The 142,263-nt window shown below is 45.7% G+C and overlaps 4 protein-coding genes across 9 annotated transcripts in view; 1 reads left to right on the plus strand and 3 right to left on the minus strand.

Annotated features, from left to right (window-relative positions):
* Window positions 1-4,534: 4,534 nt before the first annotated feature.
* On the minus strand, window positions 4,535-95,550 carry dscamb (Down syndrome cell adhesion molecule b). Of its 4 annotated transcripts, none has more exons than XM_040181326.2 (33): window positions 94,762-95,550; window positions 80,084-80,401; window positions 79,310-79,456; window positions 38,342-38,488; window positions 37,829-38,107; window positions 37,177-37,452; window positions 36,104-36,400; window positions 34,771-35,043; window positions 33,178-33,456; window positions 32,778-32,897; window positions 29,702-29,881; window positions 23,428-23,624; window positions 23,140-23,236; window positions 22,842-22,970; window positions 22,577-22,744; window positions 21,756-21,826; window positions 21,020-21,263; window positions 20,193-20,339; window positions 19,377-19,532; window positions 19,068-19,201; window positions 18,750-18,903; window positions 18,405-18,522; window positions 18,141-18,307; window positions 17,363-17,461; window positions 16,061-16,249; window positions 15,333-15,623; window positions 13,514-13,690; window positions 13,090-13,120; window positions 12,732-12,847; window positions 12,459-12,608; window positions 10,631-10,831; window positions 10,207-10,509; window positions 4,535-5,926 (listed from the first exon to the last, which is right to left on the minus strand). In XM_040181326.2, exons 1-33 carry the CDS (start codon window positions 94,802-94,804, stop codon window positions 5,403-5,405), a joined length of 6,222 nt encoding a protein of 2,073 aa, XP_040037260.2. In that variant the 5' UTR covers window positions 94,805-95,550; the 3' UTR covers window positions 4,535-5,402. The 4 variants fall into 4 exon arrangements, with proteins under 4 accessions (XP_040037260.2, XP_040037243.2, XP_040037250.2 ...); XM_040181309.2 differs by having other exon boundaries at window positions 12,444-12,608; XM_040181316.2 differs by having other exon boundaries at window positions 19,062-19,201.
* Window positions 95,551-108,362: 12,812 nt separating this feature from the next.
* bace2 (beta-secretase 2) lies at window positions 108,363-119,609 on the plus strand. The gene is made up of 9 exons (XM_040187203.2): window positions 108,363-109,013; window positions 112,597-112,685; window positions 113,316-113,532; window positions 115,206-115,337; window positions 116,291-116,425; window positions 116,672-116,773; window positions 116,983-117,132; window positions 117,235-117,403; window positions 118,251-119,609. The coding sequence occupies exons 1-9, from the start codon at window positions 108,720-108,722 to the stop codon at window positions 118,487-118,489; spliced, it is 1,527 nt and encodes a 508-aa protein (XP_040043137.2). The 5' UTR covers window positions 108,363-108,719; the 3' UTR covers window positions 118,490-119,609.
* A 77-nt stretch (window positions 119,610-119,686) lies between these two features.
* LOC120825556 (transmembrane protease serine 2) lies at window positions 119,687-124,511 on the minus strand. 2 transcript variants are annotated; one of them, XM_040187214.2, is made up of 13 exons: window positions 124,407-124,511; window positions 124,055-124,193; window positions 123,559-123,651; window positions 123,339-123,452; window positions 122,975-123,104; window positions 122,777-122,887; window positions 122,640-122,683; window positions 122,131-122,299; window positions 121,864-122,036; window positions 121,581-121,682; window positions 120,894-121,036; window positions 120,214-120,366; window positions 119,687-119,896 (listed from the first exon to the last, which is right to left on the minus strand). In XM_040187214.2, the coding sequence occupies exons 1-13, from the start codon at window positions 124,419-124,421 to the stop codon at window positions 119,879-119,881; spliced, it is 1,404 nt and encodes a 467-aa protein (XP_040043148.2). In that variant the 5' UTR covers window positions 124,422-124,511; the 3' UTR covers window positions 119,687-119,878. The 2 variants fall into 2 exon arrangements, with proteins under 2 accessions (XP_040043148.2, XP_077965149.1); XM_078109023.1 differs by having other exon boundaries at window positions 120,214-120,501.
* A 247-nt stretch (window positions 124,512-124,758) lies between these two features.
* atm (ATM serine/threonine kinase) overlaps window positions 124,759-142,263 on the minus strand; it is a 20,016-nt gene continuing 2,511 nt past the window's right edge. For both annotated transcript variants that reach the window (XM_040176915.2, XM_078109047.1), the window contains 55 exons: window positions 142,024-142,202; window positions 141,587-141,958; window positions 141,265-141,468; window positions 140,906-141,007; window positions 140,560-140,794; window positions 140,338-140,469; window positions 140,097-140,222; window positions 139,823-139,912; window positions 139,553-139,733; window positions 139,216-139,409; window positions 139,056-139,135; window positions 138,789-138,944; window positions 138,367-138,442; window positions 138,072-138,214; window positions 137,853-137,970; window positions 137,579-137,749; window positions 137,181-137,356; window positions 136,838-137,081; window positions 136,482-136,597; window positions 136,229-136,355; window positions 135,921-136,120; window positions 135,653-135,827; window positions 135,269-135,427; window positions 134,953-135,085; window positions 134,761-134,856; window positions 134,473-134,644; window positions 134,216-134,357; window positions 133,895-134,071; window positions 133,590-133,767; window positions 133,384-133,489; window positions 133,151-133,309; window positions 132,876-132,984; window positions 132,526-132,614; window positions 132,325-132,427; window positions 132,098-132,246; window positions 131,876-131,980; window positions 131,672-131,791; window positions 131,309-131,543; window positions 131,047-131,217; window positions 130,701-130,820; window positions 130,091-130,308; window positions 129,713-129,917; window positions 129,503-129,628; window positions 129,240-129,380; window positions 128,919-129,057; window positions 128,635-128,717; window positions 128,134-128,274; window positions 127,399-127,515; window positions 127,166-127,315; window positions 126,840-126,999; window positions 126,588-126,674; window positions 126,272-126,386; window positions 125,995-126,058; window positions 125,740-125,882; window positions 124,759-125,617 (listed from right to left, as the gene is read on the minus strand). In XM_040176915.2, coding sequence (XP_040032849.2) covers window positions 125,437-125,617; window positions 125,740-125,882; window positions 125,995-126,058; window positions 126,272-126,386; window positions 126,588-126,674; window positions 126,840-126,999; window positions 127,166-127,315; window positions 127,399-127,515; window positions 128,134-128,274; window positions 128,635-128,717; window positions 128,919-129,057; window positions 129,240-129,380; window positions 129,503-129,628; window positions 129,713-129,917; window positions 130,091-130,308; window positions 130,701-130,820; window positions 131,047-131,217; window positions 131,309-131,543; window positions 131,672-131,791; window positions 131,876-131,980; window positions 132,098-132,246; window positions 132,325-132,427; window positions 132,526-132,614; window positions 132,876-132,984; window positions 133,151-133,309; window positions 133,384-133,489; window positions 133,590-133,767; window positions 133,895-134,071; window positions 134,216-134,357; window positions 134,473-134,644; window positions 134,761-134,856; window positions 134,953-135,085; window positions 135,269-135,427; window positions 135,653-135,827; window positions 135,921-136,120; window positions 136,229-136,355; window positions 136,482-136,597; window positions 136,838-137,081; window positions 137,181-137,356; window positions 137,579-137,749; window positions 137,853-137,970; window positions 138,072-138,214; window positions 138,367-138,442; window positions 138,789-138,944; window positions 139,056-139,135; window positions 139,216-139,409; window positions 139,553-139,733; window positions 139,823-139,912; window positions 140,097-140,222; window positions 140,338-140,469; window positions 140,560-140,794; window positions 140,906-141,007; window positions 141,265-141,468; window positions 141,587-141,958; window positions 142,024-142,202 — 8,190 coding nt within the window. In that variant the 3' untranslated portion in view covers window positions 124,759-125,436. The remainder of the gene's footprint in view (window positions 125,618-125,739; window positions 125,883-125,994; window positions 126,059-126,271; window positions 126,387-126,587; window positions 126,675-126,839; window positions 127,000-127,165; window positions 127,316-127,398; window positions 127,516-128,133; window positions 128,275-128,634; window positions 128,718-128,918; window positions 129,058-129,239; window positions 129,381-129,502; window positions 129,629-129,712; window positions 129,918-130,090; window positions 130,309-130,700; window positions 130,821-131,046; window positions 131,218-131,308; window positions 131,544-131,671; window positions 131,792-131,875; window positions 131,981-132,097; window positions 132,247-132,324; window positions 132,428-132,525; window positions 132,615-132,875; window positions 132,985-133,150; window positions 133,310-133,383; window positions 133,490-133,589; window positions 133,768-133,894; window positions 134,072-134,215; window positions 134,358-134,472; window positions 134,645-134,760; window positions 134,857-134,952; window positions 135,086-135,268; window positions 135,428-135,652; window positions 135,828-135,920; window positions 136,121-136,228; window positions 136,356-136,481; window positions 136,598-136,837; window positions 137,082-137,180; window positions 137,357-137,578; window positions 137,750-137,852; window positions 137,971-138,071; window positions 138,215-138,366; window positions 138,443-138,788; window positions 138,945-139,055; window positions 139,136-139,215; window positions 139,410-139,552; window positions 139,734-139,822; window positions 139,913-140,096; window positions 140,223-140,337; window positions 140,470-140,559; window positions 140,795-140,905; window positions 141,008-141,264; window positions 141,469-141,586; window positions 141,959-142,023; window positions 142,203-142,263) is intronic.

Raw genomic sequence — 142,263 nt, forward strand, 5'->3', positions numbered from 1 at the left:
TGCCTGAAGGCAACTGACTCGACAGTTGACAGGATGCATCTCATCTCCAACATGGCGAGCAATCAATCCATTCAGCTCTGCCCGGTTTATCGGCTGCACTGCAGTCCGTGTGAAGTGGAGCCGTGGTTGTTTGCGTGGAGCGGCGCCTGCAGCGTCCGCGGGCCGGCGCTCTTTCGTCATGAGCGACGCGATGCTGTTTACATGCACGTACGGCGACTATTCTGTGACACACAACGTTTGGTGGCCACAACTATTTTGTGGTGACAGGCAGCTATTTACTTACTATTTGCCGGCCCTCCGCTTCGCGTCACAAAAGAGAGTAACGCGAGTAACAAACTTATTTCAATTTCAGTAATTGTAACTGCGTTAATTTATTTAAAAAAATACTTCGTTACATGCTCGTTACCGCTAAAAGTAGTGGAATTACAGTGATGCGTTACTCCCAACACTGACCATGATAATGTAAAATATAAGACTGTGTGGTACATGTTGAATCATGTCTCTGGAGACGACTCGACAGGCTCTAAAGGCGCTGTGGCCTTCTCTCAAATTAGGTAGCACAGTTAGAATCGACGGCGTGCAGGACAGGCAGATGCTGCCGAGGACGAGTCACTGGTTTCTACTCCTCGTGGTGGCAGGACGACGTCACCTCACGCGGTCCAGACTAACTGCCGGCGACAATCAGAGGGCTGAAAGGGCCGCGTCGAAGCAGCGTGACGTGGGCATTTAGAGGTTGGCAACGATCCCTCCATGTCGCCCTGCGATTTCTACTCGGTGCTGTGGAGATGAGGAGAACAGCGGGCCGGGGGCAGTAATCGGCGGTCCTGCTGCCAGGAGACAGAAGCCGAGACGGGAGCACGCCGTCGCCACGGAGACAAGAGAGGCTGGGGTTTGGATTGCAGCCATTTTCTGGAGGCTCATGAGCCTCTTCGATGTTTTTATGTGTTTGTATTCGGAAGGGCCGCTGCCAGAAAAAGTGTCTTCAGGATGAGATGATGGCCGAGGTGGTCCCGATGGGCTTCGGTCCGTCGATCCGTGTGCATCATCTCAACTACTGTGTCATTCGGAGGATGGGAAGCAGACGCACGCCTGTGTGCGTTTTCAACTCTGCTTCTACCGTTTTAATAAAATGTCCTGTCAAGTGATTTTACACAGGTGTCCAGTAGGGTTTTAATAACAAAAAGTTGCTTTTAATTACTTAGATTAGATTTAATTACTTGTGCACAGTGTGATTAGAGAACGGCAGGACGAACTGAATCAATATTGCGATAATCAAGTGATGTGTAAAAACCCTTCGGCTCTGATTAATAAGCCCATTTTTAATCACCCAACAAATGAGCACTTATCTTGATTTTTTACTTTCCGCGATCGTCTGAGGATCTTTGTATCTTTCCACAACAAACAAATGCAATAGAGCGCAGGGAGCTGAAAGACGGGTCAACTTATCTCACCTGACATCGGGCGAGGGGAAGCTTTATTAATAACAGATGAATGCATCACACGAGGTGTAAGCCGTCCTTGTTAATGGTTTTGTTTCTCTGACCATCAATTTTAAATGAATGTTTCACAACCGCAATTAAATGCCGTGCACTTTGGAGGCTTTGCATCGGCAATAAATCCACACCCAGCGGTGGTCACCAGTAGCTGCTGTGGACAGCTGCTGACAGCGCGCCCGGGAACGCATTTGAAAGACGAAAATGACGATTTGGTTTTAATGCTCTCGTATTAAAAGCGTTTGCTGCTGACTGCACAACCTAAAGAAGATTCTACAATGGAGAGGGTGTAGTAATTAGAAATGTTGGGGAAAATGCAAAATAGATAACTAAAATAAAAGGGGAAACTGGTTAGCCAGATATTGGATGAAAGGTTGAATAGTTAGCAAAACGTAGTTATTTTAAATGTTTATGGACATACAAAAGATCAACAAGATAAACGGCTAAAATAGCCAAAAGTAACACATTATAGTTGATCCATGCAATGATCGGTCATTAATTAAATATTCAATATAGAGCTTCCATATCATGAGCACCGTCCTAACAGAACAGGAAGATTATTATCTCACACAAAGAAAGAAGTAATTCATGAATCCGGACAAGAAAGGCAGTTTACATCTCACACGTGGTCTTACAACACAAAGCTGACGCACAACAGAACAAATCTAAAGACCCAAAAGCACCTTCCTTCACACAACGACCACGATGGCCACGACCGAAGGGTTTCCTCTCACCTGCGGCGGCTCGTGGGGGGACTCGCCGCCATGTTGCGTCGAGTCGCGTGTCACATATCACCGAGTTCTCGAACGTCTCGTTTTTATCAGATTAGCGTCAACATGCAAGTTGCAACAGTTGTTGACTGATTACCGTCGACGCACTTTCATCCCGTTAGTCGTAGAGCAGCCTCTTCACACTTTGCAGCTGCCAACGTTCACTGATGAGTCTTAAAGTGTGTGCACCTGGACAGCTCGACACCTGGGCAGCGCACACACGCTCTATCACGCGCACCAGCCGATGGTCCACTGGGATAAACAGATAAATGCTTCTTCTTTGGTCTTTTCTGGTGAAAATCCACACCAAACCGACTTAATATTGGCAATTCCAAAAAACAAAATGAGATGAACTTTTATGAAGGCTTATCGTTGGACATCCACGTTAAAAATCCCTTCTCGTTTTAAATATGCGATAGTTGCCGTCGGTGATGGGGCCCTTGAGTTAGAGGCCGACATCAGGCCTTAATGGGGTTGGGGACAATTCTACCATCTTATTTGATTTGAAAACTGCTATTTCCATTTGTGTGTGGCTGCTGAGCGGCGGTGGGAGGTGTGATAACAGCCTGCAGGCAGGAGGCCAGTCGCACACTAACAATCTGCCTCCTCCTAACGTATGAGGGCAACTACACAGTCACAAAGTCTCCTCAGTGTGCCGCTTATCTATCTTCATTACACTACCTCACACCAGTGAGGGGAATGCACCGATATAAAAAGAAAGTGCAATCATGTTAATTCACTCACCGTACATTTTCTCTCTCTCTCCCTCTGAGGTCATTTTCTTTGGTTTGTTTATAGCGACTGCATGAGGTTTCCCTTTGTGCGATCAACATGCAGCAGATGTCTTTTATTTGTACGGCTACATTTGTTTCCTCTCTCCGACACAAACATCTAGAAAAAGACAAATAACGTTTTTTCATTTTCGAGCAGGCGATAGAAATACTTCTAATTCTGCGGCGGTGGCCATTGATTTCCCAAACGATTGCTGTCGTGCATTTGTGCGCGTTTGCATATTTATGTGCACACGTGTGATGTTGGCGCTGCCTCAGCTCTTTCATCCACATCGTGCAGCGCTGTGGGATCAGTGTGACAGTAAACCTGATACAGGTTCCCGTCAAGAGTGGGCATGAATAATTCAGCGCGTTTCAGGGTGGCGTGCTCCTGCAAAATGGCCGACACCCAGGAGCAGACTGCAGGGTCGCCCTTGATGTCTCTCTCCGGGTTGATACAAATAGTTTTGGTGCTGAACATCGCTCAAAGTCCTCCAGCTCGCTGCAAACAGACTCAATTTAGCGACTGCACAGCGCCATCTGTTGATGGCCGCATCATCGCCAACCTTTTTACGCTTCCTGCTGGTGTTTTGTGGACGCAGCCGGGAGAATTGGGGCGAATCCCCTCTCACAATCTCTCCCTTTGCTGAGATTCATCTGTGCATGAAAGCACCTCGTACACGTGCACACGGTACTCGCTCGGTGGATATCTTTTGACAGCGAAATCAATAAAATAAAAGCTCGCTGTCTGCTTTTATATGGAACTATTCTTCCTAACTAAATTAATATGCCGATATGCATTGTAAGTTTATAGCACCAGCCCAAAAAGGCTGAGAAACTGTGACTACCAGATGATGACATCATCACTTTAACTTCTGGCAAGACATTTGTCATCTATTAACGTCGCCAGTGACAGAAGTGTGACCCTCGTGGTGCTTTATGACTGTTATGCTATGTTTAGGTGTAGAATCTCAGGTTTAAAAACATTTTAAAGGCCCTTTTAGCCTTTTGATGTCTGAGTGTATTGTGGCTACTAGCTCTCATACGTGAAAACACAAACGTATAACTGCAGGTACAAAAATCATGTGTCTTGGTGAAACAGAAAAAGAGAAAAAAGAGGGATAAACCGAGCGGGATTAACAGAAATAAAGGGGGAAGTGATGCACGTTGACTGAAACTGCTGTAGAAATCCTCTAAATGAATCAGTAGAAGTGATGACACAAAACTGAGGGATCATGACATGATTAACGGGACGGGATTAATCATAAGTGATCATTCATTAGTTTAACAATTTAGGAAGGGAGACATTTCTGGCCTCATTAAAAAGCCCCAAACACTAAGAAACAACGAACCTACGTTACAAAAAATTGAGGTCAATTTGATATCAAACACGTGGCAGTTGTTCGCATGATTCCTGGAGACGAACAGTTGGTTACGCGTCTTAGATAATAGAAGGATGGTCAGTTCCCTGTCGTACCCGTTTAACAGGAATCAAAGCCAGATGTGTGCAAACATGACTAAGGACTTTATTAACCAAATCATTTCCCCCATAATATCCACAAATAAAAGTGATCTCTTTATATATATTCACATTGTATAATTTCATAGTGTGACAAAAATTCTCTTTTTTTTTGGATATCCAGCCATTCCGGTTAATTGTCATTTGATCAGTCGCCATGCAGTCGTCAGAAAGGTTTAAAAACATTACGGTTGGTCAGCATTGGCGGTCGCGTCCGGCGTCGCTCCTCTTCTCGTATCTCGGCTCCTTGTGGTGCTAAAAACTCCCTCAGTTACCCGATCACAGATTTCATCACACTGCAACAATGAAATAAAATAAATTAAGAAAGCAACGTTCTCCTGCAGAGTGCTCTAGAGTCGTCGTCCTCCTCCTCCTCCTCCTCCTCCTCCCTTTCCCTTCTGTTTTTTTTTAGTTTTATTTTTTTTAGATATTTCTGTTTTTATATAATAATAATAGTAATAATAATAATGACTATAATTGTCCTTAATATAAATTCAATAGTATTTTTTTTCTCTTTCTCAAATTTTAAATAAATCATTTTGGCAATCCCCATATGTTTTCACTTTAGAATAAAAGAATACTCAAGTAGAAAATAAAAGCTGTGAGCGAAAATTCTTCAGAAGAGGAGTGAAGGTGTGACAGAATGAGAAGAGTGAAAACAACAGAGAAGAGCGAGAGAGGAAAGAAAGAAAAGAGTGAAAGAAAGAAAGACAGACTCAAAGAAACGCATCCACGTCAGACGCATGTCGCAAACGTCTCTATATACAACAATTTCTGTTGTGGTAAACTGTCCGTCCTGGGCCTGTCCTCTGTCCCTTGTCCTTCCTCCGGTCCGGTGTGTGTCCCAGCGTTATACCAGAGTGTAAGACTTGGCATAGGGGTTGTTGCTTTGTTTCAGGTGTCCTCTGGAGTCCAGCAGGGACTCCTGGGAGGTGCTGAGCTTGGCAGCCTGTGCTTGGGCGAGGTCTCCCGAGGAGGGGGCCTCTGCCCGGACCTCCCCCCGGGCCTCTCCCCTCTCCCGGACATCCCTGTGGGGGAGGGTGGAGGCAGTCCCCGGCTGCCACTGCTGCACCTCCCTGGGTGACGGCACTTCCATGGGGGTGGGCTCCATGGGGGGGGGCCTCTTCAGCGTGCGGCTCCTCTGGGGCTCCAGGCAGGTCTGGCCCATGGCTCCTCCTCCTCCTCCACCTCCACCTCCTCCCGCTCCTCTTGTCTCCCCCGTAGCACCAGCGCCAGCTCCACCTGCACCTCCTCCTCCGCTGCTGCTGCTGCCGCTGCTGCTGCTGACCCCTCCTCCTCGGGCCGCCAGTGGCACGCCGCGGTTCAACAGGAAGTCCATGCGTAGGTAAGGCGGCAGGTGGACCAGCTCTCCCCCTGGGAGACGGAGACAAACAGGGGACACTGAAGGTTTAGTTCCGTTACGGTTTGTCTCCAGGCAGGTAATGGAAATACTTAATCGAGTGACTTCTTTAGCCACTCAGGAGCAACAATGATGTCGCCTCGTGGGGCCAGAACGAATTACTGTGATTGGGTTTATGTTCTGAAAGTGAAATAATGAATCCTTTAAGCTCTGTTTTTGGTCCTCACCAGCTCCCGGGCGAAATATCTGCTTCTTTAACAACTAAATACACCTCCATGTTCAGCAGCTAATCATTAAGTGTGTTAGAATACACCAAACAATAAGACGAAAGAGTCCTGACGACAGAACTGCAGATTTAGATGACAGTAGTCTGTTTTGTCAACACAAGCACCAAATGTAAAATGTACAAGTAGCCTCTTCATCAATTGTTCAGACTACATCAAATATTGATTAGTGCAGATTTAATTTATTGTCAACCTAAAGTAAATAATGAAATTACAAAATAAAAATCATGTGTCCTCTTGTCTTTCCCTTCTGGTGAAGATATTAAGATGTTTAAACGCTGATCCATTACACTCATTTTGTAATGAGGACTTGATTTAAGACTCAATAACTAAACAGAATATGTTCAGACTACAGAGGCTCCTTGTTGCTGATTGTTGGTCAGCTTGGTTCCATGGTTCTCTCTGGGAGCCCCGCTGTGTTCAGTGTGTAGCGTGTAGTGTGTACAGCGTGTAGTGTGTGCAGTGGGGTCTCCTAACCAGCTCTGGCTTTCTCCACACACTCAATTTGTGTTACTTCTTCCTCTCTGTTTAAATTAGCTGCATAGAGTTGAATCCATATTTAACTAACATCCACACTGTTACATTCGCCCACCTCAGGCCCTTCTGCGAATATGATTCACATAACTATTATTTGAATGTGATACCGATGTTTCACCAAGTGTGAATCTATTGGTTCAATAGTTGCTATAATGAAATATGTGCAGAGCATAATGTTATAGGAAGTGAAAATTACAATATTACAAGTTATCTCCGCTGTCCTTGTCAGGAACGACACAAAGATTAAGTTATGTCTTCTTACCTTGAACAAGCTGCCTGTGTCTACATATAATTTATACATTCTTGCTTGCATTTGCTCGTATCAAAAACCTTCTGCTGCAAGTTTAGTTGCGTCGTAGGACAGAAAGAGCGGCAGTCTCATTAGGAAACAGAGTAACTTGTTAGCGCTCGTAGCGAGATAAACCAGGTCAGACAAGAGAAAAGCTGTCTCTTCAATCTTTGCTGTCTGAAGCCTTAGATAAGAGCCAGAAAAAGAGGGATGTGTGGTTCAGTGAGTTCACGGGGCGTGTTTCCGTGGCCCTTCCCCTCATTGGATTACAAATTTAACAGAACAAATTAGTGCCTAACATAAGGGTGTCGGGTTGCTGAAACATTCATCTTCACATCCGTCCTTCCCGCTCGCCGCACGTGCACGGCCAACACGTGCACGGCCAACACGTGCACGGCCAACACGTGCACAATAGAGGGTGGATACCCGACCCCGTCGGATAAATATTTAGAAAATTTTAGTCGGGCTCGGGTCGGGCTCGGACACATCAGCGCGATAAGGCATTGAACATTCCATATTTAAAATATCTTAATAAGTAGTGAAGTCATCTGCTTCCCATGATGTAGAACCTCGGTTCCCAAACTGGGGTAGGGTACGCGAAGTGGTTCAGGGGGTATGCGGGGAGAAAATGTCCGCGATACCAGAAAACAGACGGAATTCGCAGAATGTACCGTTTGAAACAGAATTGCAACTTTCAGACGGAAACATCATTTTGTGCATCAAAATCGCCCAAATTCCCCTGTATTTGGTCCTGCAAGGCTGTATTTCTTTCTTAAACTAGAGGGTTCGGATAAATATTTAGAAAATAGAGTCGGGCTCCGGTCGGGTTCGGACAAAATAGTTTAAAGGCTGTCGGACTCGGGTCGGACTCGGGCCGGGCTCGGACAGAAAAGGTCGGCCCGATCCATGCTCTAGTGCAGAAGCTTATACCGCGTGCACGGCCACGCCAGCTGCGCGCCGCCTACTCAGCGCTACTGCTACGGCAGGGACGAGGCCTCTCCAGGTCGCCTCCGACGCGTGACTTTGGGGAACGGCTTTCTGGGTTTATGGGCAGAATGAATCATTTATTGTTTTCATATTAAGCTCCATTAGTGCCAGCAAATATGATGAATGGCTGGGAGTGTTAATTGAATTAAATATAGATTTAAGTGTTGCTGTGGGAGCTCATTACAGATGTAATGATGCTTTTTTGCAACTGAAAAGCATTTTCGTTCTCTCGCCGAGCCGAAAATGCCCGTTAAAATGCCCGATGCGTCTTCATCTAAGGCCGCACTGTTGTGACAAGTGATGTTTTAATATTCTCTGACCCTCCCTCCTATCTTGTCTGTGTTTGCGTGTCATCATGGCGACTGCCGCCTCTGGCCCCGTAATTACCAGCACCGCTGTAAAAGTTTATGAGCAACCGAAGGAACAAGCTGTTAAAGGGACGCACACCCCAGCGATCTGCTCTTATGAGGCACTGAAGAGGAAGAGCACCAATAAATAAACTTAGTCTCATAAAAACAAGTTTGTCGAGAGGTCACGTGAAATGGGAGGCGGCGGGCGAGCGGGCTGAAGGCGAAGGTCGGCCCGGGTCAGTCCGCTGAAACCGAGACGGGGACGAGGTTGAAGCCGGGTCATTCGGCGGCTGTCACTCAAAAGGCACCGCACTGGGTCTGAGTAACACTAGAGCGATACCGTGTTACACTCCACTTATGCTCCTTTGTTTCAATTCACTAGACTTCATCTTTCTATATAGTTCAAATATAGGCCATGTTCCCTTACATCATCTTTTTAAATCAGGTCTTCAACAGTCACTAATGGACAAAACATCTGTGTTGCAATTGTTCCTACATACTTGTGTCTTAGCAAGGAATTATTAGCATGGAAGCATTCGTTAAAAATTAATAAGCAGAATTAGAATTGTCACAGCAATTGGTCAGAACAGCTCTTTTATCAGGGCCTTCGCTCTCTTAAGCCTTTGCGATCCTGTGATTTAAATACTACGTGTAAAGCCTTCTGGTCCAAACAGAATCTGGGTACTTACGAATTGTCAGAGGGTCTCTTCTAAAAGAAAACACACAATTATTGTACAGTTCATTGATTGTAGATTCAGCTGAAATACACACAACGGTTGAGACAGCTAAAAGAAGCTGAAAACTACTCTAATCAAAATTTATAATACAAAATTGTGCCTGACCCTCTCACCACAAAAGAAACACGCTGTCAACTTTCCTGCTTGAACCAAACTTTCTACGCAAGTGCATTGAATGTCTTTTTTTGAGGAAGCTGCAGAGGGAACGCAGCTTGATTCTGATGCCTCTAAAGTTACTGACACCAGCTCAAGTGTCCGGTGTTACACTGAACACCACAGTGGCGCCTAAGTGGTGTTTTGTAGCAAGTGACAATAGCTCCAGATAAGGTTGACGGATGGCCTTTAGCTGCCCTCTCTCTCCGCAGACATGAGTCACATGATGAGGCCTGAAACCTAAGAAGTAGATCTGATGGCCTCGACTCTCGTCTGATTGAACCGTACATTGTGCACACACACCACTACTTCTGGTCCTTGGACGGGACCCCTCGGGCAACGCTGATTATCGGAGGGGTGGGAGGCGGGGCACAGACACACTGTGACGTGACAGCGGAAGGGATGATGAATGAGCCGTGCACACGTGTCCGTCATGTCTGTGCTTCAGCGTGTGGTCCGAAGCCCGTCGGCACGCTCTGCCAGTACTTTAAATTGCTGTGCACGGCTGGAGCACAGGGTTGCGTAGGGTCAGGCCGGAGGCCGAGAGGAGAGCACTGGAGCAGGTTTACTCAAACTACAGATGACTTTTGAGTCGCCATCTGCGTGTTGTTAAAAAAAGACACAGTTTAATGACGGAAACGTTTTCAGTTTTCCTACATTAAAAGGCCTCCCAGTGGTGCTTTTGGAAGAACTCACAAGGCCCCGCCTGAGTGATGCCACATTGGAGTTTAACCCGGGCGACCAAATGGGTCAAATGGGGGAGGACCAGCCTCCCTGATCTGAACAGTATCTGCTCTTTTACCAAAAGTGGTAAGTGGTAAAACAAATTCTAAAGGGTGAGTAACAAGGAATAAAAGCTAGATCATCATTTATTTTCGCTTAGTGTGGGAACGGAACGGGGACAGCGAGGCTGCTGGATGGCTGAATAAGAAACACAAGGTTGCATGAGTCCCTCACCAGGTCTGTGTGCCTTGGGCACCGCCATGGTCATGACCCGGCTGACATCCTGAGGTTTGGGCGGCGAAGCGGTGAAGCGGCAGATGCCCGACTCGGACGGCGTGCTGGAGGTCACGCTGTCGGTGTAGTCGTTGGTCCCTGCCGTCATCTGTTCCGACGACGTGTCAGAAATGAAGCACTCGGTGATGGTGAACTTGGCGTGGCGGAGCTGCTCCTCCATCTTGGCGTGCTCGTAGGCTCTGGCCAACTCCTCGTAGGTGGAGGACGCGCTCTCGGTCGACACCATGCTGCTCCGCGCACGATCTGAGAAACACGCGTTTGATTCGCTTTAACCTTTCTTTAAAAAATACAACTGTGTGGCGGTCACGCGGATTCGCCGTCAAACCAGACGACGTCACCGAGGCGACTTCCATCTGCCCTCTACCTGTATCCTGAGAGGGGCTGACACTGTAGCTGTCGCTCTCCTTGTCCACGGATCCGGTGGCGCGCGGCGTGGGCAGCCTCCAGTCCGTGGTCAGCGTGTGCGAGGAGCTGGTGGGGTGAGGCCGGTTCAGGGTCCACTGGCTGGCGTAGCGGCTGCGTGCCGCCACGGGACCCGCTTTGGCAGTGCGTCTGGCAGTGGGATCTGGTGGTGAGAGAGCGGGATGAATTGTGGGAGAAGCTAATAACAGCTACTCCATTTTTCAGTTTAATGAATAGCATATGTAAGTCCTGTGACACAACATTAACTGGCACATTTACCAGAATGACTCTCTTTGTCAGAGAGCCTGCATTCTAAGAATAAATAGATATTAGTGCTTGAAATTAAACTGCAAATCATTATTGCATTCATAAGCATACATCAGTGTTTACCGACAGTCAATGTGCACCTGGGACTGGATTGTGTAAATTGCATTCCTTAGAATTTTTTCTTTTAACATCTAATTAGGACAATTGAGTCCCTGGGATATTTTATTCTCATTCAAATTGTTGTATGAGAGTAAAATATTCCATCATAATCATCATTATGCAGGGATGGCTTCAAACAAACATAATTTTCATCCATCACCGGGGGCCTAATTTAGGAATCCAGCCACCTTCAGTTGAAAGACAACTCTGTGTTTGGACCATTCATACAGCTCATATGCAAACCGATGTTTGGATGTGGCTCATCAGTAACCAAAAACTGCATCATTTATAGCTGGAATGAAGAAAAAGAAGGGAATATATATGTATTTCCTGCTGTGCTGGGGTACAAATCTACAGTTCAGCGCTTCAGCGAACACAAAACGTTACATCCCACAGCTCGCTGGAATGACATTATCATCCATCTTAAGCCCTCACTGTCTCCACACAGACATATAAATAGTATCACATTCAGCCTGACACAGACCGGCTGCTGCTCTGTGCACCGCGGGGCCAAATCACAGCGAGACCCTTTGGAAAAGCCTGCATTGGATCCGTGCGGGGAAGAATGGAGCTGGTAATTGTAGTAGGTCAGACAGTAATCCTATCAGCGGGGAAGGAAGGGGCAGAATGATGCAGCTGTTTGGCCGACAGCAGGATGAGGAAGATAAAAAAAAGAGGATGATTCAGCAAACTGTGCTCATGCCCCGCTGGCCAGGTTAAACAAACCGATCATTGCACAGTGCGTTTTATGTCCTCATGTTCACGTTTTTATATTAGAATTTGTGTAGATGAGGACATACCTTTGGTGAAGGCAGATAATAAACAAAGTAAGACAATAAAAAGTGAATATTACGAATAGCATTGTCATATTCGGGTGGGAAAACACCCACTTTCTGCACCGTCTGCTCAAAATAATTTCAGAGCAGCAGCATTCTGAGTCTGTGGGAGTGGGCCCGTGCGCACTCAGCTCCCACTGGCCAGTGGGAGCTGGTCGAACAGGTGAGGATGTGCCAAAAAGAGGAAGGCAGGTCGCTACTCATCATCATTTCCGCTCCAGCGGAGCTCAAACAGCAGTGACGCTGTGACCTCACCTGCTGCATGACGTGTAGCCCAGGTGCAATAAACGGATGTTACCAGTGCTCACTTTTTATGGAGCAGCAAAGTCTTTTAACGTCACATCTGTCTATGAAAATGAAAGTAAGCGGATTCAGGAGGAAAATTGTCAGTTCTTGATTCCCGAATGCAGGTGGGCCAAATTAAAAGACACTTTGACCACATCATATTATTGTTAGTAACACAGTGCTATTTTTAATATTAGTAGTAAAAGGAAATAAATATTGGGCACTGACGGTGGTGGGACTCACTGGTTCCAGGCCTGGCGTCGGACACGTCCACCAGTGGTCCAGTGGCCTGGGACAGAGACTGGTAGTGGACTGTGTGGGTCACTGTGGAGGACTTTTGCTTATTTGTCTCCCCAAAGTCGTTGTCTGTCAACAGCACAGTGGACCTGTCATCTGAGAGGTAAGTAATAGGGAGGGGAGGGAGGAAGTAAGAAGAGGGAGATAAATACAGAATACAAGTCCGTCACCAACAGATTTGGTGGCCCGAGGACTGACAGGTCTCTCTGAGGGTCCTACCGATCGTCTCCATGGTGTCCCGCTCCTCGATGAGCAGCTGGGCTCTGGGGATGTCGATGTGCATTCGGAGTGTCTGCTGCTGCTTGTTCACGGTGTCTGGAGTCCGCGTGTTCTTACTGAGCAGATAAAAGGGAAAAAGTCATTACTTTTCAGCTGCGTGGTTTTGCATTGTATTGCAGAAATGCTACTTCAATTCCATTCAAGTTGATAAGCAGCTGTAAGCAGGCCAGAGGGACGGCACATCCCCAGTGCAATATATTAGATTTTCACTGATAGGTACTGTAACTCTGGTCTACATTGTGATTTATGGTCGCTGCTTAGAGGAAAACGGCAGTAAATTAAAATTAAGCATACGTACCTCATCAGCATTTCTGCCAGGCTTTTGGCGTCTGTGGAGTCAGCAAAGAGCTGGTTAATACCATAATAGTAGCGTCCAAGTTGATATGCTACGGTTGTGGACCTACCGTACAGTCACTGACAATCCCACTTAGAAAAAGGCAACCAAGGCATTATTAGAGAGTTGGGGAAATTTAAAGGGGGGTGGGGGGGTTCCAGGGGAAACAACGGCTGATGTTTCCTAAAGGAAAAGTGTAGCCTTAGTTTTGGTTTGACACAGCTTAACTGTGCTGGTGTGTAGCATAACAATATTGAAATCACATAGTTGGACTTTTAGGCCGGATGTGTGTGTGTGTGTGTGTGAGAAACAACATGTGCTTAAATAACCTTTAGTTGTTTCTTGTTTTTCAGACAAAGAGTGAAACGTAATTTGAGGTTGAACTCACCTCGGAGTCTCTTGAGCCTCTGCTCCCTCCGTCTCCTCTTCAGCACCATGAGCATGATGAAGACCAGGACGGCCACCACCAGGACAGAGGTGATGGTCACCACCATCTTCAGACCCCCGCTGCCGGACATGTTGTCTGAGATGGGGTCTCCAGTTTTCAGCAGGGGAGGGATGGTACCTTAGAAATAAAGACATTTATGAGCGATTAGACATCAAGAGGTTTGTCTGCTCGTTCATCTGTTTATGCTAAACAAATATACAGAACCTGCTTTGTTCATTTTATGCAACATCCACAGTAACAATTTTGAAAAACGATGATGACTGTAAGTTAAGTGGATCCTTTTTTTTTTGTGAAAAACAATAAAAAAATAAATATTCAAAACGTTTTATAAGTCTGCTGTTTCTTACATGAAAAGAAACCTTTTTCTTTTCTTCACGGTTATTCCAATAATGCCAATAACACATTCTTATTTTTATTTTTTTGTGATCTGTGATATATTTGTCGATCGTCCGATCACATCCTTGGATAAAAGTATATTGCAACAATGATGTTAAGCAAAGAAAATTCGATAGGATCACAAAGCAGTAATCCAATTAACGTTACCAACATTATAATCGAAGAGAATCAATAAAGCAGCGCAGGGTGTGACTCCACAGACCAATCAGGGCGTGTTTATCTATCCATATGTGGAAAAGCTAGAATTGCTTTTTTAAGATGAGTGGATTAGCTAGAAGAAATGCAGCTTAAGGGATTTGTATTTTCAAGGATTACAACAAAGTATGTGCATTAAAATCATGCATGTGGAAAATCAATAGAAAAGTCTTAATTCCTTATCATTTTTCATTCCTATAATCTTTGATTACTTTGCTAAAGAAGTGTTTCCTGCAATAGTAAATATTTGTTTCTTCACAAAATGAAAGGTAAATGGATTTCAGTATGTTTTATGCCGTGCCAAGAGCTTTAAGCGTATTTTGATAACATGAAACGCGATTATTTGGGGCGAGGGTAACATTACGTTTTCATACGGTGCTCCTCGTAGGAGACTGAATGCTCTGAGTCTGCTGTCAAACTGTCAATAGCAGAAGCAACTCCACTCACACATGAAATCCTGACAGGCCGCTAAACACCCCTCGGAAAAAAAAGGAGAAAAAAAACCTTCATAGGAAACTAATGAATAGTCTGGAGTGTACCGCAGAGCGCTCATCCTCTACTATCCGCCCTTACAGCTTAAACACTTCCTTTGTGCATGACTGACACAATCTGTAGCCTGAGGCAAATAACGCTACAGCACCACGGCCACGCGGAGGATCGGAGGGCCGTCCCTGTTCGCTTCCTCAGCCGAGTCGTCTGAGAACTTGTCAATTCACACAAAGGCTGACAGAGAACGTCTTAAATCCCAAATGCCTACTACAAAACACGCACTGTAACGGCAGAGTGGCACTTTGTGCTGAAACAAAGTAGCCCCCGATAATAAAGGGTGATACGCTGCGTTTACCTGGTTTTGCAGTGATTAGTATTTCTACTCGATTTGTGTGTTGATGTGAAACAAAGCAGTGGTTTGCTTCCACACTGAGAGAGCTACTGTAACACCCTAAAGTGGAAAAGATCTGATTGCACATAAGGAAGAACAAAACAAACCCCTTGTTGTTTGGGTTTTATACTTGTTCCACCTCATTATTGTTATGCCAAATTTAGCAGTTTGGAGAGACTTTATAAAACCTTCTTAAATTTACCGCTGACTTGCTACTTCTATTCACCCCGATCCAGTGATCCTCGCTCTGCGTGCACCGCTGTGACAATCCCTCCCACGCAAACTCACTTCCGTCTGCATTGAGAGTGGCAAAGGTGATCCTCTTTTCCGCCGAGCCGGCGCTGTTGGTGACCTTCATCTGCAGCTCGTACCAGGTCGCCTCCTGCAAGTCGTACAGGACGTAGCTCTTGGTCAGCGACGTGCGCTGGGCCGTGGTCCAGGTGGCCGAGTCCACCGCTCGGTACTCCAGGATGAAGGAGGTGATCGGACAGCCGCCGTTGTTCCAGCCGACCAGGTTGAGCCTGGCCCTAGTGGAGTTAATGCTGGTGAAGAGTTCGTGATCTTTGGCAAACTGCGGCTCTGATAGAGGGGGAGACAGACGCAGTGGGTGAGGCTGCTGCTGGGAGGAGATGCTCAACGCTCACAGTTTGGCCGAATGCCTCCCAGACGACCAACGGGGACATTATAAGGAAGAACGTAGAGAATAAATGAACTCCACTCAAGCAGCACAGAGGGATGTGACTTAGGGAGGATAATCATAGCTTTTACCCCTGACATGTGCCACTATTTGCTGAGTTTTGAGTTTTTATGATCAATGAAACCCAAATTCTGTCGTGTCATCAAATTTTGCTGAGTGAGAGAAGAAATATTATCTTTTTCCTCTTTTATTCTCTCTACCTTTAGAGTTATTACAGACATTCAGAATAAAGCTTTGGGAACACGACTCCTCCTGTGAATCTTCTAAAACGTAATTCGCAGAAAAACAGAAAATCTAGCAGACTACTTCTGCTCCCTACCTTTCCCGTGGGTCTTAGCTTCAATGATCTCACTGATGCGCCCCGGCCCCACTGCATTCTGGGCCGTCAGAGTGAATTTGTACCAGGTGCCGCACTTCAGGTTCTCCAAGCGGTAGGAGCGCTCACTGGGGCTGATGGGAAAACTGCCCCACTGCTCACTGTTGTCCTCTGAGTACTGCAGGATGTAACCTGGGGCAGAGGATCGGGAATCAACTCAACAGAATAATCGATTTACACATTAATAAATTATACGTCTTGTCATGTAGATATTTCTTTCACAATGCCTCTCTGTAAAAAACTTTAGTTTAAAGACTAAAGCGGGAGACACACAACTAAAAGTTCACCCGCTGAAGCAATAATTCACTAAAGTGTTGGATAGATAGAAACAAAAAGTTAACTTTTCCGTTTCTTTGTTCTCTGTTTTACTTTGTATCACTGTGTATGACTAGTGAGCTTGATTTGATTCTCTACACAATGGCCATTTCAGCTGGTCAAATGAAAGTAAAATTAATGTTTCTGAATACCGCTCTGGTCAACATACAACTGGTAATAATGGGTACAGTTTATTTACTCTACTTGAACCTGAGATGAACTAATTCACAAAATTTGACTGCTGCTAACAGGGTTACAGTTGATATGGATCAATTAATCTTTTTATTTCTTTTTCGATTAAGCTTGTAAATTATTGTTGACTATGTGGGAAGTGGTGACCTGTTGGTGGCACTTAATAAAAAGTCAGATATCATTTAGATTCATCTTCAGGGCATCATGAATGCAGTTATCAGGACAAAAGAGTGTAGGATGCAAGCCTGGCTAAAAATAGACAATCGTATGCTTTGGTGTGTGCATCTTGGTGACTGATGACGCTACGAGCAGGAAAGCAATAACAAATATCACAAAGGAGGCAACATGAACAACTTTTATGGTGACTGCAACTCAGCAGCCAGGAGCAGGTGATGAGAAGCAAGGAGGAATTACCACAAATGGTTTTAGGGGGATTGCGCGCTCTTTAAGATGGAGAGCTTTAATCTCTCACTTAAACGGACCTAATCTTCCCCGCTGCTTTTTAATCTACCTTTTAGGACTCGAGCATTCAAGCCAAACCACCAGATAATGAGAAACGGGGTTGTAAAGGAGGACGTCACGTCGGTGATCTTAGGAGGCTGGAGGGAGGTGATTATTTCTACATGACGGATAACACATTTAGTTGACGCACATTTGCGTGTGAGTCCATTAACTTGCGATGAAACTGCTCGCTGCGCCGTTTAAAATTCATTTTCCGCGCGCTTATGTTGCTCTTACCTCTGATGGAGCTCCCTCCGTTGTCTCCAGGGATCCATGACAATGTGATGGATGTGGTGGTTGTCTTGGTAACTGTGAGGCGCGGCTGATCAGGAGGGACTGAGGACACACAAAGTTAACCGCCTGTTAGTTTAGGTTATTTTATATCACAAAAGCAATAACATAATCAACATCAGGCTATATATATGTTTTTCAATAAATTTCAACCGTATTCTTGTAATAACTACGTACAAATATTGCGACTTCTCGTGCCGTGTTGTGTTTTGTATGTGCAGAAAGTGTTGAACATGAGCTTAAATATAGCAGAAACTATTAAAGTCCAGGGGCACATAAACCTAACATAACAGTTAAGTAGGCATCACTAGGGGGGAATTAAAAAAGCTTACTTGAACAAACAAAAGACAAGAAATAGGAGGGAAGAGTAAATACATTTGATAACATATAATAAGAGAAGTGGATCTGCAGGAGAAAACAATGCCTGGTAGGGTTATTGGATTATACGTATACTTCTTTTTAATTTGCCATATGTTGCCTGAATGTTGTGGCATTTCCACTTCAAGCGGATGCAGAAAACTTCACCGCATTTCAGAAAATGTGTTTGACGCGCACAACTGCCAGGGGGAAGACCCGGAGGCTCTCCGCGTCTTACTTGTCCCTCGAATGTTGGAACGAAACCTCGTTAATGCACAGTCCTGTCAAACTATATCTGTGTTACGCAGATATCTGTCCCCCTGGAGCGACATCCCGGCTCTGCAGAGGGAGCTCCAACACTACTTGCCTTGGACCTGCAGGTTCAGTGTGATCTCATCTGACCCCCAGTTGTTGCTGGCCACACAGCTGTAGTTGCCAGAATCCTCTGCTTTCACCGTGCGGATGATGAAGCTGCCGTTGCCGTGGACGCTACGGCGACCGTCCACAAGGACAGGTGTGGGAGTTCCATTGGTGCTGGAGACAGACGGGAACAGTGTTTATCACATTACTGCTACAGCGCTTGGTGAAAAGCCGCTGGATTGTTGTACACAAGCGTTTGTGGGCGACTTACTTTCCCTTGAGCCACTTGATGGTGGGAGGAGGGTCTCCGACGGCCTTGCATGGCAACACGATGTCCTTCATCCAGGGAGTGGTCACTGTTCCATTGAACGTCAGGATCCTGGCTGGAGCTGCAACACACACAGACAAACAAAACAAACATATCAAGAAAGCAATGAGGTTCACAAATCCCTTTGGCTAATGAAAAAGAACTTAATTTTATTAACAAACACAAAACATTCCATTCCGTTGTACACATAGTGTGCAATTGTGAACTGTAATGTTGCGCTCTGCTTGTTACTAGAGGTGCTTTCTGCATTCTGCAACAACACCCTGGAGGCCAGCTTTCTTTGGGTACCTTTGGCCAGAGGCTCCACTGTGATCTTCTCACTGTTGTTGCCGTGTCCGGCAGCCGTCACAGCCACCACCCAGATACTGTACTGCCTGTTTCGCGCCAGGTTGGGGATCCTGTAGAAAAACGCATCTGGAGAGGCCTCAAACTCGCTCATCACCTGTGAAACGGAGCGAGAGGAGAGATTAATGTATCATTTGGCAGCAACAGGGAAGTCCAGAGAAAGGCCACTTTCTTCTGGCTTTATGCTCTGTAGCAGCAAACCACGTGCAGAGGAACTTAAAAAAGAAGACAGAATATCTTTTGGTTCACAAATGCTATTACCATGGGATGCAGGTTAGAGCAGAAGACGATGTATTTCCTGATGATGCCGTTGAGTTTGAGGGGAGGAAGCCAGGAGACGAACACCACGGAGCTGCTGGATGCTGCAGCCTTCACCCCCGCTGGAGGACCAGGAACTGGGGAAGAAGAGAGCGGTGAAGGGCTTAGAAGAGCCGTGAGAAACATACCGGATAAGCAAGAGGTAGTTTCTTATTGTGTTATGTGTCATCACTGTGAAGCACGAGCAGATGAAATGTCTCGTTTTATACTCCTGGAAAGGGTCATGCTGTTGTGTCTGGTGACTTATCATACCATCCTCTTTAGTGCGAACGTAGATCTGCTCGCTGCGGACCCCGTCTCCAGCGTTGGTGAAGGCCAAGACCTGGATGCTGTAATTAGTGTACTTCTCCAATCCGTCCAGCTCCAGAGACGGCTGATTGGTGGTCACATTCCGGATTTCTCCCAGTTCTGACCCAGGAGAGGAGATAGGGTTAAAAGCACTCCAGTGGTATGAGGAAGCTTAGTGCGGTTATTATGAAAGTGAATATCAATAACAGTTACTTCAGCATTTAAAAGTTAGGCAGACTCCCCTCTGCGGAGTGAATTTATGTACAAAGTTACATAAGGGTGCTTCACTGCTAGTTAAGTATTTAAACAAAATTCTCCAGGGACTTTACTTTTCAACTTCCAATTTCTTCCTATCTCCACCGATGTTCAGCACCAGAAAAGCAATCTCTCAAATTGTACATTGTAAGTGCAAGTTAGGCAGTAGAATGTGCTGCAATTGCTACCACATTGGTCATTTATCAGTTTTAATCTAAAAAATGTGCTCAATGATAAAAGATTTGAATTATCCACGTTGCACCACCTCTACAACTACACCACAGCATATTACAGCAATGCCAACTACACCACAGCAGCCCCTAGTGGACCAACAGGGTGGCGCAACAAGTACACAAAAGACGTGAATAGCAGGTGTACGGTAAATGGTAAATGGACTGTACATATATAAAGCTTTTACAGTCTTCTGACCACTCAAAGAGCTTCAACCCTTCATGTCATCGTTCAGCCATGCACAGCTGCTCATACACGAGTAGTAAAACCAAATGGAGGTGTTGACGGCGGTACCTCCGTCGGGCAGGTTGGCCCAGTAGATGACTCTGTATCCCTGCAGGTTTCCATTGAGAGCCTCTCTGGGTAGAGGCATCCAGGAGAGCGAGATGACCTCGGGGGACTTCGCCACAGCCAGGACGTTTTCGGGTGGCCGGGACGGCACTATCGGGGAAACAAGGGGGAGGCTTAATGACGCCATACTGGAGTAGCAGTCTAAGGGACTCTCTTTGCAGGTTCCCTCGTTTAGTTCAACAAACGAGTTTAAAAATGAACCGATGGCAACAAATGCTACATCTGGATCATCTGCTCGGAGACATAAATCTGTTTTATTTCATGTCTGACAGTGAAACAGCACTTGCATCCTTGTCTTCTTAATACCTCTTAGAATAACCAGAGAATATATTGGTGAAAACAGATGTTCAATTCAGAAATCAATCTCCAAAATAAAAGACGGAAGAAATATTCCAAACAAATATATCAAAACTTTGTATTTAAACAAATTTGCCTACATCTCCTCTCTAATCAGAGACTGAGGCAGACCAGTACTGAAGATCTCTGGCGTCTCTTTGTCTGATGTAATTCTACCAATGTCAAGTAAAGGGGAGCCTTTCCACAAAAATATGCTGAGAGCCTGAATCTCATACAGAAATGTCCAACAGCAAGTAGTTCATCAAATAAAAGCATGTAGATAAAACAATATATGTATCACAAGATCCCCAACAGGGACACGTTGTCTCGGACACGTTTACAGTGTATATAAATGTATATATATATATATGTGTGTGTGTGTAGATATATATGTATAGATAACACATCAGATCTGCCCACGCGCCCCTCCTCACCATCCTCCAGGGTTTTGGTGACGACTTGCTGTGAGGAAGGCCCGGTGCCGGCCCTGTTGGCAGCCTGCACCACCACGCTGTACTGAGTGAACTTCTTCAGGTTGTCCAGCACGATGCTCTCCGTGGTGTCTCCTGTGGTGTCCAGGCTGATGATGATGAACTGGTGGCTGCCACCAGGGCTGTACTCCCTGTAGCCCACTTGGAAGCCGCGGATCACTCCGTTCTGCAGGTGCTTCTGGGGCGGCTGCAAGACGGGAGGAGGGCGAGAGGAAAACGGGAGTTTAAGACAAACTATTCAAACAAACATAAATCAAACATAATCATAAACATAAACAATCATGACCAACTAATTATCATTAAACTACTCAATTGTTAAATGAGAAGCAGTGGTCTGTAGTTGTACACGCGTTTGATATCTGCTGCTTCTTCTAATGATTGTTCAGCTACTAATGCTTGTTGATTTATTATTTTTTTAGATCCCAATCAGTCTTTGCAAAGTGTTTTTTAAACTTAAGGGGTTCAAATATAATAATGGAATATCAAAGCCAGTAATATTTGTAGCTTTGTAAATTAACAAAAGGCGCATGTTGAGTAGTCCAGTAGTTTCATATGTTTTCAACTGTTCATATATTCAAGAATTATGAGGCCAACCTCAGCAGAAAGAAAAGAAATCATCTCTTTGTGTTTCTGTTAGTTTTCTGTTGAAATATTTATTGCGGTATTGTTTGGACTTTACCTTCCAGGACACTTTGATGCTCTGTGGGGAGGTGGGATCCAGAGTGACATCCTGCGGCGGGCCGTCAGGAGCTGCACATAAAGCACATCAGGCATCATCCATCACGACCGCATGCCTGCATTCACAATGACCGACGCGATCCACCAGACACAGCAGACCCCTTTGTGTCCGATTCCACTAGATGGCGCTGTTGAGCTGAGCCGTTTTTTCCCTTCATGTTCTTTCCACATCAGCTTAATGATCATTTAAAAACTTTAACCTTTAAAATATTGTGAGAAATTATAGACGCTCTGGTTGATTTGAAGTTTATGACTTTGTTTTAGCAATGAATCCAGTAAAACGGGGCATTTAATGTGCTGCTATGCCTGCAGGGGATCATTATAGGCAATAGAAGGTAAGTGAACACTGATAGAGCCGACTAAAAGCAACAGTAAACTGATCTGTTTCCCCGTGTCTAAAAGATGATGGCCTCCATTTCAAACAACCATAAAATAAATTAGTGCAAGATGATTCAACAGGCTTGAGGGCCAGCAGGAAGAAATAGACACTAAAAATGAGAAGGAAGTGTCAATTATGTCCGTATTAAACTTAATCTGAGTGACAGTGAAGAGTACTTCATAGCCAAATTAAGTATTTAACTAGTGTGGTACGGAGGAAGAGTTTCATTTTGATATGCTAGGGAGAGGAATTCCAGTAGCGGTGCAGTAAGACTTCTTACCTCCTTTCTGTTCACATTGTTCAGATGGCTTTTCAGTCTTGCTGTGAATGTTATGTTCAAGTGATGCAAAACTGTAAAAAAAAAAAAGTTGGCTGAGGGTTACCTGCTTCATCAGTGGTGATGGTGAGCTCGTTGCTAGGGTTGCTGTTGCCGATGATGTTCTTGGCAACCATGCGGATGTTGTAAGTGGAGGAAGGATGGAGGTCAATAATCGTGGCCTGGTTGAGCTGCGGTGACACATCTTTGGTCACCTGGGCTGAAAGCCACGAGGCTGCAACAAACCAGGGGGAGAACGGATGGTCACATCTGGATTTCTTGTTTCCCACGAAGCCGCGCGATAGTAATCGCTTCTCTAACGACGTGTGTACCTGATTTGTTCTTGCATTCAATATCATATCCTGTGATGGGGCTGTTGCCGTCAAAGCCCATGGTCCAGCGGAGAGCTATGGTCCGATCTTTCACCTCGCGGATCTCCACCTCTGGAGGGTCTGGCGGTTCTGAGGAATAGTGTGAACACAACAGGGTCATCAAATGGAGCAGGATGACGGGCATTTGCCCTCACGGATTTTCCCCTGTGAGAGTTTTACAAGTACGGCCGCAATTCAATTAATAAATAAATGCATTGAGCAATGTCTTTGAAACAGACGCAGTGAAAAGGCCTCTCACCTTGCACCGTCAGCTGTATGATGCCCCGGTCCTCGCCGAAGGAGTTGATGGCGTGACAGGAGAAGAAACCAGAGTCCTCACGCACGGTTGGCATGATCTACAGAATACGCAGGGCATTGTGGGGGAAAGCGGGGGATGGAGGGGGGGTTACGCAGGGTTCCAACATGATGTTTAATCATGTCTTTAATATTTAAACCTCTACTTGTTGTATTTTATTCCTCTCTGCTCGCAGGTACGAGATTTAAATGAAAAATTGAGCGCTCCCCAAGAAAGAGATTTAAAGCTCACCACCAGCGTCGAGACGACTTCGTCGGCCACCTCCTTGACGGTGACCACGTACCGGCTGGTCTCCGGGTTGATGATGCGCTCTTCTTTCTCCCAGCGCACCATGATGGGTTTCTCCCCGTGAGCGATGCAGCTCATCTTCTTCTCCTCGCCCTGCGTGGCCAGCGTGGTGTTGGGGTAGGAGGTGATCATGGCCGGGACTGGACGGAGTAGAAAGAACAGGGCAAAAGGGAAAGTTAAAACAATTACATTGCACATCGGGTGTTGGATAGAAAATCTCCTTTTTTTTAAAAACATATCAACTTCGCTTTTCACAAAAGGAATCCAGGAAATAATTACTGTTAATCTTTTTATTCAACAAAAAATGAATACAAATTTGAAAACAAATCAAACAATTTTTTTTTTTTTAAACGGCAGCTATGTATTCTCTGTGTTTCCTGTCTTGTACCGAGAAAACTCCTTATCTCTTTTTCTCTGACAATTATGACAACCGCTTCGGCACTCCAGGGACCATCGTGAGCTCGTCTTTGAGTCTACCCGTCTCCCACAATACTTAGAGAGTGAAACGCAGCCCTTCAGGTGAGCCTGCGCCCGCTTTGATAATGACAGCCGACTGTAACGCGCTTCCTTTCTGAGGTTGAGGCGGCGCACTGGGGAAGAAAGTGGTGACTCCTGACTGAACTCCCATCGGTCTGAGCGCCGAGCCGGTCTGACTCTACGCCGTAACCGCACACCAGCCTCATTAGCAACACATCCAGCCTGTGTGTGTGTGTGCATGTGTGCGTGTGTGTCTCTCACCCAGACTACTCACAGTCTGTACTCACACTCACATTGTTCTCCTACTCGCACGTTCTTCCATTCTGTCTTTCTCTCTGCTGGCATTAAGCCGTCTCCTGATTATAACCCTCACAGAGCCTTTAGGTGCTATTCACAGTATAATGATCTCCGCAGTGTGAAGCTTCTGAATTGGAATACCTCTTATTAACTTCTGCGGCTTGGGCAGACTGCACAAATATGTTCAGATCTATCAATCCGGACCAATCATGCACTTTATCATAATTACTAAACAGATAGATGGTCGATTGCAGATTTTGCAGCTAGTTATGTGGTTGCCTGTAAATGTGACCTTCATCGGTCAGTTGCTCTTTATTTACATAAAACATTTGTTCATGAGAAGCTCCGCAGCTCACGCGACTTTGTGCTTTGGTGAAAGCCGTGTCATTGAAAAGGGCCACATGTGGCAGCTCCTTTTGTGCTCGAAGGTCGGAGGCCCCCACCTTCCGGGAAGAGATGCGAAATGTGTGTTTTGAGTTGGTTGCGTGAACGCCTGTGCACTGCTGAATAATCTGTCTGCACGCAGACACATTATGTGTTGTACTACGCGTGCACGTATGCACGGCGGTGTGTGTCTGCGGGAGCTAAGTGGGCGAGCACGGAGAGCAGAGAAGACTTGTGCTCATGACACATCTCAGCCACGCTACACGATATGGGGAGAGAGAGAGAGAGAGAGAGGGGGAGAGAGAGAGAGAGGGAGAGAGCATGTACCCCTGCAGCGCTATCTATGATCCCTCTCCCTCGCTCTCTCGCTCCATCTCCCTCCTCCGGCTCCCACCAGGACAGCGATGATTTAATGATGAGAGAGAGACCACTTTGATTATTCATACGCAGCAGACGAGTCCGCTGGTGCTGTTGTCTCACACAGACACACAAACACACACACACACACGGGCATTCAAATATGTACAGAGGTGCGAGAAAAAACGACAGATGAAGTGTAAAAACTGTCGAAATAGAAGGAGAAAAAAAAAACATAGGGATGCAAAAACAAGTGTAAACCAAAACAGAGACAGTGGCACACAGTGCCAACAGTAAACACTTTTTGGAAACACACACATGCTTCCCCACACGCACAGTACACCCCCTGTGTCACAGCGGTAATGTAGACAACTTTGTAATAATTCCTTTTGGCTTCACACTGTCAGATACAAGGAGTGCACGGAAGGTGAGACAATCTCAAGTCAATTAAAGTCCTTGAATTTATAACGAATCCTTTATTATACTGTACTGACGCGCTGATCTGCTCTCCTTGTGCAGCACAAGCAGGAGGAAAAGGCCCTTGCTCTTTTATTTATAAGTATTATTATTATGTATCAGTAGTGCATCTACATGTGCATTAGATTATTAGCACGGCGGACTTTGTGGCCTACTCAGGCACAGTGGTGCTAATGTCAGGATGCTAACATGCTCAAAATGAGATGGCTGACATGCCGATACCGAGATTGATCAAATATTGCTAGCGCGTCTTGGCCCCCCCCCCCCCGGCACGATGAAATGTGTCAGACTCTGGACCGCCAACGTTTAAACCTCTTCACTTATTCACCCGCAGCCCCTCCCTCTCCCTCCCTCCCCACACCGTCATTACCCCCCCCCCCCCTCCTTTCCCACTGCCCCCGCGCAGGAAATCGCTGATTTATTTTGCATAGCAACTATGAATTTTAAGCGAGTCCTATTAAAAGAGTCCCCTCAGCCCCGTCTCTAAATGTTATTGCTCCTTAACGGGGGCTATTTCCTCCATCTAAATCTGCGGCACTGGCAAGTTAACAATGACGAAGCTGATGTTTGCTCATCGAGAGAGAAAGGGCACGCAATGAAAGTGTGTGTGTGTGTGTGTGTTACTGCTTCCATCTGCGTGAAATCAAGTTTATTCAAATATTTGGTTTCGTATGAGCAATATATAAATATGAATATACATTATTTGAATACGAGTTTTATTCTGCGTGCTTTTTGTATGTGAGAATGAAACAGTAAATGTCCTACGATCTTGGCTGATCTTGGTTGTGCTCCGGCGGCCCACACTGAGCTGAGGCCTCGTCTCATCTCGATGCATCTAGCGTGCAGCACTCGCACGGCCTCGGGCTAAAACTATTCTTTTTGATAGCCCATAATTGCTTGCTTGATGTATATTTTTTAATATCCAGCAATATTAAAGGGCCCCAGTAATAAAACACGGGCGGGTAGAGGAGAACGTGCGAGTGGGAAGAAGGGAGCAGACACAGGGGGCCGAGGAGAAGACTTCAAGACTAAGATGGTTGAATGTTCTTTAATACAACCAGAAGAAGAACCATTTGGGTCAACTTCCTCTTTTGCCCAGAAACTGACACGTTCTCGTATAACCTCAGTGACAAAACATTTGCAGATTAAAAATAAGCAACAAGGTGGTTATTGATTTGATGAAGAGAACATGTTGTGATAACTATTTATGGCCAATTAAGCAGTCAATTTTATCAGGAGCAGCTAAGTAGCTAATTCAGCTAAAGTTGACGTCATGACGTTGATGTTTCCAACTAACTAGTTTTGAAATAACAACCCTGTTAATGTTTTGAATAAATGCAATGCCATGTGACAGGCCAGCTTTAATGTATTATATACATTATTCCATTATAGAGTCAACAAATGTATTATTTCATCTATTTCTTACACTTTTGCTTGTTTGTTTGTATACAGGCCTCACTATTGTGATCTTGAAAGAAGACAATTGCAAAAAATACACACAGACACACAAGAGGAGCAGTGCAGATTAATGAAAAATTATTTTTATAATAATAAATGTAATATATAATATCTGAGATTGAACTGTTTTGTTAGAAGAGTGATTTAATGAAGCCAAAAAGAGGTCTGGGAATGGTGGATAAATGTACGCTTTCTTGTTGGCGATGCGATATTTACACAAACGGCTGCTATAAAAGAAAACAAATAATGTCTCATTTATCTTTTTAATCTTTCTCGCCCAGCTGAAAAAAAGACAGACGAAGGGTGCATATAAGCAGCGGAACACGCGGACTGCTCCTCCCTCGAGTCCCCTCGTCGGCTTCTAATTGAAGTATTGACGGATTGAAATGAGGCTGAAATCCACTCAAGAGTTCCAGAGCCTCGTAAAACACACACACACACACACACACACATGTCCACACGTTACATGCAAGCAGAATGAACAAAATGCACTTCTACAGAGAGCATCTCGTTGTGTGCGAGTACAGTTTGGGGTTTAAAGGGCAAGAAACGTGATCTGCTGCTGAGTGACCAGCGTGCGGCGGCGCCTGCGTGTAACGAGGGGGGTTGGGGGGGGGCCATGGAACTTACAGCTGGCTTCTCTGTGCTGTGAATTATTCCAGCCGCGAGGAGGGCTCGTCAATGCTAACCGAATCATAATTGACTTGGAGGTTTTAAATGGCACCGCAAGAGAGATTTGATTCGGGAGTAAATGGACAGAGTGTAAAAGGGGGAAGTGTGTTCACATGCAGTTAATCCACATCCAGCGCTACTGATGATGACATATTCTGGTGACGTCACCGGGGAACTGTTAGCACGATGTTAGCCGCGGTATTGATGGTTCTGGAGATAAGCAGATGTTGGTGGAGAGATTTTTTGTGTTAATTGTAGCTAGAGCCGGTACAATACAGCGGTATTGATATCATGTTAATTATACACATGTAATAATGTTGTATAATCCTGAACCGCTTGATTATTTTGTTTGTATACGGTTATGGTTAAAGACTCTCCGCTTCCCTTAATTTGCAAAAAAAAAGAAAACAAAATGCTCATGTTTTTTAAAAACTTCAGAAGGTCGCAGCTAACAAATGACTAAATGAGGCATCAAGTGTCAGTGTGCATATGACACAGAAAGAGAACAATTAACTGACAAGCAATGCACTTTAGTTCTAATCTAATATTCTATGTTCATCTGTGTGGTAGAAACATACATATATAACTCAAGTACAAACTCATTTTCATAAAATTACTGGAACAGTTAAAAATTAATCTCAAGGGGGAGAAAACAATATGAATAATAAAAGCAGAAAATAATGTTAACATTACGGTTCATGTTAATGGAACAACCAGTTGTGAGAAGTAGGCTTACATTATTTAGCACTAAGGTTGTCAAAATTCCCTTTGATAGAACCGAGTACAGCATGAAACTGAAGCCCGGAGCAACAGCAGAGTGCATTCGGCGGGTCAACCTCTCTCTCCCTCTCTCTCCCTCTCTCTCTCTCTGTGTTTCCGTCCCTCCATCTTCTCTACTTTGGTCGATTGAACAACTGACTTCAAAGAGCAATGAAAACTAATCCATATCATTTCGCTCTGTTTGAGGTGAGTGTGATCTTTCACTCTGAAGGACTCATTGGAATCGTGCAGGTTAGTAAATACACTAAAAACATACCATGAAAAAATGCACACACCTTTATATCTTAAATTATCTAATGTTGAATAAATAAAGGATGTCTTAAAAATTGTTTGGTGTTTGGAGTTAGAAATGCTTCTGTAGCTGCATCCTGCAGGGCAGAAAAGGTCAGTGCAGCCACGGGGTCGACTTGCCTGCATGGCAACTGTGCGCTTCGGTCGACGAGCGGACCTATGAAAACACAGAGAGCACTTTCTCCTCCGAGCCGTAACACTGACAGCCTCACACAGTGGCAGCGCCCGACCTCGTACACGGCGAGGCTTCATCACAGAGACACCGCACCGCAATGCCAGCCGGGGTTAATGATAACAAGAGCCGATTTATCCAGAAGGAGATTATTATATATGGTGGTCAGAAGTCAGGGTTAGTTTCAACTTCCATTACATCTCTTTAAAGTTAAATGTGTCAGATTCTTTTTTCTTTTTCACGTTCATGTTCTTTATCTCAGACTTTGTGCTGGTGAGGAGCGAGAGAAAGAGGAAGAGACAGAAAGAGGGCTGCATGTCAGCACGGCTCCTCGTGATCCAGTTTGATAACGGTAGCGACGGGAAAATAAGCCCCACTCGCATGTAAGCGCCATGGAAATGAGGAGCCACTCCTCGCGCCACGGGGGGAGCTACATGCTAATACCTCACTGGAGGCAAGAGCATTATCATCCCGACCACTGACACAAGACCAGCAACATCTTTATGCTCTTTAAAGATAAGTTTGTGCAAAGGAATCGTACTAAATCAAGTTATTTTGTTTTATTCTGGCCAGCATGGAAGTCGGGCCCCTTAAAGGCTTTGTTTCACTTCTAAGATGTTTTGTGTTGACCTATTTGGGCCTTCGGATGGATTATAACCACGATCTGAAAGTTTGTTCACCATGAACACGGCTCTGAAACTCCCTTCCCTCCATTTTTTTCCTTTAGTTAATGTAATGCTGGAAAACGCTGTTTTAACGGCCGCCCATTGCAGCACCGGCCCTGACATCAAAATACACAACGATTACTGCCCATCAACTGATATTGATCGCGCATCGCACACAGGCTCTTACTTTTCACGGTGAGGTACATGGACTTGCTGACATCAGCTCCCACGTCGTTGCTGACCTTACACAGGTAGAAGCCGCTGTCGTCCTCCAGCACGTGTTTGATCAGCAGCGAGCCGTTGCTCAGCAGCTGCACACGAGATCCGCTGTTGAGCTGGATGGGCTGAAACTGGGGAACGCCCGCGCCTGAGACAAAGAAACAGAGTAAAAACAACACCGTAAACAACGGGAAAACTCTCTCCGTTGCTCATCCACGACATGGAACGCACACACAACCCTGTATATTGAGCACTGTTTAAATTTCCGTCCTGAAAAACATGCGCAGCGCTAAAACGGGATACGGTGCTTAACGGGTAAGCTGATCTTCTGTGTGTGTGTTTGTGTGCGTGCATTCATTTTGACCACGCGTTTCTGTTTACAGATTTGATGACAAAGCCTGTCAGATTACGGGAGGACTGTAAACATGTTTCTTAACACCAGGCTTTAAGTCCTTAAACTGCCGAGCAGCTGCCGAGCACGATGAAGCGGGGCCGAGCTGCCGGTGTGATGCAATCAGAACAGACATAATGCTCGTGTTTAACAAGCCAGCAGATTGGTGCAGGGGAACAACGGGCAGGAGGAGAGCGGAGCGGGCCGGGCCGGTGAAACCCGAAGATGTCAGCCGCAGCCAGACATGGGTTTTTCTCCCGGAAAATGTATTCCTGTGCGTCGAATCTCTGAATGTTTGTTGAATTGCTAGATCCAGAAGAAATAGTTGTATCGACCGCATAAATGGCCTTGCTTATCACACAGGCATGGATTTGTCAGATTAGAGAACGAGAAGGGTAAATCTCTGGTGCCCCTTTCCCCAATTCTCAAACGATCAGTGCGACTGGCGCTTGGCGTCCTTCGCCGAAGCATCGCTGAAATAATTGGACATGGCATCTCTGACATATTCTCGCCTGCGTGTGTGTAATTAATACCTATCTTTTTAATAGAAAATGATATAAATGCTCCTTCTATTGTTAAAACGACACATTGTAATATTATGCAAAGTCCGCAGGAAACATCCCCGACAATAAATAATGAAGCTGAACATTGTCTGCTCCTATAGTGATGAAAGCACTGCAGCCCACCTTGCTCATGTAGCATTAAACACGCGTGTGAGCTGAGCCAGACGTTGCATTAGCTCGTGTTAAAGTAAGCGTGTAGAGATTAGGCTATTTAGTGAGCTGTGGGTTTTTGCTTTTTAATTAGAATGCAGTCAAGTGGCCGTGGCTAGCAGAGGGTCAAGTGGTGACTTTGTTCCTGCTCCCCTGGCTCCGGCGGGGAGAGGAGGAGGAGGGAGGGGGGGGGCTTTGCATATCCAAATGGTGCCAGTCGTCGTGCTAATAGCGGTTGACCTTTACTTACTGTTCCGAATCTCCCAGAGACACTCATCTGGCTCTTACCTACTCCTGTTGCAGTGAAAGCACGCGCAAACAGGCATCCTCGAGCCTGACTGCCCTCCGCCTCGCAACAAATGAGGCCATGGCTTCCCGAGCCAACAACCCTGGGTGTATTTTAGTACTGGAGGTGACTTTCATTGCTTCTTTGAACAACAACAAAGATGGCAGTAAATACATGTGCAAAGGCCTGAAAGAAACAAGGACACCGATGCGCTTCCTGCTGGACACGTGATGCTCGTTTCTAACGCCACGATCCAGTGGTCGCACACAAGCGCACTGCTAAGCCTAATCTCTGCACGGACCAGAAATGGATGGTCAAACAGTAATAATCGGGCACGAGGCCTGTTTGTCTCACACACACACACACACACACACACGCGCGCGGGCACACGCACGTGCACGCCCGCACACACAAATCCAATCAAAGGCTGAAAAACAGATCTGATTCTTTCATTCCTTTGATCATGGGGCCGAGCAAACACACAGACACACGTGCCACTCCTCATTGGTTGTTGTCCTTCTGTTGGTGAAGCTTTCATCCCGGGTTATATGGATGATGGAGCAAACACCTGGGGCTCCCCTTGATCCGCCCCGCTCAAGTGGCCCAACTCACCTGCTGCCTCCCCAGCCGTCTGTCTGCTAAAGCTCTCTGTGTGTGTCTGTATATCACTCGGACTACTATTCCCCCGTCTCTCTCTCTCTCACTCTCTCTCTCAGGATTCTCTGATGGTTCCAGGTGGAGACCCTGCAAACCACTCAGCCCGCTGTTCACGGAGCAGATGGCTGTGTGTGCGTGTGTGTGCTTTTATGTCTGTGTATTCACACACATACGCTCCGGCTGTGGATGGAGCAAATGGAAGCCACTCGCCTGCACTGCTAGTGGACTCGCCTACGATCACAGTTGCTTTAAGAAACACAACCTGAGACCCAGCTTTGCTGCACACAAAGCTGCGACGTAGTTGGCGAAATTATCATTTTATTTGATATCTCCTGAGGCTAACTCACATCTTGTACGGGTCAATAATAATGCTTTTTTTGTTTGATATTGTGGAATAATATAATTTTACATCAAAAATTGTTTTCACACGATTGCATTTCCCTTTTGCATGTACAGTTGGCTTGCATGGAATGGTTACATCAGGAGAAAGGATTCATTAGAACCCAGGCTGACACCTTCAATAACTGAAGTTCAATCCAGACCCGAATCACCACTGAGACGGAAGATTAAACGACCCTAAAGCTGCGAGCTTCGCTCCACATTACTTTCCGTTTCAATACTCTGTTCGTTGTTGCAGTGAGTTGTTGAGCGGTGGTCACTTAGCAATACAAAGTGGAACATCACACATCAAGAATAAATCCCATCACACTCATTGTAAGTGTTAATGTTGTTGAACTAAAGACAGTTACGTGACTGCAGTTTGTCTCGTGAAGGTTAAACATTAAGTGAATTATGACACTACATCTATTAAATCTGTAGTTAATTACATTGAGGGATGTACTTCCATCTTATTCAATCTGAGATATATTGGAGTTATTACTGAGCATCCTGGTACCTCTCTTCAGTCTGCTTCGTTATTCTCAGTTTCTATTCAAAAGTGTGATTTGTTTTTGATTCACTCGCCTCGTTTCACCGACGCATGCTGTGGTTATTGTACCTTTGGAGTGTTCCCATACGATGGTGGGTGGAGGGTAGCCTTCAGCTGAGCAGTTCAGAGTCACCGTTTTCCCATAGATCCCATCTTGGTCCTCAGGCTGAACCACAAACTGAGGAGGAACTGTACATACACAAAAAAAAATCAACAGCTGACATTGATACATGATATCTTGTTGGTGTCTTTATTACACCCGTGGCCTCCGTGCGCGCACACACACACACACACACAAACACACACACTGCACCAGTCGATTTTACCTCTGGTCACACAGCAGGAACTAATAAGTGAAGATGGGTACTGCAGGGATGGCTTAAAATGAGAACCTGCACACATACTGCAGATTATGGAAGTCCACTAGGGTGCCATTAGATACGTAATCTGTTCCTCTGTGCTTCCTCACCTCTAACAATGAGCTGACTCTGGTGCTCCACTGCAGCAGCCTCGTTGCGGGCGACGCAGGTGTAGTTGCCGTTGTGGTCGGGCGTGAGGTTGGAGATTCTCAATGAGCTGGTGAAGTCAATGTTGTCCACAGTCACACCCAGGCTGACGGGGATGGGCCGTCCGTCTTTCTGCCAGGTGATGTCCAGCGGACGGTCGCCCGACATGACCACGCAGGGGATGAAGACGCGTTGGCCGATGGTGAATCGCTGGAACTCAAAGGGCTGAATGTAGGGAGGCACTGGCAGGGAGAAAGAGACACAAATATCAAATGGGATTTCAGCCGATTGTTTTCTAGGGGCCGTTTTCATTTCATGGATTTTGTGGCACATACGGAGGAGTCCTTTTCTCAGAGCAAAGCAAAAAAAAATCTTTTAACTATCTTGCTTTAAAGAGGCCACTGGAGGAACACAAAAGACAGCAACAGCAAAACATTCTGCGATAAGTTCTCAGCTTGGAACATTATGTTCTCTCAGAAAAAGAAGAGCACAGAGAAGCTGAAAAAGAAATAACATGTAGGTGAGTCATTCAGGTTGCATGGAAACATAAATCCAAGTGAGCCTGGGCTATTTCTCTTGGTCTATTAATGCTGGGTTGATGCACCTACATATTAAGATTGTACCCACCACTCAAAACCCTGATTGCTGGACTAATGCGTAGAAGAAAACCAGTATTCACACAGCAGCCAGAGTCAATCGGGCTGCATCATAAAACCACACTGTTACACAATAACGTCTATTTAAATTCTCTTTGCTCGATTCTCTGGTGAAATCTCCAGCTATCACACAAGTCATCTGTGTTTGAGTGTCCAGTGAGTTGAAATAACACGGAAATAAGCAGCACTTTAGCATCTTATTTAATTCACAACAAAAGGGGAGATAATGGACTCCAGGGATCCCCAAAGACACTTCCGCATTCAAGCATGAGCAGAGTAAATTAACAAATGCACTTGCCCACTATAGCACCGCCGGGAAGTGTTGCTTTATATCATCGCTCTGTCTTTAGGTCTCACTCCCTCTCGCGCTCGGTTTCCCTCGCTCCATTAGAAAGCGTAATATAGTGACAACAACATAGCGTACTGCACACGGGGAAGAGGGACACGGAGCATAATGGGGAAGCACTTTTGACAATTACCTTTTACAGTTGTTAGAAATCAGTGAGGATCAGTCACTCGGCTCTATAAAGTGACACTGGCGCTGCCGTCTTTAGATACCTTGATCTCCTTAATAAGAAATATGACTGTCTGCATTTCGGTTTGAGTGGGTCTTATTTATACTAATAAAGAAATAAATCAGTTCAGTTCTGTATTTAACAACACCGATTTTCTATCGGCCTATTTTAAGCAAGACTAAAATTGATTCAAAATAAAGGAAATGAATAGCTTTTGAGTATATTTGTTTATATTTTTCAGTATAATAATTCTTAATATTATTTTCACCTGCTGCACGGTATGTTTGACAACATTTCCCGCATGCCTTCAAATAATTCATCCTCAAAATGGAAGCTAGGTAACATCTCGAGGTCGTCCAGCGCAACGTGACTCAGTGGGACTGACCTCTCACTCGAAGATGGACACTCTGGGAGTCCATCTTGTTGGGCTGCACCATCACCTTGCAGTTATACTCGCCAGCGTCCACCTGCTGCACGTTGCTCAGCTTCAGCGTGCCGTTGTTCTCGAACGCTCGCTGTCGGTGATTGAACGGCAGCAGTGCCGAGTTTTTGTACCACTTGATGGAGTAGTAAGGGTAGCCGATCACGCGGCAGTGGACGAACGCGTCCCTCCCGGCGATCGCCGTGATGTTTTTCATCGGACGAATGTTTGCGCGACCTACAGAGGGACAGAGAAGGAGAAGAGATCCTCTATAAAGACATTCAGTGGAAAGTGACGTCAAATCACTAGAGCTTTATTTTTGGTGTTTTTGTTAATAGAAACATATTTCTGACCTAGAACTTTCAAAATATATGTAGTAGTTAAACAAAGAAAGGTTAACCGCTAAACAGAGAACATAAAACAGAGAACAATTAGCGCCGCAGCCTCTAAAATATTCACGAATGGAACAAGGAACTGTTGTTTCAAGCTTTTCTTGGTTGTTTTAACGCACGATCTTGTGAAGTTTAGGCTTAACTCAAAGCAGTAGGCTGAGAAACGACAAGCAGAGTAAAGTGTGCTAACCATCAAGGCAAACAGAGCGTTTAGATAACACTGTACTACTGATACTTATTAGTCTGCTCTTGCTGCAGTAATACATTCTGTGTCTCACAAAATGGAAACAGAATAATCGCTTTAACATCTGTTTGCGGAGAGTTGAATTGGCTGCTTGGATAAACACACACACACACACACACACACACACACAGACACTAACACGTAAGAACACTCACTCACGCACACGCACGCACACAGACACACAAGCAAACCAGAGATAATGTATTCATGCAAACAAAATAAATATATTTTTCTTCCGGCTATTTACAAACCAGCCCATTTTGGAACCCAATATCCAGATACGCTTATGTTCAGCAAACCAGGATAATTCATTTGACCTAAAATACAGGCATGTAGGAGAAGCACAGTAATAATTTTGAGAGAAAAAGACGAGGCTACAATATTAAAATGTTTACAAGGAGCAGCAATTAGAAATGGAGGCAAAATCAATAAGAAATGCAAATGTCATTAAAGACACATTTAACTAATAAATACTGAGCAACAAAATAGTCAACTTGGAAAAATGAAACAAATCATAAGAGAACGCTACAAAAGCGAAAAGAAAAAGAAAACATCCTACGCTGAAGTAACTGCAGCTGGACAGAGAGACACAGACGGACACAGAGAGAGACAGACAAGGTATGTGTATTGTTGTTCTTGGAGGAGCTGATTTGACAAGCACCTCTTACGTTTATTCGAGCCTGGTGGTACACAACCCCGGCCGAGTTGCTGCACGTGCACCGGTACACCCCGCCGTCCTGCACCTGGGTGTGTGTGACGTTCAGCTGGCTGACCACGTGGCCCTCGTGGGTCTCGTAGTGGCCCAGGTGGTGGTGGGTGTCTTTGATGACGGGGTCGTCGTCCAGCGACCAGGAGCACCTGGGAGGCGGCGTGCCCTTGACGTTGCACACCAGGAAGACGGGCTCGTTGGGGTTCACCACCTTCTCGCTGAAGGAGGACAGGATCTTGGGAGTGCCGTCTGCAAGGAGGGACGAGGTGCAGCCGGGAAGGGGGGAAAAGAATACGACGGTCAGACACAAGATCAGTCAGCGCCTGTTTGCTTAATCTCACTCTGGCCAGTAGGGATGTGTGACGTATTACTACAGCTAGAAACGTCATGTGACGAAACAACTCAATTATTTCGGATGCCGTTGATTCTGTTATTTTTACATCGTAGCAACTTGCTTCGGCTAGAAGAGCTGCTCTGTTCTAGTTTCTTTATTTCAGATTGTTCCAGAGGTTACGTTACATTTCCATGTATTGATTTGGCAGATGCTTTCGTATCTGGGTGCAATGACGTGGCCTCATTGACTGCATGCTCACCTGGTGAGGGAACGATTGGTTGATCGTGCCTACTGAAGCACTTTCCTGTTTTTAATTAATCTTGGTATTCCTCTCAGAGAGCCGGTATAATAAGAAGAAAAGAAGAGAAACCTGGACTTTAATCACCGTTCATTATGAACAGTGATCCCGGAGCTTGAGAGACCCTGAGAGCAGTTGGCTTTTGAAAGGTCTGTGCCCGCTCTGATAATCTAGATCTGTTCCACACAACTATAGATTATCAATATCTTCTTTTAACAGCTCCCCGGCCACAGCCGACAGTTGCCCGAGCAACGCTGCCACGGTAAGCTATTGGATTCAAGACGGTGTGCTCATGTGTTTTTCTACGTGGTTGTGAAGTCTGGGATGATCGTTGCAATGGCGGCCTATGGCACCGCTCGGCGCCATTCAGGCTGCGTGAGCAGGAAGGTTCACCTTCGAGGATGACGTGCACAAAGTCCTGCGCCGACATCTTGCCCTTCCTGGCGAAGCACTGATAGGCTCCGCCGTCGCTCTTCGACATGCCCTCCATGATGAGGTTCTCCCGGTTCAGCCCGGTGAAACGCACGTTGTTGCCGGGGTAGATGATCTCCCCGTTGCGGTACCACGACAGCTCATACTCGTCTGAGCCGCTCACGCTACAGGACAGAGACACCTTGCTGCCCACGCTGCCCTTCACCTTGCGAGGGCTGACCACCGCCTTCAAGGGCTCTGCGCACGCAGAAAAGAGAGGAGCGTTGTCTTTTTAGAGGAGCTTTCAAAGATTTGTTTGGTTTTAATGACAGTGAGATTGACTGATCTGAAACATGGTTTTCTTTCTCTTCTATAAAGGGAACTTTCCCTGGTTCTGGACTGAAAAAGACATTTACAGATGTCACTTTAATTGAGTATTTAATTGTTCAAAACAAAGAGTCAGAAGAACGTGATGAATCACAAGTTCCTAAATGTTGTTTCTGTTTCCCTTACTATGTTTAAAAAAATGTAATCAAAGCAGCAAATCTCACGTTTTAGAAATGCACAAATGTTAATCAGCTAATGAATGGATGAACTAACAAAGACAAACCCGACCATAAACAGGCTCCCTTACGTTTGACATACAGGCGTCCCATCACCTCAGCGTTGCCATAAATGTTCCACACTTCACAAACATACGTCCCAGAGTCACTGGGCTGCGTGCTCTCGATCAGCAGCCCCGTGGTGGTCTGGCGAAAGCGACTGTCAGGCTCCAGGGGGCTGTTGTCCTTCAGCCAGCGGTATTTGGGCGTCGGGTAGCCCGAGGCCTTGCAGGGCAGCTCCACCCGATGATTGATCATCACCTCCCGCTGGTCAAAGCCATCCAGGATGCCTGGCTCAGCATTGGTGGGGTCTGGAAGGAGCAGAGAATGTAGAGTTAATTAGTGGTGAGCGTTGCCAGGAGCTTGAGAGTGTAATCCAATATTGATTCTCAGGAGCACATTTCGAGTCGTATATACTGAATATTTGGTCATGTTAGAGTGAGGAGAGAGCAACGGTGCCAAATCCACCTTAGAAGTGTGAGTATATGCAGGTATGATCTATGGCGTTATCTACAGAAGGCGTGGCCTCTAAGAGGAACACGGACCTGACACAATGAGGCGCGCGCTGTTGCTCTGCCGGGTCTCGCCGGTGTAGCGGTGGCGTGTGGTGCAGCGATAGTTGTTCAGCCCATCCTCCGGCAGCACGTCCAGAATGTACAAGGCCCCCGTGGATGTGATGAGATGTCTTTGTCCTGGGGAAAAAAAAGATTAAAAGAGAGAGTGGAAACACATGAATGGCAGCAGTTATGTGGTTGTTATGTGGGATCAAAACAACGTCTACAGAATGAAGAATTCATTCCCCCCCCGACACAACAGAGGGATTTCTGTCTCCATCGGGTGTTTGTAGAGTGCACTGCACAGCACACAAGCCTTTAGGAGGGATTCTTCATCTCTACATGAGAGAGTTTACTAAAGCAAAATAAAAAAATCATATCCTGTGTGAATGAGCTACCATAAATTTGCAGCGGATTGAGATTTTAAAATACTAATGGTGTAAATTGCCGAATGAATGAGGGAACAAAAAAATGTGCATCAAATCTTTGACCCTGAACAGATTTTAGTGTCTTGTCGTTGACTTCCGCCGTTGCAGTAACCTCGCCAACCGGCGCCAACGTACGAGAGCCAATCCCTCTCGCCGCTGTCAGAGCCAGTTCAGTATGTAGGGTAATATTATGTTAATTCGGCAGATCAAACCGGGCTGAGTGGGGTTGTCAACATCCATAAGGAAAGAAACCCTCCACTCCGCCATCACATGAATGCCCCCGTTCCCATGGGAGCAGATTGATGTCAAAACTGATCGAAAAAGCAATTTACAGGAGATTGTCTTCAGCGCACAGCGGTGGCCATGCTAAGACAGACGCAGCTATGGGAGCCTTTGAGGGCCGAGGAGAGACAGCCGATGTGGACGGGCCCACCAGAAAAAACAGTGAACAGTGACGTCACGGGGTCACGGGGTCAAAGAAAACGATGCTCCGCATGTTACGGTTTGACACATTTGAGGGAAGACTTCATTCACTTTGCGTCTTTCCCTTCTGATAGAATGGAAATACAAAATGTGAATTCCAACATAATACTGAACAAAAAATGTCCTCTGGTCATCATTTTAAATAGTTCGCTCGCTTCGAATTAGCTGCTCACTAAGCGTGACATCTTGCGCGTGTTAATATGAAAACGTATCATTGTGACTCTCTGTGTTGGGACGAATTATCAAGGTTGCTCACTTTACGTTTGGAGAAGACGTTTTTCAAAATAAAGGTCCAAACAAAATCCCTGCACATCCAACCACAGATACCCGCATGTAGATTATGAAGATGAGACATGACTGGTGAAGTCTTGGGCGACTCGGATTAAGGGTGAACGTCTGACTGCTTGGATTAGCAGGAATCGTCTTTGCGTATTCTATTTTGATTGCGGCCGCGTCTGAAGGCGGTCTCCAAAAGTAGAACGCACTGTGGCGGTGTGGGAGCAGCCGGGGTAGATCAGCAGCGGGTAACTGCGTTCCGCGAGCTTGTGTTTTCTCTAAAACAGACATTGAACGTGTAGGATCTGTTGTTCAGACATATTAGACAAAAGACGGTGGTCCGGTGGACAGAAGCAAAAATTTGCAAAGGTTGTGAATTCATCTGCCGTTTGAATATTTATCGCTGTGCTTTAAGTCAAAACAGCTTTTCCAATAGACATTTTAAGATGCTATGAAAAATGTATGGACAAGAAGGTGCAGAGGCTTTTCTTTCCTGTGCGGGGTAACAAATTAGATGCCACCTCCCGTAGGTCACATAACATCATCCCCTCAAGATCGCAGCAAAAAACAACTGCTATAATTGCACTGTTTCTCCCACATTTCACATCGCTGCCTCAAGTTTTTGTGTTACCAGACACAATAGCTGCACAGTCCAAACCAATTAGCTGAACAAATATTAATGAGAAAGAACCTAACTGTAATTTTCTGTTAACATCAAACCGCTACATGTTTTAATTTTCCACTTGAGACCAATACATACGAAAGGAGCAAAGCGTGCTTAATATGCTTACATTTAATATGCATTTTTGATGTTTAAACATGCAAGGGAAAATCAACCTTGTGGGGTTAAGCAAACTGGGGGAATACAGAGAGAGGCGGGCGAAGAAGCAAAAATTGCACAGCTATTGTAAGCGTTGACCTAGATAGAACCGACAACAGATTCCACGGATTGGATGTCCTGAAGGGCTTTCACTGGTTTACATACAGGGCTGTTAGATGGGCAACAAGCAAGTGGAATCTATAAAGAGACGGAGGGAGGGTGTGTGACTGGGTGGTGTGTACACGCGTGTGTGTGTGTGTGTGTGTGCCGATGCCGGCAGCCATGCACGCCTGCCAGTGTGCGAGACGATTGGAGGGAGGAAATCTTCTCAGAGGTTGAGGGGGCCAGATGCAGAAAAAAACAAAAACATTACTGTTTATGATCATAGCCGGTGCTCTTTTTTTTCAACGGTTTTGTGCCTCACAGAACCTCCTCCGAAATGTATTTTCTTTTGTTTTTGTAGCCTTGTATTTCAGTATTGTTCATTAAAGCTTCACATTTTTTGTAATTGATCACAGGGAAAAAAAAGACTAGATATATCTTTCAAATAAATTACAATGCATCTCAAAAGGGTGAGAAAAACCTGGAAAATATATATAGCCGAGCAGCAGCAAAAGCAATATTTAGACATCTCCAAAGCTGTCCACTCTACACACACACACACACACAGCCTCTTTCCCTTTTTTCACTCCACCCTTCTGGCTTCTCCATTTTGATTCTGTACTGGTCCTCTGAAATCTCACTGTGGAATCCATCTTGAGTGAGACAAAATGGTATTTCACTCCAGCCGCTGTGAGCTGCTGCAATTTTCTCTTCAAGCACCTCTATGCTCCCGCAATGCCTTTTAAGACGTCAGAGCTCAGTTATTGCGTTATGACAGAATTAAGTGCGGGCAGAGGGGACGCTACAGTGGGGGGAGGTGGGGGGGGGTTCAAAATGAGAGCTATTGTGTTGAATTGTGTTTCATTGTATTTCTTCTGTGCGACCCGCTCCCTTTAATTCCACCGCTTTGTCTTTAACTTGCTCACTGCTTCAGCATTTGGGAGTAATTCACATCCATAATATCAGCACGTCAAGTAAGAAACTGTGCACGTTGTCCTTCAAACACTGAAAAGCTAAAGCCGAGTAGCGCAGCGAAGTGTATAAACTGCCATCCATTAATTAAGACAGTAATTGAGGCCTCAGTTCCCAGATGCATTAAAACATCCCCTGGACAGAGATTTCAGTGTTATTGTCAGAAAGTAGAGCCTCTGCCTCCATTCATTCCCAGCCACTGCTACTGTAAAGTGAAAAAGTGCTCCACTCCACCACACACACTTTATCTAATCATCCTCACTTTGCCAGCGACAGAATCTAATAGGAGCAGCGGGCTCTCGCTCTCGGCGGGCTAAATAAGCCTCGACGCGCAGATGAGCTCGTGTCACAGCATCCTGGCTGCCGACACGCCGCGCTCCGGAGTCGCCGGGGTTTATTAAATGAGAGGCGAGCTGGTCAGATCTTAGCCGACGATCCGCACTCGAGAGGATTCGTTGTAAACCGCTAGACGGGTTTATTCTGATCACCCATGCAAAATGCCATCCAATGCAGTTGCAATGGGGTTCATATTTGTGGCATATTACCGCTAATAAATCTACTCTGTGGCCCCTGAAGTCGTCTGAAAAGTCTGCAGCCGCGGCAGCAGCTCTGCCCGGCCTTTAATCCGAACATGCCGATGTTTAGCACGGTAACGTTTAGCACGGTAACGTTTGATTATTAAGCACTAAAGAAACAGTACGTCTGAGGCTGATGGGATGTCGCTAGTTTTTTTTAAGGTATGTAGTCATTAATAGATGATGTGGAGAGAAAAAGTCGGGCGATCACTGAAATGATTCAAACGGGATCATGAACATCTACAACTACAAATATGAATCAACATCAATGGCGCAAAATGATGAGATATTTAAATGCAAAACCGTCATTATGTGTATATGTTTATGAATTAACTTCCCGCACAGACTAAATGCAATAGGTTGGAGATGTTTAGCACAACAGAGCGCTCTCTTCTGTACAGGATGAGCCGGTGAGTCAGAGTTCTTGTGGTTTAAAGAGGACGGTGGGACCGGCTCTCCGTGAGTCAGACAGTGAGGAGGGACCCACTTCTAGTCGGGTCAGCAGAGAGAGACAGAGAGGGAGAGATGATTAACAGCCTTTTGGATGTTGCGCTAACTTCCCCCGGCCCACTTCAACTCTCCCGAGTAACTTCACACATTAATTTAAAATTAAAAAACAGACAGCTATCTTTCACGGGCCTTTCTGCACACGGCATCCTTTGAAGAAAAAGCCCCACCCATCCATTTTTATAATGGCTGGAATACTGCATTGATATCCGTAGTGTTAATGTCAGAGGAGTGTTCTGTAGTCAAACTTCTTTCTGCTCAGAGTCGTGGGGGTGGGGGGTGAGGGGGGACTTTAATCGGAGCTGATTGAGGTCAGATCGCAGGACTGACCTCCCCGCCGTGGAGCTCCTCGGGGCTGCAAGGCTGCATGCGAGGAAACTGAAATGAGCACTGCGACTATTCTGCAGACCACATCGTGAAATACCTGCCGTTCATCCATCTGGCTTTTTAAATGATAATAATCCACAGTCATATCACGCCACATTGAAGTAGTGTTAGTTAGGGGGTCAGACTGAGTCGCTGCACACAGCCGGTCAGCCAGGTGAATGCAGACACTTTGGCTACGTTTGATTAACATGATGACTGACAGTAATGGAAGAGCAACGTGACGCAAGGAAAAATAAGTAGTTTTTGGGACGAAATTCAACAATGAACAATAGTTCTGGAAGGTTTTGTTTTGTTTTCTCGTCATCATTTGCACACCACGTGTAGCAGCAGCACTCCAATTCCACAGGATTAAAACAATATCAATCTATCTATCTTTAACAATTGTTCCCACACAACACTCTTTGCAGGCAGATTTAGTCCATATTTTCATATAGAAAATATTTCCATACTTCTGTCGTGTCAGTACTGTATTGTGATACAGATATGTAAGAGCCATAATGTGTGGTCACAACTGGAAAAGTTGTAAAGGTGCAATCTGAGCGGCCAAATGGTAAATTAGGAGTTGGTGGAGATGTTAAGCAAACGCAATCTGCTTCACCTTTGTTTGTGAAACCATATGGATTGCAACGCGGCATTTAACTCGGCAGTTTATCACGTCTAAGCTTTCAAGATGATTGTAATAGCTTGGTGGAAAAAAAACAATGAAAATGGATTTTGTATGAAAATCTAAGTGGTGGGAAAATAATCATGAAGCGTGTTTGTCCTCAGGCAGGAAATCTGAAAAAAGAATCAATCCTAGATCATATAACTAACGAGTTGGCAGTTAAAATATAAAGTTAGTTTTATAGTTCCATCATCTGGTCAATGAGTCACACATCCATAGACCATGGCAAATGCAGAGTATCTTGCAAATAGAACTTTAAACTAACGCTGTTAAACTCAGGTAAAATTAGAAAAGCCGTCGGCACCTTTTAAAACCACCTATAAAAATGTCCTTCTCTCAATGCAGCTGCCGTGTGAATAGATTCTAGGAATACACGTAAATGACAGAGCCGCCATTGAAGCCTCGGTGAAGAAGGCATCCTTGGTTCAGTAAACGTTTTGGCATCAGAGACTCTCTGTCTCTTCTTCAGCCTCAAAAACCCTCTGTGTTCCCGTTTGGCTCATTCTACTTCCTCCCCCGCTCTGCCTCTCCCTCTGTGTCCTGAATGCTAAAACACTGGTGGGCTGTGTCAGAAGCACTGCAATGAAATCCTGCAGTCTCAAACGCCCACATCCAGCAGACACCTCCCTCCACCTCCGCGCCGAGGCCAGCGCCGCATTTCACCCGGGTTCCTTAGCCTACCAAACACACCCCGTTTAAACGTTATTTAACGACTTTTCATCCCTTTGTTTGGAAAAAAGAACGTATTCAATTATCCAATTACCAAAAGTCACCGGATCAACAGATCTGTTTGTTAGCATGAGGTGTGTTCTCGTTGCTTTGTATTATTAGGCACTATTCACTTTATCTGTTCAAATAACACTTAAATGCCAGGTGATTAGGTGTTTCATTATATTTCATTTCAATCTTTTCACAAGGTACTTTTACACAAGAAACGGTTGTGGAAGAGTCCGAGTGAAATGCAGTGACTGTCAGTGTTATACCACCGATCTCTTAAATTAAAAATGGGTTTTCATTCATCATAAATAATTTGTGCCTTGCAATCCATGCAAGAAATGTCCAACTGCCGTGAGATGAACAATTCATATTTAATGAACAACTAAACAAGTGAAGGATGTCATCTCAATAAATCATGTGACCCTGTCGTCTCTACCTGATGTTGCTTCTGGTCAGATTGCGGCTGAATATTGAGTTACACAGATTTAGTGGACACGGGGGCATGAAATCATTTGCAAAAATGAACTAAATATGAGCATTCAAATGAATATTTTCATAAATACACTTAACTTATTTACTTTGCCACTATCACTACAAGTATTGCTTCTGACAGAGAGTTTTTAAGGCTGCCGGCTTGCTAACTACTGTTAGATTAAGGATCATGAGGTTGGCCACCCAGGAATCTCTGCTGAAGCCCGGAGACATTAAACAGCCATTAGACAGCATGTTGCTAGGCAGGTATGTGCATTGAAGAAGGTCAGGGCAGCAGCATCAAAACAACGATTGCACCATCAGGTGCCACCACCACAACCCGTGGTATTGAGGACAAACAAGTTTTAAGGCAGAGCGAACGAGTCCTGTGGTTTAATTCACATTGGGGCTCAAGTCTTCCTAATAGACTCGTCCCGTGTATAAAAAGATGGCAATGCCTCAAACCTGTGGCTAAAACGTTTATCTGGAAAAGAAAAGCCCCCAAGCAGGACGACGATACGAGATGGTACTCCTCCTGCCTCCACGCTTTGTCTTGCTACACATATTTCCACAGCCAAATGGCCGGCTACCTAATCTAATCATTTACTTAGCACTACTACATTACAGTCTGCTTTAATTAAAAAGAAAAAACATCTCAAACCAACAGCAGGAGAAGCTGTTGTCATCTGTTGCTCTCCGCGTTTTACTCTGTATCTGGAAAATTACACTCAGATGGATAGTAAAATGAGTAATTAAATCTGGCCTTCTATTCCAACCATACTGGAGAGAGAGCGTGTTGGCTTTGGGCTGTTTGCTTGTGTGCGTGCGCGCGCGTGTGTGTGCGCGTGTATGTGTGTGCAACACGTGTAGCAGTCTGCCATCATAACCTAATTATTGCAGCAGCTTAACAACAGCAATTAGCACATTTCCATCAGACGACACTAATTTGTGAATACCATTCCAGCACCATTCAGGACCAACACACCACGAGAGAGAGCGCAAGAGAGACTTAATTCACTGTTGAGCTACTTGCAATGCTAAATCCATATCTATAGAGCTGTGCAAATTGCTTATGGTAATTGCAGTTATTGTAAAACTAGGCTGAAGCTTTAATGAAATTTCAAATTTTAATCATTTGTTTTTTTGAATAGTCCACGTTTACTGACTTCTCCCCCGAGGGACCCCGTATTTCCTCATCTGATTTCCCAATAAAGCGCCTTTTTCCAAAAGGTAAATGGAATTGTTCCATTAAACAATAATTTCCTCCCTCTCTCTGGGTAGATGGAGGATGCATGCATGTATTTATGTATGAAGAACTGTAAACATTTCTAGCATTAAATATCCTGGTGGTAAAACTGCAGGAATTTTGGTGAGCATTTGAAACATGAGTCCGGTATTTACTCTGCTTTTAGCTCCGTTTTTGGTCTCCACCTAATCCCGAGGGCAAATATCTGACTGTCGCCGACAAACTCTGTTTGGTGCTGGACAAGTGGCACACAGCGGGTCTTAAGAGCCGTTTTGCTGAAAACAGCTGGCGGACGGGCGTAAACAACAAGGGTTGAGGGCAAATCAAAATCTGAAAGAAAACCAAAACAATGAGCCAACGGATAATAAAAACGATCTGCAGAGGTGAGGTGACGAGGTGGGTGTGCAAACTAAAGACACACCTCTTCAGATTATACCTCGACTAAAAAGATTAACAAAATTGTAGCACTTAAATTGTACTCTTAATGGCTCTTATCTATAGTTGTAAATCAGCTTATTTTATGAAATTGCACTTTCTTATTTCTAGTTCTTTTGAGTTTGTATCCTTATGAAATGCACTTATTGTAAGTCGCTTTGTATAAAAGCAGCTAAATGACATGTAATGTGGGCGATAACTCACTGCCAGAGCTCACATTCACACACTACAAGCCATTGATAGAATACATCATCTTTGTATAAAATAATTAATTACAGCTGCCTTAAAGACCTTGAGCAAAGACAACATTTTTCATTTTGTAAATATTTCATATTATTTCTTGCTGGCAGGTATTTCCAATGTTAACCACTACATTTTGTTGACAACGTTTTAATAAGGCGTTTGTAAAAAATTCTCCAGTTACTCTTTATGACTAATGCAGCGTTTTTGAAGATTTCTTCTTCTTAAGGATGGAGCGCTAGTGCACCAGTTAAAACATGTTAAAGGTGGAGCACTACAGCAGCTTCTGTGCATACAACTGCTTCGGAATAACACAGCCTCCCTCCTTTCTCAGCCCCCTCATTTTCCCATCTCCCTGCCTTCCTCCACCCTCTAACCCCCCCTCCCTCACTTCCTACGCAGAGATGCATGTTGAGTGATAGGCCTGTGGATGAGTCCGGACAGTGCGTCTGAGGCCCTGGTTTTTAATAGGGTTCTGTTCCCAGTAATTATGCTGACACAATTTGATCAGCACGGGGCTAAGTATCTTCATCTGAGGGAGATCGGGGGGAATTAACGCTGATGTAATAAGTACAATTTGTCACTATTAAGACAGAGGTGTTGACAGGCGCTGGTGTTGTCAGGGCAACCGATGGCGCTCCCTCGCCACAGTGTGTTTTCTGCTGCATCCGGCGAGCAGAGCTGTCGGGCCCCCTCAATAATCGATTCCTCGGCTTGGTGCGCACAAGCCGGAGCACACGTAGCGTGACACACTGATGAACACATAAGAGTATGATAAAGACAGAGCGCACAAGGAAGTGCCGCAGTGTCACACGCCGGCAGGATGCAGGAACGCTCTACACACAGCAGGTAAGAATGCGAAATAACAAAAAACAACAAACACCGGAGCTACAAATCACCAGGAAAAATGTGTTTTGTACAGCAGCTACTGTACATCGATGTCACGCCTGAGAGCGGCCGCCAGCAGCTTCAACACTGATATGTGGACTAGTGGACCCTCACAAACCTCTTGATGGTAAAAAAAAATGCACTAATGAGACGGGATTTCAGGCCTCACTCGTTGCCGGGGAGACAACCGATGCCAAGATCTTGACCCGCCAATCCATCTCATCGAGCATTTCTCTGAGAGTAATCCATGTTAGCGGTTTATACAAGAGGTGGATGTGCAAAATAAGCTCAATAAAATGTGAGCTTCTGACCGCATTCGCAGTTTCAGAGTAATAACTTTGATTTAATGAAACCCGAAGCCGTTTTGCTTCACATCATAATGATCATATTTTCTATCTCAGTTGGACAAAAACAACAGTTCTTTACGTTAAGATATATAGAGCGTCCATGTTCAGTGTCACCTTGCTAAATCAAAGTGTAGAAATTATTATACTTGGGATTTCATTCATGGTATCGAGTGTGAGTGCCCAAAAAATCCAACCCCAAATTTCCTTACATTTACATTTTTATTTTTAATATTTGTACAGTATATATTGGCCTACAAAGATTTTATGGTTGTTATTGCGTGTCACTATAAGAGCCCGGTAATAATGAAAGTAATCTTAGAAAATTACATTTATCTGCTCCAGTGACACGGTTGTTGTGTTGTGTACATGAACAGTCATACTAATGCCATTAGTGACACCTGTGATTTTCTCCAAACAACAACCCAAAATGTCTTTAGGGAAAAAGTCCTAGAAAAGCCTGAGAGGTATTCAAAGATGTCATTATCAGTATTGTGCTCATATTGTAAAATGAATGGAGATCCGCCATGTTGTTTTTGTTGTCGTTGCTTCCTATCTGTAAAGCCCTCACCACTCCGGCAAGCTACAACGATGCCATTGATCCAAACACACTGCTCAAATATCTCTGTCGGACTGTGGGTCAATCGCCTGTAATGCAAAACCTGTGAGTCAATCTGACATCATTTCCAAATCCATATCTACCACGGATATTAATGGTAAATATTATGAGCTTTCAGTGAGTTTCAGAGCGTGGTGCCATAATAGCAACTCAGGTGGACACAAGTAGAAACTGACAACAAAGTCACACTTCTAGAGGCAAAAACACAAAGAAGTAAACTAAGAAATGATCAGGTTGTGGCTGGTTTTCCCTCCACTACATCTTTGCCTCAGGGCCATTGAGTACTCTAAAGAACAGCATTTAAATCTATTCATCGATTGCTTCCCTGAGAAAAGACACGCTATCAAAAGTATTGACAGCATTTGTCCTGAATTACGAATATAATATTATTGATGGCTGCCCCCCTTAAAAGCTTTAGGAAAATGTCGGCATAAATGCAGTCGTGTTAAAAACAAACTGGCTGCACTGCAAAACCGGGCCAGTATCATTTTACATTATGCAGCTAGTAAGACATTTTAGAACAATCATTTCTGGACAGAAGTTGCCACGCCTTGCGTAGTGATAGTGTGTGTCTGGCGTAGTGATAGTGTGTTGTCTTTCACAATTAACAAAAACACTTTGAAATACAAATTATTTTGTTTTTACCCATGTATTTTAATATTGCATGATTTAATGCAAAATGCTCCGTCATTCATCACCGATTCTTATCATTCTATTTCACTTCTGGATTTGACTGAGCTACAAACAGTGTAAAAGGACGAGCAATGTGTATAACAATCTAGCCTCAATCTAGTTTGAATACAACTTAAATATAATCATTAAATTCATAATGGTCAGCAACACAGTCAGGGTTGCACACGGGCCCTAATTCACCTGAGAGAGAAGGTCACAAGGATGTGAAGGAGAGGAAGACAAGATGCGATACGTAGCTGCTACTAAAAATCAGTGTTTGCACAGAGAGGAAGTCAACAAAGACGGAAAGGTGAGGACAGGAGGAAAGGGAACAGAGGGGAAGGACGTGAGTATCAGAGCTCCAGGAAACACATGACTCACCACGGGCAGAATCTCTCCTTAGCAACACAACCTGCAGCCCGAAGCGCAAGAGGTGGAGGGCACCAAAGACACGCAAACAGTAATTAACACAACATTAACGCATTAATCAATGCGATTAATGTGGTCGAGATTAATGCAATAAAATATTTGAATGCTGTTAAACGCAACTTTGTCTGCCGGTGTGCCGAAAGTAAACAAAGATGACCCCGGAAACAAAACTGCTGGACAGAAAAGAGCAGGATGGTAGCTGAAGATGTAGAGAGCTTTTAGCATTGGAAGTATAAACAAGGTGCGACATACAACGGAGAACTGTGCAGAGAAATTCCCCCACGTGTCAAAGGGAAGAGGGATGAGTGGCAAACGGACCACTTTATGCACCGCTAGGCTAAGCTCGCTGCTAGGCTACTTCCATCTCAACATCTCGCCTGCGTGACAAACAGTCTGAAGAGGACAAGCACCGTTGCCCTAAAACGTCCTGGCTAAACGTCAGGAGATTGTGGGCACCTTAAACTTTTTGTGTGTGTGTTCAAAATAACATTAACACGTCTACACGCTTTCTAGAGTGATAACTTATTACTTGTAAGATTTAGTCTTTAGAAGAAAAACAAACTTTTATTTGTGATTAATTGCGAATAATGAATTTGAAAATGTGCGATTAATTAGTACATTTTTTTAAATCTAGGGACAGGCCTATAAAAAACAAATCCATCCATCCGTCCACATGACCGGCATCATCCTGTATCATAACCCCCTCTTTTGCTCCCTCTTGTATAACGTCTGCCCCTCCGTCTCTTCTGCCAATGTTTTCAGTCTTTAAATATTGATGCTGTTTTTTTTTTTTAAAGCTGTGCCACTGCAATAAAAGAGCGCCTTTCCGTGCTCTGAGTAATGCACCTCGTATCTGGTGGACTCAGACCTTTGTCAAATAGTTACAAAAATATGAAAAATAAGTCTCTGCAATGCTGAAAGGTGTGTGTGTGTCAGAATTAACCATTGATAGCATAGCAGTCTCTTCTTCCATCGAGAACACTCGCAAGGATTTTTAATGCTGCCTCGTCTGCTCTGAAATGTCCTTGATGAGGCCCCGCGTTCTGTGAGGGAGACCACACTGCGGAGGGGGGGGGGAGGGTCACTAAAGATCCCTGCCATGTCACATTGTCATCAGAGTGTGACATAAAAGTGTGTGACGTCTGACATTAGCTAAAGGTCGTACATAGACTCTTTCCGCGGCCGCCATGGCTGCGAGCCTCGGAGGAGTACACGCTATCGTCCAATCACACGGGCGGACAGAGACGATCCAGACAGGAAGTGATACACACTGAGCATTGTGGATCTGTTGCTCGATTGGATCGCCTCGTGACATAACCGCCCCCGGCAGCTCAAATCCGGATTTGGATGCTGAGGACTCGTGATGATGAAAAATGTTATGTTGTTTTATTTGACAAGGGGCTTGTTAGCGGTCGGAAACACGCACGAACCGCGTTGTAAAGCGCCGGGGATGGAGAGAGACGACACGGACAGGAATTGTGCTCCCTGGTTATGTGATCTGATGGGGCATCTGTTATTTTGTAGTCTATGACACCCACACACACGCACACACACACACACACATACACACACACACACACACACATTTCCCTGATATGCTGTGATGTACAATTTTCAGGCATTGTCTTGGCAGGCATTATTTTCCCTTCTCTGTGTGTGTGTGTGTGTGTGTGTGTGTGTGTGTAAGGCTCAGTCAGCACTTCCACATGCTGTCCAGCTGACATCAGGAGGCCAGGAGTTACTATGTACCAGCCAGGCAACCCCCATCCAGAGCCCTGTGAAAGCTCAGGATCTATGCATCCTTGCGCTTCTCTCATCTCCTTTCCCCCTTTTTCCTTGGTATCAATCCACATTGTTTTTTCTTGCTCTTCGCCTCTTCATCTTCTATCCGTTATACCTCTCTGCGCTTTGTTCATTTCTCTCTTTAATCCTTATATTTGTGTCATTCATGTGCCTTCTTCTCGGGCCTCTTGTCATTGTCTCCCTACTTCTTCCTCTTTTCTGTCTATCTGCATCTGTCTCTCTCTCTCTCTCTCTCTCTCTCTCTCTCTCTCTCTCTCTCTCTCTCTGTGCAACCCTTCCTCTCTCCTTCCTCTCTTTCTCAAAGCAAACACTGCCTCTCCTTGTCCCCAGTCAAAGCCTCCCCTGTGTCCTCTGTGCACCGTTTTGGAGAGCCACTGCAGGCCTGCCGCTCAGTATGCACAGTGGCCACGTGGCCCGACAATGGCTCATTTCAACCTCAATTTCCCCCGAAATGAATGGGAGCCCACCTCGGTGCACGCGGCATGCCTTTTAATTGGCCCGAGTTAGATTCAAACCATTAAACCACTGATGTCGACACATCTCCGCCGCGCCCATTGGCCTCTCTCTCCCCGACCCCCATTCACACACACACACACACACACAAACACACACGCACGCTTTCCCTCCCTGGCTGCCAGAACATAAACGTCTTATCTCTCGACCCCAACCGTGCACAGACGCCATGAATATTCAGCAGCTTCCATCTCCGTTTCGGCAGACAGTAGGTGCATGCGAGCAATTGCTCGCATACACAGACACACACACAGATGCAGACAAAAACACACAAATATTTAAACACACATGCCTACACGCACACAAACCGGGCCTTTCTCCTGCACCCACTCTTTAAAAACGGGCTTTGTTTGCGCTCTGCTGAGTTTGGCTCGTTTGTCTCTTTCCCCTCGTTTGCTACGATATGAGCTGTGTATATCTGAGAGATATTGATTCAAAGCCGAGGGAGAAGCAGCACAGCCGATCTCACAACGCACAGATAGTCGCCCATTGTATGTGCACCAAATCAACATTTTTTCACTTTGGAATATCAATAGGACTTACCTGTTTCCAGGAGAGGGGGGAGAGGGGCATGAAACAGAGAGAGGGAGGGAGGGAAAAGTTCAGATTCTTGCACTGCAGTATCAGAATACAACATGACCGAGTATACTGGGTGACGATGTGTACTGATGCAGTTTATAGGCATATCGATGGTGTCATTTTCTGTTAAAAACGATTGTGTGTTATATTCTTGTGTTATGCATCAACAGTAAATCCAAGGGAGGCAACTGTTGGCACTGATGTCAGTGGATCAAAAATCCAAACAACGTTTTCTGCATCGCACCTGAAAACAAACACGAACGCATGAGATCAGCTCAGGCGATTAAAAGAGAAAGGTGAATGAAGACAGAAGATCTTTGCCTGATACAAATTCGGTGGAAGAGTGGCATCTGCTCCGATCAGTCGCTCATTAAATAAAGAGCAGATTAATCAGGGAGTGCCCGTAGCATGAGCTGCCTAACCTTGTTTTATCAGAGGCAAGGCCGGGAACCAGGTGTGTTTCATCTCTCCCAGACACGGCCCCGGCTCTCCTCCAGCAGCCACTTTGAAATATTTCACTGCGAATTCACAATAGCCCAATCCCCCCGTGGATGTTGTCGAAGATGAAAGAGGTAGCGTGCACTGGTTCTCTGTCCGCGCCGCCCTCTCTCTATTCTCTCTCCGGAGATGAGAATAGAGAGAAAGAAAGTGAATACTCGAGCAGCTCCTGCAGTCTTCAACCATTTTACACTACCTGCTTTGATCTCCTTACAGCACGCCGCCGCCATAGCAACGGATCAAAATCTCATTGTCTTTGTACCAGAGGCTTCGCTCTCCGTCTTCTACCTTAGTTTGACTCACGCGCGTTTATTTGCTTGTCTAAGCCGTCCCTTCTTCTCCCCTCGGTGACTCTCTCATCCTCCGGTTGCTGGGAGGGTTTTCCTCCTCGTTTAGCTCGTTAGTCTGTGGCGGTTAGCCGGCAGGATCAATTACGGGGGAATGCGAGCTGGCTTCTCGGTATCATTACCCAGCAAAAAAAAAAACTATATTGGTTCAGTCTGAGGGGAACACATGGGCAGTCTGATAATTATAGCAGCCTATTCCTATTCCTGCTCTTTTTCAGCATGCGCTAGCGGCCTCGCAGGCTCCTCTGTTGCGTTCGGATCTGGAGATCCTCTCATGTTCACTTTGATCACGGTCAATATCTTAACCGGGAAAAAAGGCGAGATAAACGTTCCTGGTGTCGCGGCACCGTGTCAAATTCAGAATGAGACTTCATGTGGAGCGGCGTTTCTGGTAGGAAGACGAAGAATAAAGCAGCGGAGAGCTCAGATACTGAGGACCACGTACGATTATCTTCAGCATCGAGCGACGCAACCCCGGGCTGCTAATAATGATGGCGCAAGTTGCGTAGATGTATTTCTCTGTACTATTTAGCTGTCTAGAACATCCATTTTCTCAAGGAAACATGTGACATTATTAAAATCTTTCTGAACGGCTACTGAATGGACCTCGTTCTCAAAGACAAACCGCCGATCTTTTGAAGCCGACGTGGGATGAGAGTCACCTCCATCTGCCGAGGAAGATTTTGCGATTCCATTAAAAGCTTAACATTTTTTAATTGTTTGCGCAAACTGCTTTCAATCTGAAATGTGCTTATCACATCTGATTAGAATAATATATTTTATTGAAGACGTGATGGCCTCAAACCCAGTGGTAACATGCATGCAGATGGTTCTAAGTATTGGTAGATTACTCTGTGAGGGCTGCTGTGATGAGCTCTGATGTCTCCTAGTCGGCTCTTTATCTGTGATGAACATTCCCCTCATCCTCCCTCTCCCATGTTTCTCTCCCTCGTTCCCCTTTTGTTTCACACTCTTGCTCCCTCTCCTTCTCCTGTCCCCATTTCAGTCTCTCATTTCTCTCTCTCACTCCCTCCTTCCCCCTGTGAGGGCAGACTGAGGGAGTAATCCAGCCTCCTCAGACAGCTGCACATCACCAGCTGTCTGAGGAGGCTGCACTCGCTCACTCCTCTTCCTCCGTCTGACTCCCTTCCTCCTTCCTTGTCTCCCCTCCCTCGGCCTCTCCTGGCTCATCTGAATACACAGAGTGGGTGCAGCCAGATGCAGCCCGTCACTGCTGTCGGATTGTGACACAAATTACCTCTATTTGATGGTTAATGGAGCCATTTAGTGTCAACCAATGCTGCACTATTACAGGAGGAGGATGGGGATTTTACTTCTGTTTAAGCTACACTTATGGAAACATCACATCAAATTTAATATACAGGCTTTTCTCAATGCACTAAAAGGCAAAAAAGAAAAGAAACAGCTGTATATCGTCCTTTATTTTACTAATGTACATATTATTGTTTTTTATTTTCATTGTCATTGTGAGTATTAATTTAACATTTAAAGATGAATTTGTTCATCACTGTATTCCATAATGCACTTTGTAAATACTGTTTACAAAATGTTTTTTGTAAAGGTAAATGATGATAAAGACTTTCACTGTTATAACTGTTCTGTCTTTTACGATTGCGGCCTGGTACATTGAAACTGAAACCACCGGTTTTAAGGATGCAGTGCAGCGTGCGCCATTGATCCACATAAAAAAACGCTTTTACTGAAATTCTGTTTTATCCTCCCATAGGTATCGTGTTCTCTCTGCTGGCATCACATGGTTTATGCATTTCTCATGTGTGTGGATAGAGGACAGAAGACCAGAGGCTCAGGAGGAAGAAGGAAGAATCTTAATGATGGAGCGCACGAGACTGGTCGGTGAAATCGACACGCCACAAGGTCACAGTTTGCATTCGTCAAGGATTAATTAATTAAAGATTGCATTCTGGGATCGTGTGCATGAAGCAAAGGTCACATTGCACTGGCTTGCTCCTGCCATCATTTCCCACTTTGGGCTGAAAAACTCTGGGACAGATTCAGGACTTTGTTGGAGTTTCATTGCCAAGAGGAAAACTAGTTAAAACAGAAAAAAAGTATTAAAGGAGGTCCAGGTCTCTTTTTATTGATGTCTCAAGAAACAAGTGCATATTTTGACCGTTGCTAACCATGAAGTCTAAAATCATGCATTCTAAATGCACAACAGGTATCACAAAAGAGTTAATTATACAGCTTTACATTTTCATTTGATAAAACACGGAAGCGTTGTATTATTACTATAGACATTCAACAGTGCGTTAACACTGACCTGAATTTGTGTGTTGCGATTTGGACAAATTAACTGCAATTCACTTGTATCCAAAGCTACACTGATCAATATATTTTACATGAACAATAAATCAAATATATATCACACACAGTTTAGTTCAAAGCCCCAAAATGTTCTGCATCAGATCACACACACACACACACAAACACAGGGGAGATTAGTCACTTCTCACTGGGAACTTAAACAGACAGTCAACCACTTAACCAGTCTAATTGGGGTGATTTCCAGTATAAGATTTCATTTAGCAACTGATGACAAGTCTCACGTGACTCCTCCTCGCAGAAATGAGGGGCGATAGAGACATTGTTGCCACAGAGACCAGGAACGAGACACTCCAGGATTTGCATAGGGCTTAATTTGATCTACTTGAGATTGCAACTTCCTTCCACTTCATGTAATTAAACCGGGAGATGTGACTAATTAAGTTGGCGGTGAGAAACGAGAGCACGGCAAAGGCAGCTGATGAAACGCCGGAGGCAGATGATAGTAAATATTGACGCGGGACGCTGATTGGGAGCGAACGCACTACCGCGGGGTGAGGCCTTTAAGCGCCGGGGCGATGACGACGTGTGCGTTGTACGTGTGCGCGTGTGTTTGTGTATTTCAGTGTCAGAGTTGCTCTGTCGCAACGGAGGTCAAACACAACCACGTGTTTAAACTGAGAATGTGAATCATCCCTTTTCCTCCCAAAGATAATGAAATAAGTGAACCCAACAACTCCATTAAGAGTGTATGAGGAAAGTGAGACATCTTTACACTGGTAGGCAAACTCTGTATCTTCAATTGTATTCGTATCGCTTCTAATGACTCAGTTTAATTTATTGAATTTTTATGAACTCCTGGTAACTGATAAATAGCGCGATGCATAAAGTCATCATTAGTTATAGAAAGCTCTCCAGCTGCATTGGTTCACCTACTAGTCTCTTACCTACAGGCCAGTGAACTTTTGAACTTTTGAACTTTTTCCATATTCAAATCGAGGGTCTGAGGACAGAGGGTGTCGTATGTTATCCAAATTCTTCAGCTCTTTGAGGCAAGTTAGCCATTTTGGGCTCCTCGACGTGCCTTGAGTACTCACCATGTCACCAAGTTTCTAGCACCACCTATTTGCCGGCCAAACTTGTGCAACAAAGGTAACTGTGTGGAAGAGAACCGCCAACCGAGGAGAAAGTCGGACCAAATGACTGAAATAAGATCCTGAAACGAGAACCTGCAACGCTGTTCAGGGTAAATGTGAGACCATCTAACTGGCAAATTGGGCAATAACAACCCACAAAGCAACACGCAGGAAGTGAAGAGTCATCTCCCTGTAATTCAAAACCTATATTCGCAAACACACACAAACACACACAGCTAGTAGAAAACACTATGCAGACACAGTATCCTCATACGCCTTGTGTCTGCGCTCACACTCTGAACGCACGCCACCAAGAGCCTCTTAACCTGTTGCACACACTCATATTCATATGCAGGAGGCCCGCCTATTAACATTTGCCAGCTGTGTTTTCCCAGATGAAATACTCAGGTCTGAACCACTAAAGGTCTCCTGAAATGTTTTTATACTGTAATTGCCAATCTGTGCCGAGTCCAGAGGCCTCGTTCTATTCATTTAGGCCTTTTATGGGGCCGCAGCAGATGGAGAGGCTTCAAAAGTACATAAAGGAACAGATGTTAACGTTAAAGTACTAGTAGTAGTAGTAGTATCTACATGACGTATCCATTTGTTTCTTAAACTTGAATCGAGGCAGTCATATAGTATCATGACAATACAATCAGTTTTACTTTTATTCGGCGTCCATCCACTAAATGCACATTATCAGTCTTATGACGTACACAAACATAAGATATAATCACCGAATGGGATTTATTGGGTTTAAATGGAGCCACTCAGCAAAGCAGAGCAGGCGGCACCCGCTCTCACAGTTAGCTTTAATTGAATTTTAATCTGTGTTTGCGGTCACAAATCATGCGGTGCAGGGTAATTATCTATTAACGATAATGTTATTGGATTTATATGGAAATGCCCGGGCAGCAAACTGAACTTGTTGCGTGGTCATCAACACACACAGTGTAATCGGCGGATGGTACAGTCAACAGAGCTGGTTTCTTATGGGCAAAGAGCAGATACAATACAATTGCAATTCTGCCTCCGTGCTGCCCATCTCCCCTGTGATATATCTCTGCTGTTCTCTATGTCTGCATCCTCTCCCCCCCCCCCCCCCCCCCCCCAACCCCCCCCCCCTTGGTGCTCTCTCTATCTGTCTCTGTCCTCCAGTGGTCTCATTAGGGCGGGACTGTGAAGAGAAGGTGAGACGGTTACTGTGACAACAGCAGAGAATGACGGGCAGAGTGGCAGAGTGGTGTATGAGTGTGTGCAGATGTGCACTTGTGTGATTGAAAGATGCTATTCAACGGTATTCATTATCGGATGTGTATTGCACAGTATGTGTCCCTGAAGGTGGCTATTTTCTAAAGCTTTTCAAAGCATGAAAAAGTCTTGGAAGTCGGCTTCAACTCAGTAATGAAAAGGGATTTCTTTTTTTGTCTTAAAAATACAGTGAAGCAGTTGAGTTTATGTTCATGTTCACAGAAAAGGCAAAAAAAAATTGCAAAGGCACACTGGGGTGGACCAGAATGTCGCAGCATGGAGCACAAGATACAAGACAACAAAACATCATTGCATAATTGTCCATTAAAGTCTTTATCTATTACAGGGGAATTAGGCAAGCAGACTCGCTGCTCCACAGTGCCAGGAAATGATGGGCAGCACTGAGGGGCAGAGCTAAGATTAGACCCGAGTGATTGACAGGTTCCTACAGCCAACTGGAAGCCTGCCATTCCTCCCTTAAGATAGTCTCCTTACAGTAATGAAGCCGAGTGAGGCAGCTCTACACGAGGGCATAAGCAGCCAAGGAGATAATGAGGAAGTTGAGGACATTCTGTGCGATCCTTCCTCTGTCCGTGTCACTCGCTCTGTGTCTCTGCTTCTCGCTCAGGGGTTGAAATAAATAAGACAAAATGTCACTGCAGCCTCGGGACTGCGACGTCGACCTCTGACCTGCACCGAGTCGACGTCCCTCCAGTAATGCAGGCGCAAAATAAACACACGGGAAAGCCAAAGAAGGAGAGTCGGCGCCATCTTTGGAGGCGAGGTGACAGAGCAAACAGCGCCGCGGGGAGTCTGTGGTGTGGATGCTGCCTCCTGTGGTGCGGATGACCTTTACGACGCTACGCAGCTCTGCAAGACTCTGATAGGAGCAGCTGGCAAGTGACAAAATGCCCTTGTGGTGGACACAATGGACACACACAGGGGTAAAAATCCACTCAGGGGGCCACCAGCTGGCCTAGGAACAGAAATGGACTGTGGTCGCGGGTTCAATTTCCGCTTCAAACAGCAGGTCAGATGTGGCAGCTGGAAGGTAGCTGGCACTGAACCTGGGATGCTTTGTAAAGAACGGGAAGAAAGTGAGATTCCGGACGTGATGAGATGGTCCCAGGGGGGCAGCCCAAAAGTATTTGGAGGACTCTGCAACTCCTTTTCAACGTTGCTTAGCTTCGAAGAATTCAACAAGTGTTGGGAGTGTGAGAGGAGGAACGCTGAAAACCGAAGACGAAGGGAGCAGATGAGCAGGCCAGTGTGTCCCGGCATTAAATGGAGCAGAATGTGTAGAAGCACAGCTTGTGTGACACACCGACACGCTACGCTCCCTTCCAAGCTCCCTGTTCTGCCTCAAATACCTTCTGAGAACCAACCTGCCCCGACACACATGTATCATACATGCATACACACCCACACCTGTCTAAAGCACAGAGGTGGTAACAGGATCACACTGAATGGATGTGTTGTGGCCACATATGCTGCCGGCTCACCAATGGTAAGGGAGTCCAATAATGACCAGACATTAACACACAATCACACACACACTCACACACACACACGTCGAAATTGGACCAGTAGTAATCTGATTATGCAGCAGCTGTCACAGATGGCTTTCATTGCCTTGGTTTATGAGTCACTACCCTCTCGCGCACACACACACACACACACACACACACACACACACACACACATACACACACATAATGTTACAGTCACGATAAGACACTCACTCACAAGAGCATATGTCCAAATACAAATTGCATATTCACAGACAAAAACTTCATCAAGTTATGAGCATGTTTTCTGCAAAACAGGTCAGATTAATTGGAAACTTTAAAGGAAGTTCAAACTGTTGCCTCTTAATGACCTTCATCAGTAAACGAGACTATCGGGTCCCATTACAGCAAAATCTGGTTCACTAAAGCAGTGTTTTGTTATTTTTAACTACATGATAAAATGAAAAGTCTGTTTCTTTAAATATTCGTGCCGAACAGAACGCTGCAGGAAAAAGTCCTAAAATCTGGGAATTAATTAGCATTTTTACACTCCCAGTTCCCTCATCTTGAAGTAAATGTATTTTGGCGTGGGTTGTGATCAGCTCGGTGGTTAACGCAAGCGCACAATATTGAATATGTAAGCAGATAACCCTCTAGTGGATTTTGAAGCTTTAACGCATCTTAAGATGCACAGTTGCTAACAAGTGGCTAAATGAGATTACAAAACGTCACCCGGCGCTCTGGTCCGCCTTTACCTAAAGACCTAAAAATAAAAGCTCTCATCACTGTGATTTCCTCCATGTAAGTGAGGATGAGGAAAAAACATCAGTAGGCTGGATTTGAACTTAGTCAATAAGGATGAAACAGACTGGGTGGTTGGTCTCCTCCATCTACACAAAAACACACACACACACACAACTCTATTTCTTTCCAGAGTCTTTTCATATCTGTTCACTTCATCCCATTTCTTTTCATATCAGAGATAATGGGAAAAGATGGAAATGCGCCTGCCACTCAGGCATCGGGAGCTTTCCCGTGACGGATGAGTCACAGCGAGCGTCCGTCGGTCAGTCTGCAGACAGCAATCGGTCAACCAGTCAGTCATCAGAGAGTCTGGAATCTAGTGGGTCATTCAGTTAATTAGTGAGTGGGGGAACCAGCCACGTGCCCGTGTTAGTTAGTAATCCAGCCGGCCAGCCAGTGGGTAAATCTCCACTTAAGTCCGTCATTTAGATCGCCAGCCAGACGGTCAATAAGAGTCAGTGAATGAATCGGCGACTGCTGTCAGTCAGCACCCTGACGATGGGCCGACGTTCATGAGGGACGACCCTTGTTTTAGAATGGAAGCAAAAGACCAGCAATATTGGTTGAATAATAAACAGTTTGGGGCGGGTAAGGGTGGGGGGGGGGTTGACTGTGATTTTCACTGGAGGTAAAAGAGACACTATTTCCCTGGAAATGGCAAGAAAAGAAGAATTAGCAAGCAGCTGGAAACTGTTGCGCTTGTCTTGTGAGTGTTTCCCTTTGCAGTCTGTGTGTGTGTGTGGGTGTGTGTGGGTGGGGTGGGTGGGTGGGGGGGCTAGATCAGACTGCATAAAATAAAGAAAGACAAAAAAAGAGAGCGAGAGGCAATGCGAGGCCTCTCTGATCACATGCGCGCCGCACATCAAAAATCAGAGGCAGAAAACGTTCACTTTCATCATCTGAGAGTCGTCGCTGAGGGGAATTGCACTTTGTCGTTGTCTTTGACTGCGACAGGGAAATTGTGTCAGTTTGTGTGTGTTTCTGTGTGTGTGGCTGTTCATTAAGTGTATGTGTCAGAGTTCTTTTGCATCTGTGTGTGTGTGTATTTAAGATGACACAGGGGGTGGTCGCACTCACAAACAGAGTGGCATATGGTGCCTTGCTTTTTGGCAATCACAAGTGACAAGTGAGCAGGGGAACCAGCAGTGAATGTGCGTGTGCTGAGAGTAGAAACGGCTGGGCTTTGCTTAACGATCTCATCTGAGTGTTTGTGTGTGTGTGTGTGTGTGTGTGTGCGTGTGTCCATTTCCACCCTTAGGCGATACGGTACTGTTTTATGTAGATGAATGTGGAACAGGCCTGGTCGTTTAGCAGCGTTCTATAAATACATTATAACTGAGCAGTGGCTCAGCACAGAGCGCTTCTGAGCGCAACGTCAACAGCTGACTCGGTAAACGCCCCCCAGCCCCCGACCCCCCCCGCCGACCCCACCTACCGCTGACCCTCCACCTTCCACTGCCCCCCTGACTCAACACCGTCCTTCCTGCAGTCCTAATAAGAGGCAACAGGACGGTTCCCTTTTGTTGCCTGGTGTCTCCGGGGTTACTAACATGGGTTGAGTGATTCACACACCTGTCATGGCTCCAGAGTCGTGTTGGACCCCGCGTCCTGGAGTAAAAGAAATGTCTTCGTGTCTGAGTATGACGCATTTTCGTGGAGATCTACATTGTGGAAAATGAATGTGGGTTACTGATGTACCCACCAACCCTGGAAATTGTAAAAAGGGGAATAACTCTGCCTCGCTTCCTCGTGTAAGGAGGCATGTGACACAACAATGCGTGCATTTTAAGGCCTTTCTTGTGTCACAAGGGGATGTGCTCCCATCGAGCCCCCCCCCCCCCCCTCCCTCCCATCTTTATTTTTCGACGCAGTTCCGTTTTCATGCGGAACGTCTGCTCACGTTGTGCCTCATTATACAACTTTGCTGGGGCCCAGTGGAGGTGGTGCTGCCTGTAGGCCTTTGTATGACTCTTCAAGGACACCTGTAGGTCATTGGGATTAACACCTAGTTGTAACTAGCTAATCCCTGCAACTGCACAGTCCTGCAATTTCAGTCCAAACATGTGCTGTTGAGTCTTACTGCAGAGTCCTGCAAGTAGAGCCCCCTTCCTCTGCACACGCCGCTGGACGGCAGGCAGTGGCACATCTGCATTTAAAGTGACAGGCGCCGGAAAAAAACGCCGTCTGCAGCAGACAGGTACCAAACACACTGAATCTGTGAGGTGTTTTTTTTCTATTTCCTGCTAAACCCCTTGAACCTCAATTGTCTTAAAAGGAGAAAAATAGATGAACTCTAATTCAGATAAGCCTGGACTATAAACCCCCCCCCTTTTCAGTCCAGCAGGGTTTGAATTAATGTAGAGAGAATTATATTAGCTATCGTTAGCAGAATGACAGCGAGTGTGAATCGCGACGTGCGTGGCGGCCATACTGATTGCTGCCTCACTGTACACGGCCGCGGCCTCTGGGATAATAGGAGACTATTTTTAGATCAGCAGGGAGAGTGTGAGGGGCGGTGGTGGGGCGAGGGGGGGGGGGTTTGAGGGAAATGGCTGAGAAGAATAGGGACAAAGTAGCGAGGGAGAAAAGGAGGCGAGAGAGAAGGAGCGCTTGCATTGGCAATCGGGCCACACTGAAGTAGCAGCGGGAAAGACAGGAAAATGTTATGGGCAACCAAGCAACTAATAAGCTTGAACCTCAGCACTCTGCATAATGCGACAGCTCATTTCCGCCCAATTAGGCGTTACAATGCCTTGCTTACTGAGGTTTATTGATGCAAATCAACCAGGAAAAGATACCCGGGTGCCAAAAAAACAGGAGGTGAAATTGGATGAGTATTTGTCGAAAGTACAGGCTCTGTGGCAGTTCAATCAATTTACAAAGTCTCCGCGGGGGAGGTTATCCAAATTAGTATGTGATTCTGACAATATGGAGGTGATTTATTCTCATCCTCTTGTTATCAAGCAGCTGAGGTTTCCTCTGATGATGTTACAATGACCCTTTTTTCGCAGCATAAGGCCGAACGCTCTGTTTCCAGTGATGTCATTAATTATGCCATCTGGCGCGCAACAGCCTCCGCGACCTCTTCTTACATCCTCACTGCTGATCACACACGTGATCATTCAGACATGTACACGGAAAAACCTGTCATCACAGTTACAAATCATCACACACGCACACACGCGCGCGCACACACACACACACACACACTCTCCTGTGTATCACGGTGGGGCCTAATGCTCCCTCCTGCAGACCCGCAGACAGCCACCAGGATGCTTTAATTCATTTATTTTCTTCTGGACTTCTAATTCCCCTTCTCCCATATGCTGCCTACGTGGATTATCACATAGTACTAAACTCAGTCTGGATCAGGCCTGAGGTAATTACTTTAAATACATAATACTGTGTGTGTGTGTGTGTGTGTGTGTGTGTGCTGCTGACACACCATGCTACACTGCATTAATATTTAAGTGAGAGGTTATCTCGACAGTTGCAGATGAATATGAACAATTATCCGTGATGAATACACAATCAGGCTTTTTAGTTCTGTTGAAATAATGCATTTCCTGTCGCCACGCTCACATGTTGTGAATCAAAAAGAGCAACAAACGTGTAAAAATGTAGACTTCCCTTGAAATAAGACTAAAACATTTGCTTTAAGGTCACATTAGCACATTATCACAGTTGATTTTGGAATGATACTGTAGAGATGAATTTCCTTTGCCAAGTTCAGGAAAAAAAACACAACATTCTTTAATCAATTAAAACAACACTATCAAAAAATAAAAGTCCTATGAGCTGAGAGGAATATATACATGTATATAAATATCCAGTTTAAAAAGAATTTCACACACGCAAAATGACCCAAAATGTTATGCTGAATAAGACTAATACATTTCCAAGGAAGATAACAAACACATAATAACGAGGACGGATTGGTTCCATATTTCTTATTTTTTGTTACGAGCCATGACGCCACTTCTGGGGCTCATTATAGTTTTACAGCTGGAAAGCTTTGAAGTCGACGTTGAAAGTATTAAAACACTGTGTTCTCCACTAATGGTGTATCTGATCTGAACACAGACTTATCTATACTAATTGGAAAAAATGTAACAGTCCCACTATCTGTTGTTGTTGTTCAACGTCTGAATGTATTCATTGTTCAAGACTGTTCTTTCAAGAACATTAATGGATAATAATAATAATAAATAAAGGTCATACAATATGTATTTTTAATATCTGCCATATGGTAGATTGCTTTAATATTGCCAGCAGTTACAGCCACATTCAACAACGAGGTGTTTGTCATTGCTCCTATACTTAAATTAAGAAATTGTGCACCAGGTTTGGTTTGTTTATGCTGCTTCCTGGTGATGTTTGGCCTCGACACCAACTGCAGCTGTTTGCATTCGAATAACTCAGCAAGCAACTACAGTAGTTATGCATCTGGATGTGTGACACGGAAGGCGATAGCTCTTGGAGTGAATTCCAGCTAAGGGGAGGAAGACAAAGCAGAGAAAAGACTAGTCTCCATTTTGTTTCACTCCCAAGGACACAGAGGACACACACAGACACAATCTTCAACTAAATGTGCCCAATTCAACTAAAGCTCTTGCCGACCAGTCACCGACACACACACACACACACACACACACACACACACACACACACACACACACAGGTAGCAATAAACAGACCCATTCAATATACAATATACACACAACAAAAAAAGAGCACACGCACTCAGCCGGGTCGAGCTAATGTTCACGCGTGTCAGGTGGAGCGGCCCATTCGGGGTGAGAACGCAGGGGTGCGAGCGGGTCCAGTGTGGTTGCTCTTAACGGTCCAGTGGTGTAGTCCGATAAAGGGCAGCCATCTATCTGCACCCGCCCAGTCAACTCTGACACTGTTTCCAAGGAAACGCCACCCGCGGGAGCCGGAGGAGGGGAGGGTGGGACCTTGAGGGAGCATATTCTCCTGAGCTGTCAGAGCGCCAGGAGGAAGGAGAACAGGGATGGAGTGGTGGAAGGGCGGAGGAGTGGCGGGAGAGGGGAATGAGAGATTGAGAGGGGGGGGGGTTCAGAGAAGGGGTGCACCAGCCGCCTCACAAGGATTAACTTTAATCAGACATGACACACACACACAGACCTCGGGACAAAATAAGGGACAAACGCCACTAGAAGCACACACTGGCATGGATACACGCGCACGCACACGAGTGGAACGCACGGCAGACACATCGCGTACGTGTGTTTGTGCAGGCGACAGTGTCCTGTGGACGGGTTTCTTTGCAAAATGTGAAGCAAAAACAAAGAAAGACACGTGTCAAATTTCGTTTTTCCGGATTCCCTTCTTTCTTTGTTTCCGTTCCTCTCCGGATTTCGGGAGGGACATGAAAGCCTGAGACAGAGACGCTTTTGACAAAGAGACAGCCGCTGCACCGTCATCCGGAGACCAGAGCTGCCTGTCACCTCCAATAATGTCACACATTAACAGCTCTATCGTGCATCATATGGGTTGCGTCGGGTATTTGTTCGGCCTGATTCATTCATATGCAGAGTATAATCCTGCTGAGGCGACTTCATGGCAATATGGTTGTGTTGGTATTCCATAAATAAGTGCGGGTTTGTGTTAAAATAGGGAATGTGTACTGAAATGGCCAGTCGGATTCATAGTCTTTTTGACTTCTCTGACTTATATAGAAAAGTTACGGTGTTAACGTTTAAGTTGCTTTGACCTTTAGCTTAGAAAACTATTCTCAAAGTAACTCGTTGTAAAAATATTCTTGAGGTACTTGAGAAACTGTAGATGGTATTGTGTTGTTAACGTATTTAAACAGCGTGCTATCCTAAAAAAATGCCGTACCTGAAGCAGTAGATGGGATATGAACTTTGTTATCAGAGGAAATTTTCAAATCTTCAGCCTCTCCTGACCACATGCTTCAGTACATTTGCTGTGAAACTACACAACACGGTATTCTACAGTTATTTTCATCCTTGTTTAAAACCCGGACGACATGAACACTAAACAACACCAAACTGTGCGGCTGTGTAATCTCTGCACGTCTATCTGCCGGGAGGCCTGGGCACAAAATAACCGTTATTATGAGCAGGCTGATCACCTTCTTTGCACACGAGCTCCTGGGCTTCGCGCGATGAGATGAGACACGCGCGCCTCCTATTTTGTCATTTTGAATTTGCATGGACGGTTCGGACCACCACTGCTTTTGTCGTGCAGCCGGTCGCCGTGGCATCATTGGGAAGAAAACGAAAGGATTTCTCATCCGTCTCTTGTGTCCTAATGCGTCGTCCTGCTTCGGCCTGGCTGCTGATTACGGTCTGTGTACTGTCAAACTGTGCAACACTGACTTAATGTTATTTTGATTGAGCGGAGCTGTTGCAGAGACCCAGATGTCCATATCCTATAATCTAATCTCAGATGATTCTGGCTCGGGATTGGCTAATCCAACGCCACTCTTCCTAATCTGACGTCTAATAGGCGACATCTGGACGAGAAGACGTATGAAAAAAACACGGCCCGGAGACAATCTGATGGACTTGTTTGGGAACGATAATCTTGCCTGTACAGTAACGTTGTTCCCGTAAGCACAAATATATCCGCATGTTTACCACTAAATGACACAGACCGTTATCTTGTCTTTGGGACAAAGCTTACAAGGACGGTCTGGCTTTTTCATCAAATGATTTTCCCTTAAACTCAATAATGTGATTTGGGTTTTTTTGCACAAACATGTGACTTGTTTTGGATTGGAATTTTCGAAGGGAAATTATTATATTGTAAATAATGAAATAGTTAATAAATAGTTAAACCAAACTCCCCATGTGCACTTTTTGCCAGAAGGCATGAGTCTCACTGCAGCCACACCTCTGCCTAAAAAGAAATGAATAAATACAGAGTCCATTTCTGCTGGTGTCAACACGTCCCTTTGACTGTATAATGGATCAAATCATCAATAATCAATGGAATGTGGCACCTCGCAGCAGCTCCCCTCGTTTCTCCCGTCCACTCCTGAGGTGTGATGCCACACCTGATCCCTGTCTTTCTTTTTTTTCTTTTTCCCAGCTGCACGACACCTCCTCAAAGAGCATAGCAACAGACCTGTCTCCCACCCCCCCCCCCGTAAAAATAGGATTGGCTTCTGCCACAGACACGACGCACACTTCACTTCATCGATTATGCGCCCGAGCCCCTCGGAGCCCGGCCCTGCCGGCGATGTCTTCCCCTCTCCGCCTTGCTCACTCGCCCTCATGCGCAGATTTCGGAGCCATTTACCTCACAACCGCATCAATATTTCAGCTCTCCTTTTTTTAAACTTTTCTATTGTTTCCCCTGGATAATGAAATGTTAATGTTATTTGGGAGCATGAGTGACGACCACGGACGTTATGTGGCAAAAAATCAAGAAGAATAAGGCCGTCTGCTTGGGTGGCTCCTCGCTTAGAGGAAAAAAAACATCAAGACTTGAGAGCTTTGATTTGGACGCACTCAAATTAAGTGGCCATCTGTGGTTATAGTGGGAACTCTGTTGCTGAGCAGTATTGTGTGACTAAACAAGAAACGGCTGGCAATACTGGAGATTCTTTTTCAAAAACACCAGAACCAAGAAAGAGCTGACGTTATATGTGTTGTTAGGCCAAACCTGAAGTATCCATTGAGGTTAAAAAACGATTTAAATTACGTTCCTTTATTACACAGAACACCAGCGTTGTTGTTACGGCCAAAGAATAAAAACCTACTGCTGTTTGACTGACGTTTGCTAAAATCTACAGTGCTCAGCTGTTTTGTTTACTTTTTCAAAATAACGAACTAAACATTTTTGATTTATCTCTTTAAAGATTGAGATTCTTTACAGGAGATCAAATGGTCAGAGGACACAGAGCGAGAAACCAATGCATCGATAATTTTCTACACTTTGATTTCGTTCTGTTTAAGTTATTGATAGAATTACACATTTCAATGAATCCATTGAAATTAAACACCTAATTAAACACCTAAGCCTAATTGTTCTTAAGGACCTTTAGACAGTTTTTCAAATAAAATAATAATTGTTCTTATTTAAATAAAAAATAAAAATAGAACGAAACAATGTATTTTTAGTGAACGCCTCATGAGACTTTCCTATCTGTGTATTGTGCGACATGGAGTCCACACAACACGCTGGCTTTCAACAGCTGTCTATTACCATCCGATAACACCGAGAGAGGAATAAAACGACGGCGCCGGGCCAGAGGAGGCTGAGCAAACAAACACACTGAGAGGTGGGGAGAGAGAGGGCCCGAGTATTGAAAGCTGCTGAGTGATGTGCGTTTTCTTTTTTGCAGTGCATAATGTTGACTGAGAGAGAGCGAGGGAAGGATACATGCAGGCAGCAGAGAGAGAGAGAGAGAGAGCTGAAGTGTGTTTCAGTAAGAATACAATCCTTTCACACGGCTGATAACCAAAACAAGGCCAGACTGTACTGTATGTATGGAAATATGGCACATTAAGTATGGCCAAGACAGAATCTATAGCGCATTTCCTCCTTTTCTCTGAAATTAAATTCACTGTCAGTCATCCAGCTGCACATCTCGCTTTCAAAATGTCACACAAAATCTAAATCAAGCCCGATCTCTGATTTCAGAGTCGCTCAAATGCTTATTTTTGGACAAACCATTTTCCAAACGGCATGTTCTCATTAATCGTCTCTCAGCATCACATCTATTTGGCCATGATTTTAAAGAACTTAGATTGTGGGTTATCCTGGATTATGCAAAGGACCCTGTGCACAAACACTTATCAGTTTCACTTCTTTGTCCTCCCAATGATATTCATGCCAAATCCCACAGCGTCGTATCTTTGCTCACAGCTGGCAAGTGTAACTAAAGGATTATGCAAGCAGCTTCTACGAGCAAATAGATTTCTCCCTACTTCAGAGGAAACTGCTAGTTATGCAGCGCCTATCTGTCCGCCAGGCATGCACAGAAACACGTCTCCCACTTTCATTTCATTTTGTTTCTTCACTTGTTTTAACAGTGAGAGGTGGATGGGGAAGAAACGGGAGAGCAAACAGAACAAAAACACACGTGCACTGAAGTCTATGTGAGAGAGCAGCCGTTGTGCATCTTCCGGAGGCGGGAGAGGAAAAGCACAAGCGTCCTGACGTCTGCATTTTGGGTTATGGCAGCTAAAACCAAACGGGGGGGGCTAAACTTGCATTAAAGCACCACCACCTAGATGACCAATTAGCACGCTGTGCACCTGGACGAAGCGTCTGAAACACAGGTAGATTAAGCTGCTTCTGGCGTGCACGTTTCTCAAGGTTCATCTCCCACGTTTGGTCGCATCGAGCCCAGCCTATGATTTCTCCGCGTGGCCTCCCCACTGTCCCTGAGGGAGGTGTGTATTCATTAGCATTGATCTGGAGCTAGAAAACACAGAGCAGATTGGGACAGGTCCAAGGCTATAACCGGTACAGGAGCTTACTTGAAGCACAGCACAGAATACATTTACATTTTAGGCAGTTGAGTGACAGACAGATCTGGAGAAACGCAACAGTAAAACTATTTCCAGGCAAATTTTTACATATGCAAAAGAAGAAATCAAGGCCGTATTTTAACTTTAAATATTACAGTTTCAACTTGATGCATTTTAGTATGAAACTCTTTCTGTCTTTCTCGGTCCTTTGTTTCAGACGCTGCTTCGGGTCATAGTGCTGATCTAGGCTCCCTCGCCAGGATCCTTTTGACCATTTTTATTCTGTAATGACCTGAAAGGCATAATGTAAATGTTTCTCGATCAGCAATCCTAATCGCAGACCTGAGATGCAGTTCATCCTCTTCTTGCTGAGCAGGCGAGGCCTCTTTGAGCCATTAGGCTCCAAACAGCTGTGAACTCCTTGTTAGGCGCACAGCAGTGTATCGTTGGAGTCAGAAGAGGGAGCTGGTAATATCTCATTCAGATTTTAAAAAAGGGTCTGACTCTTCTCTTTTGCTGTCCGTGTCAATGCTAGCAGCACATTTTGGGCTAAGCCTCAACCAATCCCTGCAAAGCGCGTGACAAGGCAGTTTTCCTTTGATTATCTCCAAGCTTCTGCAAAACACTTTTATTTGAACTAAAATGGATTCCTGTCACACCCTCGATCCCAACAGCGCATCTGGGACCTTTGAAAATAATTCTGTGCATTAGAACATTTGACATTTGACAATCAATGTATCCTTTATAAAAGACCACGTTGAGCTTGAAATACTCAAATGTAAGATTTGTCAAAATGGTATCTTAAGGTCATTGGGTTTAGGGCAGCCTTTTGGATAATTTAAGATATTTTAATGTTTAATTTAGGATTTTTTCACGTTTTGTGTAATTTTGTGTTCTGACAATGTGTGGACAACTATTAATTGAATGTACAAATAATAGATGAATTAATTAATGTATATGGTTGAATATACATATATATATATAAACTTTGTATTGATTAACAATATGCTTCTTGTCATCAGTCCAAATAATCATCAGTAATAATTAAGTCAGTGAAGGCATAATAGAACAACTAGAACAAATTAAATAACAGAAAATTCTGATAAAACCATTACTTTAATGTTATACGGAATTTAAAACCAGGAAAAGACCAAAAAATGTTCATCCAAACAGCCAAAGTCTCGTCAAAATCAAGTCTCATATGACTATATTAACATAAGATTTATTTCCCGGCGTTAGAGCAAAGCTCTTTTCCATTAAAAATAAAGGTCTTGGATGCATCTTTGTGGGGCTGCTGGATGAAAGTGCTTAATGTTATCTCGGCCGACTTCTGAAAAGTCCAAACTGCATCTCATCTACACCACATTTCCATTGCTGGGAGATGGACAAAGGAGGGAAAGGAGAAAAAGAGAAAGAAATGGAGATTTCGGCTGGGAAAAACAGACAACAATTACACTTGCCCTAGGAGGCCGAGGTAACCTGACCACGTTGCCATGGAAACTCAAGTACAGCAGAAAGTAACAGGAAAATCAATTCAGACGGAGCTTATCTCTCCTCTCTCGCGCTCCCTTCTCATTTCACCGGGGCTACAAAGCACGTTTCCACTCTCCCTTTTTAACCATTGCCGGGCTGATGCAGCACTAATCAAAAACAAACACAACGACTCGGCTTTTCATTCAGCCGCAAATGACATATGTGGATTACAGTGACCAGAGGGAAAAAAACACGTCTTCAAACGCGCACAAAGCGTACGCGAGGAAAACGCACAAATAACCCTTTCTTTTATGCTCTCCGCGCGCTCCCCTCGCAGGGGCAACGCCAGCTGTACGCAGGTGATAAGCCTGTGAGGCGATGTGCGCTGGGCTCTGATTGGCCGACTCAACTGCTACGCGGATGTTGGGGATCGCACGCCGCGTCCGTCAAAAAAAAGGCCACTCCGCTCGTGGTCTCTGTCGTCCTGTGACGTCGCCACCGCAAATGACAGGTTGACTGGCTGCATCCAGAGCGAGAGATTTACAGCCTCTCTCCCCCCGAGTGTTTCAGCACGGTGGAGGACCCCTCGCACACGGGATGCAGGACGCTCGATAAACGCATCACACGTACAGTCACATGATCAGCTGACAGTCGGGGTGCGACAGGGACCTGCAGGGAGTTTGGGTGTTACTTGGCTGCACAATGGCAAGGTGAGGTCAAAGACGGGCTGCATATATTTTCAGTGTGTGTCTGTGTGTGTGTGTGTGTGTGTGTGTGCGCGAGTGTGTGCGTTCTCAAGGCTCACACCAAGAGGCAAAAGGAGAGAAAACGAGCCTTGAAGAAATGTAATGACGCTTGATGCCTCGTGCATCAAGAAGGAGAGAGAGGGTCACCTTGCAGGGAAGTCGGCTGGTCATTTGCCACCGGAGGAGTCAATCTGAAGATCACACGAGAGCTGATGTTGCTCAGTTAAAACTGTGCAGGAATTTAGTATTTTTATACATGATTACCTATCGATGTTAAAGATCAACATTTGCATACATGCAAACTACACTCTGGAAAGCTTATTTTTAGCTCATAGTTACTATATACAGGGCTATTATTTCAAACTTTCCTTCCAGAGTAACTGAAGGCATTAAACCACTGTTTCTGAGGAATAAACCAAACATAATTGTGTAAAATTAGTCGATATCCTATTTTAAGAGAACCCGTTTTGAGAAAAATCTACAATGTATAGATCCATAACATATTTGGTTCTAAAAGCCCTCGTTTGGATCTGGTCTTTTCCGATTGGCGTCCAGCAGGTGCTCCGCCATCCTGATCAGGTCTAATCAGTGTTACGGTCGCCCAGCAGGGGGGCACAGGCTCTGTGTGAAAGTTGAAAGAGGCTCAACGTGATTTACTGTATTTTTCCAGATTAACCACCCTGGGAGGAGAATAAGACCGTGTATTAATCCTTGATTGGATGTAAAGCGAGGAGAGAAAAAATGGAGTGAAAAATCCCTATTAGGTCGGCGGGGTGATTTGAGTTATTAAGTGCCTTTTTTACACTAATCACTCACTTTTAAGATGGGATCAGACACTGTTGTATTACGGGATGTGATTGAGCACACCAGTTTGTCTCCGTTTCCCTCCGGCGCCTGAGCCGGGAACATATGGGGTTCCTTCACGAGCCGCGCCACCTGTCACCGACAGTCGCAAACATGAACGGAGGGACTTTGCACCTCCAACAGCCACAGTCACCCAACAGCCCACATCCAGGAGAGTTTATAAACAGAAATTAATTGCTTGTTCCGGCTGTAATTAGCTCACACCATGCTTATTACTAATCTGTGTCTTGGCCTGACGCCAGGGCAGTTCTGGCCCGGCTCCAGTCCCTTTTCCACGCGGTGCTGCTCAACAGTAATCCATAAGCTGTGGCAGGATGAACCCGTTCCACTAACCCGGCCGTTCTCAACCACACATATCGTATCGTATCTCTAACTTCCCCGCGAACGAGTCCTCTTATTAACCTCTCTCTACTACCGTGTTGCACTTTGCACCCAGATTTGAATGTGCTGGACTGTGGAAGATCGACAATGAAGTTAAACTGTATTTTTTACTTTTTGTTTGGGTGGATTTCAAATGCATGATTTATGCACAACCCAAAACTATAAAAAAAAAAAAAAAACATTTCAAGCCGTTACTGTAAACCCGATTCCTGCATTTTAATGACAGCACCCTCCACCAAACCAGTGGGTATTCACGCTCCGGTCTTCGCTCCCAGTTGAAAACAAAAGGGGCATCCCCGTCACACGAAGCCAAATTGCCTATTAAAGATGAGAGCATGTTCATTCTCCCGGTGCGCCCAGCCATCACCGTCCTAATCATTCTCTGCCTAAACAGCCCAATGGCTGCCATATTGCTGCTGTTTATGAGCAAACACTGATGGAAGAGTGCCCGCTTCAACAGTTGTTGATTTTGTGTGTCCGTATGGAGTATCAGCTGGGAATCGCAGCCAACGTGCCAGAACGTCGTCTGTTGTTCAGCCTGCCGTCACTAAGCACTTTGCTTTGTTTATTGTACGTGCACAGTGATTGGGATGTCAGTAGATGGCTTTGTGTGATGTATAAAGCTTGGATAAGGCATTGAACGCATTGGAGAGCTCAGGCCAGCTCTTCTTCTAGCATCCTCAGACTGTTCTACTCATGTATTATAAAAGACAAAAGCAAGAAAGAAAGAAAGTACGCATTGTTGTTGGGTCACAAATGAGGAGCGTGTGCATCAGTAGCTGAGCCGGAAGGGCACCCCAAAGACGACCTTAGCTTTAAGATGCTTTTGGGAAGAAGAAGAAGAAATCGATTTCCCTCCATCTCTGTCTCAGTAACCCTTCTATTGATCCTTATCAAATATGTATCACATCCTCAAGCCTCCACCGCAGACTTCAAACGGAAAGTCAAAGGAGAGCCAGGTTTCTTTCTTCTCCCAAATGCCAAGAAACAAATAATAATGAGAAAATAACTCAAACGTGAGCTAAAGCATCCTGAAACCACCACATGCTATTAAAGCTTTAAAATAAAAATGTAATTTCGGCGCTTTTAAAACATGTAACATCGAACTTTTCAAAATAACTGAGAATGAATGTGTGTGTTACAAAACGCAGCGTGCACCAGAGAGACACACAAAACATGAAGAAACCCCCCCCCCCCCCAACTATCTCGACTCCAACCTCACTTCTTACTAAAAGGGTCTTGTCTCGTCCTCTTCCAATTCCCCAAACTCCCCTTCACGCAGCACTCGTATGTTGCAAATGCACAAAATGCATCCTTCAGCTCACGTTCCCATAATTCTCTGTGGCAGCAGCGTGATTAATGCACACAACTATTGATTTTTTTCTCTCTGCTCTTTTCCTTTCTTCTTATTTCTTTCAGGAGAGTATCCCCCCCCTCCCAACACTTCCTACTTGACAGTATTACACTTTGCACTCACACACACACACACACACTCACACAAATATAGACAATGAAAATAAGTTCCCAATTACAGCACCTCTGCACAGTGTACAGACAATAAGCAGCTTTCAGGCTGCTGTGTGCGAGTGGACGGGGAAAAGGGGTGCAGTGAAAGACAAGGGTCAGCATTTCACTAACTGCTGATCTGTGTGGGAGGAGGGAGGGAGGGATGGGGGGGCAAGATGATAGGCCGTGTTGTTTTCATAAGGTTTCACTGCAGGATGGGTAGAGTGGTGTGCAGAAAAACTCATGCACCCACAAACAAAAAAACTCACAGCACACACAGCACGCACACACACATGCATGCATACACACACACACACACACACACACACACATGCATGAATGCACATATCAAACTCTAGATCTCCCTCTGATTGCGATGCAGGGATCACCCAGTACGGAGCCCTGGAACAGCAAGAGGCAGAGATGGAGCGCAGCAAAAGTGAGAGGAGAGGCGAGTGGGAAGGGAAAAGAGGGAGAAGATCATGTGGCTAATGTGACGCAGTCCCTTGTTTACAAAGAGAAAAGGCCTCGCCCGCTCTCCTCCTCTCTACCTTTCAAACCCCCTTTTCCTCAATCTCCCGCTTCCCCGGCTCCCTCCCGCACTCCTCCTCGCCTGCCCCCTCCTGCCTGCTTCCTTGCATCTTCTTACTTCCCCAGCTCGTTTCTTCCACCGTGCCCTCCCTTTCAAGGTTGGCCCGACTTTGGGCGCGTTGAATTTACAGCCCCGTCTCCGCCTGCCTCTCGGTGCCCTCACTGTCAATCTCGGTGAAGGATGGAGGCGGTGGCACATCGCTGGCATGATAAATCCCCGCTGAGCAGCGGTGCTGTAAACCGAGCCCCTAACAGTTGCCCCCTTTGAAGAGAATCCTTAGCATTCCAGTGACTGAGCTGGTGGCTGCATGAGACTGTGATTCCATTAGCAAGCAAACTGTTTAATTAGCCTCTATAAGCACTCACAAGAGCCCACGAGAGAGGAGTGAGCGGAATAACAGAGTGCAGAGGCACCTCCATCGCGTGAGAATGGGACTGAAAGAGGGAACTTGAGGTTTCTCTTTACTGCAAGGATTTGTTTGCATGAATTAAATAAAAACGACACCGTTTGTTTCACGCAAGGAGGAAATTGACTGGGCTGCCGCGCCGAGCGGGTTACGCAATAAGATGAGAAGAGAGGAGGAGAGGAGCGAAGGTTGAGGCCGGCGGAGGAGGGTGGAGAGAAGAAGAGCGGCGTAAAGGAAAGGAAGGAATAAAACTAAGCAAACGGTGCTCACATAAAGAATGGCGGCATCTGATATAGATTACAAGACAGATATAATATAAACAGTGTACAGTATAAATGTGTGAACTTATAGAACAACAGTTTGACGGTTTCTTCACTGTTACAGTGAATATAAAGTATAGAAATTCAGTGTTCAGTATAATGATGCTCTGCTAAAGTTAGCACATTTTAGTTAACGTATTCTAGAAACGTAAATCTCCTTCCAACATATTGAGGTAAGGAGTTTTGTATTGTTCTACCATGTCTACCTCGATATCACAAAACAACAAGATAACAACAAAGTGAAAGTGGGAAGGTCGAAGTGAATTTGTTCGACTGAAACCGCTTGAGGTACCATCTTGTTTTTGAGGGGGTCCCAAATGGCTCACGGAGCCTTCCCTCCCGCATGCGTCTTAATTTGGAATAAAGCTTCCTGTCCTCCATCTCCAGCTTAATGTCCAGCACGAGAAGACTAAAGACCTCCTTGTTTGTTTCCAGGAGGAAAACCTCTCCCCATTAGAGGAGCCCTTACTCCCTCCATTTCTCTTTTTTTCTCCCCGTCTTACCTCACCTTTCCCCACCTTTCCCCTCTGATGAAGGTGTTAGGGCCGTGGTGCTTTAGTTAGCATTTAGCACGGTGAGCAGCCGATGTGTCTTATCTTTTATGAAATGTACACAATTAATACAAATATTTTCTCTCTGCAAGAAATGGTAAGTGTTGCAACCAACACGCAGTTTCGTAATGAAAAGTTACCAGAGCCCACGATGGCTTCTTAAAATGTCTTGTTTTGTCACACATTCAGTTCACAATCACAAAGTCTCACTCAACAGGAGGACTCACTCAACATCTGGAATATGACTGCTAGCAGACACAGAATTTCATACAGCTGCATGTTTCTTTAAGCAGAGCGCAGCAAAGGTCGACGGAAAAACACACATCGCAGCTTCATCCCTTTTCAAAAGCGCGCCCACTTGAAACACAAAGCAGCATGTAAAGAAAAGCACGGACATAACGTGTGCGCGCTGCTCAACAAAAGGTTTGTGGGACGACGCCGATACACACGTGCACTGAAATAAAGATCCCCCCCGGATAAAATCCAGGCGGTAACGCGGCTGGACTCTTACCCGCTCTACTTGATTTAATTATTTTTGCCTCTTTCATCTCTCTGTTAGCTGTCAATTGTTGATCAAAAGCGGCGAGGAGGCGGGCATTTGAAAGCCTTTGCTCTGAGATCCGTTTTGAAATTCATGACGGGTTAATGGTATGTTAGTGACATTAGGACCCAGTGGGCGCGTCGTGCTCATTCACATTGAAAACAGGCCGCTTCAAATGACTACTAAGCAGTACTCATTCTGAGAGGTAATTCATATTGTAATTAACTTTTCAATCACAGATGATTAATTAAGACAGGCCCTAGTCTGTAATTATGCATCTATTTTTGACCATAATGTGAATCCCCGGATATTCAAAGATTTTAGCAGCCAGGATTTGAGCCGACGCTATCGCCAGTGCTCATGGGTTTGGATGCTTCGGAGTATGTAAACTGGATGTTCATCTACATTTTATTGATGATTGAGTGACGGTAATTGTTCAACAACACCAGCGTGGTGTTGATAAAGAAACATCACGAGCCTTGCCTGCTCTTCCTCACATTCTGTTGCACAATGCAAAGGTAAGGAAGTGCGCTTGATGTTACCGTTCCCAACAAAAAACATGCCATTAATAATTCAGTGTGGTGTTGGATAGGTTTATTTTGTATCCACTGAGACTCTTCCTGCATGAAAAACTGAAAAAAAGAAGAAAAAAACAGGGGGGTGCTGGAGAAGGAGTTGAAAACTGGGCTGCGTCAAACTGCGCCCGGTTGCCACCGTCGGGTCCTGTTGGCGTCCTGGTGGCCTCTCGCGCTGGCTTCTCCCGATCACGCTGGCGTGCGCCTCCTTCTGACGCTCGCTCCGAGGAGTAAACACGGCCTCTCCGTAACAGTGCGAGGTGAATCCGCTCATGCATCCGAATCGACCATCAAATATTCATCGGCGAGCAGCAGTGATTTTGACAGTGTGCTCGTGATTCTGACGGCGCTCGCCTGCTGCAATGCTTATTGGAGTGAACGCGGACGATCCAACAACGTTGTTGCGAAAGAACTCGAACGAACGCGGGGCCGTAGAATACAATCCATCGAAGCTGTTGGAATGCTCGCATTCATCACACCAGAAGGGTTCACACAAATGCACACTTTAAATTCAAATCGAATTAAATATATTGATATATTTTTACGCCAGCCGACCTTTGCTTCTGATAAAGACGTAGAGGAATTAAATGTTAAGGCTTTCCATCCTCATAATAGACCCTTTTTTTCCCCCCAGGTACAGATGAGACAAACATCCCCTCTGAGTCTTGTCGACATGATTCATTTCATTTACAGAGCGTAATCGTATCTGCATGCCGCATATTTGCCCGCGCTCCGTGACATAAGGCGATGTCTTCACCCGGCAGCTCGCAGCGAGCAACGCCAGCAACCTCCCGGTAAATAAGTCGCTGGCATGGATCAGAACACACATCTTCACGCTTGAGCAGACACATTTAAAATGCCACCAAAACACCGTCCCAGATTCTGCCCTCAGTCAAATGACATCAAGTGCTCACTTACAGGTCCCTGAACGCCCCAGTATGAAGCGAAGTCAGCCAGCGGGCAGTACATGGAGCAATCAAGAGATAAGCGTCCCGTTTAACGCGAGTAAAAAAATCCAACCCGCACAGCGTTCTGCCGTCTGCCGTTGTCCTGCTGTGCCCCTGGATTCAAACAAGGAGGGTAACTAGGTCAACGACGCCACGTAAACTGTTCCACTTTACCCCTCGCTGGACTCAAAATGGAGTTGGCTGAGGTGAAACGTGTATCGGAGAGACGGAAGATCGGTGATTGGAGGTGACAGTGATCAACATGCTGTGGCGAGTGAGAAGGCTGTGCGGAGCTGCAGAGCCTCAGAGAGCGGGACAGGAAACCGGTAAGAAGACGGTGAAGCAGAACGTAGCGTCCAGCGAGCACGGAGGGGTGCTGGGATAAACAAGACAACAAGACAAACACAACTTTCCCTCCATTAAAGAGTGTTTCAGCACAACGAGGCTGCTGTGTGTGCTCTTTAATACCTGAGATACCTTCTACACGTGACTGCGTCGGTGTGTGTGTCTGGATTTATTATCCCACTGTCTATTTACACAGTTTACAAAGTAACAACTCGTCTTACCTGAGTTGAGTGAAACTGTGTCTTTCTCCCATGATACAACAGTGACGTAGGCCTCAACCGAAGCAGGGATAATGCACTTGAAGACGGCTACACTGCCTCTCATGGCCTTCTGGTCGGCCACTCTGACCGTGTAGGGTTCCCGTGAAACTGTGGATATAAAAGATAAACACATTTATGACGAGTCTGATTCATAAGACTGATTTGACTGCTTTAGGTCACTGTTTTTTACAATGTAACTAAGAGAAATTAATGGAATTTTACTACTTTACCAAAATTACACACCAAAGAAAATGGAGTACTTTGAGTGAGCTGAGGTTTGGACCTAACTTGGTCACGCATGCAGCATATATCTGTGCATTAAATCTAAGATGACAGATGACAGGTGGATATCAAACAACATTGTAACAATTGCTGTTGAGAGAACAAACTGTCTGGACAGGAAGTCGTCAAAGTGTTCAGTACACATATATCTGCGGGGGAAGGTCATGTGATACAAAAGAAAGCTCCATAATAGTCGATGAGAGGACAGGACTGTTCACTCAAGTAATCAAAATGAACATGATGTCTCCAATCTACTCCAGCCTTTAGATATTTTTAACAAACGTGCTTTTCCTTAATTAATTTGCAATGACTTTGTTTATAGTTTGTTTTATTTCACCACTGTATTAATGCACAAAGCATCAGTAGTATTTGGGTTACTACTTTGACAACTACTACGTCTCCATGTACCCAACCACTATGAGTCCTCTACGAGTCCTCCTGCCGCGGACTCACCAGCTTTGATGTGGACATCCTGACTCCTGATCTTGCCAGAGGGGTTCTCGGCAGTGCAGTAGTACGTGTTGTCATGGATCAGCTTGCTGAAGCTGGATGGCAGGAAGTTGAAGATCTGGAGGGTTCCGTTGGGGTGGACGTGCCTGATGCCTGGGACATCGTAGATCTCCTCGCCGGTCGCCAGATACCAGCGCAGCGAGGCAGGCGGGGCGCCACCAGCAGGACAGGGCACGGAGGTCCCTGTGGTGCTGGCAAATACTACATCTTGCAAAGATGCATTGACAAAATATAAGCTGGAATGTAAGTCCTCACTGAAAACTGAAAGAGAGGAAACACAGAAGGTGCAGAGTTACAACCACGTCATTTATTGAATCACTCATCCTGTAAAAATCGTGAGCAAAGAACACAGGCGTTTGCCAAGAAATATACTGATTTTTTCATATTCAGATTTGTATGATATGTTTGAGTGTGAAAAAGTAAAAAAGCCCAAATTAGTATTCCTCTTAAGTCAGTGGATGTAAGTGCGTCTAGTTATGGAACATGATCGGTAATTTAGGATTCATCAATGTAACTCCCATCGCTGGGACCTCGGGAACATTAAATTTACATAAACTACTATCAATTATGAAATAAGGTCAGTTGCCTTGATCATGTTCAAGCTTTAATTCAAGGCAAAGCCAACATCACAGTGAAGAGACAGACGTTAAACGCGGTATGTGCGGGAGCATTCTCCAGAGGAGAGCAGGGTAATAAATGTCAACGTTGGACCAATTAGCTCCGTATTAATCTACAGCTGTTTGATTTCAGAGAGCCAGCATCACGTTTGCCGTCAGAGTGTCTGCGTATGAGCGGGAAGTCTGTTTTTTATGTTTCATATTTCATACTTGTAGATTCAGTATTTGCATTTGTGTGTGTGTGTGTGTCTCTCTCGCCCAGAGGCTCCGCTCTAAATGGCTCACGGTGGCACCGCCAGCTGGCTTGGACCCTCCCAGGGGGGAAAACATTTTAGCACTTCATAAATTCCTAACAAGGTTTCAAATTGCAGGCGTTTCCACCCTCTTCTCTGCTCCAGCGGCTCTCAGGCGTGCAATGAGACACGCCGATGACCTACTCACGAACACGCGCACGTCAGCTCAGTGCTCAGTTGTTGTTTTAAAATTAGGAATGCTCATTCAGAGCTATTAGCCCAGTAAAGATCAATACCGCAGCGCAGTTTATGCAGGCATTTGTTGACATATTGGAGATGTGGACAGTTGCACTAATGAATCATACAAATGAGAAAGCCAAACTGTACGAAAGATACAACAAAGTATTGAAGATTATTGAGTCCCGAAGTCCGGTGTAACCAGCAACCTGTTATGATGTAATATGGATTTGGATTATTTTAAGAGGGGGAAAAAGGTTGAAGGTGTGCACACTATATTGGAATATTAGAGTCATTATTTGTACTCATTAAGACGTTGCAAGTATATCATATCAAGTGGTATAGCAAAGAGGACGTAGAATCCAGAAAAGGCACTAAAGAAATATTTAGGTAACGTTATATAGGCCAATATTTAGCTGTAGTCAAGGAAAGTTACATTTAGTTTTCAAACACTGAAATGTTATAAAGTATAAAATGTTTGCTAGTTCTCATCCAGCTGCAAAACTAAATCCAGTTTACACCATAAAAAATTGTGTATAAAAAATGATATAATCTACAACAGGGTTGACTTTGCAGAATTCTTTTGTACCAGTATTTGTTACAGAAAAAAACATTAATTTTACTTGTTATAAGTAAAGTGTTTTAAATGCAGGACTTTTGCTTACATCATACAAAAGATGTCTTCTTCCATCGCTGTTTAGCTCACGTTAGATGATATAACGTTAACATCGTTAGCTCAGTGGTTAGCTTTCACATTTCCAAGGCCTCAAGGATTATTTATTATTTATTTATTAAGGCCTCAATTATTATTTATAATGCACAATTCAACAAAATTCCGTTATAGCTCATTTCCAACGCAACAAAACAGATGACTAACAAAAACTGTTAAAGTTAACGTTGGTGCATTCTGTAATTAGTAGAGTTCTTTTTTCATTTCGAAATAACTTTAGCTTACCTGGATAAACCTAGCTGAGGGAACAACTAGCTAGCATGCTAACGCGTCAGCATCACATTAGCGTCCATTAAATAGATTTTTAGTGAACCGGTGGATGCACTTAACTGCATTTAGCGTGTCAGGTTTTATTAATACGTTTTATAATAGATTCGCTCAGAAAAAAACAACCAACAAACCTGTGACCGTAGCTTTCTCTTTTAGCTAGCTAGCAGCTCTTTAAAACAATGGCTGCTAACTGCTCACTCATTAAGAATCTCATTGAGAAACCAACAGGGGACGCAACTACTAACAAAGACTAAAGTGCATTCATAAAACCTTGCTTCAAAACATCTTATGATACATATGAACATTGAAGTGTTTGCAACTTTACTTAATGTGTTTTAAGTATTTACAATACTATAAAATAAGTCATCAGGACTTGTTTACCTATTGCAGGTGTTTTTAGTTGCCACTGTACTAAAATAACACGTATAACACAAGATATAAATCTTCAAACATTACTCAACATTACATAAAGGAAATGCATGAAGGAGCACGTCACCCTGCAGATACTACGGTGAAATCATGCAGCTGCAGCTTGTACGAAGACGTCAGGTCTGCAGACTGATTACAGAATCTATCTATTTATTAACGATACCTCTGTGACTCTGATTGATGCCTGTCTCTGTATGTTATATAATTATTAATAATACACATTCCTGACACATTCTTTGTTCCTTCAGTTTATGAATTGTAAAAGGCAATGTAAAAGTAATAATCCAGCAATCTATTCACATATTTCTGTGAATATGTTTACTCATATGGAAATGACCCTGTGTACAAATAAAGTCTGAATGCAGGAAATATATAGCAATGCAAAATAAGCAATGCTGGTTCTTACATAAGAAAAATAAATCCCTGAACATTTTTAATAGATTTTCTTTACCGTCCTAAATTGGTTAAACCCTAATCCTCATGATAACGCTAAATATAGGTAGAGTATTATGATTTGACTATCAAAGGCGTTTGTGTTAACTTCACAAAGCATTTTGCATATGAAACACACTGGTTCTCTAACAAATTTGACATTTAATAAAATATTAAGAATTGCCGTATACTCCCTGTAGAGGAGCTTTTGTATTTATGTACAGGCTATTACATTTTAGCCAATTTGAATCTTTTAAATGCGGCGGAAGGTGTGCTGAGTTCTGTTGCACCAGCTAAGATGGAAATAATACATCAAAGTCATATTAAATTCTGTTTCATTCGGTTTTTTTCCCGGCTGGAACAGGGAGTATCAATCTTCTCAGTGCTCTGTTGATAATACAGACTGGAGCTGTGAGGGGAGATCAAAACCCCACCTGTTCGTGGACGGTGCTCAAGGTTAGCAAGAAGGAGAAGATCACTCATGTCAATATTTTAAAACACAAAGCCTTTGCTGATGTTACACACAGTGGACATTTTATTTAAAGTTATTTTTTAATATGTCTTATGACCTAGTGTGAATTGTCCCCAAAAATCATACGATCATTTAGCAAAGTAAATGATATTTTCTTCCATAAGAGAAATGTGACTGGGACACATCAAAGTTTTCTGCAAATACAATTTGGGTACTTAGTTAATTGATACTTTGAACGTCACAGCGCCACAATAACAAATGGTTGGAGAGAAGTAGATCAAAGCAGTGTGCGGTAGCTTGGAAAGCTTCTATTCTGCGCGAGCATCGGAGAAATTGGATTAGGATTTATGTCACGGCTGTTTTGATATTCGTCTATTTCACATATGAAAAGTATGTGAGAGCAACTCAATTTAGACTGGCTGAGTGATAGCGAGGTTGATTTAATTAAAAAATAGAAATGACTCTGGTGGAAGGGTGCATATCACTGCGCTGCTCGTTTTCCTAATTGACTAAGCCCCGGAGCCGGGCCACAAATGGTCCAGTGACGCAGGTACATCAGCCCCGCAGGCCTCACAAAGAGCACCGTGTCATGGCCCAACAAACGGCCGCGGGGCCTAACCACTTACTACATTGCCCGAGAGCAAATCAGTAATTGGCATAATTTTCATGAGCTCAACCGTAAAGGTGAAATAAATGACACTGTTCAATAATGCATCGTATGCATCTAGAATTGAGCATGCTTTTTTTCCGATGGGATATTTTCAGAAAGAAGGGAAGAATGAAAATAGCAGTTTCATTTATGAGAGAATCTAAGGTGAAAATAACACGTTACTCTGGTTCATACACTCAAAAAAAACTTTGCATTATTACAATTGTCTTTTGCACTTCTGCAGTTTCCAGTGTTGAGCTGATGTAACATTGGGATAAATAACAGGGATTCATTTCGACCCATCCAAGTCACATATTTACATTTCGTTCAGCTCAGATTTGGTCTCCACCAACTCCTGAAGGACATTTCCGGCACTTTAATGCTCCATTGAGTTCCCCAGCTAGTGGTTATCTTTCTCTGTTTGCTGCCTGGTGCTGGGCAGGTTGTGCAGTCCAACTGGCATTTATAAGTGTATTTAGAGCCGCAGTAACTGCGCAGCGCTGTAAATACATTCTGTAGCTCGCCATTTATCATCGGGACATAGAAGCAGACTGATTCACGCCATTTTAGCATAGATATATATTGTCTGTTTATTGAATATTAAGAGACTTCTTTGAGAAGAAAATGAGAAGAGAATTTAAGTGGAGAATCCTATTGAGCTTTATTTGCGGCTGACAATGTATTCCTTTAAACGTGACTTTGGAAAGCAGCACAAAATGACAAACAACACCGATGGTCCCGCATCATCAAAAGACTTACACAATAGAGCCGATCAGCTGAAAGTGTGTAACCAACCGTGACAGCGTGCTTTCAGAGCCACTGGGGCGCTTCATTTAAGTCAACACGCAATCAACGGCGATGGGGGCAAACAGCAGGTGGAGATTAATTCACGAGTCCCAATTGACCCTAAATATTTTTGGGGATACCTGAACAAAACATGTAGAAGTCACAGGGAGAAGGTGTGATTTTTAGCATCTCATGTACCTGCAGGGTTAAAGCAAAAGGTCCAACCTAGGAACCCTCACTCAGTAGTTACAGGTTCTATCTTTCACGCAGCCGCCGGCTTTGTTCATGAGCACGAGCGGAAAACAGGAAAAGGCAAAGAGAGAATCAGAGAGACGTTTCAGAGGGCACTCGTTGAGCGAGTGAAGCCATTGTCAGAGTTGTCATCGGCGCCGCGGTCGGGGGACTCGGCGCCGTATGGCCGCGTGGCACCGCGTGCTCCACAGTGACAGCGGGGAACTCTGGGTAATTAAAGCAGCTCTCCGCTCTGTGCCCTCGGGGCGATTCTGCGCGGGATGTGAGGATCACGCTCACAGTCGAGACTCACAGATGCCACGGCAATTCTCCACCGTAACACATTCCTCTTCCTGCTCCTTGGATTTATGGACAGCAGCATCAGAATGGCGTAAAGCATGCAAATGAGCTCCGTTCTCTGCAGCTAAAAATAGGACATTGACCTGTGCATGACCTATATTTTAAACATAGTGTGCAGTTATATGACCCGAAAATTAAAAAAAACTGGGACGGGCAGACGACACCCCATGAGGTGCCAGGCGGTCCGGTACAAGTAAGCGTTCCCACTGATCTGATCTGCCCGGAGGCAATACACCATGCCGGGAAGTTAAATGACTGTCTTCCAATTTGCTCTCATGAATATTAAGCAGTGCTGTGACAGTAGAAAGGCTTGGCTCCGCGCGCGCTGCTGATCCACTCCGACAGATCTGTCCTCTGATGTCTAGGAGGGGCGGGCAACGCTAAAACGAGGCCCCCACAGCAGATGAGCCTCTTCCTCCCCGGTCTTATTTCCACGTCTTCAATGGGCCAGAGTGGCTGCCTGTCTCATCAAGGGGGAAGCCAGAGACCCTGGACTGATTCTCACATTAGCAGCACTGAGCGATAAAGACAGTGATGTCTAAATTATGCTGCTGCCGCTGCGGATGGTGAGTGCACGAGATTGGATCTGATGAGGGATTACACGGTAGCCAACTATAGCAGCCTCCTCTACTGATGATGAATAAAAACTTCCACTAGTGGTAATCTAATATTGCTTTGTTCAGGGAGACCCACGTCTGTAATAAAGTCAATAAAACAAAGATTGCATTTAAAGTGTTGCATAGATTCACAGTGTGTTTGCTATGAGATTGTCTCTGATATACAGCAGTCGACATACCTGAATTATTTTCCACACCTGCAATCTTACTTATTAATTTATATAATTTTCTAATTTTACCAGGAAGAGAGCAGCACTGTGGTGTTGCCTCTCCTCAACCCAATTAACCAGAGCGAATAACTGTGTATTTATAGAAAGCGTAATGCTAATCCTTTTGAGAAACAGTGTGAATATATTTATAAATATTTTTTTTATGTTTGATTCATTCTTGTGGCGGTTAATGGACAGACTGCCAAAAAGTCAACCTGTGGCTCTTGAATGCAGTCGGATTCATGCAGATACATAAAGAGCCACGTTATAAAATCAGGACAGAGAGATACTTCATTTGTTCCTGTGTGGAAATTGTGTTTGCAGCTCAATCACAAAGCACGACCTCTTTAAAAATGTCGTGACCTATAATGCCAGTTGCGGTGTTTTTAACAATTGCTTTGCTTAAAAAGAAACACCCATGTGTTAGCCTAAAGGCAAAAGAAAAATGGGGTGGAATAATGGAGTAAATTCAAGGTGATGCGGTAAACTACTCAATTAAGAAATGCATTGCCATCACATGGGTCCAGGAACAGAAAAATCACAATAATTGTGCAGCCCACGCTTGAGATCGAGCTGAACTCCTCCACAATAGTCGGCCATTCGGACTCGGCTGTATTTTAGATGATGTGCACAGATTCAAGGCCGCTGCCGACCGGTTTCCCGGTCCGGAGCTGGAAGATTCTCTTTGTAATTAGCGATCATACTGACATATGTCTGATTGAGACGTGAGTGGATATAATCAAATCACCTCCAAACTAATCCAATGGTCAGCATTTACGGCCTCCCTTGATAACGCGATTAGGACGCAGCGTTGTCGTTGCACAGATGCCCGTTGGCAGAGGCCTTTCCTCAGTTAAACATGTAGACATGGCACATAGTAGACAACCAACCTGATTATGTCACCTAACATTAAGGTAAGGGGCATTCAAAAGAGTCGCTGCTGATGGAGTCTCAGCGTGACCGCTGTCCACCTGGCGTGCCGGCCGAGGTAGCGGGATGTCCGCGGAGGTCTCGGTCACGCAGGCGATGTGACACGAGAGGCCGCTGAGGAGAAGGAGCCGACACCGATGGCTTTTGGCCCCCAAGCCGTCTTCTTTCACTTGTGTTACCTGAATCTGCTATGACACGAGCTTCCTTTGGAGAACGACAGCAAAAACAACCTTTTCACCCATTTCATTCATTCGTCATTCTGAGCGCTCACAGGCCAAAGTCATCAGCTTCATGAAAATGTATTTTTTAGAGTGGAATAAAAAAATTTAAAAAAGAAGTGAAGCACCGACCACAACGATAAAGCTAAATGGAGGACTTTGTAACCGAAACTTGGGTTTCACGTCCGTGGATGTTCAGTTTAGATAACAAAAATATTTGGTTTTGTACTTTCATAGGACAAACTGTCATAATGTTGTCAGTGAATGCAGATTCTGACTTGTCAGATTAAAATCATCAGTACATAAAAGTAAGGACGGACTTGTTATTTTGCTTGTTCTTTATGTTAAATATTCCAAATACGCATTTTCTGTATCCCTTCTGCAGAGTGTTGTTGGTCTTCTACTTGCTTTACAGCGCTTTTGAACTTATTTGGAAAGAAGCCGTACAAATATGCTGCTCCTACTATTTGTGCCGTACAGGTGATAATCGTATTTAAAGGCCATGAAGGTATACGGCTATCCCCGTTTTGTCCAGGAGACGTCTGTGACCGGCAGCTGGTGGAGTGTGTTAATGTTGATGTCACAGCAGCTGGCTGCTCTCATCCCGTTAGCTCTGCTTGCCTTTATCAATCCCCTCCCCCCCCCCATCCTCCTATTCCCCCTTTAAAGCTGCTGCGTGCCTCGCTCATTTTAATACTCCAGACTCATTTGACCGTCTTTATAGACTTTACCATATTAAACATTTATCGCAGCCATTTCCCTAAACCAAGCATGTTTATTCAACACTTAGGGGACCACAGCCCAGCTCCTTTCAGCATCCCCCCTCCCCTTGCCCATCCCTGCTACACACACACACACACACACACACACACACATAAACACTTGTTTTCTCCTTTTCCTTGTTTCTCTCGTCTCTCCCTCGGCCCCCCAGCTCTCTTTATTACATCCCTCCTCTATATGTGCCACTGCCGGGATAAAAAAGTATTTTCTTCCTCTGCTCTGGTCATCCTCCCCCCTAAAGGCACAGAGGTTGTATCATCTATTTAGAATTTTTAAAGAATCCATTTTTATTTAATCATCTGATCAAACAGTAATTAGCATAATCACTTGATGGGATGGACCCAAAAACAGCACAAAATAGATCTCTTCCTTGCAACAGTCTGCGAGGACAACATGTGAACAGCTGCGCGCCTGCAGGGACAGATGTGCGTCCAAATTACCTTCCTTGGTACAAACAATACGTCCAATTCTTTATTCCCTTCAATTACGCAGCCACTGCAAAATGATCAATTCAGTGCTGGGCGACCCTAAAAATCAAATGCACTACTGCCAGGCCCCGTGCCCGCATGTTTGGTGTCGTACAAGATGGCCTCCTGCAGCATCCCGCCGCGGCCTGAGCAGAGGAGGTCTGGGAATTCTAGGAATACCAGAAAGTGCTAAGATTATTGACAATGCACTCAGTCTCACACGGGGGGCCGGGGGGATCGATGAGTGGCTAGAAGGACATAAATCAGACTCCTGTGGCTCCACTCCATGTCACACCCTTACCCATCCAGATCTCCAATTAAATACACACAAACACACACTCACTCAGGCAAGCATGTATGCACACAAAGAACGCCCACTCTGCCAAACCAGCACCTCCCTACACAATAAAGCCCCCGCTTTACACACCTCACACACACACATGCACACAGTCTCACCCACCTTACCTCAACAAGATGACAGCGCTTTAAAAATGGCCGGCTAAAAATAGCCGGCCACTAACTTGGTCTTAAATCTTATCATCGGCGCCAGGTATAAAAATAAAGAGCAGTGTCGAGAAACCGAGCTGGACCCATTTGTCTTTCTGTCACTCTGTCTATCCGCCTTTGCCTCCATCCCTTAGCCTACTTTAATATTCAGACTTTGGCGCATCACGGGCCCTGGCGAACGTCTGCTGGATATGTGGTCCTGAATAATCTGATTGAGGGGCGGATGTGAAATATAAGGCAAAGTTGCAATGGTTGGAAAAATGCAGAGGTCGCACGGGCGCGTTGTGTGATTTCTCCTTCTCCTGCACACATCAGGCAAGTCGATGAGAAGTAAGAAGTACGGGAAAAGAAAGAGAAAGAGAGGGTAGACTTGTTAGTGAGCTACAGCGCGTCAGGAACATGCATCATGTCCAGGCCGGAGTCACAGGATCAATTGGGCCTCGGGCCTCGGAGCGCGTTGAGTTCAAAGCCCAGGCCTGGTATGTGGAGGACTGGATTAAGAGGCAGTATTTATGAGGTCCAGAGTGAATGTTTGTCTGGGTGGGTGATGGATAGCAAACCCAGCCCACCTCCGTCACCTGTCTTTCACAATGAACAAAAGCTGTGGTAGGACTGTGGCTTTAGTTGTGCATCCAGGGTATTGTGCGCATGCACCAACTCTATTTGGTTACGGTAAGGGAAAGCTTGTGGTTTTAGCTTCATTGTTACTCCAATGAATAAGCAAACACGCGTGACCAATAAAGACCATGATCTTTACCTAAAGATGACCCACGAGACGTGATTACAATCACAATTTATGGATATTGTTTGAAAAGATGACACAGAATGGTTCCTCTTCCTTGCACGTTAGTATTATATAAATGCAATTTCTACACTCTGAGGAAAAAAGATAGTTTTGCTGCATATTTAAAACCTTGTCTTATACAGACAATTGAATATAAAACAAAATTGTGCCTGTGAGAAGAGAAGAACACGACAAAAGACCCCCTACATTGTGTGTTTGCTGATCAGCAATGTCCCTGCAGAGGATCTGCCCCCCTTGGAGCTTTGTGACCTGCCTCATGCTGATTTGAGATTTCAAAGTTGCCTCTTTTATCGGCGACAGCGGCACAAATTTGAGATTTTACCACATCGTTCTTATTTGTTTAAAGAAAAGGTTATACAGTCGGTAAGTGGAAAGTCGAGGTCAACATTTCTCATGTCTGAGGAAGGCCTTTTCTAAACTTGCAAATCTTTGCAAATGCGTAAAGATAGAACCACGACTGCTCAGGGGAGCAGACGCGCATCTTTCTTGACTTATGCAGTTTTTAAATCGTTAAATAAAGCTTTAACTCCAGTTCCTCCGCAACTGTACCTGTGCAGTGCAGCACAGTAATGCAACATGTCACTTTGACAGGTGCTGAGTGAATTAAAAACATCCTCTCTACTGAGAGGGAAACCCCCGCCAGATGTACTACAACCTCACTCTGCACGCATGATCAAACACCTACATCTGTGCGCCGAGGGCTTCTCTGCTCTTCCCCGCAGATGCTAAATGATATCGTTAACATTTTAATGCAAGAGACATTTACACGTTCGCTCGCGCAATTACAACTCTGATTCGGTGGAAGCCAGACAGACACAGTGTGATCGGTAATTACATTTTACATTGGGTGAAACGCAGCATACACAGGCGGACACACACACACACACACACCAGTCGCCGGAGCTTGCTCCTAATTAGAGCGCTAGACAGGCTCGAGGAGGTACGGTACAGTAGAGTAGCCCTCATTATGCAGCTGGGATGTATGAACTGGGGGATATCTATTAAGATCACACATCAGGGTATCCATTACCAAACATTAGCAGCCCTTTCAACCGGAATCACACACTGACTCCAGAATGTAACCCAACAAACCCTCTTATAACTCACACAAGTGGGCAGGAGTTAAGTGGGTTTGGAAACTTAATTTAGCCCATTAGGTATTCACATCAGAGTACGACTGCACTAGATGATCCATCACTTGACTGATCGCCGCAAGGTGTCATTTCGTGAGCTGCGAAGGCGCTTCTGCAACCAAACCCTGATCGGTGATTAGTAAACAGACTAATGCCCGGTCAGGTTTCCCCTCCACTGCCCCTGGGGAGCCAGCGAGCGGCCGCCGCGGCCGCCGGGAGGCCGCTGATCGTTGGACTTCTTTCCACAGGATTGAGAATCACCTCGCGGGTCCAACAAACGGGGCTCTCATCGGCGCTTTCATCGCCTCCCCGCTTCATCTGGATTTATTGCCACGCAAGAATCCGGCTCCCCTGTTGTAGTCGCAGCCAAGCTCCATCCATCTATCCACCCGGGCCCCTGTGGCGTTCCCATCCAGCGTTTCAGGTTGCTAATAATGTGGGGTCATGTAAAATTGGCAGGCTAACTTATGTTGGCAGCTATTTACTCCGGTGTAAGCCACACTGGCTGAGATGCTTTGGAAGAGCTTCCTTCTTCTAAAGTGGATCTGCCTTTTTCCCCGAGAAATGTCACAGCTAATTGAGATCAAAATTTGATTGTGTGATCCCCTGACCTCCACGTAAACGCTCATTTATTGAAGACGTACGAGATAAGCCCACTTAAGTCGCAAGCATCAGGTTAAGCCGCGCGTATGTCTGCAAATCACCGCGGTCTTTGTGGGGACAGCTCGAGGAGACGTTTCTCATTACATCTTCCCAATGAAAATTTGAATAGGCCAGTTTAGCTTGTTGTGGTTTTGCCTAGAGGCAGCTTTCAGGGAGAGATATTTAATATGTTACCTCTCCTGTACTGATGACTGAATTTACAGATCTGACTTTGATGAGCACAGGAAATTAAAAAAACAAACAAGAGTGGAGTTATAAATGAACCGGTTTGCCGTTAAACATGATTTAACATTAGTTAAGGTTAGAATCATCTAAAGAATGTGATTTGCAATGATTTCCTTAATAAGGATTAAACAATTTTGAGCACATTGTACAGTTGAGCTGACGTAAATACAGCCAAAATGACCATCAGGCAATGTGGAGAAAAACCTGGGATCCCATTTGGCCACTTATCACCCGACACACTGATGTAACAGGATGTGATTAGCTGCTAATCAACAACCGCTGGGTCAACCACGTTTGAGAAAAGAGACTCCAGAATCCTGCCATATCTGTACGGTGCTCTATTTCCATTCTGCCATTTTGTACTGGTGTCAGATGTTGTCCTACCAACCAATGTTGTGCATAGTGGAACAAAGTATCCAACCAAAACGAGAAGCATATATACATTGAGAAAGATCCGGAGAGTGTTAAACAGACCTCAGAGTTTTCTACCAACACGTATGGGCCGAACGAGTGAGCGTTTTCGGACGCAGCCCCTGACACCCATTAAGGAGGTTACCATAGAGACAGGCCAGCGAGCGTGTGATAGGCCCAACTGTGAAACAGCGAGAATTGTCTGGAATCCAATCGCTGCGCCGGGTTCCGTCTACAAGGTCACTCATTCATTCTGACAACGCCTGCTCAGCCGACGAACGCCACGTTTTCCCGATAATCAACAAAACATCCGTCGGCAAAAAGCACACGAGCCATATAGCTGTGCCGCTGCACGAGGGATGGAATCAAATCAAGTAACAACGCAAACAGAAAGGGATGAAAGCCCCGTGATTGCGGCGCGAATGACGAACACGGAACGCGTAATGTCTGCACTCAACGCTGTCTTACTGCTTAATCCCTATCAGTTGTTTGCCACAGGCCTCCTCCATAATCCCTTATGCAATAAACGGACACAATCTTGCATGGCAGTTGATCTAATGTCAGAGGCAGATGATTATGATTAATGAGGAATCCTTATTGTTCCTTTATGAGTTTCAGCACAAGCTGGGCTGAGGGAGATACCATTTTATACGGCGGCAGTGTCAATAAACGATGAGGGATGCCTCGCCGCTGAAAAGGCGACGACACGGAAACAAAAATCCATTTCGAAGCCTTATTTTATCATCACAGCCAGAAGGGAAAATCCATTTTGGGGACACGCTATATCATATCGCGGGCCCCTCGGTGTGGTTTAATGTATTCATACCTGTAAATCCCCCAAATTTTGGGCTGTGTGAATTCAGCTTTTGTTGACCCTTTAAATCAAACGCAACCAACCAGAGGCTTGGATTCAACACGTGAACAATCCCCATCTTGACACACTGATGTGTTTTCTCGCAGACATGTTTCCATTTTCTTTCCTTCTCCCTCTCCTTTTTTTTTTTCTCTTCTTCTCACCCTATTTTCCTACACACCCAGTCAGCCGTAATCCCTCCCCGTAGAGGGGGCTCTGGCCAATAAGTGAATGCAATAAGCTGTATACATTTTCTGCTGATTACAGATACACTATATGAGCACACAAATATGCGTGCATGGTGTCAGCCGCATACATGCACTGGTGCACTCACGCAAAAACACATGTGTGCAAGATAGCATGAAGAGACGAGACACACAATCAAATCGGGATGTTTGAATACAATCTACAGATATTTGAATGGAGGATTTGTGTACATGTTGTGTGTGTGTGTGTGTGTGTGTGTGTGTGTGTTAATGAACTATACTAAAAAAGTGACCTCTTTGGAATCCGTCTCATCGACAACATCACACTCGTTTCATTTTTTTTATATCACTGAAATCAACACATTTTTCTAAACCTTCCCATTCTGTCTGTAAAACATTGATTTAAAAGAAAATAATGAGAAGCTGGCAAATTTGGATGCAGAATTGGAAACATTCTGACAGTCATGAATAAAAATGTTCATTTTTCATCAAATATGTTCGAAATGAGGATATGGATAACCGATGATTTATTATCTCTTTTAATTGAGCGTCCTAATGCAATTTATCAATTTAGGCCACTTTAAACTTGAAATAATAAGCTTATTGTGGGGGAGGGGGAAGGGGTTAAACCCAATGTCCATTATACCAAATACGTCACTTATTACTAAGGGCCACGGTAGGAAAGGTTGTGACAGAAGTAGAAGAGGTACCTTCATCCGTCAAATAAAATCAACACATTCATAAGATGCAAATGAAAAAATAAAAAAAACAGCACATTGAACAAACAATTAAACTAATTAATTAAAATCTGACACAAACCAACACAATATATCCAATTTACTTGGTCTGTCTCAGGATGTGTATCTGGAGGCCAGAGATGTGTCTAACGGGTTATAGGAGAGCTTGAAGGGTTTAAAACGCAATTCATGCCTCGCCCGTCTCTCTGTCTCTCTCTCTCTCTCTCTGTCTCTGTCTCTCTGTCTCTGTCCCTCTATCAAGGGTGTCAGCCTTTTGACAACCACGAATAAAACCCATTCCATGTGGGTCACAGGTGACCTCAATCCTGCCTCTCCGGTCACTTAGCTGTCTGATTTGCCTTCCTCGATAGGTAATGAGAGCTAATAAAAAAAGATGAGCCGGTGAAAACTTACCATTCAAGATGCTCTGGAAGAAGATAAAAGCCAATATCCACATGCCCTGCTCCGTTCTATCCCCCCCCCAAGCTATGCTTTCTCTTCTTCCTCCGACCGGTGCCTCCCTGGGTTTCTCTTCTTTGCGCTTGGGGTAAGGTTAAACATTTGCCACTGTCTTGATGCAAACCGGTCCAAGTATCTACTTTTAATATCTCCTTCCTACTTTTTCGTTACGCACGTCTCCTTTCTCCCACAGCTCTGCCTCTGTGCGCCGGGAACATAAATGCGCCTCAGTGATTGTCTTGGGGGGGAGCTGAGCTCAGACTCTCCTCCTCTGCTGCGCGTCTTGCTGCTTCTCTGTTATTCAAACGGATGCTGAAGGGGTGAAGCCCAGGTGTGTGTGTGTGTGTGCGCGTGTGTGTGTGTGTGTGTATGCTGAGTCAGAGCCGGGTGCAAGCGGATCCTGAAACAAAAATGAATGCAAAAGAATGAAGAAAAAATAGAGGCTAAACTAAATATTTAAAAAAAAAAAAAAAAAAAAAGCTCAAATAACCTCAATAAAATACTGACTGACGGGTCATCCTTGGATGAAACAAAATCTCACAAAATGAAAATAACTAAAAGAGCGTGGAAGCAACCAGGGGGGGCGGGGCGGTAGAACAGGAACGAGAAGCGTTGTTTTGCTGAGACTCCAAAGTCAGATCATCTTCATCGCCTCTGAGCGTCCAGCAAGAGGCGATCAAGCGCATCTTCCCCGCTGCCGCTCTCTAATCGCGCCACACTGACTCTCTGCGCGTCGCACACAATAACCCTCCCGCTGCCCCTGCAGACGCTTTAATTCCTCATTGCCTTAAAGGAGCAGAGGCGGTTACCGCTCGGTCCTGAGGGCAGCAAGGTGCTTCTGGAGGTGAGGGTGTGAGAGCACACTGTGAGGGGGGGTGCAGGGGGAGGGGGGGGGGGGGGGGGGGGGGCATTTGCATTAAGGAAATGAGCCGCGCCTGACGCACACCGGGCACCTGGGAGAACATTTTTACGCACGGAGATGCACCGGTTTAAACAGAAAGCGCCGCGTGCCGGTGTTTAAGGAATTGAGCCAATGGGTTCTTTCTCCTGTAGGAGCGGATGTGTACAAGGACATCCAATGACGCACGTTTAGTGTTCATTTAAGTGCAAGAACGAGGCTTTTCTTGTTGTTTGATTCGAATTACACTTTTAAATATATTGAAGTGGTTTAACAATTGTCTGACTAAGATGTAAGGGAAAGGCAACATTTTGACAGGGTTTGCAGAAACCACAGGGTTAAACTAAAGCATCCCCGACCCCAAACACACACACACACACACACATACAGAGGCTCCATACCGCCCCCCTCAACCCTGTAATCCACCACCACCCCTCCATTTTAATGCCTGCCTTGAAGTCACGGGTGTAGCTGTAGTAGGCAGTGGGAGCCTGTGGGCCCGTCCACACAGCCCGGTTACACTGAATGTGATATAACCGGCAGGCCAGTCTGCATCTCATCCACGATTCCACATGACAGAAGATACACCGAAAGTGAAATCCCGCTTATTTACCCCGGGATACTCATTTTCTGCTCTCATATCTGGACAGAGGAGAGGAGCTTTACAATTCTGATCGTGCATAAAAATAAATAAAGAGGAAAAACAATACGCGGCTTGTGTGGGTCTCATACTGAGCCTACTCTCATCTTTTCTCTCAGCTCAGGCATCTCTGTCTGGTTGTATAGCTGTTTGGGAAAGATGGAGGCACAACGACACATTTCCCTGGTGTTTGGATCTGCCCGTCTTCTCTCTCTCCGTGTCTGTTTATCTGTCCACTGCGCCTGTCTCTCTCACAGTGTTCACTCCGGTGCAGCAGACGGACGCTGCCCTGCTGAAGTCTTCCCCAGAACAAACTGTTCCAGCTCGCCGTAAAAGGGCAGGGCTCCCTCCTTTAGCACTTTGCATTCAGCAGTAGCCCAAATTAAATTGTTCTTTTAGCACAGATGTCATCTTTTTCAACTGCTTTACACCAAAATGTATGTTTAATTGAGTAGGATTACCATTGTACCCCCCCCCCCCCCCCCCCCCGCACTCCCCCTTCCCGAGTTGTAAGATAAACCCAACCAAGTAGATGTCTCAGCGCTGAGGAGAAAACATGGGTGAATCAGGGCAGTGGGTCAGAGATCCTGCTCGTCATTTAGAGTGGATTAGGAGCGCCGTTCCTGTGTTTCAGCTCGGGATTCTTGGCTTGGATGTGCGAGTAAGTTCATTACTCACGATATGAAGCCATTTACATTACGGCGGCTTCATCTACTAGTGCCCAAAGTACTTAAAACACCTCTCTGAAGGGTATGATTACTGTGTTTGTTTTTGTAACATCCACGCCGTGCCAAAGACAAATGCCTATTCACGCCCCACAGGTATTCAACCACACCAGTACTGCCGTGGTAATTTGCCGTTGTTCAATGCTTCGGAAATCCTTTTGCACTGAAGGTGACTTTAACAACCAGCAAAGACAAACAAAACCCACAGAGGCAGGAAAAAGGATCCGACTGCGAGCTCAAGGGATTGGGAGAGGGGATCCGTGGAATTAGAGGGTGCCATCTGACATTTTAGGGGAAATGAGACTTTGGTACAATCTAGCTAAGCAAACAGGATTTTATGAGGAGTTGAAACTCAAAAGAGGAAAAGAAATGCTGATCAAAAGGTTGTGTTGGTTTGCGCGGGCGGTGACTAATGTTGCCACAGATCTAGTCTGGCATTATTTAGGCAAAAAACAAACGCGCTGGCTTTCTTTCACCCGAGTGCATGTACTTCAGACCGAGGTCACGTTGGCAGGTGGGGGGGGGGGGGGGGGGGGGGGCTATGTGTTGTGTGTGCAGTGTATACATACTAATAGAACTGTACACACAATACACACGTGTGGGAGTCGCCCATCTATAGGAACGGTTTCCTACAGTTTATTTGACAGCAAACAAAACACCAAAAGGAGAAACATCCGTTCTGACCAAATGACCTACAGCGCCAAAATAAAAGCAGGTGATATTTTCTCAAATTACTGATGATATAAGTTGAGAATCATATATAAATGAATCATATAGAATGAAAATCTATATGATTGTGCCTTAATAAGTACAGTACTGTAAGTATCACTTATAATTTATCCCTGAATAGAATTTTATATTTGGTTCGTGAGAGTTAATCACCCTTTCATTTTAAAAACTGTAATTAAAGACGAGTTCCTCCTTCTCTGTATCCACGAGTATTCAACTGAGCGAGACTTTTAATGACATGTGCATCGAGGTTCAATCTAATCGTGGACACACAACGAAGAACGTGAAGCTTTAGCATCGGAGCACAATATTGCTCCGTCGTCATTTTGGCCACACAGAGATCACATTCAGCTGATGAACACGGATCGTATGTTTCTGTAGGTGACACGCGGGGACTTCCATCCAAATGGAGGACAGGTGCAGGCGTGTAGCGCTTACACACAGCAGACAGCTGAACAACCGAAGCGGCTACTTGTGATGTGAAAGACAATAGCTTGATTTTCACTCTGAAGACAAGAGCCTTGACCTTGTGACCGGTGGGCCCACGTATTCAGTGGCGAGCAGATTATACTCAGGCATGTACGCATATCTTTGACAACTGCTTAGCCAATATCCACGTCCTTGTATGGCCAACGTAAGCTATTTTCACTCGGATGCTCAATTTAAGGCCCGTTATACCTCTTGATTACTTACAATCCGTTTGGAGCCTGGAGAAAAGACAGTTGAAGTGCATCATGAGAAACAGCGATCGTGTTTTTCAGGTTTAACCTGTGCTATGCAACTTCCTCACTTCAGTGATTCATATAAACATGAACTCCAAACAAACGTTACAAAGGACACATAGTAAAAAAAAACATCCTCTTTATGGCGTAGTTTGTCATTGCGTATCCTCATGACAAAAGGGCTTGCACGTTTAGAAATATTACACGGTACAAGTAATACATGGCCCAAGTAATATAATTCACTTATATTTGAGTATGAGTGGAGTGGATTTCTGCTGGGGTTTGAGTTATCTGTGTGGGTAGTGGGTATGAGAGGGGTGTAGTTTGTTTTAGCCCCCCAGCATGATGCCTAAACAGTGGTAAGTGGATGTGACAATGAGGCCCCCGGGCCGCCGCAGACGGTCTGGGCCTCGCTGCGTGGCCATGCATGCGTGTCTGTCTTGTGGGTGTGTTTACATGTGCCACCATGTCAGTGTGTGGATACAAGGGAAGAAGTGGAGCACATATGAGACGATTCATGGACACGGCTCACCCCGGGCCGTGACTCCTCTGCCTGTTATGCTCACGCTGGCATTGGGTCCGTCCTCCTCGGCGCTCTTCATTATACTGCCAGCTTCATCTTCAACAATAAAATAGGACATTAATCAGAGTGTCGGTGGAAGTTATATCAGTGGAAGTTGCCGTATTTTAATTTATCCCACACAGCAACGGGAGAGCTATGTTATGTGAAATTAGTTTTTGGTTAATGCTGTTGATTATGTTATGTTATGTCTATATTTAAATGATTATCTAAGAATCTAAATGTTTGGAAACAATACAACGAGTTAGACATTCCTCCAATTTATTTATATGAACACTTTAGATTTTGTATTTTTAGTATTTAACTATGACATCATCAGATACTTTCAGGGTCAATATTCAATATTGACTTTATATTATTCAATATATTATAAAGTCAATATTCCCAAACATGTAAAAACAACATTCTTACAGTTGCTTAAAAGACAATTTATGTTTTAAAGAATATCAAACAGTCATATGTGTATTCATATTGCATTCTCTAATTGATAATATTATATAAGGGAAGGCTTCAAATAAGCCCAGTGAATTATATGCCTTTCTGCACAGTGGAATTATTTAAATCTGTTTTGATTTTTTTAATTGTGCAAAATAAACTAATCCAAACAAGGATCATTAGTAATAATGGATAAGCATTAACATACATTAGACAACCTTCAAAATGCTTCCAAGCAATTTCCCCGTGCACTCCATCATGCGCTGTCCTCTGATGAGCTAATGAATTGAGATCAGATGGGTAACAACACACAGTGTGCTTCAGTGGTCATGCTAATTAAATCCCAAGCAAAATCAAATCAAGCGCTTCGTGTGATTTATTGAAACATATTCCAATACTACTGTGGTCAAGTTTGCATGTTGCAATGTGTTCATTTTAATAACCGGTGTGGTTGCAAAATAAATGAATTGAAAGGAAGATGGAACCTCATCTATGTTTTTACATTACATGTCATTTAGCTGATGCTTTTATCCAAAGCGACTTACGCAATGCAATATGCAATATGTTTGTTATTCACACCCCCGTACATGCTCAAATCCACACACAAACCCACGCGCCGCCGTCCCACGGCCCCTCCCCGTCCCTCTGGCCCACCACGTCCCCGGCGTGTGTGCAGACAGGCCGCGTAATCCCTCAGGATGGGGCCTCTTGTTTTGACAACTCCTCTGAAGCCCAGTGTCTCTTACAACAAAACACGGACTGGCCGATCGTACTCAAAATGTCAGCTCTGGGCTCAGTCCTTCGCCACCCACAGGAGGATCAGGTTGCCTTTACACTATGCGACCCATTAACTCAGAATAGCACCAGTTCAATGATCCCCTTTGTTTGCTAAGACCACGACATTGATAAGAGACAAACTGCGCTCGTGGCTCCTGATGGAAGTGTGTATAAGGTTACATGTGGCTCCTAAACGGAGTGCAGGGTGGTGTACTCTTACCGCCTGCTGGTCCCAGTGGGATGAAAAGACACCTGCAGCTCAATCGGCATCAGGACACATGCGACCTCTTTAAATTAGGACTGTGACAGTGTTTAAGAAGTTAACACGTCAAAGGGATAAATGGCAAAATACTAGAGAGCAGCGTAAAGGAGGGGGTGATGTTGTGAGGTTTGAGTACCTCCTTTGGGGGGCCGCCCACTTCAAACACACACTCAAAGCACTGCTTGATGGCATAGATCAAATACTTTATAATTTGAGTACATACATTACAGAAATATATCTCTAGTTCTATGTTTATCTTATGAGTATAATCAATATAATAGAATAGTGCTCATTTCTTTATGATGACAACATCAACGAGCCAGTTAGCTTAGCTTAGCACAATGTCTGGAAACTGCTTTCAGACTTATGCTAACTGGTTGCAAGGTGTAGCGTCACACGTAATGGCTCAAGTATATTCGCATCGTTCGCCCGCCGTCGTGTCCCGAACACTAATATGCATCAACGCAGAGGAAAAGACAACAGTGGTTCTTAGTTCAGACTTTTAAGATGGCTGCTCGCGTACATGTGCTGTTTTCAAATTCTGTTCTTCAGGTCACGTTGTGGATCAGACATCATCTGGTTTTGGAAAGAGGCGCATGAAAGGAACATCGGCATGGAGCGAGTACAATTATTGTGGCGGCAACACAGTGATGTTTCACCTTTTTTAGATGGGTATGCGATGGGTTTCTGGGACGGTGCCACTAGCATTCAGTGAATTTAAGAGAGGAATCTTCTCGTCTAACCTCTCAGCAAGAAACTAATTTATTTTATTTTATTTGGCTTCATTTATATTTCTAATTCAGACTTTAACAACGAAAATGAAAATCAGCAGATATTACAGGATTACAAAGGAGAGACATTCCCTGAATACTGCATTTTAAGCTATAAGGCTTCAGTACCCCCTGTGCAGAAAGGACCACCGTACATGTACTACTGTTAACCTCCTCCATCTCCCTCTCAATTCACAATACCAACATTCTAGCCTGCTACAGCAGCCCCAGCCAGCTTCCCATTGGTTAGCCCCGAGGCACAGAGGAGCATATCTGTAGCCAACCTTGACGTGCTAAACTAGGACGCTGAAGGGGACAGAAATGGGAGGAGAGAAGGGTGGAGGAAGGGGAGCGAGCGAAGGAGGGGAGAGGGGGTGGGGGGGGGGGGGGCGTAATGAGAGGCTGGAGAGTGGCAGAAATACGGAAGTGAGGAGGGAGAGCTGAGCGAGTGATGGAGGAGAGGGGGATAGAGAAAGAAGCGGCGGAGAGGGGAAGGAGTGAAGGTGGAGTGCAGGCAAAAGGGGGGAGAGAAAAGGGTGGGTTTACGTGATTTGTACTCTGGCTGCATATGCGCCTGGTCTCCATCTCCTCCGTTCTCTGCTTGAAAACTGGAAAAATCAATACACCCACAGTCTAGAGTATCCCCACATGAACTGGATCATTAAAAATATATAATCAAACCCCCCCAGCGTCATTTTTCATCACTATTACCGTCCCCACGTTTCTGAACAGGTGAGGATATCGGTATATTACAACGGGGCTGTAACATTGTAATAACCCAATCGATGGCCTTCTAATTATTCCGGAGGCTCAGTTAATCAGCCGGCTAAAGCATTCATACAGCCTTGGCTCTCCGACCGACACACAAGCTGCTTGTTATCAAACGCACACAGCACAACTGAAGTGAGGCTGTTTGTAATAAGAATATCTGACTTCTCAGCTTCGCAACTCAATCCAACTCAGGGTCGCAGTGTTGCCTAGTAACGATGGCACACTACTGACCTTATCTGTGTGGTCATAAAAATGTATGAAGAAGCCCTCCCACCCTTCCCGCCGCCTCCCGCGCGCCTTCAAACACCTCCCCGCCTTCCTTCAGTCCTTCCTTCCACCACACCACCACCCTCCCGGCACTTATCTCCCCCCCTCTTTTTGAGAGGCATCTATCCGAGAGGCAATGACCCTCCCACCCCTGCCAGGGCAGCTCTGCACCGCCGCGCTGGCGTACACTGTACTCTCAGAGTACATGCACGAAGAACACAACAGACACAGCACTATAGTGGGTGGGTAGTGGGAGGCTGGAAGGATGCAAATTGCATGCTATGAAACTGATAGATAGCTGTAAGAACAGAGGGACACAGTCAAGCGCAAAGGAGACTCAACGCCGCACCGCAAGGTGAGTCGGCGCACCAGCCTTGGTGAGAATATCACTTCAGAGTGGACTCTCTGCTCCGCCTGCTGTGGGAGAAAAGAAACATGGCAGAGTGTGAGGAATGTGCTCTTGTTTGTATGGGAAAACGACAGAAATGCGCCAGGCTCACCTCTGCTATGAGCGCCACAAATCGGCTGCATTCGTGAAAGCAATTTGCGCGTGAGAGATGATATGTATCTGATCTCTATCCACTCACTAGTCCTGAGGGCCACGTTTGGGTTTTGTAATTGGATGTCACCTTGGAGATGCCCATCCTAATGAGGACACACACTCCAGGTGTTGTACCTGATCTAACCTCCGAGAGTCACAGTGTGACACGCACTGTATACACACACACTTCATCTGCTCCCTCTGTCTGGATTTTCGGTCGCAAAGTAAAAGCAAAAATTCGCAAACTGCTTCTATGTAATTTATTCAACTCTGTTTGGTAAATGCATAGCTAATATTTGTCTTATTTCAAAAGGAAGAAACTCAAGGGAGAGATCGAAACGTATGACATTGACTGCAAAGAAACAACCTGCCCATGTTGACAAATAGCGGCTTAATAATGTGGACGACCGAGGCCCAGCGCTAGAGCGGCGGCACCCAACGCATCAGGTGGGCTCCGTGGTACTTGAACAAACACAGATGCCACGTGTTTGTATGCGTACGCGTTGGAGTAACTAGGGAGACCGGTCGGGGGAATGAGTAGTGCCTCGAGGCGAGGAGCAGAAGGGGTGAAAGGGTTCCTGACTCCCAACGCGGCCCGACTAGACACAAGCCTCTATGACTCATCTACATGTCACTAATGTTTTTCCTATGAATGAACAAACAGATACAGATACACTGCGGAGAGGCATTGCTACCACCGCGGGGGAAGGGGGGGAAGGGGGGGAAGGGGGGGGGGGGGAGTAAGTGTGAGACTTGCATGAGCCATCCTTAGTCATACTCCCGCCTAAGCAGTAAGAGTTGCCATACAGTTACTAGTAATTGATCTAAAAAAAAAGAAAAGGAAAATAAATCAAGAGCACCTGTCTTTTATATGGCTGGAAACATGAAGTGTGGTAGCAGGGAGCGAGCAGCGATGCACCCACACACCTGTTGTCTGGAACGGCCCTCTCATCTTATTGAGGCGCTCCTCATTTGGGCTGCTCTCCTGCAGTAGCAGCTGTGAATATGTACTCCTTGTTAAGGAGGTTGACAGTTGTGGCAGAGGGAGAGAGACAGGGAAGGAGCTTGTTAGGAAGAACGGGCTAACTTTATGTCAATCCTTGCAATGCAGAGAACGGAGATACAAAAACAGACAAATAATGAACAGGAGACATTCTTTAATATGAGAGAAAACTGAAAGTCATCTTTCACTTTAGTCAGAATACATTTTTACAGCACTGAACATAATATCCAGTTGAATATTTGAATGCGGTGAGCTAAAAGCTAATTGAGCCGAGCCACTGTGCTTATAAAACAGCATGGAAGAATGGATATCAAAATGAGATTTGCCTGAGAAACATGTGGCCGGCCTGCTGATAGTGACCTGCCCCTCTGTAATCCCTATCGGTAATCACTCTGCGTCCTATAACACGGGGAAATGCCAACAGATTCAACAAATCTCTGGTCAGCACGGTAGACTTACAGTTAGGGCTGTCGGTGGGGCTGCTTACCACAAATCTGTGTGACGCCATAGAACACAGAGAGCTGGGGTCACCAAACAGGCAGTAGGGCTAATTCAAGACTTCATATGGTGATCATAGCTGATGTTCTATTCAACTTCCGAAATGTAATATACATTCTACACGATGTACAATGTAAATACTTGTTTTCTTTTTGGCAGGGAGTTAATAAGAAGAATACATGGGCAGTAAATAAAAGGCTACATACAGTTGGTTGGGTTAGTTTAGCAAAAATAATGTGTCAAGAGTAACAGCTAACATGGTTTTGTCAAGACGTAACAGAACCCCCCCCCCCCCCCCCCCCCCCCCCCCATTTCTACAGTTATTTTTTTTAGGAATCAAATAAATAATATAAAGTAAAAATGAGGCTAGATGGTTTTCTTTGCATAACGGGGTTGTTGGTTAGCTTAGCTAGCACAAAGAATGTAAACTGCTAACTGCTAACCTGCATTTGTAAAACCACAACTTTTTGTACAAATCAAATAAATTAGATATTGCGTGTTAATTATTGAGCTTTTTCGACATAAGATGTTAGCCTTCGACTTTGGTGGTCTAGCAGATAATATATGGCGTCAAATCACTGTCAAAATTCGAGAGCGCAAATCAGGTTGATAAATCCAACATCCGCGAGCAAAAGTCCGTCTCGCGCGAGATTTTTGCTCCCTCGCGAAACGTGAACTTCCTCGCTCGCGAGGTTAGTCTCTGCTCGCGCTCGAAGGTGTTTTCTACGCGCTCGCTGTTTTTCTTGTTGACAGTGAGGGGGCGGAGCCAGTCACCATGGTCTCTACACCTGATTGGTTACAAACCCCGTCTTTGGTTTGGCTGGAGTGACGCATTCACACAACTATAGAAGCCCATTTCCGCACTACAGAAAGGGGATAGAAAGTTGAAATTATGAGATAAAACGTTGTCAAAAAACAAAGCCCCCCCCTTCGGTAATCGTAGTGGACCGTAAATGACAACCAGCTACAACCATCACTCTATAGCATCACTCCAGCAAATCCAAAGTCGGGGTTTGTAACCAATTAGATGTAGTGACTGGCTCCGCCCCCTTATGTCAAAAAGAACAACAGCGAGCGCGTAGAAAACACCGTCGAGCGCGAGCAGAGACTAACCTCGCGAGCGAGGAAGTTCACGTTTCGCGATGGAGCAAAAATCTCGCGCGAGACGGAGATTTGCTCGCGGATGTTTGATTTACATGCGCGCATCAACCTGATTTGCGCCATAATAATGTTTCAATTTATGTGGCTTTAACAGAAAATAAGCAGTACTTATTTAAAGAAATGAAATGTATATTCCTATATTGCGCAAGCAGATACATCTTTAATTTATGTGGCTTCCACGTAAAAATAAGCATTACTTTATATTGGTTTTGTTTATGCATTTGTTGCCTTATTTGTTTTAAAGCATTTTTGGTCATTTTTCCTGTTATCTGTTTTCCTTCTGATTGCAGATTGCATAATGTTCCCTTTCAAACATTTACAGATTCACTCACTTTATGTCTTAATAATGCATTTTAAGTAATTCTGAGATAACCAGTTGATTGACAGAAAATTAATTGCACACCATTTCAATAATCTATTATTCATAAGTAATTTATCAGAGGAAAATGAAACAGGTACTCAAATGTTTTCTGTCATTTTCTGTCTACGCTAAAAAAGTTTCATATAATCATTGGATCAAAATATCCGACTTGTGTTCAACTTTTACGGTTAGGTAGTTTAGGGTTGGCATATTGTGTCAATGAGCTGACATGATTCTAATTCTTATTTGTTATTAAAACAAATTAAAACAGAAATTTAATTTTGAAAAACGCAAGTAGTAGCTTCAACTGCTGGTGTTACACAAGCCAGTATTAGTAATCAGTACTTCTAACAAAACGTGACCACAAAAACAACAGTCAGATCCATCTGGCGTTGTATCTGTGATTACAGGTGGAGATGTCGGTGCACATGAGATCCTTCCGAGTGCTCTCGTTCTCTCCCTCATCAGCTGTAATGATCAGCGCTGTGAGGATTAAGTACCGATGTCCCAGTAAAGGCGCTTTGCGCTTCCAAATGAAGGAACACTGGTTCTGCTAAGCTGCCTAATTTGCTCACAAGCAGAAGATGCTACAACACTCTTAGATTGGATTAAAAGCCCAGGGATGGTGTGGAGTGCCTTATTGTGGCCAGCAGAGGAACTGCAGGACCTGCATGGACACGTTACAAATGTCAAATCAACACATGGGACACAGGCACTTTAAAAATAATAACAATAAAAACCTGCTCGCCCGAGGACGTATAACACACATGATCTGCCACCGGATGCACTGGGTTTCCTGGATAGTAACAAACAAGTAAGCACCGCATTCCTGCTTCACACTGTTTTTATACTCTCAGGCTAAGGAAATATCTCACAGGGAGGAAGAAACAAGAACGGTGCTTAAATGGGTCATTCACAAGACCAAGTGCATGACAACCAGAACACTGAAAAGATTATGTTTTGCGGTCACATTCTTTCCCCATATTACTGAGGTTATTGTAACTATCGGGATTCTATAACTTCAATGAAGGAGTGAAACAGAGATGGGGATGAGGGCAACATGTGACAGCGTATGGCTGTGGGCTCATGAGGAATTCTGAGTGAGACAGTGGTTGTCTGTGTGTGAAACAGGCAGCGTGGAGAAGGCCTGTGACATTGATCTTGCCTTTCCACTGGGATCTTTTCTCTGCACTGTTGATGCAGCAAATGAGACAAAAAAAATAGAAAAATTAGTTCATTCATTTAGAAAATCAAATGCAGGAAATACCCCAAAATCTAAACAACAGCGGGTATTACGGACAAGCAGTTGTTGTTTGGGTATGCAGTAAACTAAAGAAGCAGTGGAGAAAATTCACGTGATTTCCGTTGGCATTATTTTTGGCTACTTAATTGTTTGTGAACTAAGTGACTAATTAAAGTAACAATTTTATTGGTCGGGTCTGGACAGTAAATTGTGGGCTTTAAGACCCTGCTGCATCTGTTTTTTCTTAATAATTGAACTGTGCATGTTAGCTCACGTCAGTTTGTGAAGTTAACTGAGCTTTTTGAGACTTTAAAAGGAACAGGAACAGCAATGTGACTGAATGGGCTTCAGCAGACTTAACTGTAAATATCATCGTAATGGGTTTATCTGAAATCTCATTTGACTTTAATTTGCATGGCTTCGCATTGTCTTGAAAGTTCCAAAACACAAAAAGCGTAACAGAAGAAGAAGAAGAAAAGAGCACCTATTCATCAAAAATATGCACAAGTTGATATATGAATTGTAGTATTGCATTAACACCTGTATTGTACAACACAGTTAGAGATGAAATACCGGGCTGTTTTTAAATATTCACAGCATTTAAACTGAATTTGAAAGATGTATTAACTGAGGTTCATTGTTACATTACGCCTCTGGTGTAGAATGAGCATGAAGACGTTTCCTTTTCTGTAACTGAACACATTTAAAATAGCCTTAACCATAACAAGACAACCAAGGGCTGTGTGCAAAGGATGGAGAATCTGACTGTCGATGTAAATGAGGACACATTAAGCGAAACTATATGTCTAATTCCGGTGACACTGTTATAAGAGGAGACACGCTGCTCAAGTGATAAAAACAACCTGTTCGGCGAGTTCACGTCAATTCAAGGGGTAGAGAAATGTAGTTTCGACCCGCTGGGGGGATAAAATCTGTCACCTCGCAGCCAGGAAGTGTTGAAAACAGCAGCACCAAGCCGGTAGAAAAAAGACGGACTGTTCAAACCAGTTTGAATTCAAAATAAAAGCACAAAACGGATAGCTGGCTACGTGACACAATACAAAAATGAAGCATCTTAGATTGAATGCAAAATGTTGAGGTAACATACAAGGGACGCATTTATTGTTTATTTGTCATATTTTTGGGGTAGCCATAAAAACCGCCGGGCTACTTTAGTTTGAAAGTTTACACAGCCGGAAGTCACGTCTTCTGTTGCTGCTGGCTTGATACAGTTCGCAAACTTTCGCCGATATGATCCCGAAACATCTCGGAGTCGGAGCTCGACCTGCACAGTAAAAGTTATTATATCCCCCCGTCTTACCGTGCGAGCATGTGTGCGCGTTTGACTCCTTCCTGACGGCGGCGAGGAGGAGCGTGTCCGGCATGTCCGTTACCGCCGCGGAGGCGTTTCCATGGTGGCCGAACTGAAAACTTTCAGGGAGCAAACTTCGAGCCAGTGACTCTTACGCGTCTTTTCAACGGTCAAGACCGCCGCTTAAAGTCAACCGACGTCAGACGCGAGCCACCGCCATGGCCCGCGCCGCCGCCGCCGCCGTCTCCACGCGTGCTTTCGTTTTCAGCGTGTTCCTCGGCGTGTCGCAGTGCTACTTTACCGTGCCGCTGAAGATATCCACCGGGAGCTACAACGTCTCCTCGGACGTCGGCGTGACCCGGCGGGTGGTGCTAACGGCTGATGGAGACGGCCTCTCCCTGGCCTCGGACCCGAGCGGCGCCGTCAACTTTCTGGACATGGTGAATAACTTGCAAGGGGACTATGGAAGAGGCTACTACATAGAAATGTCCATCGGTACACCTGGTCAGAAGGTAACGACTTCACAAACTCTTTTATTTGTTAATTTGATGGTTTTTTTTATTGACACGTTTTTTTTTTTGCACAGGCGGTTTTTATTTTCGCTTTGATTAGAAAAAAAAACTAAATGTACCCCTTTTGTATTTGATCCACCTACCAACTCTCATTGTGATTACTCATGGTCATGTGTTCTACTCACTAAACCGTGTGTGCCTTTTTGAGTGTGTGTGTGTTTGCACAATGTGATCCAACTACTCGTGCAGTATTTAATATTTCCATAACCATGATGATAGTTTCATAGGAGAAAAGAGAATGACTTTGGCGTAGGGGAGATGAGGGCATATTTGTGCTTTTAACATAAACCCGGCTGTGTGTGGGGGGGCTTTAGCTTCCTTTGGGTCTGAAGGTGGACTAAAGCCCCTCTCACATGCACTCACATGATGCTGCCTGGGAGGACCACTCTCTCCCTCACCGAGCAGCTGATGGGGATTATGAGGCTCCCCGGGAGCACAGAGCACCACCAGCCCTGCAGGTACATTTGCTGCTTCGTTTCTTTTGGTTGCACGGAAGTAGGCCTGTGTGTGTGTGTGCGCAACGTGTCGTTTTTAATACTGCTTGTTATGCAAAGTGCCTAACGCGATCATGTTAATGATTAAGTGAAACTAAATTGCCCAACTCTCCAGTCACTGTTTAAAAATACATGAGCCATCGGGGTGTTGTAGGTTTAAGGCCGGGGCTCTGCCGCTGCGTCTGTAAGACGATGGGTTTGAAATGGAGCTTAATCCGAAGGTGAATTATCTCATTAGGGACTTGACCTGTTGTTCCTGGGCATATCAAGTTAAACAGATCAGAGATTGTGACACTCCTGGGTGTGCACAGCTCAGATCCTCTGGCTCACAGGGGCTTATCGGGGCTACCTGCCATGTCGCCGCCCCGTGTCCACCTGTGAGAGGGTAGTGCACTACCACAAACCGGTTTCCACAAACCATGTACTTTTTGTTTAGGGTTAGCGCTGTTATTGCTGTGCAACATCCTCGACCTGCACAGAGAACAACTAGTACACTAAGCTATGCGTTCCCTTCCACCAGGCACGGGCGTGTTTCCTCATCAGTAATCAATCATTCGGTACAACCCCATGACTGAAATGGATTACAACTGATTTTAAAACATTATCATCAGACTACTTCATTGTCACAATTCTACTCTACTACTACACCAACACTGGCTCAGTACCTTTTCAATTCATTTTATTTCATACAAATTTGCCTCAGAGGGCTTTACAGTCTGTGGATTCTAGCGAGCTAGCCAACACGATGACCTGAAACCGCGTCAGTTCCGCCCGCCTGTTTCCTGCGGCGACATCACAGAATTAAATCTGTGACCGAGGTGTCATGTGACTGGCTCTCCGCACAGCCCCGAGGAAGTAAAATCGGTTCCACCTCGTGGTTTATTTTCCTGCTCTGATACTGCAGATTCTACTCGTGCGCCTTGTGTTTTTATTAATGGCGAACCCATCATATCAATTTGTCGAGCCAGCGTTGGTCGAGGTGGCGACGCGGTTCGCCCGAAACGTCCTGTAACTCGACACGGTTGAGTCGTACCATCGATATGATTCCAACTCGATAATGATGTGATTACAGGGCTGCGGCGTTAAATGGGGCTCTTATTGAAATGAGCCAGTGATGTGCCACATCTGTTGGCGTGCGGCGCAGCCAGGCCGAGGTGTCGGCCGCAGAGCCTCACATCTGCTAATTGGTACAAACAGGTAGCAGATGCACATCGCCGCCGTGGAGTCACTGCCAATTAGACAGCGAGCGCTCAGCTTCAGCCCGCCGCTGCCACCGCCGCGGCAGGGGTGGAGGTTCGCCCGGGGCTGAGCAGCTGAGCCGGGGGAGGATCGTGTGAGCAGGAAAGATACACACTGTGGGAACAAGGAAACACCCTCCCTCACCCCACAAAGATTGCCGTATTCTCCAATCTGGCCGGTTTGGCTGGTTCCGGCCTTGTGCGGCCGAGCTGATGCCATCTGCACGCGGGCAGCGGGTGTTTTTAGAAGGTGCAGCCACAGTGATGGGACCTTCTCCAATGAGGAGGAACTGATAAGCCTGACTCCCAGCGGACGGGCCAACCGGGGCTTCCTGTGCCCGACTGAACAGGTTGATAACGTCTGTTTCATAATGACTTGCATGGAGTAGAGTGGACCTTTACGGCAGCCCACTGCTCCCACTGTGTGGAACGGGTTAATGCAGACAACAATTTCCTGTATGTGCAACGTAATACTTGGCAATAAAAATGGCCCCTTGTTCTTCTTCACAAATAAGGAGGATTGTGGGATGTTAAAATGTTGTTTGTAATACTTTTAGTGTCTGAGGAAACATGCGTGATAATGATGACCATGCTCCAGTTAGACACGGTCTAGGTGTGATTAGGCTTGAGGAAGTGGATTTCTTCACGCAATTGTTTGAAATCCTTTCTCCTCGGCTGTCAAACATTTACTTAAAAAAACAAAAACACTTCCTTCTGCTCTGGTCTTTCCAAAACAAAGGCAGGCAACCTGAGGCGCCTGTGCCGACTCTTCCGCGTGCCAACTCTTTCCCAGCATGCTAAATTCTTGTGTAATCCATATTTTTCATTGACTGTGTCTTGTGACATCACTGAGAAGCTACTGTATAGACCTCTTTGTGTTTGGGCATCGGCCTCATGACCCCGTCATGGTGAGATGTGCTTGCTGGTGAGCGTTGATGTGGCCACTACTCCTTGATGGAGGTGACAGAAGTCTGCAAGCTAATTAGGTCCTGCTCGTTGACTTGATGCCTGGAAGAGGAGATTATGTCAGCCGCTGCTAGCTGGACTCCGCCACGGGCCACGAAAACACACACCGGGACGCCCGGATAGGTCGTGCAGTCATGTGAGGAACTGGAGGCAGTGTTTGTCCCATAGATCACACCTTTATGTATATTCAAACACAAACTGCAACAATGACTGTGTGTCTCTGGGATTTGGCAAATTCCGCAGTCTGGTTCTATTGAATATTAGTATTAATTAACGTTAATATGACATTTTTGTAAATGGCCAGTACCGTAGTGATGTGTATGTACTATGCAATCAAATACAGCTGTAAACTGCGCTCTTCAAGTATTTGTGAAATTCCAAACTAATCCGCTGCCACAAAACACTGACTGAAACGTTCAACACTCAACAGCATCGGAAAAAAAACACATTGGGTTGCTTTAATTTCCATGATCCAATCAGTCACATATATGACAACAAGTATTGAAGTACCTCTTTTCGAACTCAACCTACCTACCTAATTATTTGATGTATTTCTAACTTTGATTCTCTCTTCACTATTTCCAAATACATTATAATGTTTGGTTTTTATTTTATTATATTTAGCTTTTCTTGCTGTTCTCCCTCAACGTCCTCTGCTAATCTTTTTCCTCTTCTAATTGCTCTTATTTATACATTAACCGAAACTTTAATGCCTCAGCGGCATTCTAAAAGTCCGGGAAAAAAACGTGTGTGTGTGTGTGTGTGAGATTGGCCTGAAACAAATATCTGCAATTGTTAGAAGAAACTCTCCCTTGTGTATTTCAGGTGAACATCCTGGTGGATACAGGAAGCAGTAACTTTGCCGTGGCTGCAGCTCCACACCCGTTTATTACTCACTACTTCGACGCTGCGCTGTGAGTGGTTGGGACTCCTTGTGTGACCTGCAAAATGTTGTCAATATTCATAGTGGGAATAATAAGAACAGACGCAGAAATATAGGGATTATCCCCTCGGCGGTATTGTAATTAGAGCCAACTGTTTGGCCGCGCAAACGTGAAGTTATGAACTGCATTTTGTTTAATGTTACCGTCTGAATGAAATCCATTCGCTCCAGAAATATAATCAATACTATTTAGAAGCGTGCAGTGCTTAGACTCAGACAGTGCACTAGTGTTGGCTGTAGTGTGTGATGGAATAATGCACTGTGCATCCATAGGATGATTTTAGTCCTATTTATGAGATGTTGGTCAATTATGTGTACACTGCATATTAAGGGCCATACTTTTGCTAAAACATGCAAGATAACTTATTTTAAAATATACATTTTTGTATGGGTATTCCCCAATTCCCAAGTCCCACACACACACTCTTGGAAACATCATACCAATATTAATGAATGACATGATCTCTGCAATGTAACGTCTCTCTGACTGGCATCTTTTCATTATTGCCGATGTAAATTGGCGCCCAACTTGAGCTTTTGATCTGCCACAGGCCTTTCTAACTATTCGCCCTTCCTCTCCTCCTTCTCCCCCCGTGTTTAGCTCCGGTACCTACCAGTCTTCTGGCCGGACCGTGGCTGTCAGGTACACTCAGGGCAACTGGGAAGGGGAACTGGGCACTGACCGTGTCTCCATTCCCAATGGCCCCAATGGGTCTGCCACCATCAACATCGCTGCCATCCTGTCCTCTGAGGGCTTCTTCCTTCCAGGGGTCAACTGGCAGGGCATCCTGGGACTGGCCTACCCCATGCTGGCAAGGGTGAGAGAGAGAGAAGCTCTTCAGTTTTCAACCATACTTGTTGAGATGATAGTTTTAAGTCGGCCATGTTTTTTTAAACATGCATATGATCTTTCCTGAGAGAAATGGTAGTTGTATGAGGCCACCCTCTTGACTTCCTCCCCCTGCATGACAAGCAGGACAGGGGTTTTCCTGTTCCTCTTCCACCACAAGCTCCTTGGTTTTGCTGGTTGAGCTTCAGGTGGTTGCTGTTGCACCATGTGATGATGCTCTCTATTGGTCCTCTGTACTCCTCCATAACAATAGTCTCTAAGTGAAGATAGCACTTCTCAGAGGAAGTTAGTCACTGGTATCATGCATGTCAGTATTGTGAATACTTTTGCCCCAAAATACCCTTGCATTAGTTTATTTGTATGGACATAAATCCATACTGCTGCAGCCTGACTGGTTGCATCACTGTGAGTTTTTTTTTTTCAGGTCAGCGTTATGTGCTGCAATGTTGAGGTATTCTTTGCCATTCTTTGCTGCAAAAGAACTGAAAGTGATTCATATTAACCGAAAATATATGGTGTTTCTTTTATATAAACGTCATGGAATGATAGCAAAAAATAAATCTGTTTTTGTCAAGTTAATCAAGCCGTACTAGGGGACTTCCTGCTGTCGTGCATGTCACAGCATTAAATCATTTTCAGATCTCATCCGGGTGTAGTCATGCACATTTCACATGACAGCAGAAACATTTCACGCTTGTGATTTATTTTCAGCAGCAAGGGGGGGGGGGGGTGGTGCTTTTGCTTGATTAAAACAAAAAGAACCTCCAAGGCATTACCCCAGATCAATGAATTAACCATGTCATAGGTTAATGAACAGACTTGCAACATTCATTTCATTAGATAAAAAGTGATAATCTGAAGGGGAAAAAAATGTTTTTGTTTTGTTTTGTTTTTAAAGAAGAGGCACGTCCTCAGATTGCTTGGCTTTTTTCCCGTCAATTGAATGAATTTACAGGACACCGTATAACCCTGAGGTGTAGAGCCTGAGACTGGGTCTCCCCTCAAACAAAGTGCTAAAACCGTTATTCTCTCAAATCACACATTGTGGCTGCGTGTAATCCTCATTTCATAACCTGCATGATATTTTTTCACTTTCATTCACTGTGCCGACTGCGGCAACTATTGGGATGAAAGCGATTAAGGGACCGATACGTGAACACTGACTACTTTGTGCTGCTGAGTCCACTTGCCTGAGGCCTGTTTTGTCATGCGTGACATCGAAACGCAGCGCTGAGATGAAAACCCATCTGACAGGAGAGAAAGCGTCCTTTAGTCAAGGGGCACAACTCCTGGACTAAAGTTGTGTAAGACTACCTAATGAGGACAAGAAAATTGTCTCCGATCTCACCGGAGAGGAAGCGAGTCGTGTCCCTGTCTTTTTATATATGATAGAAACTTTTTGATTATTGTAAACTAGTGGCTCAGTGTTTTTTTATTGTTTCCTAAATACTTTGTTTCCCCCATATAATCACGTTCGGATGTCTAGATAATTGTTTTAAGATCAGTTGCGTATTTCTTTAATTCACACAAGTTTTTTGTTTTTCTCCCCCAGACTTAATTAACTTATGTGTATTCAACATACTCTAAGTCAGCCTGGATGATTGTACGCTAACGATGACTCATCTCCTGTCTCTCGATCAGCCGGACTCGTCCGTGGTGCCCTTCTTCAACTCTTTGGTGCAACAGCTGGGAATTCCTGACATCTTCTCCCTCCAGATGTGCGGTGCTGGAATTTCCGCCAGCAGCACGGCGGACCCCCCTGGAGGCAGCCTCGTGAGTAGTCAGGAGGGGCCGAGTGTGATCAGAAGCACTTGCTCAAAAAGGTTTGCTTGGAAGAGACATTTGACCTAAGCAGTCTTCGGTTTAGCGACATGCCTCTAAATGTTTCAATGCAGTTGGTGTCTGTGTCCATTATGTGCTTCACTCACAGAGGACCAGGATGTGGCTGAGCACTCAACTTTCACTGGTGGATCAGATGTAGCAGCCAAGTGCAGTTTGGGAAGCGAATAGCTGGTATCCTCCTTGTCAATCAGCATGGTTACATGGATTCGAATAACTGGCTTAGTCGGACTGAAATCGAATTATTATGTGCGGTCCGACTACGATCCGACTAACACCCCTGGATAACTCGAGCCGATCCAGTTGATAGTTCGACTATTGTGGCATGTAGCGGTGAATCGGATAAGGAACTGGACTTTGGAGATCCCGACGGCGTCTTCTCTCCGTTATCAAATCAGCCAATAGCGCCATTCGCTGTGCTCCTATTAACATCATGCAAAAAGACCTTGCTCTCCGTTCGCCAATTTTCTCGTAATGTTGATGTTGTTATTGTTGTTGGTTGTTGTTGGTAGTGGTGAAGCGGTCAAGCGGAAATGGCTGTATCACAACTAGTTGTAATGAAAACAGCGCCACCTATCGTATCGGATATGACATGCTTTCGGCCAATGATTCGATTTATTCACTGCCACGTATATTGGGATAATAGCACCTCCCCCCGAAAGAGAGCATAGTCCGACTAAGCAAAGATTAGAATTATACCATCATGTAAACACACTGAATGTGGGTTCTCCGCTGGAGGCCCGGCTGCTTAGAGTGGAGCCAATTGAGCTAAAATAGCGTCCTGCTGAGAGCTGGTCTGTCGCTGTTATGCAAACGCCCCGTGTGCCTCTCTCACCGTTGGTGTTTTGACCTAGAAGTGACTGAAGTACCTTTTTTTCCTTCCTTAGATCATGGGAGGGATTGAACCAACTCTGTATCAGGGATCCGTATGGTACACACCTATCGTAGAAGAGTGGTACTTCCAGGTGGAGGTTTTGAAGCTGGAGGTTGGGGACCAGAATCTGGACCTGGACTGCAGAGAGGTACGCGTCAAGCTAAGCTGCATCTTGTGTCTGAAGCAGAAAGGCAATAAGTTGGAAACCGATGACATGCTCGCTTTTTTAAATAAACTGTTCTGAGTTGATTGTATCACGGTTACAACAAGGAAGTGAGCCTTGACTTTGAGTTGCAGCGGAATGAACTCAAGAGCTTCCTTGTTTTCCATTCTCTAGTTTTGCTGTTGAATTTAGAATAACACCACTGCACTTCACTCTCTCATTTTCCTTCAGTACAACATGGACAAAGCGATTGTTGACAGCGGGACGACGTTGCTGCGTCTTCCCGTAAACGTCTTCAACGCGGTGGTGGAAGCCATCACGCGCAGCTCTCTGGTAAGCTGCCCCCCCCCCTCCTGCAGACAGGGATGAAACATGTTGTCAGGGAAGGGAGTTTGAACCTGAAGCAACACTCTAAATGAATGTACCCACATCCTTGCAGATTAAGCCCAAGTGAGGAAAAGAAAACCTCTTTCGATACTGCGTCTGACCCTGTGTGTTTTTGTCGCCCTTTGTCTATTTCTCTTTGATTCTACTCGGGTCAGATCCAGGACTTTTCGTCGGGGTTCTGGGATGGCAGCAAGCTCGCGTGTTGGATGAAGGGAGAGACCCCCTGGAGGTTTTTCCCCAAGCTGTCCATCTACCTCAGGGCCACGAACACCAGCCAGTCCTTCCGCATCACCATCCTGCCGAAGGTACCCGATAAACACAAGTAGCCGCCTCCGCTGCATCCACACTGAGAGACTCTCTCACTCATCGGTCCTCTTCGACCTCTTAATCTGTCCGCCGCGTCACAGCTGTACATTCAGCCGATCACAGACGTCGACGGAACGCTGGACTGCTTCCGCTTTGGACTGTCTTCGTCAGCGAACGGCCTGGTCATCGGCGCCACTGTAATGGAAGGCTTCTACGTGGTGTTCGACCGCGCCCAGCGGAGACTCGGCTTCGCCCTCAGCAGCTGTGCAGGTGAGGGCGATTTTCACTAAAACATTTTTTTTAAAAAGGGTGTTTAACGTATCCCATTGTGTATTGGAACATTCTAGGTAAAATCAGAGCAACTACTCGTATCTCAACTCATATCTACGTGCTCATAGAATAGAATCATTGTCCAGAGGTCTGCCTCTATTGACTGAGAACTGATGGAAAAGCAGATAATAAAGTACAAAATAATATTCTATATGATATTAAACATCACTTCTAGTGTTCACTGACCAAAACCCAAAGGATATTGTGGTCATCAGGAGCGGATCCTTTTATAGTTTAATAGTGGGACGTCCCTGTCCCCACCAACAGTGGGCAGGGCCTCCAACTCGCATCTTGTAGTACAAAGATCACCTTTGTTCCGTTTTAAGCTAACAGACTTAGCGGATGTAGAAAATGCGAGCTTGTGACAGCAGGGTTGGCAACTCTAATCTCTGGCTGGTTAAAGCTAAACGGAACTTTTCTTATCGTCATCCATCAATGACTTGGCCATGTATAAAAGAATTAATCTCAAAATGCTTCAATGATGCTGTTTTAATCTATAGGTTTTTAGATATGACTTTTATTTAGCAGTAGTAGTAGTACATGTTAATGAATTTTTATATACTGTATATTAACATGTTTGAGATGCGTTGATTTCAAGTTGCCTGAGCAGAATATACAAAATGTAGGTGTTTTTTTTTTTTTTTTTTAGAAGGCTCAAAAATTCGTTTTTCGAGCTGGTTATCAGTTCTATGATATAATCGGTAGATAATAGATTTTCCAGTCCATTTATATTCAGCTTTTTGCTTGCGTGTCAGCAGTGAGACGTGCGTGTCCTGTATCCCTGCAGTGAGCGGTGGCGAGGCCCTTTCAGAGGTCGCGGGGCCCTTCTCGGCAGCAGACGTGGCGGCCAACTGCTCTTGGGCCCCGCCGAAGGAGCCCTTCATGTGGGTGATCTCCTACGCCCTGATGGCGGTCTGCGCCGTGGTCCTCATCATGCTGCTGCTCCTGCTGGTCCTGCCCTGCCGCAGGAACCGCTCCGGGGAGATCACCGACGAGTCCTCCCTGGTCCGCCACCGCATCAAGTGACTGAGGGGAAGAGGAGGGGCGGCGGCGGCAAGCGGCGAGCGGAGTCCACCCGCGGCGGCGCAGAAAGGGGCGGGGCCCGGCCTGCACCAAACGACGGCCCGCGCCTCCGAGTGTCTGAGCGACTCCAGTGTGCACTCAAAGGCTTGGTCCACGGACATCGACACAGAGCGATCAAACATCTCTTGACAGGAAAACCGAACTGTGTTTACGGTCGCCAACAGCAACGGCACACAACCCTCCACGGTTTATCTAAAGGGTTGCGTGCTGTTGGCACTGATGTATGAGGGTAGCATAAGAGCTAATGGTGGACTCTTCCTTCCAGACCATCGCGGGTCAGCAGGTGGGGAGGACATAAACCTCAACAACATCAGGACAGTCTGGTTTTATTTTTTCCAAACTGTAATCAGCAAGTGACTGTTTCTGCCTTCTTTATATTTTTACGTTTACCTCCAGACCTCGATGGAGGGAACCTGATGCCTGTGTAGGTCGATAGGGAAAGCTGCTTTAACAATCGCTGTTAAAAGGAGAATCTTGCCAGAGGTTCAGCGTGTTTACGGTGCCTGTAGTGCCCCTGAAGTCTCAGCTCTCTGCTAACACTAAATAATACACACTATCAGCACTTTGAGGCTCACTGCTGAATTGCACTTTGTGTCTTATGTCAATCAAAGGTGTATCATAAATCCCAAGATCAATATTTCTCAATCTTTTATGCAATTTGTTGTATTAATCTAATCTTACTAATTGTATATGTCTAAGTTTGAATTTAATTATCTTTGATGTGATTTGTATTATTCCAAATGTTTGCATTTTAGACACCAGATCTTCAAGGGTACATATTTATAATGCGTACTTCACACATGCACCAACTATTTTGAAACTGACCCGTTAGATGCACACGCTCATTAGTGTTGGTCTTCTTGTGGGCCACTTAACGTTGCCAAGCCTTCTGTTACTGTCTCATCGTACAGAGCGTCGCTGTTTTAAGCTGCACAAATGTGTCACTCTGCCAAAAAGTTAAAGTTAATTAAAGATACACTTGAAACTTTGGATGTCACTTATTTAAAAGTGCATTTCCTTCTGTGCCACAACCGTGTTGTAAATAAAATAACTTGGTACCAAATCAAAGATGTTAATCATTTGAAATGAATAAAGGTGTTTTTGTGAAAGGTTACTCTAAAACAAATTAAACTAAATTAAACTGTAAACCATATTTACAAAGGCTTTAATGACAAATACATGGAAAAACACAAACCGTTATGAGATAATTCTTAAAGATTATTGATTCTTCTGTGAATTTGAGCCATCGAAAAAAGAACCCGTAATATTATGTAGAAAACACAGAGAATCTGAAACAACATGTCAGATGCTTCATCTTCGGTCCTTTCCTCCTCAGTCATCTCGATGCTTCTGTAAAAGAAAAACAGGTTTTGTTGTTTAATGACTCAACGGCCGTAATTGAGTTTAATTGCTCGGCCCGCTACAAAAATCTCAGCTTATGTTAAAGCTCCGCTGTGTAAGTTTCATCACTTTACTCCCAGCAGGAGTCCGCCGGTATTACTTGCGGCACCAGACAGATAAAGCGTCTTATTGCATCTGGTCTTCCAAGCAGATTACACCGAATGCTCCAAACGGCACATGGAAATCCCTCCGCGTTAATTACAACCCGATTCTGTTTAACTGCCTCCGCAAGTCCAAATCTTTTTTTTTTTTCTTTTGTTTTTTACCCTCATCTGATGGTGGATCCAGTCCAGGAAGTAGGTGACGTTGCCGTAAACTCCTGGTTTATTGTGCTCCGTGCAGCGCCCCCCCCGGACACGGTCTCCTACGAGCCACCAGGCTCCGTCCTGCAGGGACACCAGAGGGCCGCCGCTGTCCGCCTGATAGACGCACGCTTGTATGAACCACATGCGTGTAACGGTCGACACAAATTGAAGGTCTTTCGAGGATGTGTGAGGGCCCCGAATAAATCGTGACGTCATGGTCAGCTGCCACCTCGGGGATCCGACTTTACGCTGTATGAGTGGTTTGTCGTAAGTCACACAGTGGAACTGTTTATCTAAAGCTTTTTATCGTGTACAGAACATAATGCGGCTCTTGTTGGACGAGGCCTCGGAGCGAGTTGCATGGGAGCATGAAAAGGCTTTTTTAAAGTGCAGGAACTGCTCAATTTGCACCAGAAAACGTCTCATAAAGCGCGTCTGTTGCTGCTTGCGTGAACTCGCGCATTGTTCGATAGGATCGTATCTAGACATGTTGAGCCCGAGGGGCAGTCACACTGCAGCCGTCTGCTGCAAAATAAAAATAATTCTGACATGTTCTAATATCGCCGTCTCTTCATTATTAAAAACAAACGCTTTGGTTAACGTTGCCCTCGGCATTTCATTCAATGAGCGGTTTGTCTTACACGGCACATGTTGGCCACCGCCTGCGTCTCTCTGGCGCACAACATGTCCCGTGATATCCCGCCCTGGTCCGCCAGCGAGCTGTTGCAGTCCGCGGTGCTTATGAGGGAGACGCGAGCCTCCGTCAGGTGGAGGGAGCCAGAGTCTGGACGAAATAACAAGACGGCAAAAAAAAAAAAAAAAAAAGGCAGTTCATACACATTTTATGTGGTAAGGTATTAAGTGGAAAGTAACAACGTACTAATTTGCACAATTTGATATTAAGAAAAAATATTTCATTTTTTTTATTTATCTAATATTTAACCTAATTTCTGAAAGGAGTGTGTAAAGTCACTAAAATGTAACAATAGGTACAATCCAATAATAAACATTGAGAAATATTCCATCAGGCACAATGAGCTTGTTTACTTTTGGTCCATAAAAACATGAGAATGCAGTACTTGTTAGGGAGTATTTCTACACAGTACAGTAACTTATAATAAATCAGAGTAGTTACTTTTAATCACCTTTGAGTCGGTATGACAACGTTCTGTACTCTGTTGCCATCCAGTGGTAGACAATATAACAGGCAACACTGTTGCTTTAATCTCTAAACACTTCTAGAGTCAATATCTGATTTTGGTAAACTTCTAATATCTTTCAAAAGTCTTGTCGCAACACAAAACCAGGCGCAACAGTAACTGTCTCACCTCCATACAGCGTGCGGTTGAATTGCGTGATCCAGCCTCTCTGAGGAGCACTGATGCTGACGCCGACATTTGGGAGGCACACAGGTCTGATATTACTGGATGCTGCCAGATGAGAGAATAGTCAGTCTGTTGTCAGTCACCAACCGGCTTCAGAGGATTCCCCTTCTGATAAAAATAACAGAAACCCTTCACAGTATGACTGCATCCTCAAAATTGACCGGTTCTAAAACTGAGCACAATAATTGCTTTGCATCGTTGTGTATGTGAATGTGCCTTTAAACACCTGTGAAGTCCAGATGTTCAGAGAGCTTCATCAGGGCGATGTCATTCCTGCGAGTGACCCAGTCGAAGCCTTCGTGGGCTATGACCCTGCTCACGCGGTACGCAGGGTTGAACAGCGTGTCCAGTGGCTCCACCATCCCGGCGTACAGTGCCCAGTCGGCAGGGTTCGAGTCCCTGCAGGGGGGAGACACAGCAGGGGGCCGGGGGGGGGAATAAGACGGAACAGGCCACAAATGCTCATTGAAGAAGTGCGATGAAAAGGCCTCACCTGGCCACACAGTGCGCCGCGGTCACTACCCAGTGGGGGGCGATGACGGCTCCTCCACAGCGGTGGGAGCCAGAAGCCTGCAGGCTGACCTGCCACGGCCAGGCAGCCCCCGGCGGGGGTGACTGGCCCCCCCCGGGGGCCCTGCTGGAGTTCACCCTGCGCCCACAATCTAGAGGCAACAAAGGTCTGTCAGGGAGGACGCGGTTACAAAGGGAGCCTCCATTGTTTGTAATCGGTGCAGATAAAAGCAGCGGAAAGAAAAACTGTGAAGGAGAGCAAACATGCAGAAGAGTGAAGTGAGAGCGTATGAATCATATCATTCTAGTCGTGTCATGTGTGCAGGTGTACAGTGGTGCGGCCTCTTTGAACTCATTGCACAACAATCTTTTATTGATAATTGAAACAAATAAACCGTATCTTGAATAAAAGTCATTATTCGAACACTTCAAACAGCTGAAGAGCCCAACAAATCATTAATCCCCTCCATATGCTTCATGCTAATAACACACCGGTACAACGCAACGTCACTGCACTGTTGTTGGGACAGGTATTGCTGCGGAAGGCAAAAGAAAAAAAGGTGTGTTTAGGTCCATATTAATCGAGCCTTAACACATTTCCACACGTTCACCTCCACCAGTACACCAACCTGAGCACCAGCTGCTGCAGGATGGAGGCCTCGGGGTCAAAGTCAGGCTTAGGCATCAAGTAGCCGTCCCCCGAATCAGCCGTCTGTTGGCCCGATTTAAAATACGTGCCGCTGTCGAATATCACACAGCGTCTTCAGTTCCACACAAACCCTTCACACGTCGGCCCGCAGAGAGGAACCGCCGAAGGAGCATCTCACCTGCTGTAGCCGACCTGCCGGCAGCTGGCCCTCCCCTGTCGCTCGGTCCAGCCATGTGAACAAACCGTCCTCCAGGTTCCACTCTGGGTGGAGTAGATCTGCAGCAGGAAGCCGGAGCCGTGCAGCCTCACTGAGCACAAGCAGTTGGGAAGCAGGTGACCACAATCAGGTAACGTAACGGACCACAGAGCGTTAACAGCACGGCTCTCTTTGCTCCGTGGAGCAGAGTGAACAGCAGTGTGTTGATAGGATGTTAACATGCACAGATCTTTAACTGCAAAGGCAAGAACAACATTAAGGTGTTCCTTTTCATGAGTATAGAGGCGATGAACAGATGTTTGGCCCCTGGAGCTTCTCTTTTTACCGCAGTCGGCTTCATCCCGGCCTGCAGGACAGTCCGTCACCCCGTCACACCACTGGGACCTCCACACACAGCTCCCGTCGGCACACCGCATCCCGTGCACACAGGACGAGGACACTGAGGGCGACAACGGACGAGAATCAGATCCCCTCTCCCCGCCCGGCAACAGGCCGCCAGCCGGCACGTGAGCCCACGTCGGCGGACCCCCGTGGGGATTACTCACGGTAATAAGCGAGAAGGACCCCGGCCACCAGCAGGAGGAGCAGCAGGCAGATCACAGCCACCACGGTGGTCCTCACACACCCCTGTTTTACACCTGATAGGACGACACACACACACACACACACACACACACACACACACTGTGAGTCTCAATCTCAATGTTCAAGCTCAAGTTTAATCTCAATGTTCCAAAGCTGTACCAAGAAATCTGTAAATAAAACACTGCATTAAGCTGACAGTCACAGTTTAATACACAACAGAACGATGCCTTTCCTAATTAATAATAAATGAGCCATGACCCCATTTAGTCTATACCTCGACACACGCAATTTTGACAGTTCAATACAATTTATAGATGTAGTTTTTGGTATTTGGTATTAACAGCAAACATCAAAATAAAAATGCATATAATACGTTGTTTTTATTCCTTGGCAAATCCTGCACAAATCTCCTGCTTTAGAATCTCTCTAAGAATATTGGACCAGAGACCAGCTTACTTTTGCGCGTGGGGCCGATCTCAGGTGGAGGTTTCAAGGCCACGCGATGAACAAACTGAGGCTTCACATCTGAGCGGCTGAGTGGAGAAAGGTTCATCCACTGATCTTCTCGGATGGAACCAGGACCCGAGTCCACGTACTGCCAGTAAAGTGACGAGACGACAGAGTGGAGAGTGGAAAACTAATCATGAATTAAGGAAGAAAAAAAAAAGACTAAAACGCAAATGTGGGTGTGAGATTTTAGAACTTATTAAGTAGAAAATCCTATTCATGTTATTCACTATTTTCATCACAGGTGTTGGCGTAGTATGAAATGGACTAAATATCTACTTCAAATCAAATAAAAACTTACCGGATTTTGGATCATTCTGTTTAACTGAAAAATGTCCTCCTGCAATATTCCAATCAAACATTTATGAAGAAAAAGACGCCCGTGTCCACTGTCAAAGTGTTTTGAAGGTGCAGGATAAGCTCCACCCTTGAGTCCTCACATCACAGTGACGAGTCTGTGTGATCGTCCCAGTGCCCCCCCCCCCCCGCTCCCCACTGGCTCCACTTTAAAACTAAACATCCCAGGTACTACAGTCCACGAACGTATGTGGGCCAACACATTAAGCCTCAATATCTGAGTCAATGATTGAAGGTCAGTTATACCAGTAAATACAAATGTGCTGTCGGTTTAATACAATTAACACAGATCATTGTTTTTGATGTCATTCAGTTTATTATTCAGTGATACAGATGGCATCTTTTTATGTTTTTTTTTAAACTTTTTTTTTTTTTTTACATAAAATGTTCATAATACAAAGTACACTGCAAACATATCGTACATTTCTGAATGCATTAAATGTAGTCTTTAAGCTTTACAGCACATAATATTCAGTAATTTAATAGTAAAAGAACTGAATTGGCAAACGAGTCAGCCGAAACAAACTCCTCCTGGAGCAGCGTCATCATACATTCATGAGGCCTGTGGTCATGGTGGAGAGCAACAAAAATATGACAACATTCATATCGCACGGGCTAAAAAACAAATAAATCCATTTTAAATATCAGACTGACCTTTCCTCCCTTCCCTCATTACAGCGATACAATTCACTGCTCTCTTTTTAATTACCCTCACAATTTGCAATAAAAAAGGTGATTATATGGTTTGTTTTGCAAGAATCAGTGCATGAAATCTTCCAAATTGAAATGCTGTTGTACAGTAAAAAAATAACTTCTGAAGACAAAAGCTATGCGGGGATATTTATCCTTTAATAATAAACACGCAGGGCATCATCTTTCGCGGGGGAACATCTGTCGCAATCCAGATGACCAGATGAAGCAAAGACAACGTCCGTCTCACAGTCAACCTGCGACCGTCTCCCCGCCTCTCCGGTCTACACCCAGGCCTGCCAGCCCGCGAAGAGTCTGCTGAGGTTTTTGGGGTCCATGGCTTGTTGGATGAGCAGGTTGACCTGCCCCCCCACGGTGAGCACCGTTCCCTCCTCCACCCCCTTCAGCTTCTCCTGCAGCCTCAGCAGCACCCGCTCCGCCACTTTGTTAAAGCTTTGACTGTCGCTGCGGGAGGAAGAGCACACGGCGGTGAGACGGTGAGGCAGAGGCCTCGAAAACGAGACTTGAGGGGGAAAGCAGTCGGAATGGAAACGTTCTAAAAGAGTTGTCGTCACGCGCTGCGGCACCTGGGTTTACGGTGGCTGTCCATGTCAACGCCCCCCATGGTGGAGCCCAGAGTAGCGTTGAGCTCCTGCTGCTCGTCGTGCTGCAGGTAGAAGGCCTTCAGCGGGTTCATGGTCCAGTCAAACAAAGGGTCATACAGCAGCACCTGTGCAGCACATTAACACAAGCGCGCGCGCGCACACACACACACAATACTTGAAAAGACGACAAAGAAGTGGCACGTGATTTGAGAGTGTGTGCGTGTCCAGTGATCTTACCTCGACAATAGTCAGCAGAGCTTCTTGAGAGCTCCTCATCACCTCCAATGTCTTCTCACAACATCTAAACCGGAAAAAAATGATTTGATTTCATCAGAGTGTCCTTGAAGGCACCACTAACCAAACTGTCTTTAAAAGGTTTTTAAAAATTGTTTTGGAAAGTAGTCAGGAGCAATGTCGAGTGTTGTGGTGTTCATCCGCTAAAGGTTTTATGACAAATTAAACTCCCTAAATTAATGTTTGGTGATATCAGAAGAAGGATGACCTTCTCCCTCACCTCCTGAAAACCCCCTCCACTCCAGTGATGCCCATCCCGTCCACAATGTCTCTAGACAGTCTGAAGGGGACAGTCTCGGGGGTGGGGAGGATCTTCCCCTGCTCAAAGGCCACACCTGAACACCAACAGCAATAAGAGAGAGAGAGAGAGAGAGGTGTTGGTGTGTATGTTACATTTATTCCCAAGTTCGACTCTACGATTTAAAGGTTTCCAGAGTAAAGCCGTGTCCATCTCATGGCAATCAGTCCACATCTGACACACAAGGCGGCTTCTCTTTGCATGAATTTCAGCAGGCGCAGTACGCAGTGATTCTCACCCAAGTCGATGTGCACCAGCTCAGCAGTCTGCTCATCAACCAGAATGTTATTGATGTGTCTGTCCCCCAGGCCGACGATGTAGCCAACTGTGGACACACAAATCCGTGAGGGAGTCTCTCCACCATTGTTGGTCATAATCAAACCAGTCACTAACAGTATTGATTTGTTCCGTCCGTATATGTTACATAACTATTTATAGCACGGCGCCTTTGAAGACGACCTGTTATGGAGCCCCGGGGGACTGTATGTACCTATAGAAGAGGTGGCCACGCTGCGGGTGTAAGCCAGACGCTTCTCCATCCACACCGCGGGGTCCAGGAATCGCTCCATGCAGAAATACCTGAAGACCGGCCGGAAGTTCTTGCACACCTCGCCGAAGCCCCGGAGCTTCTCATCGAACGACTGGCACTCCTGCAGACGCACGTTCACACACACACACACACACACACACACACACACACACACACACACACACACACACACACAGATTAGGAAAAAGACGATCAGCCAACTGGGACATCTGTGGTTCATGTGAGACAAACCGCGCCGTAGGCGGTGACTATACTCCGAGCAGTACCATCATCCTTTTGCGGCAGGCCAAGTTGGTCAGGTCCTTGGGTCTGAAGCGTTTGTGGGCTCCTTTGTTGGTGTCCACTAGAAACTCTCCAATAGGCACCGTGCCCGAACACCACTCCAACACGCCGCTACGCTGCGAGAACGGCACCACCTGGGAGGAAGAAGAAAGGAGGTGGTGAGCAGGTCTTTCGAATACAGGACAGAGCGATAAAGAAAGGCCTCGACGAGCATCACCTTGTAGCGTCGGATGTTGAGCTTCCTCTTGCGGGTGTCGGCGTTGCGCTGCAGCAGCATGGAGCACATGCTGAAGACCTGCTGCATCACAGCGTCCTGCCGCAGGTCGTCCTGACCCTGTTCACAAGGAGAGGGCAAAGGTCACTGGAGGCCATGGTCCTCCGCACGGAGAGCCCCCGCTCAGCTTTGTGCTTGGCGACGGTAACTAAGGAATCCTTCTGTCAACACTTGGGTCTTCAAAAACACAAGAAAGGCTGGAGAGAAACTCGGCAATGTGATATGGAATTATTACACATTTCTCTCTGAGTGACATGAACAATGAACAAAGTCTCTTTGATGGAAAAGCAGGATTTACTGAGGTAAAGATCGGACAAAGACTGCTCCGGCCACAATGACTCTCCCAAGCGTCCAAGAGGTGAATTATTAGCCTTTAAGTGTCTGACAAGTGTAACCACAAACACGAGCTCCCACACAATGTCCTCGTTACAAAAGGTGTGAGAGTAATACAACAAACGTTGTGTTTGTCCTGGTGCAAAACCAGATTAATCATTACACATGAAAACATATATAATGTCATGGAAAATAACTGGAGTTAAAAGTGATCAGGTTCCCCGTGAAGGCTGTTCAGACTTTAATCACACATGGCGGCAGCTTCAGCTTCAAACGGCAGGGATTTGTGTAGTCGGCAACACGCACACAGCCGACTCGTGGTAGTGTAACTCTCCTCACACCGACCTTGACCAGTTGTCTCCTGGTCGTCCCGTCAGAGCCGACGCAGTCGATGATTTTGGGCAGGTTGACTCCTCCAACCAGGCGGTACTGTGGCACGAAGGACCTGATGGTCACCAGGTCGTCATAGCAACAAGACTGATCCACCTAGTTTGAAATGAAACAACACTTGTTATGACACAACCCACTTGTTTAAATATACTTTCCTAAATGTCTCCTTTATTAAACGTGGAGTGATGAGTTCTGTACTGTCGTCTAACATCACACGTCTTGTTTCAGGTGCACATGAAATTCTTCTTTTTTTAGAGCACGAGATCCGTTTTAAAAAGTGACTCTCAACCAGACTATCAGCAAAAGAAATCCAGCCGGTTAATCTTATTTAATCAAATCAATCCCATCATGCCTTAGTAATAGGAACTTGCTAAATCCATAAATATTTGACTGTCTTCAGGAATTACATCACATAAAAAAATAAAATATTAAACATAATGGTTGGTGACGTTTGACCTTGATCTCCATTGTTGGGATGGCAACCTCATGCAGGTTTTTGATTTGGGTGATGGGCTGATCAGCAGGGATGGGAATAGGCTCTGTAATGGAAAGAAAAGAAAGGATGACTAATAATATGTAACACACACAATAAGAAGTGAGAAAAACCGAGCCAATGTCAAAACAGAAATGGCAAACTAAAAGCCAATTCCGAAATAGTTACAAAAATGGAATGAATGTTGGAATGGGACAGCTTCCCCTAAATCGCTGCTTGTGTGCGTCGCTGTGCTCGGAGGACTCACTCTTCTCCGCCTTGTGCTTGCTGGCGTCCATATAAGCCAGAGCGATGTAGGCGTCGCACAGCTTCTCGACCCCTCGGATCATCTCGCCTCTCTCTTTCCGGAGCTCGCCGATGATCCTCAGGGCCACATTGGAGCGCTCCTGCACCACAATAAGGAAACGGAACCGATGGTGTTTCCAGACATTTTCAAAAAAAAAAAAAAAAAAAAAAAACTACGAGCCCTAAAAACATGATGAATAGCTTTTTTTCTTCTTCATACAACTCATCTTGTTTATTTTATTTTCACATGATAGAGGGAAAAATGATCTAATGAAAGTCTCACGAGGTCAAGCGGCGAACCCTGCCGCGGAGCGCTCTTAGACAGTCGGCTCTTGCCAAAGTTCTCGTCCTTGTTGGCGTTCACCAGGGCGAGGATGATGAAGAGCGTGTGATGAGGGTGCTCCCGAGACGCTCTGCAGATCAGCTGTGAGGAGAGAGAACTATGTTGGATCTAGGTGTTGTACTTGAAGGAAAGGAGAACGGTCTTGCACTACTTTTGCACTTCGATGACGTCATCATTGATAAATAGAAAAAAAGTTGCATTACTTTGCGGAGGACATCATGGAACCCGGTATCCTCGGTAACGCCAGTTGCCATCTTGGTTCCCATGCGAGCGGCCAGCTGATACATGAGAGGCAGAAACTTGTAGGAAGGGATCCGCTCCACCCCTGTCTGGATCACAAAATGAGTGAAGTGTGAAGCACCGAGCGTCCGTCCAAATGCAACGCTCCGCGACCCCGAGTGCGCCCCACGGACCTTCATCATGTCGTTGACGACCTTGACGCCGGCGTTCTCCAGCCACAGCGAAGCCAGGCGAAACACCCAGGTGTCGTGCTCCCCTCCCTCCAGACACCGGATGTAATTCTCCACAGCTTTGAGGAGGAAGCGCTGTCTGTCGGTCTGCCGGTCGGAGAGGGACTTCTGGTCCAGCGCCAGCTCTCTCATCACCTTCGTTGTGTACCTGTGAAGGTCAGATGGAGAGACCGCCCTTTTATTGATCCGTCTAGTCTCCCAATTGCTTTCCATTCTTTCACGTAACCTTGAAAATGTGGTGGGCCTCGCCGATGTAACAAGAAAACCCAGATCTTCTGATTTAAAAACGTTTAAAATAAGTAATGAAGAGAGCACACACACCTGTTGGAAGTCACTTCACGCTTCCTCATCAGGTCCACTTCTTCTTTGGCCCTCTCCAGCAGCGCCTGCTTGTTCTCAAACTCGGAGGAGTTCATGTATTTGCCGATGCTCTGGTACTGAGCGTCGGAGAAGCGCGCCAGAGACAAGAAGGCCTCCGTCCGCTGACTCTGCAGCCTGGAGTCCCGAACTCCTGATGCCTCCTCGATCACCTCCACCGCCTGACAGCACAGCACAGGAGACACTTTTACAGCGGTTCTGTCCAAAGCAAGGCGGTGCAATACAAAAAGACTCAAAAAGCACAAGGAACATCATGTGTCATGGCGGCCATATAAGCCAGAGCGATGCAGGCGGCGTGGCACAGCTTCTCGACCTCTACAACACCACTACTTTGGATAAAAGCGTTAGCTAAATGACATTTAATATAACTACAAAGTCACATGGCAATGCATAGAAGCAAATTAATTAATATGTATATAACGTTAAGTTGCTACATTAACGCATTTGGGAGTACTCTCTTATTCCTGTGTGTCGGGGCACACATCATTGTACACAAGTCACACTACGAGGCTCGTTTGTAGAACTGGGCAGTTTTTCTTTCGCTTCCTCTTACCCTCTCCAGGTAGTTCTTCAGTATTACTCCGGGATTTTCCAGGCAGGTCTCAGCCAGCCAGCTGCCACACAGCCGCAGGCTCTCTGTGTAAACCGGGACCAGGGCGGGATTCATGTCCACCTGGCCAACGAAAACACCGAACCGAACCAGTTCAATGTCTCTCAACATCTGAGATTTCAACTAATTCACATGATGCGCCACGATGAAGATGAGGATATTCACCAATTCCTCAAACAATCTCAGTGGACAGCGTAACATTTAAGGATGTTCCACGTTTATTATTAATAACGGTCTAAATATCAATATTCTTTTTGTTTTGCTGTTCAACGGGGCGTTTAGGGCCGACCTTCTCCTCGAGCCGGTGTACCATCTGTCTCAGCAGCCCCAGGGCCAGCCCCTGCTCCCCTTTTGCCCAGAACACCTGGGCCTCTTCCAGCTGCCATGACAACACAGGGGATGACGCCCAGGACCCTCCACCACCATTCTGCTTCATCTGGAAGACGGCCTGCTCTGCGAGCTGGACAGGTATCGCAATCCTGTTAGTATTAAGTAGTTCAATCAACACAAACACACACACACACACACACACTCACACTCACACTCAATACCTGTGTATTCCCAGCATTTCGAGCCAGCCGGCAGAGCTCCATGAGGTGGTCACTGAGCACAGAGCTGACGTACTGGATGTGGTCGGGGTCTCCCCCCCTGGCTAGCAGGGTCTGGTGGGCCACGGTGCGGAGGGCCAGGATGGGCTCCACCAGAGCGAAGTCGCTGTCGGCGAGCAGCTCGGAGTGCTGTCGCCACTCTCTGCAAACCTCCCTCAGAGTCACATCGGAGAAGGGCCTGGTGTGGAAAGTACAGTACGCGTTGTAAGGAACGGTTCGAGCAGACAAAGGGACACTTACGTCCTCCCAACCCGACGTGGCGGCGAACAGGACACACATAAAGCCTCAAGACTCCTTCCTGCTCACTTAGCAAAGAGCTGTTTGGCACTCTCCAGCTCCCTGATGCTCTGCAGGTTCCTGAGAGACGGGTACAGAGAAGACACGGCCTCCAGGCTTCCTCTGCACAGCTCCGCCACATCTGCACCCCTGTGGAAACACATGGGCACGTATATATAGAAGGGGGCTAATCACAACTAAATTGTGAGTTCAAACTTCTTATTAAAATCATACCTGGCCTGTTTCAGAGTTTCGTCGAATACGGAGAACTCTTTGTCCCTCAGCGCATGCAGGGAACTAAACACTGACTCGTGGAAGCCGGGTTTGGATTTCTCACTCCTGGTACAGCAAATTAGAAAAAAAGCTATTAAGACAGAGATTGCTTCGGCTTCTCTGAGGGTGAGAGTTGTGTGTGTGTGTGTGTGTGCGCCCACCACCCCCCCTCCTTCGCCTCACCTCTCTGACAGCTCACAGTCCCACTGCGTGTTCCTCCATGCGGCCTGGAAGCGGAGCTCTCTCAGCTCGGCCCCCCACTCCACCCCTTCACTCTCCAGACCCCTCATGTAGGTGGTGAGGATGTTGCTCAGACCAAAGTTCTGCAGGCCCTGTCGGTACCAACATTGCGACTCAAGCGGCGGCCTTTTACGGGCGGCAAATAAAAAGCATTGCCTTCGTCATTTTACCTCCACAATTCCCACTTGACGAGTGACCTCGGGCAGAGTAGTGTGGAGGTTGTATGAGGTCAGCGCCTTCCCCCACATGGCCTCGTGCTCGTAGGTTCGAATCCTAGACAAAGGTGTGGGACATAAGACCTTTGTAACACCGCGGGGAAAAGGGGATCATTTGGAAGGGATGCAGGTCTCATTGATCTATTTATTGATTACCTTGTCAGCGGACTCGTAGTGGTCTCTCCGCCGCAGCCGTACAGACTATCAGGCTCTCCGATGCTGCGATACACCTCAATCAGCAGCTCCTGCATAAGAGAGGGAGAATAAGTCCTCTGGAACTCAAGACAGAATGACTTCATATGGATCGCATACTATTTTACATTCACACGGTATTGATTTACGATATGAGTTACGTGCATTTGTCACCAGTTTGGGAAATTTTGGTCATTAACCTGGACTCCCGTTGAGAAATAAAAATTCTAACTTTAACTGCTTTAAAGGGTAATTTTGTAGAAACACAGCTGGAATAAATATGTATGAGCAACTGCTTTGCACTTGACACTGACCTGCAGACTGATATTGGTGTCTTCCATGCTCTTCTCAGTGAGGCTGGAGATGGTGAAGTTCTGGCTGTTCTCTTCAAAATTGATCTTACGTGTTGCTCTGGACTTGGTTCTGCACATCGGAAAATGCATCGAAAAAATAAAGGGAAAATTGGATAAAACTGTCTAAATGTTCCGTACATTCAGTTCATCCGGATGCTCGTTGTCGTTTATATTAGAAAACCAATGTATCATTCGATATTTAAATGTCGTCAACACGTTGTTTAAAAGCCGCATACCGCCGACTCTCCTCCAGGTCGGCTTTGATCTTATCCACATAGATCTCGGTGTACAGCAGAGCGGTGAAATGTGCCGAGCAGGACTGCGCCGCTTTGGCCACCTCCAGGTAGTTCAGCTCCAGCCAGAAGTTTGAGTCACTCACCGTGCCAAAGGAGGAGCTGGAAGAAGCACACGCTGCTCATTTCAGTCCCAGAACACCCAACGCATGTTCTATTAGAATAGCAGTGCAGACCTTCCAGCTTCCAGAGGTCTCTGTTGGTGCCTCAGATAGTCGATAACGGCGAGCATCGTGCGCAGAGAGTTCTTGTCGTACAGGCCAGGACTGGCAGCTTCTGACTCTGGAAAAGAAGAACACATCGGAATCAAAACACATCCAACAGCGTGCGGACTCCTGAGTGTGAGCGTGCAGAAAACACAGATATGCTCTTTGTTCCTTACCGGAGTCAGAGCTGAGCGGCGTGGCGGAGCGACTGGCGGCCTGAGCGCTTCTGCAACAAAAGCTGAAGAAGTCCCGGATGCGGGAGGAGAGCGTCTCCCTCCACAAGCCGTTACTGTCTTCCAGGAGGATGGAGTGGATGATGAGCGGCAGCAGCCTCTGGCAGCAGTCCGCGCGCACCTGGAGACGCATGGAGGAAATAAGGCACGGCCAAAGCTACGACTCTAAACCGCGGCACAAACACACCAACTCTCAGATACTTTAAGCGCAAGGAACCACGTTCTTCAGCTGACGTCTGTGTGCTCACCAGGCACAGCGGTCGGGACAGCAGCAGCGCTTCACTCCGGACCCCTTCGCTGTCGAGCAGGGCGGTGCACAGGGCCTTCAGCCAGGCCTTGTGGCCGCCTGCCCGGGGAATCCAAAGCTGCTGACTCACCAGCTTCTCCTTGGCCTGCAGACTCGCCTCAGCGGTCAGAACTGCCGCCTGTTTGAGGAAAGTCAGCGGACGCAGATGCTAAATGTGCATAACTGAAATCCCATTCGTACAAGTGAGGGAGATGCGTTCGAGTTCAGCCGTTTGTCGAGTTATTTTTTGTATTCATTGGTATACATGTTAAACTTAACCCACCTTCTCCTTGGCCTTTCTAAAGGGGTTGAGGTAGGCCAGCAGGGGGTCTCTGCTGTCTTTGTGTTGCTCCCAGAAATCGACTCCGGACCGAGTGGCGAGGATGCTCTTCACGCACAGAGCGGCCGCCTGCCTCACCTCGATACTGGCGAACAATCGCAGCACAGAACACGGTTAAAAAAAAACGACAGAAGTCTCTCCCTGCACCACAGTCGCGTGCGACAAAAGGGGTTGACTTCTGAGATCAAGGTTCCGCGTACCGCTGTTGAGTGAGTGCGTCGTTCATGCAGTTCAGGACGACGTAGAGGCAATGGGACTCTGTGGAGTTGAAGCGGGACGCGTCCTTTTTATACAGGGGGTCTCGGCCGTGAAGAAGAGCGATGGTGGAGAGGTCCACGGGGCCCAGTTCCCCCAGACAGCTGCCCGCTGCCTCTGCAGGAACATGATTTGGGTTTGCGCTTGTGTAAAAACGAACGAATGTGTCCCGACAAGGCTGGAACCGCAGCACAGACACACACCAAAGCCGTGGGACTTATTTGACTCCATACCAAGAATGTCGGCTCCTTCCGGGTGGTTGGCTGCCAGCTTACAGAGCTGCAGCAGACCGAGAACCAGCCTCACCAGCACGCTGTCGGAGGGTTCGGCTACAGGAGGGGCAGAGACGAGCGAGAGGACAGGTTCACGAGACGTTTGACGTGGCAAAAACGCGTTATTATGCATAACCAGCTTCAGCCTCGTACCATGGCACTCTTTCAGCAGCTCCCGGATCTGGTGCTTGTTGTCATGCAGCTGCCTGGTCAGCTCCTTCAGCCCCTCCAGTCTGGTCAGAGGTAAGGAGTCACAGGACGTCACTGACAGGAAGTGGTCAATCTCCTGTGAAAGAGAAACACGGAGGACGAAGGTCAGCGGTGGAATTTTAAATTGTCTATTTTGTCATTTTCATTGATGACCATGACATTTTCCACCCTGCGAGTCATGGAGCAGTCGGGGCTGCGTGTGCATCCACAACGACTGGTGTACGTGACACAAACACGTGGATCTCAGTGAGGCGATTACCTGTCTCAGAGTGAAGATCGCAGTGTTACATTTGAGCCTGCGCTGTACAGAGCGCAGCTCTCGGAATTCAGGGAGGTCAGGAAAAGGCTCCAGCCGGCTGATGGCTTCTTTTAACTTCTCTTGATTTTCTATCACGAGAAACCTTAACAGACTGTTCACCTAGTGGAGCCAGAGAGGAGCGACAATGCTAGGTAGAATGTGACAAGTGAAAAATGTGTTTCTAGAAAACATCACGTATAAATGCATTTGACTGGATGCAAAACGCTTAAACAAGAGCCCAAATGTTCACATGACACCGTGTATCATCGCTGCATGTGGCCGTTTATCTAATCTGCGAACTTGCAAAAGAGGAAAACTCTCGTGCATCGACTCCCGGCCGCTCACCTGCCCTGAGACGGCGGGCCGGCTCTTGGCCTGAGCGGTTAGAGTCCCGACGATGACTTGCAGGTGGCCGTCCAGAGCGCCGTCACAGAACTCCAGCGCTGCCCGGCACACGGAGGTCAACAGGTCGCAGCACAGAGAGAGGCTCCGGGTAGAAACCTCATCGCATTGAGCTCGTCTGAGGATGTGGGGGAAAAAAGAATCTGGTTGGACTTTGCCCGGGAAGACGACATTGTGCGCGATGCGGTCGATGCTTTGTGTGCCGCCGGACCTGCTGTTCAGATGGTGAACGAGTGTGTAGATGATGTCCCTGAGGACGAAGGCCCAGGCTCCTCCGAGGCCGTCCTTCACCTCCACGAGCAGCAGGTTGACGAACAGGTGATACATGAGCAGGATGCGATGACGTTCATAGCTGTTGGTCGTCTCCGCTGCTCTTTCACACACCGCCAGCAGAATCCTCTGGATGGAAATCTACAGCACAAAAAAAAAAAAAACAGACTGACTAGCTCCCCAAAACTCTTCTTGAGTAAAACAATGTCGGTTGGCGAAACCACGTGAGGGTTTGCTCGCACGACTTACTGGAGTTTTTGACAGAATGGCTACCAAAGTCTTGTGGTTTGCACTGTTGCACTTGCTGAGGTATTCCAGCGTGGCTTTAATGACATTAGAGCTGAAGTATGGCGGGTTCGGTATGGGGTCCAGTTCCCTGAGCACAGTTAAACACATGCGTTGAGAAACAACTTCTACTAACATCCAGGGTGAGTAACAGGAAAACCAGATGAACAAACACATAAAACATGAGGGAAGCACGGTGAATTCAAACAACTATCACCCTGTGAAGCGCTTCAGGTCTCCTCCGTTCCCGTCGGCTCCACTTCCTTCGTACAGAGTCATCAGCAGTTCAACCACTATGTCCGCCAGGTTGCTGCGGATCAGCGTGTCAATTTGCTGCGGACACGTCACAAACAATTTGACACAAGTGTAACACACACGAGGCAACTGTGCAAAGGCCCACTGGAAATAAGATGACACATTACGGACGCCGCGCCTCTGCACTTGAGATGTACCTCGCACTGAACACTGTGGTGGGATCGGTTTTAAAAAGGCACATGTTTACTGTCGGCTTTTAGAAGCGAATCCCTGTGACGATTCAAGCAAATTATAGAAGCTGCGTGTGTGTGTGTTTACCGGTTTGCCCAGACAGTTGTCGTCTTTGAGCAGGTCGTACACTTTGTGGGCCTTGTCTTTCCGCTGCGCGACATGCACATCCTGGCCCGACAAGGCAAAGTACGGCAGGATGTTGACCATGATCTTTGGGAAACAGTCGGCCAGCAACACTTTCCAGTCCTTGTCGAGATACCTGCCGATAGACTTCACCTGCTCAAAGTCATCCAGGAAGACCAGGTGGGGGATTAACACCTGGTAGGAAGAGCTTCAAGGGGACACAAGACAACAGGTACGTTGGATTTGATCGTCGTTTTTTGGAAAATGACAGCGACTTAAATTGAAATACATGACAGAAGTTCCTCACTGATAGAAGTCTTTGACCGTGTCGTGGTCCAGGAGGGTGTACGGGAAAGATCCGAGAGTGTAGCGGTCGTCGGACTGTCTCTGCGCCAGCCACTCGGCTACCAGGTAGTACAGGTGGGAACTGACGAATGTCTTCACACTCCGGTAGCCCAGCGCTCTGGAAACGCTGCCCAGCATCTGTGACCAAAGGACAGAAATGCTTCCGCTGACTCAGCGGTTTCTGCGTTTTTTTTTAAAAAGGGCTTTGAGTCGTTCGACTGTGATGCATAAAGAAAGATAAGCTCAAGTATCAAAGTAACATTCAATAGTTGAAACGATCTGGACGAGGCTTCATTGACTCAGTTGGATAAATTCTCATTTTAAAAACTGCATTTGGGATTTTGATCCCTCGACACTTACCTTTTTGATGAGATGTTCCTCTATGTTGTTCTCTTTGTAGGACTGGAAGAGGGCAAACAGAGCCTGTTTTTCGCAGACCGGGCTACAACGCAGCACAACAGACAAGGTCTTCAACAGCGTGGCTTTGCGGTTGAACGACTCGTCCTGCTGGTCTTCGGCTGAGCTGCTTCTCTGTGTGTGATCACACGGACACAAGAAGCATGAAGAAAGTCAAACAGAGGAGGACGGGGCGGGGGTGAAGGGGACCTTAATAAACTATTCCTAATGATCTTACGGGAGGCTTCATTCCTTCCTGAGCCTTCAGGTAAATGCTCTCGAAAGCCGCCTGCTGTTGTTTAAGCGGCAGCATGTTCCTCCTGTCTGGAAGCTCCGCTCTCGTCTCCAGAAACAACCTAGAGACGCACGAGACATCTACGCTTTAGGAAGTGCCGTCTACGCCGCGCTGTACGTCTTTTCACTGAACGGTGTCCTGAAACATTGGCCCGAAGCGTACCTCTCCACTGACATGGCTACCAGCATGCGGACTTGGTGGTGGGCGTCTGCGAGGTGAGAAGGAAGGATGACGGACACGGGCCGATCTTCCGCACTCTCGGCCCCTCTGATGCTTAAGACTGCCCAACTACAACAAGGGTCAGCCTGGCACAGGGGAGAAAAAGGAGAATTCGTTGGCACATAAAATATAGAAAGGGGCTTTTGCTCAGACAACACACTGGCCGATGACACACACACACACACACACACACACACACACACACACACACACACACACACACTTCCCCTCTGCTCACCTCCAGCAAAGCCACCAGACATCTCACCAAGGCGGCTCGCACAGCAGTCATGCCTTTCCCCGTTTGACCCAGGAAACTGAAACACATTACAAAGATGGAGTTAGTATCAGAAGGGGTGCGTTCCAATACTTATGCTGTCATAAAAAGAGTTAGTGTTTGCCAAATGAAGTGTGCATGGCCACGGACAGCTTCACTGTATATATGGATATATGGGCCCGTTGAAGTTGTGTTGCGTGCAACACACCGTGCACACGTTGTGAGGGCAGCTGCAGCACGTAATGAAAGTAAAACGTTTTCCTGAGGCAGATTTTACGCTTGATCCTCCTTCTCATTGCCACAGACAGAGGATCCCCTTTAAGACACAACCTCTCACAGACTGACTCTGTTCATCTGTCATCAGGCTGTAAAAATACGCTGCTTACCAGAATGCAGACACCACTTGTAGCAGAGATCCCTGAACATGTTTCATCTCCTCCGAAGTGTGGTGGGTGTTCCTGAGGCTGGCGATGGAGGGCAACAAACCGAGCAGAACAGCTGTACAGACCTCTTGGTCCTGACGGTGCAAAGAACACAGGTCCCTGTGGACAGAACAGTAGCATATAAAAAGAACACCAACCTGACTTTGCTAAACGGATTTATCCTAAAAAGAAGACAGGACATCATTCTGTGTGGCAGAATCATTGTCTTACGCCAAAGGACGGAGCAGGGAATCAAATTCCTCCGGCGAGAGCGAGTCCTCGGCGGGAAGCTTCTTCAACAGGACGAGATACTGGCGGGGAAGCAGATACGAATGTTCAAAAACACCACCTCCACTGCGACCCAGAGACCTGCGCAGCGTGTGCCACCCACCATGTTCAGGTGCAGGGCTTTGCTGAAGTCCATCTGCTCCAGCAGCAGCAGCAGCCTGCGCCGCACCTCCTGTGGTTTGAAGAGCAGGCCGGGGACGAGCCGCACGGAGCCGCACGCGCACAGGAGCTCCAGGACGGCGAGGAGAGCCACGTCCTGCTGGGCCAGATGTTCGTCTGCAAGCAGACTTTTTGCACCTGACGGAGGTCAGATTTGTTTCAACAGTTAACCTCTTAACTGTTTTGCTTCACTTTTTTTTCCAGAGCCTCAATAGTTTCAATAGAAACTCCTTCTAATCCCACACGGACATTTTGCAGAAGGGACCCCCCACCTCCCTCACCTGGCCCACAGGAAGCCTCACTGTTGTCGCCCTTCGCTCTGTGACTCCCATCGCCGTTGCTGGTCTCGCCCTCGTCGAACAGGTCAATGTCGTCTCCTTGTTGAGTTCTGGTCACGTCCAGGTCATCGTCCATATGGTCGTCTTCGTCCACGAAGCTGACCCTCTTGGAAACGTCGCTTAACTGTGGGGACGAGGTGGTGAGATTATTTCAGCGCGTCGGTGTTTCACAATCATCTTGAAGATGCCACGTGCTAAATATTTGTCACGTACCAACAGTTTGCAGATGTCAGCCAGCTCGCCGAGGAGACTGGCCGGCAGAATCATCATGAACAGACGGGAGGAGACGGGACCAACGCTGTCCTGCAGAGGAAAGGACAAAAGACGTACTCCAGAGAAAGCGCTTTCTTGATTGAGCGGGCATGAGCTGGTGAATTATCTGCACAGCGTCGGCATTGTTGTTCATGATGGAGGCCAGCGCAGGGCCATGTCAACGTGACACAGACGGGAGGTATATTGCACAGCCCTTAATGCAGACTTCTGTCACCTTGTTTTTCCTGCTGGCCGACTGTGTGCAGAGCGTGATGACAGATCTCAGTGTGCTCATGGTTCCTTCCTCAGTCATCTTCACTCTCACGCTAGAGACAAAGCCGCTGAAGTCTTGGGCCAGCGCCTGGGAACCGAAACACAGACCAACGACCTGAAATTCTTCCGTGTTTTGACGCGGCGTTTTTGATTCTTAAGCGGCACGGGGTGGTTAATCCTCTCGCGACGCATCCGATTGATACCTTGGCTTTAGTGTAGAGTGGCGAGCGGCAGGCCTCCTCCTCCGTCAGAAACCCAGCGGACACGTGACCCGCCAACACCCCGGTTAGCAGCGTGAAACAGCGCACCAGACACTCTGGCGGCGTGGAGTGAGACTGTGTGCAGAGTGGGGGGGGAAAATCAGAATAAAGAATTAATACCAGTCGTCGCTCTTGACGAACACACAAGCATTAACCTCCACTCACATCGGGAGAGTAGCAGTTGAGCAGGTTGTCGGCCACGCAAAGCAGCGACTGCTCCAACTTGTTCCTGAGGAAGAGGACGGCAGCGAATCGCCCGTCAGTCCGAGCCGCTGCCGCTGACTCGCCGGCGACGGCCGTAGGAGAGGCCAGCGTGTTGAAGCTGAACTGCAAGTAGAGCCTCTCAATCTCCTCCAGGTTGTCTTTGGCTTTGGGTGTTGTTTTTTCTTGAGAGAAGGCACTTAAAAATAAAAATAAAAAGTCGAAAGCTGAATTTCTTCTGCCGTAAAACGCTGCATTGGTTGTGCAGGGCAAAGGTTTGTCACCGTGTCTGTAAAGTCCTTTTCCTCACCTTTCTACTCCGTCACTACCCAGCAGACGCTTCAGGCCCGTTCTCGTGTCTTTCAAGGTCAGGGACACCAGGAGAGTCGCTATTAGGTTGTAAGGGAAGTCTCTGCAAAGACCAAAAGGAAGCAAACATTTACACAACTTTTCTTTTTTTAATTGGATGGATCCATCTCAAACACTAAAAACAAATACAAGAAAAAACAGCCTAATCTGTGTTAGAGCTTATTTCTTTTCAATTCTGCAAATGCAGCACAGGGTACTCACGAGTAAACATACTCACGTCCCTAAATAAGCGAGTGCTGGACCACGATGAATGTACCTACAGTCAAAGTCCAATGAACCCACAGCCCTCAGAGCACCGACCTGCAGATGATGGGGTGAGGTCTGGAGCTTTCCTCCAGCTCTTCGCTCTGATCGCTCATCAGCAGCCAGGCTATTAGGGTCTCCTTCAGGTCGTGTGCTGCAGAACCCTCCGTGACCCCCCCGTAGTCCCTCGCCGAGCGTGAGATGATACTTTTAGGGGGAGGACAGTTCAGCAGGGCCTCGGCCAGGCAGAGAGCAGCGCCCCTGTGGATAAAGAGAAACAAGGGGCTACTAAAAGCAACACACATTTATCATTACCACACATTTTCAATATTAACAAGTACACGGTGTTGACACATGTTGGGGAACGGCGAAGACTCACTGGGACGGTTTACATGCTGATCCGCAGAAGAGCTTCCAGAACTCTCGGTCCATATTGATGAGTCCTCCGTGGACAACAGACCTCAGCAGGTCCAGGCTGAGCGCCTCGGTCTGAGGCGAGCTGACCCCCCGCACTGCCAGCGCCCACACCCGACCCCACAGCCGGGCCAGCTCGGCGCCGTGGACACGGGCCCTGTCCGGGTGGCAGGAATGGCACCGGGCCAGCTCCCTCAGACTTCGCAGCACGTACGGCCCCCTCTCCCCCCTCCGCTGCTCGGCCAGGAGCTGGTACAGCGCCGACAGCAGCGGGACCAGCTCCTGGCCGGGTACCATGGACGGGTACTTGGAGGCGAGCACTGCGGTGATCTGTAGCCTGGCAGGAGAAAATATGTCAAATAAGAACATTCTTATATTAATGGTCGTGGGATTTTTTCATACCATGGTATGACATCAAAGTCATTCAGCTGAGGCTGCAGATGCTCCCGCAGGACCTCCCAGCCCAGTTCGATGCGCCGGCGCTTGCTGGCCGAGCCGTGGGTGGGACTCCCCAGCTGAGTGGCTCTGAAGGAGGCCTGGGTCACCTCCACGATATGGGTGTCATGGTCGTCGCTGAACAGCTTCGTGCAGGAAACACAACACAATCAGCTCGATTCGCTATTTCAAGTCGTACAAACGCGT

The sequence above is a fragment of the Gasterosteus aculeatus genome, chromosome 1, assembly GCF_964276395.1.
Source record: "Gasterosteus aculeatus chromosome 1, fGasAcu3.hap1.1, whole genome shotgun sequence".
NCBI classification, from domain to species: Eukaryota; Metazoa; Chordata; class Actinopteri; order Perciformes; family Gasterosteidae; genus Gasterosteus; species Gasterosteus aculeatus.

Coding starts and splice junctions, on each gene's coding strand:
- dscamb (XM_040181298.2), bottom strand. CDS start 94,804: ATGTGGATATTGGCTTTTATCTTCTTCCAGAGCATCTTGAATG. Junction 38,489..79,309: donor CACAGTTTCACTCAACTCAG/GTAAGACGAGTT, acceptor TTTTTTCCCCAG/GACAAAGACATCTCATCACA. Junction 35,044..36,103: donor GGCTCGAATAAACGTAAGAG/GTGCTTGTCAAA, acceptor GTCCCTCTGTAG/GTCGCGCAAACATTCGTCCG.
- LOC120825556 (XM_078109023.1), bottom strand. Junction 122,684..122,776: donor CTGCAGCAGCTGGTGCTCAG/GTTGGTGTACTG, acceptor TGCCTTCCGCAG/CAATACCTGTCCCAACAACA. Junction 120,502..120,893: donor CGGTGGCCAACATGTGCCGT/GTAAGACAAACC, acceptor CCACTCATACAG/CGTAAAGTCGGATCCCCGAG.
- bace2 (XM_040187203.2), top strand. CDS start 108,720: ATGGCCCGCGCCGCCGCCGCCGCCGTCTCCACGCGTGCTTTCGTTTTC. Junction 116,774..116,982: donor CCATCACGCGCAGCTCTCTG/GTAAGCTGCCCC, acceptor TACTCGGGTCAG/ATCCAGGACTTTTCGTCGGG. Junction 117,133..117,234: donor GCATCACCATCCTGCCGAAG/GTACCCGATAAA, acceptor GCCGCGTCACAG/CTGTACATTCAGCCGATCAC.